Source organism: Agelaius tricolor, unplaced genomic scaffold, assembly GCF_023055355.1.
Source record: "Agelaius tricolor isolate 1412-34295 unplaced genomic scaffold, bAgeTri1.0.p SCAF_97, whole genome shotgun sequence".
Lineage (NCBI taxonomy): Eukaryota > Metazoa > Chordata > Aves > Passeriformes > Icteridae > Agelaius > Agelaius tricolor.
The window spans coordinates 31,083-163,717 of record NW_027269357.1 but is presented as its reverse complement, the minus strand read 5'-3'; the positions used below and the strand labels follow the sequence as shown (position 1 = coordinate 163,717).

The 132,635-nt window shown below is 53.5% G+C and overlaps 10 protein-coding genes and 4 long non-coding RNA genes across 24 annotated transcripts in view; 6 read left to right on the top strand and 8 right to left on the bottom strand.

The window, feature by feature from the left end:
• The window catches only part of LOC139585933 (intercellular adhesion molecule 1-like), a 4,885-nt gene extending 2,098 nt beyond the window's left edge, over positions 1-2,787 (bottom strand). Inside the window, exons 1-2 of the mRNA XM_071418997.1 lie at positions 1,950-2,787; positions 1-181 (exon numbers count right to left, since the gene is read on the bottom strand). The exon at positions 1-181 is cut by the window's left edge and continues 89 nt beyond it. Of these exons, the coding sequence (XP_071275098.1) occupies positions 1-181; positions 1,950-2,004 (236 nt within the window). The 5' untranslated portion in view covers positions 2,005-2,787. The remainder of the gene's footprint in view (positions 182-1,949) is intronic.
• A 1,919-nt stretch (positions 2,788-4,706) lies between these two features.
• On the bottom strand, positions 4,707-9,636 carry MRPL4 (mitochondrial ribosomal protein L4). Of its 5 annotated transcripts, none has more exons than XM_071418990.1 (11): positions 9,515-9,636; positions 9,070-9,118; positions 8,551-8,722; positions 8,400-8,451; positions 7,834-7,951; positions 7,044-7,150; positions 6,859-6,968; positions 6,295-6,365; positions 5,875-6,182; positions 5,630-5,706; positions 4,707-5,567 (listed from the first exon to the last, which is right to left on the bottom strand). In XM_071418990.1, exons 1-11 carry the CDS (start codon positions 9,572-9,574, stop codon positions 4,733-4,735), a joined length of 1,959 nt encoding a protein of 652 aa, XP_071275091.1. In that variant the 5' UTR covers positions 9,575-9,636; the 3' UTR covers positions 4,707-4,732. The 5 variants fall into 5 exon arrangements, with proteins under 5 accessions (XP_071275091.1, XP_071275092.1, XP_071275097.1 ...); XM_071418991.1 differs by having other exon boundaries at positions 4,709-5,198; positions 5,345-5,651; positions 5,778-6,182; XM_071418996.1 differs by lacking the exon at positions 5,630-5,706 and having other exon boundaries at positions 5,124-5,218; positions 5,345-5,629; positions 5,778-6,182.
• Positions 9,637-11,040: 1,404 nt separating this feature from the next.
• On the top strand, positions 11,041-14,900 carry S1PR2 (sphingosine-1-phosphate receptor 2). 2 transcript variants are annotated; one of them, XM_071418940.1, is made up of 2 exons: positions 11,041-11,101; positions 13,783-14,900. In XM_071418940.1, the coding sequence occupies exon 2, from the start codon at positions 13,839-13,841 to the stop codon at positions 14,898-14,900; it is 1,062 nt and encodes a 353-aa protein (XP_071275041.1). In that variant the 5' UTR covers positions 11,041-11,101; positions 13,783-13,838. The 2 variants fall into 2 exon arrangements, with proteins under 2 accessions (XP_071275041.1, XP_071275040.1); XM_071418939.1 differs by lacking the exon at positions 11,041-11,101 and adding an exon at positions 12,439-12,538.
• A 2,135-nt stretch (positions 14,901-17,035) lies between these two features.
• On the top strand, positions 17,036-36,593 carry PNPLA6 (patatin like phospholipase domain containing 6). 3 transcript variants are annotated; one of them, XR_011677400.1, is made up of 38 exons: positions 17,036-17,133; positions 18,281-18,343; positions 18,447-18,506; positions 18,964-19,039; positions 19,136-19,218; positions 19,884-19,984; positions 20,203-20,355; positions 21,505-21,664; positions 22,526-22,606; positions 22,932-23,060; positions 23,140-23,220; positions 23,318-23,426; positions 23,518-23,604; positions 23,688-23,785; positions 24,337-24,549; positions 24,784-24,861; positions 24,976-25,181; positions 25,906-26,037; positions 26,114-26,237; positions 26,313-26,426; positions 26,762-26,837; positions 26,923-27,063; positions 27,375-27,438; positions 27,512-27,680; positions 28,339-28,521; positions 28,603-28,721; positions 29,153-29,309; positions 30,047-30,163; positions 30,241-30,310; positions 31,251-31,367; positions 32,635-32,783; positions 33,463-33,615; positions 34,166-34,282; positions 34,876-34,972; positions 35,307-35,398; positions 35,772-35,892; positions 35,954-36,236; positions 36,324-36,593. XR_011677400.1 is itself a non-coding variant. In XM_071419007.1 (37 exons), the coding sequence occupies exons 2-36, from the start codon at positions 18,311-18,313 to the stop codon at positions 35,850-35,852; spliced, it is 4,020 nt and encodes a 1,339-aa protein (XP_071275108.1). In that variant the 5' UTR covers positions 17,036-17,133; positions 18,281-18,310; the 3' UTR covers positions 35,853-35,892; positions 35,954-36,593. The 3 variants fall into 3 exon arrangements, 2 of the variants coding, with proteins under 2 accessions (XP_071275108.1, XP_071275109.1); XM_071419007.1 differs by having other exon boundaries at positions 35,954-36,593; XM_071419008.1 differs by lacking the exon at positions 31,251-31,367 and adding an exon at positions 30,859-30,975 and having other exon boundaries at positions 35,954-36,593.
• Positions 36,594-37,059: 466 nt separating this feature from the next.
• ATP13A1 (ATPase 13A1) lies at positions 37,060-60,350 on the bottom strand. Its single transcript, XM_071419010.1, has 26 exons — positions 60,026-60,350; positions 59,322-59,411; positions 58,774-58,964; positions 58,227-58,299; positions 57,122-57,277; positions 56,575-56,644; positions 55,888-55,994; positions 55,268-55,397; positions 54,515-54,570; positions 54,186-54,312; positions 53,248-53,385; positions 51,859-51,979; positions 48,291-48,448; positions 46,245-46,417; positions 44,440-44,550; positions 43,965-44,090; positions 43,514-43,622; positions 42,206-42,405; positions 41,875-41,971; positions 41,155-41,327; positions 40,527-40,641; positions 39,569-39,765; positions 39,238-39,380; positions 38,741-38,852; positions 37,992-38,135; positions 37,060-37,384 (listed from the first exon to the last, which is right to left on the bottom strand). The coding sequence occupies exons 1-26, from the start codon at positions 60,305-60,307 to the stop codon at positions 37,274-37,276; spliced, it is 3,510 nt and encodes a 1,169-aa protein (XP_071275111.1). The 5' UTR covers positions 60,308-60,350; the 3' UTR covers positions 37,060-37,273.
• On the bottom strand, positions 48,863-50,556 carry LOC139585947 (uncharacterized). Of its 2 annotated transcripts, none has more exons than XR_011677401.1 (3): positions 49,936-50,556; positions 49,634-49,754; positions 48,863-49,214 (listed from the first exon to the last, which is right to left on the bottom strand). It is a non-coding gene; the product is annotated as an uncharacterized lncRNA (long non-coding RNA). The 2 variants fall into 2 exon arrangements; XR_011677402.1 differs by having other exon boundaries at positions 49,634-49,732.
• An 11-nt stretch (positions 60,351-60,361) lies between the features above and the next one.
• CHCHD5 (coiled-coil-helix-coiled-coil-helix domain containing 5) lies at positions 60,362-62,878 on the top strand. Its single transcript, XM_071419016.1, has 4 exons — positions 60,362-60,494; positions 61,111-61,248; positions 61,914-62,131; positions 62,653-62,878. Coding segments are annotated over exons 1-4 (375 nt in total). The 5' UTR covers positions 60,362-60,492; the 3' UTR covers positions 62,670-62,878.
• A 353-nt stretch (positions 62,879-63,231) lies between these two features.
• Positions 63,232-75,128, bottom strand: LOC139585944 (LIM homeobox transcription factor 1-beta-like). 2 transcript variants are annotated; one of them, XM_071419013.1, is made up of 9 exons: positions 74,550-75,128; positions 73,802-73,867; positions 71,488-71,677; positions 65,968-66,203; positions 64,823-64,980; positions 64,444-64,521; positions 64,212-64,329; positions 63,728-63,844; positions 63,232-63,635 (listed from the first exon to the last, which is right to left on the bottom strand). In XM_071419013.1, exons 1-9 carry the CDS (start codon positions 74,755-74,757, stop codon positions 63,454-63,456), a joined length of 1,353 nt encoding a protein of 450 aa, XP_071275114.1. In that variant the 5' UTR covers positions 74,758-75,128; the 3' UTR covers positions 63,232-63,453. The 2 variants fall into 2 exon arrangements, with proteins under 2 accessions (XP_071275114.1, XP_071275115.1); XM_071419014.1 differs by lacking the exon at positions 63,728-63,844 and having other exon boundaries at positions 73,802-74,672.
• Positions 75,129-75,281: 153 nt separating this feature from the next.
• On the bottom strand, positions 75,282-80,227 carry LOC139585925 (hepatic lectin-like; the record flags this gene model as incomplete). Its single annotated transcript, XM_071418980.1, has 6 exons — positions 75,282-75,563; positions 76,125-76,237; positions 77,008-77,159; positions 77,294-77,362; positions 78,014-78,121; positions 80,131-80,227. Coding segments are annotated over 6 exons (693 nt in total), but the record flags the coding sequence as incomplete, so codon positions are not given.
• LOC139585948 (uncharacterized) lies at positions 77,515-78,008 on the bottom strand. Its single transcript, XR_011677403.1, has 2 exons — positions 77,889-78,008; positions 77,515-77,837 (listed from the first exon to the last, which is right to left on the bottom strand). It is a non-coding gene; the product is annotated as an uncharacterized lncRNA (long non-coding RNA).
• A 655-nt stretch (positions 80,228-80,882) lies between the features above and the next one.
• On the top strand, positions 80,883-84,603 carry PIN1 (peptidylprolyl cis/trans isomerase, NIMA-interacting 1). The gene is made up of 4 exons (XM_071419015.1): positions 80,883-81,018; positions 82,248-82,439; positions 82,878-82,988; positions 83,478-84,603. Exons 1-4 carry the CDS (start codon positions 80,961-80,963, stop codon positions 83,585-83,587), a joined length of 471 nt encoding a protein of 156 aa, XP_071275116.1. The 5' UTR covers positions 80,883-80,960; the 3' UTR covers positions 83,588-84,603.
• Positions 84,604-87,298: 2,695 nt separating this feature from the next.
• OLFM2 (olfactomedin 2) lies at positions 87,299-95,463 on the top strand. 2 transcript variants are annotated; one of them, XM_071419012.1, is made up of 6 exons: positions 87,299-87,409; positions 91,568-91,717; positions 92,115-92,270; positions 92,773-92,992; positions 93,588-93,694; positions 94,254-95,463. In XM_071419012.1, the coding sequence occupies exons 3-6, from the start codon at positions 92,136-92,138 to the stop codon at positions 94,929-94,931; spliced, it is 1,140 nt and encodes a 379-aa protein (XP_071275113.1). In that variant the 5' UTR covers positions 87,299-87,409; positions 91,568-91,717; positions 92,115-92,135; the 3' UTR covers positions 94,932-95,463. The 2 variants fall into 2 exon arrangements, with proteins under 2 accessions (XP_071275113.1, XP_071275112.1); XM_071419011.1 differs by lacking the exon at positions 87,299-87,409 and adding an exon at positions 88,714-88,939.
• A 15,732-nt stretch (positions 95,464-111,195) lies between these two features.
• Positions 111,196-115,371, top strand: LOC139585936 (uncharacterized). Its single transcript, XR_011677399.1, has 5 exons — positions 111,196-113,286; positions 113,515-114,351; positions 114,426-114,467; positions 114,562-114,688; positions 114,766-115,371. It is a non-coding gene; the product is annotated as an uncharacterized lncRNA (long non-coding RNA).
• Positions 115,372-131,506: 16,135 nt separating this feature from the next.
• The window catches only part of LOC139585949 (uncharacterized), a 5,956-nt gene continuing 4,827 nt past the window's right edge, over positions 131,507-132,635 (bottom strand). Inside the window, exon 2 of the long non-coding RNA XR_011677404.1 lies at positions 131,507-132,635. This exon is cut by the window's right edge and continues 1,253 nt beyond it. This is a non-coding gene — a long non-coding RNA (uncharacterized lncRNA).

Genomic DNA, 132,635 nt, shown 5'->3' with positions numbered 1-132,635 from the left:
GTGACCTCGGCGGTGGCCTGGAGGCCGTCCTGGCTCAGCGCCGCCGGCCACGCGCGGTCATTGGCGGTGATGGTGACGTTGGTGGCGGGGACGGCGCCCCTGATGCTGCAGGTGACCTTGAAGGGCTTCCTCACTATCGGGTCCGAGGTTGACAGGGACATGTGGGGACCCTCGGGGGCCACTGGCACGGGGAGGGGACACTGGGTGAGCCATGGTGGAAAAATGGGGGAAAAACGGGGAAAAATGGGGAAAAACAGGGAAAAATGGGGAAAAACGGGGGGAAAAACGGGGGGAAACAGGGAAAAATGGGGAAAAACGGGGGGAAACAGGGAAAAATGGGGAAAAACAGGGAAAAACGGGGAAAAATGGGGAAAAACGGGGAAAAACGGGGAAAAACGGGGGAAAACAGGGAAAAACGGGGAAAAACAGGGGAAAAACAGGGAAAAACAGGGAAAAACGGGGAAAAACGGGGAAAAACGGGGAAAAATGGGGAAAAACAGGGAAAACCAGGGAAAACAGCAGGAGAACAGCCCTGGGATGGGGTGGGGTAGCTCGGGAGGGTTGTGCTGAAAGGAGCCTGAACTAAATCCCTGTGAAATCCCCAAAAAATCCCTATCAAATCAGTTTTAAATAAATGGCTAGAAAATTCCATCCCATCCCATACTAATAATCTAATCTTCTATCCCACACAGGAAATAATTCTGACTAAACCCTTTTGTCTAAAGGTTTACCTTAACAAATGGTTCGTTTTCCTATCAATGCATCAATTTCCCACCCTTCATCCATCAGGACAAAACCCCAGCCCTGACTCCAGAATTCCACACCTGGCCCCACACGGGGGCCAAAAAATCCAAAAATCAGACCCAGGCACCCCTGAGCTCCTCGTGGAGAAGGAATCCAGAAATCTCGGGGGTCCTGGGGGGGCCTGGGGGCCCTTTGTGCACCTCGGGAGCTTCCTCAGTCAGGGATTCTCAGTTCCTGGAGCAGTTTGGGGGTGGGGGAATCTCCCAGGCTGAATTTCGGTGTTTTCCCAGCAAAACACCCCCGGCCGACGTCACCAAGGTGCTGAGGAAGCCCCCAAAATTCGGGTGAGGCTCCCACAGGAAGCAGAGGAAACCCCCCAGGGTGACTGAGTGGGCTCCAAAGTGCAGGGAAAGAGGAGAAAAAAACCCCCAAAAGTGCAGAGGAAACCCCCAGAAATGTGGAGGAAGCTCCAAAAATGTGGATGAAGCCCCTAAAAGTGCAGAGGAAACCCCCAGAAGTGCAGAGGAAACCCCCAAAAATGTGGAAGAAGCCCCCAAAAATGCGGAAGAAGCCCCCAAAAGTGTGGAAGAAGCCCCTAAAAATGCGGAGGAAGCCCCCAGAAGTGCGGAGGAAGCCCCAAAAATGGGGAAGAAGCCCCCAGAAGTGCTGAGGAAGCCCCTAAAAATGCGGAGGAAGCCCCAAAAATGGGGAAGAAGCCCCCCAAAATGCGGAGGAAGCCCCCAAAAGTGTGGAGGAAGCCCCCAAAAATGCGGAGGAAGCCCCCAAAAGTGTGGAAGAAGCCCCCAAAAGTGCTGAGGAAGCCCCCAAAAATGCGGAAGAAGCCCCCAAAAGTGCTGAGGAAGCCCCCAGAAGTGCTGAGGAAGCCCCAGAATTGCTGCGGAAGCCGCCGCGGGCCCTCGGGAGCCCCCCGGGCCGAGTCCCCGCCCGAGGCCGGGGGGATTCCCCGGCGGGGCCGCGATTTTCCGGCCCCCCTGAGCAAGGACCGTCCCTCCCTTTCCCGGAATGGGCTCAGCAAGGGAGGGACGGAGGGACGGGGGCAGAAAAATCCCGACGGCTTTTACGGATTTCGCAAGAATTCAACAGAACCCCCCGCTCCATCCCGCGGCGGGGCCGGCCCGGTGCCCGGTGCCCGGTGCCCGGTGCCCGGTGCCCGGTGCCCGGTGCCGCCCGCGCTGTGCCCTCACCTGCCGCGGCGCCCAGGGCGCCCAGGGCCAGCGCCAGCAGAGCGGGGGCCGCCATCGCGGCGGGGGCGGCCGCTCCCGGGGCCGGGGGGCGCGCCGGGAACACCGGGGGGGGCCCGGCGGGCGTCGGCGCGTTCAGGGTCTCTGGGCTGGATCTGGGGCCGGTCCGGACCTCGGGAGGGTTCGGTTCGGGCTCTCCGGATGGGTCGGTTCGGGTTCTCCGGATGGGCCGGTTCGGGTTGCCCGGGAGCACCAGAAGGTTCGGTTCGGGCTCTCCGGGCAGTTTCGGTTCGGGTTCCTCGGGCAGGTTCGGTTCGGGTTCTCCGGGCAGGTTCGGTTCGGATTCTCCGGATGGGTCGGTTCGGGCTCTCCGGGCAGGTTCGGTTCGGGTTCCCCGGGCAGGTTCGGTTCGGGCTCTCCGGGCAGTCTCGGTTCGGGTTCCCCGGGCAGGTTCGGTTCGGGCTCTCCGGGCAGGTTCGGTTCGGGCTCTCCGGATGGGTCAGTTCGGGCTCTCCGGGACGGGTCCTTTGGGGCTGTTCCGGCTCCGTCCGTGTCGGGGTCTCCGGGTCGGCTCCGGGCGCGTCCCTGCGTGCGTTCCCCTCTCTGTCCGTCTGTCTGTCCGCCCGCCCGCCGCTTTTATCCCCGGCCCGTGCCCGTCCCGCCCCCGGGGATTTCCGGGGCTGCGGGGACTCGCGCCGGGGCCCGCGGGGCTGCCCGGGGAGGGCTCCGGCCTCTCCTGCCCCACCCCGGGGCAATTCTTGTCCCCCTGTCCCAGGATGGGACAATTTCCCTGTTCCCCTGTCCTAGGATGGGACAATTTCCCTGTCCCCTCTCCCGGGATGGGACAATTTCCCTGCCCCTCTTTCCCTCCTGCCCCGTCCCCCCTTGTCCCCTCCTTGTCACCCTGTGCCCCCAAACCGGGGGGGTTCCTCAGCTCGGAGCCCCCAGGCCCTGAAGTGCCACCCCCAGCTCGTGACGGGGCTGTCACCCGCCTGTCACCCGCCTGTCACCCCCGGCGGTGGCTCCAGAGGCCACCATTGATTGGGTGCTGCTGTCACCAGGGCTGCGACTTCCTCTATTCTGTCGCTTTTTGACATCAGGGGACTTTTTGTCACCCCTGGCACCGTGGGAAACATCCCTGATGTCCCCAGGGTGTCCCCAGCCCCAGGGCACCCATCCCTGATGTCCCCAGGGTGGTTCCAGCCCCAGGACACCCATCCCAGATGTCCCCAGGGTGTCCCCAGCCCCAGGGCGCCCATCCCTGAAGTCCCCACGGTGTCCTCAGCCCCAGGGCGCCCATCCCTGATGTCCCCAGGGTGTCCCCAGGGTGGCTCCAGCCCCAGGGCACCCATCCCTGATGTCCCCAGGGTGGCTCCAGCCCCAGGGCACCCATCCCTGATGTCCCCAGGGTGTCCCCAGGGTGTCCCCAGCCCCAGGACACCCATCCCTGATGTCCCCAGGGTGGCTCCAGCCCCAGGACACCCATCCCAGATGTCCCCAAGGTGTCCCCAGCCCCAGGACGCCCATCCCTGATGTCCCCACGGTGTCCCCAGTGGTGGCACCCAGCCCTGCCACCCTCCCTCCTGTCACGGTGACATTTGTCACAGTTTCCCTTGTGCAGCCCGAGGCTGTCACATCCCCACCGTGCCGGTGACAGCCCCATCCCCGCGGCCGCCATTCCCTGCACTGTCCTTGTCCCTGGAATTTCGGGAATGCCGGGAGCCTCCCGCGGGCCTGGCCGCGGTTTGGAGGCCACGGGAGGCACGGGGACACCGGGGACAGGGACACGGGGACAGGGACACCGGGGACAGGGACACGGGGACAGGGACACGGGGACAGGGACACGGGGATGGAATTCCAAGGGCCTGGGGGAGTGGGGGGACAGGGGAGACACAGGACAGGGACAGCAGGGACAGGGACAACAGGAACACTGGGGTCAGGGGCAGCAGGGCTGGGGACAGAGGGGACACAAAGGCGCTGCCAGCTCCGAGTCAACAGGACGCGCCACCCCTGCCACCGCCACCTTCCCCCGCAGGACGTGGCCCCGTGCCAGCGTCCCTCGTGCCATTGTCACCGTGCCATTGTCACCGTGCCATTGTCACCGTGCGCCAGGGGCCCCGTCCCCTCCGGCCTCTTCCTGATCCCCCCTGCGTGCCCTGGGCTGTCCCCGGTGGTTCCCGGGGGTGTCCCCGTGTCCCCCCCAGCCCCATTTGCGGCCTCTCTGTGTCCCTGTCCCCTCCTGTCCCCCCCTGTCCCCTCCTGTCGCCTCAGGAAGCGGCTCCGGATTTGCCCCAGAGCCGGGAGTGATTCCCGGAATTGGCCCCTCACCGGGAAAACCGGGGGAAAAAAACCGGGAAAAACCGGAAAAAACGGGGGAAACCCCCCCAAAAATCACCGGGATGGGGATGGGCACGGCCGGGAGACCCCCGGAAAAAACCCAGGAGGAGGAGGAGGAGGAGGAGGAGGAGGAGGAGGAGGAGGAAGGTGCGGAATTCCAGCGGCTCCTGGGGATACCCGGACACCCAGGAAGGTCCCAGCTCCTCCCAGCTGCGCCCCAGTTCCCCCCCAGTTGGGTCCCCGGCCCCCTCAAAATTCCCAATTTCCCGATTTTTTCCCCCAAAACCGGCGCCAGCACCCCCGGGACCCCAAGAGGACCACGGGGATCCCTAAAATTCCCCTCGGGACCCCCAAAATTCCCCCAGAACCTTGACCCCCCCCTCCCAGCGGGGCCTCTCGGCATTCCCACATTTTTTGCCCGCTCTGAATTTCCCAGGAATTGGGTGAGGTCAGAATTTGTTCTTCCCGAATTTCCTCCTTTTCCGGCTCCCACCTTCCCGAGGTGTGGGAGGACAGGGGGACACTTGGGGACACTTGGGGACACACAAATGAAAATCCCTCTGCCACCACGACCTTGAAATCCCCAAAATTCCACCCAAAAGGACAAAACCCGTGGGAAAACCTGCGGTGAGGAGGAGGAGGAGGAGGAGGAGGAGGAAGGGCTGGAAAAGGGTTTGGGATTCAGGGGGGGCTCCAAAAGGGGTCGGGATATTGGGGAGGGGGCTGGGATGGAGGAGCTGGAGCTTGGGGGGGGGACCCCAGAGGGATTGGGGTACGGGGGGAGCCCCAAAAGGAGGCGGGAGCCCCCTGATTCCGCCCAAAATAAAAACAACAACAATGGGAAAAAAAATCCCTTTAACGGCCACAGCAGCGCCCGACAGCCCCGAATTCCCGGCTGGGGGGGCTGGATCCGGTCTGGGGGGGCTGGATCCGGTCTGGGGGGGCAAATCCCACCCAGGAGGGGCAAATCCCATCCGGGGGGGGGGCAAATCCCACACCTGAGGAGGGCAAATCCCACCCAGGAGGGGCAAATCCCATCCGGGGGGGGGCAAATTCCACACCTGAGGGGGCAAATCCCACCCGGGAGGGGCAAATCCCACCCAGGAGGGGCAAATCCCACCCAGGGGGGGCAAATCCCATCCGGGGGGGGGGCAAATCCCATCCGGGAGGGGTAAATCCCACCCGGGAGGGGCAAATCCCACCCAGGAGGGGCAAATCCCATCCGGGAGGGGCAAATTCCACACCTGAGGGGGGTAAATCCCACCCAGGGGGGGCAAATCCCACCTGAGGGGGGCAAATCCCACCCAGGAGGGGCAAATCCCACCCGGGAGGGGCAAATTCCACACCTGAGGGGGGCAAATTCCACACCTGGGGGGGCAAATCCCACCCGGGGGGGCTCCAGGACATGGAGAGGGGACAGAACCTTGTTGTGCCTCGGTGTCCCCAAATCCTTTACTCATGGGATCTGCCCCATGGGGGGGACAAATCCCACACGTGGGGGGGTAAATCCCACCCAGGGGGGGCAAATCCCACACCTGAGGGGGGCAAATCCCACCCGGGGGGGCTCCAGGACATGGAGAGGGGACAAAACCTCGCTGTGCTCCTGTGTCCCCAAATCCTTTCCCGACGGCATCGGGGCCGGGTCCTGCCCCATGGGGGGGACAAATCCCACCCGGGAGGGGCCAATCCCACCCAGAGGGGGCAAATCCCACCCAGAGGGGGCAAATCCCACCCAAGGGGGGCTCAGGCAGCCGGGGGGGGGGTCCCGGTGGGGCAGCGAGAGGGGCACCAGGGGCGCGTAGCGCGAGTCGTGCCACAGCAGCCGCTGCTCCAGGAAGGTGACGGCGTCCAGGGTCAGCACCAGCGTCCGGTGCTTGAGCAGGCTGTGCACGTTGAGCCCTGCGTGGGGACGGGTGGGGACGGTTGGGGACGCGTTGGGGACGCCAGCGGGGTCCCCAGAGCGTCTCTGGGTGGGGTTTGGGGGGGTCAGAGCGAGGGCATTGGGGCTCACCCAGGGCAGGGATGAGGGTGATGGATTTGAGCCCCTCGGCCACGGCGCTGATGTTCTCTGGGAATTCATTGCTGGGGGGGAAAGGGATGGGGAGTCCCCAAAGTGTCCCTGGGGTGTCCCCAGAGTGTCCCTGGAGTGTCCCCAGGGTGTCCCCAAAGTGTCCCCAGGGTGTCCCCACAGCAGGGACACCCAGGCCTGGTGTCCCCAGGCTCGTGGTGATCTGTCCGTGACGTCCCCAGGGTGTCCCCAGCTTCATGAACATCCCATTCCCTTTGTCCCCAGTGTCCCCAAAGTGTCCCCAGTGTCCCCAGCGCTGTCCCCATGTCCCCAGTGTCCCCAGCCCTGTCCCCAATGTCCCCAGTGTCCCCAATGTCCTCAGCCCTGTCCCCAGCCCTGTCCCCAAAGTGTCCCCAGCCCTGTCCCCACGTCCCCAGCCCTGTCCCCATGTCCCCAGCCCTGTCCCCAGCCCTGTCCCCAATGTCCCCAGCCCTGTCCCCATGTCCCCATGTCCCCATGTCCCCAAAGTGTCCCCAGCCCTGTCCCCAGCCGTGTCCCCTCTCTCACGTGTCCACCACCAGCACCGAGTGTCCCCAGCGCCGTGCCCGTGCCAGCTCCAGCAGCTCCTGGGGGTCACTGCTGGGCAGCTCCAGGCTCTCCACCAGGTGCAGCTCGTCCTGGGGGACACCGGGGCCGTTGTCACCCTGTCCCCAGCCCCGGGCGCCCCCGGCCCGCCCGGGCCCCCCCCGTACCTGCATCAGCTTCACGCTCAGGGCCACCTTCAGCGCCAGCACCCGCACCCTCATGGGCACCATGTAGAAGTAGCTGGTGGGGCCCCGCGGGCCGTGGGCGATGCCACCTGCCAGGAGGGGACTCGGTGACAGCCCCGGGCAGGGGACACCCCCGTGGGCCAGGCCGAGGGGGCAGCCAGGCCTGGTGTCCCCAGGGCGGTCCTGGGTGTCCCCAGGATGTCCCCAGGGTGGTCCTGGGTGTCCCCAGGGTGTCCCCAGAGCAATGGGGGCAGCCAGGCCTGGTGTCCCCAGGATGTCCCCAGGGTGGTCCTGGGTGTCCCCAGGGTGTCCCCAGGGTGGTCCTGGGTGTCCCCAGAGACCCCAGAGCAATGGGGGCAGCCAGGCCTGGTGTCCCCAGGGTGGTCCTGGGTGTCCCCAGGGTGTCCCCAGGGCGGACCTGGGTGTCCCCAGGGTGTCCCCAGAGCAATGGGGGCAGCCAGGCCTGGTGTCCCCAGGGCGGTCCTGGGTGTCCCCAGGGTGTCCCCAGGGCGGACCTGGGTGTCCCCAGGGTGTCCCCAGAGCAATGGGGGCAGCCAGGCCTGGTGTCCCCAGGGTGGTTCCTGATGTCCCCAGGGTGTCACAGGGTGGTCCCTAAGGGCAGTCCCAGACATCCCCATGATGTCCCCAGAGTGTCCCCAGCCCTGTGTCCCTGTCCCCAGCCCCGTGTCCCCATTCCCACCCCCCTGTCCCCACTCCCAGGCTGTTTCCCCGACCCTCCTGTCCCTGTCCCCTGGTTTTTGGTGTCTCTCACCTCCCCTCCACAGCGGGGACCGGATGGAGCCGTGCCGGGCGCGCCCGGAGCCTTTCTGCCGCCAGGGCTTGCGGCCGCCGCCCCGCACCTCGGCTCGGGTGCGCACCCGGGCGTGGCTCTGGGGACAGACAGACAGACAGACAGATGGACATGGTCACCCCTGAGCCCCCCGCCCTGCACCTCGGCGCGGGTGCGCACCCGGGCGTGGCTCTGGGGACAGACAGATGGACAGACACACGGACACGGTCACCCCCGAGCCCCACACATGAACCCCCCCCCCCCCCCAGCCCCACCTGCAGTGGGTTTGGGGAGCCCCCCCAGAGCTCCTCAGGGCACCCAGGGAGGTTTTGAGAGCCCCCAAAGCTCCTTAGAGCCCCCAGACCCTTCCTGGGACCCCCCGAAGCTCTGTTGGGACCCTCCCCTTAACTGCTCTGCCCCCTCAAACCCCCTTTTTGCACCCCCAAATCCCTCCCTTACACCCTTAAATGCTCTCCTGCCACCCCGAATCCCCAATTTTTGCCCCCAAATCCCCCTTTTTCCCCCCAAATCCCCCTCCCCACGCTCACAATCCTCCTGAAGTTCCTCTGCCACGTGGCCACCGTGTGCAGGATGTCCAGCCTGGGGACACAGGAGGGGACACAGGAGGGGGACACTGGCCCAGAGCCGCCCCCGGGAGGGTCCCCAGTGTGTCCCCAGAGCCCCCCCGGGTGTCCCCACCTGGGGGTGACAGCGAAGACGTCGGGGTGCAGGTCGGCCAGGCCCCGCAGCGCGTCCTGGGGGTGGCGCAGGGACCCCACCCAGGCCTGCACGGGGGACAGCGGGGACGGCACGGGGACACTGCAGCTCCTCAGCACCGGGGACGCCACCGGGGGCTCCTCTGGGGACAGGCCTGGGGACAGGGGGACACGTGGGGACACTGGGGACGGGGACAGTACGGGGACGCTGCAGCTCCTCAGCACCGGGGGCTCCTCTGGGGACACTCGCAGGGTGGCCCTGGCATCCCCCAAAGCACGGGCAGCCAGCTCCGATATCCCCAGGGTGATTCAGGTGTCCCCAGCCCCGTGGTGGCCCCGTCGATGATGTCCCCATGAGGGTCGCGGTTGTCCCCATCCCCAAGGCCACCCCTCTCCGCTGTCCCCAGGGTGACCCCAGCACCTCCCCAATGTCCCCAGGATGTCCCCAACCCCTGGCACTGTCCCCAGGATGTCCCCAGGGTGTCCCCAGCCCCGCACTCACCCTTGCGGGTCTCGGGGGTCGCGGGCGGGGCCGGCGGCGCCGTCGAGAGCTGCGGGACGGCGACATTGGGGACAATGCCCAAGGTGTCCCCAGGGGGGCGGGACCAACCGCGGGCTGAGGGGAGGGGGGACACGACCCCCGCCCACCCCCCAGCCCCGCTCCTGGGATCGGCCGGGACCCCCGAACCCCCCCGGGCCGAGCTCCACTTGGTACCGCCCCAACCCCGCCCCTCAGCCATGGCCCCGCCCACTCACAGCACCCACCGCACTGACCCCGCCCACTCACCGCCCTCAATACTCTGGCCCCGCCCACTCACCGCCCTCTATGCTATGGCCCCGCCCCCGCCCGGTTCCCCCCGTTCCCATCCCGGTACCGGGGCCGCTCCCGGCCCCGCTCCCCGCCCGTTCTCCCCCCGGCCCGGCCCCGCTCCCGGCCCCGCTCTCACCGCGGCCCAGCCCCGGCCCCGGCTCCAGGCCCTCAGGGCGGCCGCCCCCGCGCGGATCATGGCGGGAAGGCGAGGGGCGGTGACGGGCGCGGTGACGTCACAGCGCGCGCGCGTTGCCACTTCCGGCGGGGGCGGAACGGCGGGAAAAGAGGAGGAAGGGGGGGGCGGGCGGGGACGGGACGGGGCTTCCCCCGTTCGTGTCCCCAACGCCAAACCCCGCCCCCCCGGTGTCACCACCAGTGAGCCCCAACAGCGCCCGCACATCCAACCGTCCCTGCCCCGGGCCACTTCCCGGTGCCGGTGTCCCTGCCCCGTGTCCCTGTCCCTTCCCAGCATCACTGTCCATTGCCAGTGTCCCTGCCCCGTGTCCCTGTCCCTGCCCCGGGCCACTTCCCAGTGCCGGTGTCCCTGCCCCGTGTCCCTGTCCCTTCCCAGCATCACTGTCCATTCCCAGTGCCAGCATCACTGTCAGTGTCCCTTGTCCCTCCCCAGTGTCCCTGTCCCTCCCCAGTGTCCCTGTTCCTCCCCAATGTCCCTGTCCCTCCCCAGTGTCCCTGTCCCTCCCCAATGTCCCTGTCCCTGCCCAGTGCCATTTCCAGTGTCCCTGTCCCTCCCCAGTGTCCCTGTCCCTTCCCAGTTCCCCATCCCAGCCCCACCACCCAGTCCCATTCCCATTTCCCATTCCCATTTCCCATTCCCATTTCCCAGTTCCCATTTCCCCCTCGGGGATCTCCCCCAAATTCCCGCCCGGAATTCGCGGAGCTGGGATTGTTGGGACAATTCCCTTTTTTTCCCCTTTTTTTCCCCCTTTTTTCCCATCCATTTTTCCGGGATTGTTGGGACACTTTCCCCTTTTTTTTTCCCCAAACCGTTTTTCCACAGCCCCGCCCGATCCCGGGGGTCCGGGGGCGGGAATTCCGCATGGATTGGGGGGGGGAGCTCATCCCGCCCACCCCAGCCCGACCCCGCGCCTGGTTCCAATTAAATCCAAATTCATTAAATCCCTTCTCCGGCCCCTGGCCCCTCCCAGCGCTCAAAATTTGGGATTTTTTTTTTGTTTTCTTTTTTTTTGGGGGGGGGCGGGCTTATCAACCCCCCCCCAAAAAAAAAAAAAATTCTGCCCCCCCACCCCCGAATTCCCCTCGGGATGAGCCCTGGAAAGTCCGGGAAGTTTGTCCAGCCCCCCAAAAAATCCCCAAAATTGGGAAAAAGCTCCCAAAATCCTCCTGGGGGGGAGGGAGGAAGAAGAAGGGAGGAGGGGTTTGACTCCCCCCCCCCTCCCGCCGCATTTTGGGGGTGTCACCCACCCAAAGTGGGGGACACACACGCGGGGGGGGGGGGCTGCTGTTTTTCCTGGGGTTTTTTTTGCTGGTTTTTGGGGTTTTTTTGCCGTTTTTCTCGTTTTTTGTGGTCCCCCTCCCCATTTTGATGGGTCCCAGCCCTGGGGGGGGGGAGTGGGAGGTCACACGCTGTCCCCGCCCCTCGGGTGTGTGGCCCCGCCCCAGCCCCGCCCTCCCCGTCCGCCCCCCCCGCTCATGCTGGACCCGGGACGGGCGCTCAGCGCTGCCGGGACCGGCCCCGGGACCGGTAAGAGCCCCAAAAACCCCCCCGAGACCCCCGTGCCCCCCCCCGGGGTCTCCTCCCCCTCGGGACCCCCCCAGGACCCCCCCGGGACCCCCCGGGACCCCCCCGGGACTCCCCGAATTGGGGGGGGGGGGCACAGAACGGGACCCCCGGGACGGCCCCAAGCGTGGGGAGGGGTCTGGGGGTTTGGGGGGCGGCTCGGGGGCGTCCCCAAGGTGGGGGGGGACACATTGGGGGGGTCCCCAGGGGGCGGGGGGGCCTCAAGCGCCGCCCCCCGCGGGTGAGGGTCCCCCCCGGCCGTGCCGCCTCCCCCCCATTGTCCCGGCCCAGCTGTTTCGGCCACGCCAAAATCTGGCCCGCAGCTGGCGGGGGGGATCCTGCCCTTGGGGGGGGTCCCCAAAACCTTGAGGGTCCCCAAAACCCCGACGGTGGCAGCGCCCGGGCGGGGGGGGGCCGTGTCCCCGTGTTCGGGCTCGGGGGCCCCTCCCGGCCCCGGTGGGCGCCGCCCCCGCGGCTAAACCCGGCTCTAAGCTGGGCTTTGTCCGCCCTGATCCAATTTGCTCCGGGATATTTCGGGATGGAGGCGCCCCCGGGGCCCCCCCGCCGCCGCCTCCCCCTCCCGGGGCGGGGGTCCCGGGGCCGGTCCCGGGATGGATCCCGGGGATGGATCCGGGGATGGATCCCGGGGCGGGACCCCCGGCTCCGGATCCCGGGCGATTCCCCAGGACAGGACCCCGGTCCCGGCGCTGGATCCCGGGGCTGTTCCCGGTTCGGGATCCCAGTCCCGGTCCCGGGGCAATTCCCGGGGCAATTCCCGGTTCGGGATCCCAGTCCCGGTCCCGGGGCAATTCCCGGGGCAATTCCCGGTGCTGGATCCCAGCTCAGGATCCCGGGGCAATTCCCGGCGTAATTCCCGGGGCAATTCCCGGTGCTGGATCCCGGGTCGGGATCCCGGGGCAATTCCCGGGATAATTCCTGGAGCAATTCCCGGCTCGGGATCCCGGGGCCGTTCCCGGTTTGGGATCCCGGTTTGGGATCCCGGGGCCGTTCCCGGTTTGGGATCCTTGTGCCGTTCCTGGAGCCGTTCCCGGGCCCGTTCCCGGGGCCATTCCCAGTTTAGGATCCCGGTTTGGGGTCCCGGGGCCGTTCCTGGAGCCGTTCCCGGTTTGGGATCCCGGTTTGGGATCCCGGGGCCGTTTCTGGAGCCGTTCCCGGTTTGGGATCCCGGTGCCGTTCCCGGGGCCCCGTTCCCGGGGCCATTCCCGGTTTAGGATCCCGGTTTGCCATTCCCGGGGGTCCCGCCGCCCCCGGCCCCGCCCGTTCCCCGCGCTGGCTCCGCCCGGGTCCGCTCCGAGCCGGGGGCGGGCGGCCGAGGGGAAGGGGAAGCGGCGGATGCTCCGTGCCGGTTCCGACCGGCACCGGCGGCTCCTACCGGCACCGGTACGGGGGTCGGGGGTGGCCGGAGGGGCCCTGGGGCGTCCCGGGGGCGGCGGGAGCCTGGGGCGGTGTCCCGGCACCGGGCGCGGCTGCGCGAGGCACCGGGCGGTGGCGGGACGGCACCGGGGGCTCCGCGACGGCTCCGCGACGGGAGCGGGGCAGCTCCGGGACCGGGACGGCTCCGGGACGGCTCCGGGGGAGTTCTGGGACCGGGACGGCTCCGGGGCGGCTCCGGGGGAGTTCTGGGACCGGGACGGCTCCGGGACGGCACCGGGGAGGCTCCGGGGCAGCTCCGGGACCGGGAGGGCTCCGGGACGGCACCAGGACGGGAGGGCACCGGGACGGGACCGACGCCGGTACCGGGACGGCTCCGGGACGCCCCCGGGACCTGGGAGGGCCCCGGGGCTCCTTGCCCCGCCTCGGTCCTGTCCGGACCCTCGGGGGTCCCGCACCGGGAGGAACGGGGGGGGCCCTTACCGGGGGTCCCGTCCCGAAATCCGGGTGGGGGGGACACGGGGACCGGCGGTGACATCCCCGGTGTCCCCACCCCGCGCTTGTCCAGCCCCCCGGGCGCTCCGCCCCATTCCCCCCCCCCGGGATGTCTGTCACCTCCTGCCACCCGGTGTCACCTCCTGCTGCCACCCGGTGTCACCTCCTGCCACCCCAGTGTCACCTCCTGCCACCACCCGGTGTCACCTCCTGCCACCACCCGGTGTCACCTTCGGCCACCCTGGTGTCACCTCCTGCCACCACCCGGTGTCACCTCCTGCCACCCCAGTGTCACCTCCTGCCACCACCTGGTGTCACCTTCGGCCACCCCGGTGTCACCTCCTGCCACCACCTGGTGTCACCTCCTGCCACCTGGTGTCACCTTCTGGCACTCGGTGTCACCTTCTGCCACCCGGCGTCACCTCAGGGTCTCCTTGGTGACAACAAGGTGACATTGCTGTTCCCAGGAGCCACGTCCCTAGACTCAGGTCACCTCAGGGTCTCCCTGGTGGCACAGAGGTGACAATGGGGTGACATTTCCATCCCCAGGAGCCATGTCCCCAGCCTTGGGTCAGCCTGGGGTGTCCTTGGTGGCACAGAGGTGACAATTAGGTGACATTTCTGTCCCCAGGAGCCATGTCCCTGGCCTTGGGTCACCGCAGGGCCTCCTGGGTGACAACAGGGTGACATTGCCCGTCCCAGCCTGGGGTGTCCTTGGTGACATAGAGGTGACAATGAGGTGACATTTCTGTCCCCAGGAGCCATGTCCCGGCGGCGCTGAGCCTCGTCCTCCTCTCCGCCCCCTGCCACCGCCATGGGGAGCATCTACAAGGAATACTGGAACCGCGACAAGATCCGCGAGCACTACAACTTCACCAAGGGCGACGGCGGCGAGGCCGCGGCGCCCTCGCGCTGGGTGGGCTCCGTGCTCATCGTCGTGCTGTGCTGCTTCATCGTGCTGGAGAACCTGCTGGTGCTGGTGTCCATCTGCCGCAACAAGCGCCTGCACCTGGCCATGTACATCTTCATCGGCAACCTGGCGGCCTCGGACCTGCTGGCCGGCGCGGCCTTCATGGCCAACACGCTGCTGTCGGGCAGCACCACCTTCAGCCTGACGCCCGTGCAGTGGTTCGTGCGCGAGGGCACGGCCTTCGCCACGCTGGCGGCCTCGGTGTTCAGCCTGCTGGCCATCGCCATCGAGCGGCACGTGGCCATCACCAAGGTGAAGGTGTACAGCAGCGACAAGAGCTGCCGCATGGTGCTGCTGATCGGCGCCTGCTGGGTGATCGCCGGCGCCGTGGGCAGCCTGCCCATCATGGGCTGGAACTGCATCAGCGACCTGGGCGACTGCTCCACCGTGCTGCCGCTCTACTCCAAGCGCTACGTGCTCTTCGTCACCACCATCTTCACGCTCATCCTCATGGCCATCGTGGGGCTCTACACGCGCATCTACTGCATCGTGCGCTCCAGCCACGCCGAGATCGCCTCGGCGCAGACGCTGGCGCTGCTCAAGACCGTCACCATCGTGCTGGGCGCCTTCATCGTCTGCTGGCTGCCCGCCTTCATCATCCTCCTGATGGATGCCTCGTGCCCCGTGCGCGCCTGCCGCGTGCTCTACAGCGCCAATTATTTCTTCGCCTTCGCCACGCTCAACTCGGCGGCCAACCCGGTGATCTACATGCTGCGCAGCAAGGACATGCGCGGCGAGTTCCTGCGCGTGCTCTGCTGCTGCGGCCGTGCCCGGGGCCGCGGGCAGCCCCCCGGCCGGGCGGGGGTCCCGCTGCGCACGTCCAGCTCGCTGGACAGGGGCCCGGCCAGCCCGGCCACGGAGCTGCCCACGGCGCCGCTGACCCGCGAGTGCACCACGTCCGTGTGAGGGTGGGAGAGGGCTGGGAGTGACGCTGGGGGCACTGGGGGGGTTTGTGGGTAGGGGGGATGCGGCGTGGACACCCCACGGACACCCCATGGACACCCCATGGCCTCATGGGCATCCCATGAATGCCCCATGGCTTCATGGACGTCCCATGGACACCCTGTGGACACCCCATGGACACCCGCTGGACACCCCACAGACACCCTGTGGACACCCCACGGCTTCATCAACACCCCACAGACACCCTGTGGACACCCCATGGCTTCATGGACGTCCCACGGACATCCTGTGGACCCCCCATGGACACCCGCTGGACACCCTGTGAACACCCCATGGCTTCATGGACATCCCATGAATGCCCCATGGCTTCATGGACATCCCATGGACATCTTGTGGACCCCCCATGGTCTCAAGACCACCCTGTGGATACTCCATGGCCACCTCATGGCCTTGTGGACACCCCAAAGCCGCACCATTGCCACCCCATGGCCCCCACGGCCACCCAGAGGCCACTCCAAGGCCACCCTATGGCCCCAAGGCCACCCTGTGGGTACTCCATGGACACCCCATGGCCTCGTGGACACCCCAGGGCCACCCCACGGGCACCTGACAGCCCCAGGGCTGCCCCAGGGGCACCTGACAGCCCCAGGGCTGCCCCACGGTACGAGCGGCGCGGTTCCTCGCGGTTCCTCGCGGTTCCCCCGCCCTTCCCCAGGTACAGATGCACACCTGGCCCCCTCCGGGGCCGTCCCTGCTGTCCCCCGTCGTTGTCCCTGCGGGCGCTCCGTGTGCCCGGACACGCGTGGGGACCTTCCCACGCCCTGCCCGAGCCCCGGGGCCGCCGCCGGACCTGTCGGGCGAGTCCCGGGGCCCCTCCCGGCCCGTGGGCGGCTCCCGCCGCCGTTCCCACCGGGACAGACCGGGATAACCCCGGGGGGGGGGGCTCGGGGAGCCCCAAAATAGACCGGGATAAACCCGGGATAAACCCCGGGGACCCCTCAAATAGACCGGGAAAACCGCGGGGGGGGCTCCGGGGACCCCCGAATGAGACCGGGATAAACCCCGGGAACCCCTGAAATACACCGGGATAGCCCCGGGGGGGCTCCGTGGACCCCCGAAATCCGGGATCTTCCCCCGCGCTGGTGCGCGGGGCCGGGGGCTTATCCCAGTGCGGCCGGATCCGCCGGGATCCCCCCCCGAAATCCCCGGGATTTGCCCTAAAATCCTCCCCCCGTTGTATTAAACGATTTTTTTTTTTCCAGCTGTTTCCGCGTCTTTCCTCAAATCCCAAATTTTGGTGTGGAGTAGGGGGGAAAATTTTCCCGGTGGGAATTTGGGAAAATTGAGAGTCTCAGGCGGGTCTGGGGACAAGGGGGGACACCTGGAGATCCCTCCCCTGTCCCCAGCCCAGCGCTTTGTCACTTTGTCGCCTCCCGTCCCCCCAAAAAACCCCGATTTGTCCCCATTTCCTCCCTGCAGGGGGAAGAGGAAGCGCGGGGGGGGGTGTTCGTTTCCTGCCCCCCATCCCTGTGGGGACGGGCGCCGTCGCGATGTCCCCGCCGTGACCCGGCGCCTTTGGGGACAGGGAATTCCCGGCTTTGGGGACACGGTGGCACTGCGGGGCTGTCACCGCCGGGGTGGCCCTGGGTCACACCCAGGGGCGGCCGTGGCGCGGCAAACGTGACAGCGTCTGCTAGCCCGGGGTGGCCAGAGGTGACAACGGCTGCCACCACCCTCGGGGTGGCCAAAAGTGACAACGGCTGCCACCACCCTCGGGGACAAGGTGGCAGCAGGTGCCACCCCGGGGTAGCGGCAGCGAGACAGGGCTGTCCCTCTCCATCCCCCCCGGGATTCCCACGGGGGCAGACCCGAGGGTGTCGCCCCCTCCCAAATTCTGGGGTGTCCCCCCCATGGGAGTGTCCCCTCAGTGTCCCCCTCCCAAATTTTGGGGTGTCCCCTCCCACGCCACCCCCAAGATGGCGCCGGGGCGACCCCTCACGGCCCCACGCGCCCGCCCTGTCGCGCTAAATGAGTCACGCCCACATTCCACACCCGAGATGGCGCCCAGCCGCGTTGTAGCACCGCGGTTTGACCTTCCCAACATGGCTGCGCAGCCGCGACGGCTTTGGCGCAGATGAGTGACGTCATAGAGGAGGCGGGGAGGCTTTAAAGGGGCCATGACCTCGCGGGGGCCGCGGCCGCCGCCAGGGCCGGAGCGGGGCGAGACCGGCGGCCGGTGAGGGGGGCCGGGGGGTCCCGGGGGGTCCCGGGGAGCTTCATTGGCTCTGGGGGGGGCCCGGGGGGGCTTTACCGGCTCTGAGAGTCCGGGGGGACCGAAGGTTTTGGGGGGGGGGGCGGGTCTGAGGGCAGTTGGGGGGGGGCGCTGAGGGGAGCGAGAGGCGGGGGAGGGAGGCAACGGGGCCTGGGGGGCAATAACGGCCCGGGAGGGGCAATAACGGCACAGGAGGGGGCAATAACGGCACGGGAGGGGCAATAACGGCTTGGGAGAGGCAATTCATGGGCGGCCAGTTAAGATGCGAAGAGGTAAATAATTAATGAGAGGGTAATAACGGCCCGGGGGGGGCAATAAGGGCCTGGGAGGTGATTTGTGAGGGGGTAATTAAGATGTGAGGGGAGGAAATTAACTGGTGGGGGGGTAATAACGGCCCCGGGAGGGGCAATAACGGTTGTGGGGGGCAAGAACCGCCTGGGGGGGGCAAAAAAGATAAGGGGGGGGCGCAATAAAGATGGGGGACAGTAAAGATAAGGGGGGGCCATAAAGACGGGGGAGCAATAAAGAAAGTGGGGCAATAAAATGGGGGGGGGCAGTAAAGATAAGCGGGAGCAATAAAGATAAGGGGGGCATTACACCATGAGGGGGCAATTGGGGAGGGGGCAGCAAAGTTTGGGAGGGGGCAATAAAACCTCAGGGAGGTAATTTGGGGGGGGGGGGCTGTTGGGGACAATGAGGGGGGCAGCTGTCACCTGGGTTGGGGGGTGACACGTGCCAGCCTCGGTGCCGCCGTCACCTGCCCGGGGTGTCCTTGGGAAGGACAGGGGGACACCGGGGACGGTGGCAGGGTGGCAGCAGGGACACAGCAGGGCTGGGCCCGGTGGTGGCACTGATGGAGTGACAACAGGGACGGGTGACAGCGCCTGGTGGCCTTGGCACGGTGTCACAAGGGCACGGTTCCTGTCCCCAGGGGAGGGGACACCCACGTCCCCTTGGGCCACTTTTCTGGGGACACCCGGGTTTCCCCGCTGGGAGGCGGCACCTGAGTGTCACCCACTTGTCACTGTGTGTCCCTCAGTGCCACCACGTGTCCCTGACTGCTCCTTTTCCCGTTGTCCCCTGTTTTTCCCATTTTCCCATTTTCTGGCAGGATTTTGGATGGGCCCAGCCCTCCCTGGCCATGGGGCAGAGCGAGTCGCAGCCGGAGGCCGAGGTGGGGCCCGTCCCTGTCACCCCGGTGTCCCCAGGGGCTGTCCCTGTGGGTGTCCCCAGGGCTGGGGACACAGGCAGGGCTCAGCTGTCCCTTGTCCCCGCAGGGCTCGGTGCTGAGGGGGCTCCTGGCCGTCTTCAGCCGGGAGCAGCTCCCGACGCGCGCGGTGAGCTCCGTGTCCCCGTGTCCCCGTGTCCCCTTGTCCCTGTGTCCCCAGTGTCCCTGTGTCCCCGTGTCACTATGCCCCAACCCCACTGATACACTAAGCAGAGGGCACTGTCTCCACGTCCTAGTGTCCCAATGTCCCCAATGATGTCCCCATGTACCCAGCGACAGGGTCCCAATGTCCCCAGTGTCCCGATGTTCCCAGTATCCCCATGTCCCCAATGTCCCCAATATCCCCAATGTCCCCAATGTCCCCAATGTCCCCAATGTCCCCAATGTCCCCATGTCCCCACTGCTGCTCAGCATGCCCTGAGGCGACACAGCCTTGTCCCCTGTCCCGGTCCCCAGCATGGCCACACCCCTCCCACCCTGGCAGCACCATGGGTCACCCCTTTGTGCTTGTCCCCATCCTTTGGGGACACTGGGGACAGGCTGGGGACACCTCTGTCTCTCCGCAGGTGCTGGGCACCCTCCTGGCCCTCGCCGTCGCCGTCATGGCCGTGGCCGTGCTGGGCTGGTGGCTGCGCCACAAGAGTGAGTGACAAGTGACAAGTGCCACGCCCGGGCCGGCCCTGGGGACGGGGGCGACAGCGCTGTCCCCTCACGGTGTCCCCTCCCCTGTGTCCCCAGAGGTCCCCGCGCAGGAGCCGCCGCGCTACCGCTTCCGCAAGCGGGACAAGGTCCTGTTCTACAGCCGCAAGATCATGCGTAAGGTGACCCTCGGGTGGCACCGGGGGTGGCACTGGGGGTGGTGCTGGGGGTGGCACTGTGGGTAAGGTGACCCTCGGGTGGCACTGGGGGTGGCACTGGGGGTGGCAATGGGGGTGGCACTGTGTGACCCTCAGGTGGCACTGGGGGTGGCACTGTGGGTAAGGTGACCCTCGGGTGGCACTGGGGGTGGCACTGGGGGTGGCACTGGGGGTGGCACTGTGTGACCCTCAGGTGGCACTGGGGGTGGCACTGTGTGTAAGGTGACCCTCGGGTGGCACTGGGGGTGGCACTGGGGGTGGCACTGGGGGTGGCTCTGTGTGACCCTCAGGTGGCACTGGGGGTGGCACTGTGTGTAAGGTGACCCTCGGGTGGCACTGGGGGTGGCACTGGGGATGGCACTGTGCATAAGGTGACCCTCGGGTGGCACCGGGGGTGGCACTGGTGGTGGCTCTGTGTGACCCTCGGGTGGCACTGGGGGTGTCTCTGTGTGACCCTCGGGTGGCACCGGGGGTGGCACTGGTGGTGGCTCTGTGTGACCCTCGGGTGGCACCGGGGGTGTCTCTGTGTGACCCTCGGGTGGCACTGGTGGTGGCTCTGTGTGACCCTCGGGTGGCTCCGGGGGCGGCACCCCTGCAGTGACACGGTGTCCCCGTCCCCGCCGTGCCAGGTGTCCCAGTCCACGTCCTCGCTGGTGGATGTCACCCCGGCCAGCGGCGCCACGCGGCCCCGCAGCCGCAAGAAGCTCAAGATGCTGAGCATCGCCAAGAAGTGAGCGGGCAGTGGGGTCAGGGTCTGCGTGTGGGGCTGGGATCTGTCTGTGGGGCTGGGATCTGTCTGTGGGGTCTGTCTGTGGGGCTGGGATCTGTCTGTGGGATCTGTCTGTGGGGTTGGATCTGTCTGTGGGGCTGGGATCTGTCCCCATGTCCCTGCTGTGTCCCTGCTGTCCCCATGGCGCTGTCCCCACCGTGTCCCCTGTGTGTCCCCAGGGTCTCGGCCAGCTTCCTGCGCATCCAGAAGGAGCCGCCCACGCTGCAGCTGAAGGAGCCGCCGCCCTCGGTGCTGGAGGCCGACCTGACCGAGTTCGACGTGGCCTCGTCACACCTGCCCTCCGAGGTGCTCTACATGCTCAAGAACGTCCGGTGAGCGGGGCCAGGGTCTGTCCGTGGGGCCGGGGTCTGTCCGTGGGGCTGGGTCTGTCCATGGGATCTGTCCGTGGGGTCTCTCTGTGGGGCCGGGGTCTGTCCGTGGGGCTGGGTCTGTCCATGGGGTCTGTCTGTGGGGCCAGGGTCTGTCCATGGGGCTGGGGTCTGTCTGTGGGGCTGGGTCTGTCTGTGGGGTCTGTCTGTGGGGCTGGGGTCTGTCTGTGGGGTCAGGATCTGTCCGTGGGGCTGGAGTCTGTCCATGGGGTCTCTCCATGGGTTCTGTGCCTGGGATCAGGGTCTGTCCTGGGGTATCAGGATCCTTTATGGGATCAGGGTCAGGATCCATTGATGGGGTCTGGATCCATTGATGGGGCTGGGATCCATTGATGGGGTCTGGATCCATTGATGGGGTCAGGATCCATTGATGGGGTCTGGATCTATTGATGGGGTCGGGATCCATTGATGGGGTCAGGATCCATTGATGGGGTCTGGATCCATTGATGGGGTCAGGATCCATTGATGGGGTCGGGATCCATTGATGGGGTCGGGATCCATTGATGGGGTCGGGATCCATTGATGGGGTCTGGATCTATTGATGGGGTCTGGATCCATTGATGGGGTCAGGATCCATTGATGGGGTCGGGATTCATTGATGGGATCCATTGATGGGGTCGGGATCCATTGATGGGATCCATTGATGGGGTCAGGACCCATTGATGGGATCCATTGATGGGGTCAGGATCCATCCCTGGGGCCAGCACTGGCCCGCAGGGATCGAGCTGCACCCTTAGACACCCCTCTAAGGGGATCCCTGCATCCCCCTCTCCGTGGCACGTGGGGCAGGTCCCCGTGTCCCTGCTGTCCCCGTGGTGTCCCCGTGTCCCTGCTGTCCCTGTGGTGACACAGCTGTCCCCGTGGTGTCCCCTTGTCCCTGCCCCCGTGTCCCCGCTGTCCCTGTGGTGTCCCTGCTGTCCCCGTGGTGCCCCCGTGTCCCTGCTGTCCCCGTGGTGTCCCCATGTCCCTGCTGTCCCCGTGGTGCCCCCGTGTCCCTGCTGTCCCTGTGGTGACACAGCTGTCCCCGTGGTGTCCCCGTGTCCCTGCCCCTGTGTCCCCGCTGTCCCCGTGGTGACACAGCTGTCCGCGCAGGGTGCTGGGGCACTTTGAGAAGCCGCTGTTCCTGGAGCTGTGCAAGCACATGGTGTTCCAGCAGTGCCAGCAGGGCGAGGACGTGTTCCGCCCCGGCCAGCCCGACAGCAGCATCTACGTCCTGCAGGAGGGCAAGCTGGAGCTGCTGCTCACCGAGGCGGTGAGGGACACCTGGGGACACCTGGGGACACCTGGGGGGGACAGCCCGGCCAGGGATGGCCAGGAGATAGCCAAGGATAGCCAGGGGACACATGGGACACCCAGGGACATGCGGGAGACACCCTAGGGACAGCCAGGGACACACAGGGGACACATGGGACACCCAGGGACATCCAGGAGACACCCTAGGGACAGCCAGGGACACACAGGGGACACATGGGGACACCCAGGGACACCCGGGAGACACCCTAGGGACAGCCAGGGACACACAGGGGACACATGGGACACCCGGGGACACCCGGGAGACACCCTAGGGACAGCCAGGGACACACAGGGGACACATGGGGACACCCAGGGACACCCGGGAGACACCCTAGGGACAGCCAGGGACACACAGGGGACACATGGGACACCCGGGGACACCCGGGAGACACCCTAGGGACAGCCAGGGACACACAGGGGACACATGGGACACCCAGGGACATCCAGGAGACACCCTAGGGACAGCCAGGGACAGCCAGGGGACACATGGGACACCCAGGGACATCCGGGGGACACCCTAGGGACAGCCAGGGACACACAGGGGACACATGGAGACACCCAAGGGCACCTGGGGGACACCAGACACAGTCAGGGGGGACACCCCAGGGGCATTCAAGGACACACCCAGGGGCCACCTGGAGACACTCAGAGACAGTTGGGGACACCCTGGAGACACCCCAAGGACATTCAGAGACATGCCAAGGACACCCCAAGAACATTCGAGGACACACAGGAAACAGGCAGGGGACACTCTTGGGCACCCAAGGGACACTCAGGGGACACCAGGGGACACCAGGGGACACAGGCTGTGTCCCAGCAGGACGGCAAGGAGACGGTGATGAAGGAGGTGTTCCCTGGGGACAGCGTCCACAGCCTGCTCAGCATCCTCGACGTCATCACGGTACCGGCCGCGTCCCCAAAGCCTCGGGGACATCGCGGGGGCTGTCCCCACACCCTGCCACACCCAGCTGGCACGTCCCCAGAGCCCCCGAGCTCAGTGGGTGACTGTCCCCAGCCTGCCCAAGCTGTGCCCAGAGCCCTCCAACGCAATTGTGGCTGTCCCCATCCCTACCACAACTGTCCCCAGGTGTCACCAACTGTCCCCAAACTCCTCCAGCCCAACTGTGGCCACCCCAAACAAAACCCCCGTGCCCCCCGTGCCCTTGCCCAGTCCCCAGGTGTCCCCAGGTGTGCCCAGGTGTGCCCTGACCCCGCGGTGTCCCCAGGGCCACCAGCGGCCGTACCGCACCGTGTGCGCCCGTGCCGCCGAGGACTCCACGGTGCTGCGCCTGCCAGTCGAGGCCTTCTCCGCCGTCTTTGAGAAGTACCCTGAGAGCCTGGTCAGGGTGGTGCAGGTGGGCTGGGCTCCGGGGGACCCCCGGGAGGGCCCGCGGGGTGGCCGGGGACCCACGGTGGCCTCGTGTCCCCCCGCAGATCATCATGGTGCGGCTGCAGCGCGTCACCTTCCTGGCCTTGCACAACTACCTGGGCCTGACCAACGAGCTCTTCAGCCACGTGAGTTCAGGCTGAAATTCAGGGGGTCCTGGGCTTGGCCAGCTCCCTCTGATGTCCCCCCGGCCCCTCTGATGTCCGTCTGTCCCCACACCTGCAGGACATGCAGCCCCTGCGGCTCTTCCCTCAGCCCGGCCACGCCACGCGCACCAGCCCCGTCCGGCACAGCAAGCGCAGCCTGGGCAGCACCGACGAGGGCCGGGACACCGGTGAGGCACCAGGAGGGTCCTGAGACCCCCACCCCGGGCATTTCTGGGGTCTCCGTGCTCAGTTTTGGAGGGGGGGGGTCTCGTCCTGCAGCTGAGCTGATGAAAGCCAATGGCCTGGAGACGCCGCCGCCGCCGCCGCTGCTGAGCCGCTGCATCTCCATGCCCGTGGACATCTCCGGTGGGTGCCAGCCCTCCCGGGGCTGTGGCTGTCACCCTGGCCTGGCCTGGTCCCCGTTTGGTGACCCCTGTGACCCCGCCCAGGCATCCAGAAGGCTCCGCGCTCCGATTTCGACATGGCCTACGAGCGCGGGCGCATCTCGGTGTCCCTGCAGGAGGACAGCACCGGCACCTTCGGGCAGGTACGGGGGGGTCCGTGCTGAATCCCACCCCAAATCCCACCCAGTTCCCATCCTAAATCCCACCCCAAATCCCACCCAGTTCCCAGCCAAATTCCTCCTAATTCCCACCCTGAAATCCTACCCTGAATCCCACCCCAAATCCCACCCAGTTCCCACCCCAAATCCCACCCAGTTCCCAGCCAAATTCCTCCTAATTCCCACCCTGAATCCCACCCTGAATCCCACCCCAAATCCCACCCAGTTCCCAGCCAAATTCCTCCTAATTCCCACCCTGAAATCCCACCCTGAATCCCACCCAATTCCCACCCCAAATGCACCCCAAATCCCACCCAATTTCCACCCCGAATCCCCCCCCAAATCCCACCCAATTCCCAGCCAAATTCCTCCTAATTCCCACCCTGAAATCCCACCCTGAATCCCACCCCAAATCCCACCCAATTCCCATCCTAAATCCCACCCCAAATCCCACCCAATTCCCAGTCAATTCCCACCCTGAATCCCACCCAATTCCCACCCCAAATCCCACCCCAAACGCCCTCCAAACCCCCCAGGTGTCCCAGGAGCCCAAGGAGCGCAAGTCGGTGACGCTGGAGGAGCAGCCCTCGGGGGTCTACCACTACAGCTCCTGCGAGGAGGACGCAGCCTCGGGGACAGGGACGGGGATGGGGACAGGGACGTGTCCCTTCGGGCCCTACCAGGGCCGCCAGACCAGCGACATCTTCGAGGAGGCCAAGCGGGAGCTCATCAAGCTCATGAAGGTCGAGGTGAGGGCTTTGATGGGTTCCTGGTGGTCCCCCGTGGTGGTTTTAGTCACCTTTATGGTGGTCCCCCATCACTTTGGCGTGGTCCTTATGGCTTCAGGGTCGCCCCCAGCCTTCACTCTGTGGTGGGTTCCCATCTCCTCGTGGTGGCCTCCATGACCTCCTGGTCATTCTCTGTCCCCGTGGCCTCCTGGCCGTCCCATCCCAACCCCACAATGGTCCCGTTCTCCTTCCCAGGACCCTTCTCTGCTCAACAACCGCGTCCTGCTCCACCACGCCAAGGGCGGCACCGTCATCGCCCGCCAGGGTGACCAGGTGGGTGCTGGGGATTGTCCCCTCATGGTGGGGCAGAAACAGCCCCAGAACCAGAAGAGCACGCCCTGGTGGTGCTGGTGGGACCTCCCAAGTGACAGGGGACGTTTGTGGCAGGACGTGAGCCTGCACTTCGTGCTCTGGGGGTGCCTGCACGTGTACCAGCGCATGATCGACAAGGAGGAGGACGTGTGCCTGTTCCTGACGCAGCCCGGCGAGCTGGTGGGACAGCTGGCTGTGCTCACGGGAGAGCCCCTCATCTTCACCATCAAGGCCAACCGTGACTGCACCTTCCTCAAGATCTCCAAGTCCGACTTCTACGAGTGAGTCCGTGCCCTTTGGTGTCCTTGGGGGGGCCACCAGGACCTGGTGTGGGTGTGTGCCCCTCATCTCGTGGTGGATCTCCATCGCTTTGCGGTGCTCGCTGTCACCTTGGGGATCCCACGGCTCTGTGGGATGGTTCCCCATCTCTTTGGGGTGGTCCCACATCTCCTTGGGGTGGTCCCACATCTCCTTGGGGTGGTTCCCCATCTCTTTGGGGTGGTCCCACATCTCTTTAGGATGGTCCCATGTCTCTTTGGGGTGGTCCCACGTCTCTTTGGGGTGGTTCCCCATCACTTTGGGGTGGTTCTCCATCTCTTTGGGGTTGTCCCACATCTCCTTGGGGTGGTCCCACGTCTCTTTGGGGTGGTCCCACATCTCTTTGGGGTGGTTCCCCATCTCTTTAGGATGGTCCCACGTCTCCTTGGGGTGGTCCCACGTCTCTTTGGGATGGTTCCCCATCTCTTTGGGATGGTCCCACATCTCTTTGGGATGGTTCCCCATCTCTTTGGGGTTGTCCCACGTCTCTGTGGGATGGTTCCCCATCACTTTGGGGTTGTCCCACATCTCCCCAGTGAATGTTCCCAGCCCCAGGGTGGAATTTTGGGATGCCCTGAGCGAGGCCACCATGATCCTGGTAGTTCCCCTCCTCCCTGAGGTTCTCTGTGGGGTTCCCCACCTCAGAGGGGACATTTTAGGGTCAGCACGGTGCCCTGTCCCCCCCAGGATCATGCGGGAGCAGCCCAGCGTGGTGCTGAGCGTGGCCCACACCGTGGCCGCCCGCATGTCGCCCTTCGTGCGCCAGATGGACTTTGCCATCGACTGGATGGCCGTGGAGGCCGGCCGGGCGCTCTACAGGTGAGGGACTGCACCCAGGCGTCCACCTGGGCTCGGGGAGGGCCGCCAGGGGTGCCACAGGAGCTGCTGTCCCCAGGCAGGGGGACAAGTCAGACTGCACCTACATCGTGCTCAACGGGCGGCTGCGCTCCGTCATCCAGAAGGGCAGCGGCAAGAAGGAGCTGGTGGGCGAGTACGGCCGCGGCGACCTCGTGGGCGTGGTGAGTGTCACCCTGGGGACAGCTCGGGGACAGCGGTCGCACGTCCTCGGGTGGCTCCACGGCCTCGTCCCGCAGGTGGAGGCGCTGACGCGGCAGCCCCGGGCCACCACGGTGCACGCGGTGAGGGACACGGAGCTGGCCAAGCTGCCCGAGGGGACCCTCAACAACATCAAGCGCCGGTACCCGCAGGTACCCCCGGGGGTCACTGGGGGTGTCCCCATGGCCTGGCTGGTGACTCTGATTAAAACCAACTTTAATTAAGGAGTTAACGAAGCTGTTGGAGGAGGAGAGTGGAGGAAGGGGTGGTAGCACCTGAGGTCTTGGAGGATGGGTGGTGGTGGCACCTGAGGTCCACAAGGGTGAGGGTTGGTGGCACTTGAGGTCTTCATGGGTGGGGCGTGGTGGCACCAGAGGTCTCCAAGGACAGGCAGTGGTGGTGGCACCCAGGGGCTGCTGTAGAACACTGGTCTGGGGTGTTGAGTGTCTGCCATGTCTGATGGCCATCCTTGTCCTTGTCCCCACAGGTGGTCACCCGCCTCATCCACCTCCTGAGCCAGAAGATCCTGGGGAACCTCCAGCAGCTCCGCGGGCCCTTCGCAGGTAGGACCTGGGGACAGCCAGGTGGCCTCTGCGGGGCTGGCGGCCGTCACCAGAGCAGAGCGTCCACTCCTCTGCGTCCACCCAGGGCCCGGCCTGGGCATGACCTCCAGCTCGGAGCCCATCAACCCCACCAGCAACCTCTCGACGGTGGCGGTGCTGCCCGTGTGTGAGGAGGTGCCCATGGCGGCCTTCACGCTGGAGCTGCAGCACGCGCTCAACGCCATTGGTGAGTGACCACGGGACACCGACCGTGGCACTGCCCATCGGGCTGTGGCACCCTGGTGACCAGGGGTGGTGATGGCCACAGCCCCTCAGGGTGGTCTTGGCCGTGGTGGGCACCATGGGAGTGACGGTGGCAGGGTGGCAGCCACGGCACCGACCAAAACTTGATGGCGTGATGGGTGACCATAGCATGGTGGTGACCACAGCCCCGTGGCATGGTGACCACAGCCCCATGGCATGGTGACCACGGCACGGTAGTGACCATGGCACAGCGGTGACCATGGCCTGGAGATGATGCCATCCCCACCTCCGCAGGCCCCACGCTGCTCCTCACCAGCGACATCATCCGCGCCCGCCTGGGCTCCTCGGCTCTGGAGAGGTAACGGCGGCGCTGGCCGGCGGCGTGGCCACGTGCCCCAGGCCGCCGCTGACCACTGTGTGCCCCCGGGCAGCATCCAGGAGTACCGGCTGTCCGGGTGGCTGGCGCAGCAGGAGGACCTGCACCGCATCGTGCTCTACCAGACCGACTGCACGCTGACCCCCTGGACGCTGCGCTGCATCCGCCAGGCCGACTGCGTCCTCATCGTGGGGCTGGGCGACCAGGAGCCGGCCCTGGGAGAGGTGGGACAGGGACGTGGGGGGACAGGGACATGGGGGGCGACCAGGAGCCTGCCCTGAGTGAGATGGAATAGGGACATGGCAGGGACAGGGACATGGGGGGACGGGGACATGGGGGGACGGGGACATGGGGGGCAACCAGGAGCCTGCCCTGGGCAAGGTGGGACAGAGACATGGGGGGACAGGGACATGGGGGGCAACCAGGAGCCTGCCTTGGGTGAGATGGGACAGGGACAGAGACATGGCAGGGACAGGGACATGGGGGGTGACCAGGAGCCGGCCCTGGGAGAGGTGGGATGGGGACATGGGGGGACGGGGACATGGGGGGGCAGGGACATGGGGGGCGACCAGGAGCCTGCCTTGGGTGAGATGGGACAGGGACAGAGACATGGCAGGGACAGGGACATGGGGGGATGGGGACATGGGGGGACAGGGACATGGGGGGGCAGGGACATGGGGGGACAGGGACATGGGGGGCAACCAGGAGCCGGCCCTGGGCAAGGTGGGACAGGGACAGGGACCTGGTAATGGGACACGGGAACGTGGGATATTGGGACAGGGGGACACGGGGACACAGGGACATGACATATGGGGCCATGCCCCATCTCTGGGGGTGTCCCGGCACTGCGGGGTGACGCAGGCTGGTGCCGGTGCCCCCCAGCTGGAGCAGATGCTGGAGAACACGGCGGTGCGGGCGCTGAAGCAGCTGGTGCTGCTGCACCGCGAGGACGGCGCCGGCCCGGCGCGCACGGTCGAGTGGCTCAACATGCGCACCTGGTGCTCGGGCCACCTGCACATCCGCTGCCCTCGCCGCGTCTTCTCGCGCCGCAGCCCCGCCAAGCTGGTGAGCGTCCCCTCCCCGGCCGCCAGCCCCGGCCCGGGGGCGGCCGCTGTCGCTGTCACCCACTCTGTCCCTGCCCCGCAGCGGGAGATGTACGAGAAGGTGTTCGAGAAGAGCGCCGACCGGCACAGCGACTTCTCGCGCCTGGCGCGCGTGCTCACCGGCAACACCATCGCCCTGGTGCTGGGCGGCGGCGGGGCCAGGTGGGGCGCGCCCGTCCCCGTGTCCCCCTGTGCCCATGGCCTGCGTCCCTGGCCCCGTATCCCCATGTCCCTGTTCCCCTATCCCCATATCCCCACATCCCTGTGTGCCCTCTCCCCATGGCCCGTTGTGTGCCCCTGTCCCCCTGTCCCATGTCCCTGTGTGCCCCTGTCCCCATGGCCCGTTGTGTGCATCCCTGTCCCCCTATCCCATGTCCCTCTTCCCATGTCCCCATATCCCATATCCGCATATCCCCATGTTCCCCTGTCCCCATGTCCCTGTGTCTCCATGTCCCCTATCCCCATGTCCCCTGTGTCCCCATATCCCCTATCCCCATGTCCCCATGTCCTCACACCCCCCTGTCCCCACCACGCCCTCCTCCCACCCCACAGCCCCTGGTTTATGCCGGTTCTCCCTGCACTCTCCCCGGCAGGGGCTGCTCGCACATCGGGGTCATCAAGGCCATGGAGGAGTCGGGGATCCCCATCGACCTCGTGGGGGGCACCTCCATCGGCGCCTTCATCGGCGCGCTCTACGCCGAGGAGCGCAGCGCCGTGCGCACCAAGCAGCGGGCACGGGAGTGGGCCAGGGTGGGTCACAGGGACAGGGGACAGGGACAGGGCGGTGACAGGGGACAGGGACAGGGGGGTCACAGGGACACGGACAGGGGGGTGACAGGGGACAGGGACAGGGTGGGTGACGGGACATGACCAGGGTGGGTGACGGGACAGGGACAGGGGAGTGACAAGGACACGGGAGTGGGCCAGGGTGGTGACAGGGACATCCCCACCCCAGGGACCCCCTCAGCCTGTGCCCAGCTCTGCCCCGCTGGTTCTGACCTGGCCTCTTCCTGTTCTTCTTCCTCTTGCTCTTCTTCCTTCTCCTTTCCCTGCTCTTCCTTCTTCTTCCTCTGTTCTTCTCTTTTCCTGTTCCATTTTCTTTTCTTCTGCTTTTTCTGCTCTTCTTGCCTTTTTTTTTTTGATCTTTTTTGTCTTTTTCTCCTTTTTCTTCCTCTTCCTTTTCTCCTTTTTCATCTCCTTTTCCTTTTTCTCTTACTCCTTCTCCTCCTCCTTTTTCTCCCTCCTTCCTTTTCCCCCTTTTTTTTCAACTCCTCTTTTTGTCCTTACTCTTTTTGCTCTTTGCCCTCCTTCATCTCCTTTCTCCTCTTCTTGCTCTTCATCCTCCTTCACCTCCTTTCTCCTCTTCTTGCTCTTCATCCTCCTTCATCTCCTTTCTCCTCCTTCTTCTCCCTTTTCCTCCTCTTTCTTAATTTCCTTCCCGCTCCTTTTGTCTTTCTGTTTTTCCTCCTCCTCCTCCTCCTCCTCAGTGCATGAATTCTGTTTTTGAGACCGTGCTGGACCTCACCTACCCCATCACCTCCATGTTCTCGGGCTCGGCCTTCAACGCCAGCATCAACCGAGTCTTCCAGGACAAACAGATCGAGGTGTGTCCCCCTCGGATGCCCCCCGGCCCCCTCCCCGCGGTCCCCGCGGTGTCACCCAGCCCATGCTGTCCCCGCAGGACCTGTGGCTGCCCTACTTCAACGTCACCACGGACATCACGGCCTCGGCCATGCGGGTGCACACGGACGGTGAGAGCTCCCTGGGGACACGGGGGGGGGACACGGGGCAGGGGTGGCCTCCTGAGCCACCAGGAGCCGCTGGCCCCACCTTGGGGACATGAGCAGGGAGGGAAGGGAGGGGACAGCTGGAGCTGCACGAGGCGCTAACACCGCTGCTGACCACTAACCCCAGTAACCCCGTGTGCAGCATGGGGACATGGTGGCAGTGCTGGGCGGTGGGGACACCGGGGCGGTGGCGGTGGGGACATTGTGGTGGCGTTGGTGACGTGGTGGTGGCGGTGGTGGGGACGTGGTGGTGGGGACGTGGCGGCGGTGGCGGGACCATGGTGGTGGCTGCCCCTCGTCCTTGCCCGCTGCTGGCGCTCGCCTGGGACATTGAGCCGTCCACAGCCACCCCGCTGCCTCTAACGCCCACTAATCCCCGCTGACCCCTCTTAACCCAGCCCCCTCCCACGCTGCTGGCTGCCGGCGTCCCTCTGTCCGTCTGTCCCTCTGTGCGTCCCTCCGTCCCTCCCCGCGGTCCCCGGTGGCCGTGACTGTGTCCTCTCCGTCCCCAGGCAGCCTCTGGCGCTACGTCCGAGCCAGTGCCTCCTATACCCCCTACCTGCCTCCGCTCTGCGACCCCAAGGACAGCCACTGGCTGGTGGACGGCTGCTATGTTAACAATGTCCCAGGTCAGCACCTCGCTCGCCGGGGCCGCCCCCAAAAAAACCACAAAAAACAGCAAAAAAAAAACAACCAAAAAAACCCAAACCCCGCCCCAAAACCACGTCCCGAGCGTCCACGCCACCGGTCAGGGTGCGCAGGGGTCCCTCTGCCCGCCGCGGGGCTGACCCGTGGGGCGCAGACGGCCCCGGCGCGGGCAGGGCGAGCAGGCGGGCGGGTGCCGGTGCTGACGGCGTCTCCCGGTTCCGTTCCCGGTTTCCCGGTCCCGGTCCGGCCGGCGCAGGCTCGCTCTGGCGCTACGTGCGCGCCAGCATGACCCTCTCGGGGTACCTGCCCCCGCTCTGCGACCCCAAGGACGGCAACCTCCTGATGGACGGGGGGTACATCAACAACCTGCCAGGCAAGTGCGGGGCGGGGGGACGGACGGACGGACGGACGGACGGACGCAGCCGGGGCGGAGCGGGGACGCCCCCGGCCCGGTCTGGCGGCGGCCGTGGGCGAGGGATGGCCAGCTCCTGTCTGGCAGTGGCTTTTTTCCTGTGTTGGGTGGATTTTCCAGAACGTTCCATGGATTTTCATAGTCAGGATCCATCCGTCTTCCATCTTCTCCTGGTGGTTTGTCCATGCCAGGCAGCTTTCCAGAACATTCCACGGATTTTCATGGTCGGGATCCATCCATCTTCTCCTGGTGGTTTTTCCAGGCAGCTTTCCAGAACGTTCCGTGGATTTTCATGGTCAGGATCCATCCCTCTTCCATCTTCTCCTGGTGCTTTTTCCATGCTGGGTGGTCTTCCAGAACGTTCCATGGTTTTCCATGTGTAGCATCCATCTGTTCATTATCTCTTGATGCCTTTTCCCTGTTGGGTAGCTCTTCCAGAACATTCCATGGATTTTCCTGGTCAGGATCCACCCATCTTCCCGCCATCTCCCGGTGCTTTTTCCATGCCTGGCGGTTTTTCCAGAACATTCCAGGTTTCTTCATGCACAGGATCCATCTTCCATCCCTCTTCCACCATCTCTTGATGTCTTCAGTGCTGGACAGCTTCTTGGGGCATCTCCACCCTCTGTCACCTCCTGCTGTCACCTCTGGTGTCACCTCCTGGTGTCACCTCCTGCTGTCACCTCTGGTGCTGGCGCCAGGTCCTTTCCTGGGTGGTTTCCATCCTGCACCTGCCTCGGTCTCCACCCTGCGCTGTCCCTGGGTGTCCCTGGTGACCTCCTGGGCCACCTTGGTCCATCTCTGGACGTTCCCATCTCCAGGTCTCCTTTCCGTCCTCCTTCACCTCCCTCCATCTCTTGATGTCCTCTCCAGGCCTCTTCTGGCCATTCCGTGTCACCTCTGGTGGCCTTGGGAGGTCACCCTTGTCCCCTCCACGTGCCCCCAGGGCCTTCCTCCATCCTGCAGCCTCATCCCCACCACGTTGGGTGACTCTGGTGGCATCTTTGGGTCTGAAGCCACCTTCCTCCATCATCATCATCATCATCATCACCACCACCATTATTGTCCCTTGATGTGCCCCAGGACCTTCTCTACCCTCCTCTATCCATCTTGTCCCCCGGTGTCCCCTGGTGCCCCCCTCCTTCCCGTGTCCCCTCCCCGTGACAGCTCCACCCTGCCCCCGGCGCCGCTGACCGCCCGGCGTCCGTCCGTCTGTCCGTCCCCGCAGCCGACATCGCGCGCAACATGGGCGCCAAGACGGTGATCGCCATCGACGTGGGCAGCCAGGATGAGACCGACCTGTGCAACTACGGCGACTCCCTGTCCGGGTGGTGGCTCCTCTGGAAGCGCCTCAACCCCTGGGCCGAGAAGGTCAAGGTGAGACCCCGGTGGGGACAGCGGGAGGTGGCACCAGGGGACACCACGGGACTGAGCTGGTGGAGATGGCTCGGGGTGGAGGAGGGTGGAGAAGGTGCTGGGGGACATCAAAGGGTGATGATGATGGTGAAGGTGACAATGAGGATGATGATAATGACAATGGTGATGATGACAGTGATGACAATGGTGATGACAGCGACGATGATGATGATAATGACGATGATAGCAATGACGGTGACAGCGACAATGGTGACGATGACAATGACAATGCTGATGGTGACGATGACAATGACAATGCTGATGGTGATGATGACAATGCTGATGGTGACGATGACAATGCTGATGCTGACAATGACAATGACAATGCTGATGCTGACGATGACAATGACAATGCTGATGCTGACAATGACAATGACAATGCTGATGGTGACGATGACAATGACAATGCTGATGGTGACAATGACAATGCTGATGGTGATGATGACGATGACAATGCTGATGGTGATGATGACAATGACAATGCTGATGGTGACAATGACAATGCTGATGGTGATGATGACGATGACAATGCTGATGGTGACGATGACAATGACAATGCTGATGGTGACAATGACAATGCTGATGGTGACGATGACAATGACGAGGTGCCGGACGCGTCCCGAGTGTCCGGTCCCGGCAGGTGCCCGACATGGCGGAGATCCAGTCCCGCCTGGCCTACGTGTCGTGCGTGCGGCAGCTCGAGGTGGTCAAGTCCAGCTCCTACTGCGAGTACATCCGGCCGCCCATCGACCGCTTCAAGACCATGGACTTCGGCAAGTTCGACGAGATCTACGTGAGCTGGGGCTGGCCATGGCTGGGGGCGCCGGGCTGCGGGGCTCCAGATGAGGGCTGGGGTCCTTTGGTCACTGTTGGGGTGCTTTGGTCACTCTTGGGGTCCTTTGGTCATTGTTGGGGTCCTTTGGTCACTGTTGGGGTGCTTTGGTCATTGTTGGGGTCCTTTGGTCACTGTTGGGGTCCTTTGGTCACTCTTGGGGTGCTTTGGTCACTGTTGGGGTGCTTTGGTCATTGTTGGGGTCCTTTGGTCATTGTTGGGGTTCTTTGGTCACTCTTGGGGTTCTTTGGTCACTCTTGGGGTGCTTTGGTCACTGTTGGGGTCCTTTGGTCATTGTTGGGGTTCTTTGGTCATCCCTGGATATCCTTGACCCTCCGTTGAATGTTCTTGACCATCACTTGTGGGTCCTGATCATCACTTGGGGTGTCCTTGACCATTAACTGAGTGCCCTGGTCATCGCTTGTGTCCTGGTTGTCACTGGGGTGTCCTGGTTGTCACTGGGGCCACCTTGGGGGTGTCCAGGCCACTGCCCACTGCCCGCTGTCCCCAGGATGTGGGGTACCAGCACGGCAAGCTGGTGTTCGAGGGCTGGAGCCGCGGGGACGTCATCGAGAAGATGGTCCAGGACCGGCGCTCGGCCGACTTCTACGAGAGCAAACGCATGGACGTGAGCCTGGGGACACCTGGGGACACCTGGGGACACGGGGGGGACACGGAGGGTGGTGGCCCATTGGGGACCTGCCCCAGGAGGGGCCACCCCAGCCTTGTCACCGTCCCTGGAACGGTGTCACCTCTCGAGTGACCGTCCTGTTCCTGCCACCCTGTCCCTGCCACCCTGTCCCTGTCACCCTGTCCCTGCCACCCTGTCCCTGCCACCCTGTCCCTGTCACCCTGTCCCTGTCACCCTGTTCCTGCCACCCTGTCCCTGTCACCCTGTCCCTGCCACCCTCCCTGCCACCCTGTCCCTGCCACCCTGTCCCTGCCACCCTGTCCCTGTCACCCTGTCCCTGCTACCCTGTCCCTGTCACCCTGTTCGTGTCACCCTGTTCCTGTCACCCTGTCCCTGTCACCCTGTCCCTGTCACCCTGTCCCTGTCATCCTTTGTGCCCCTGGTCCCTCTGCTGTCCCTCGCTTTGTCCCCTGCCCCGTTGGTGCCTTCCGTGTGCCCCTCCTGTCCCCTGCAGGTGCTCAGGTGTCCCCTCAGGTGCTCACCTGTCCCCTCACCTGTCCCCTCACCTGTCCCCCGTGGTGTCCCCTCAGGTGCTCACCTGTCCGAGCGCCGGTTTCACAGACCTGGCCGAGATCGTGTCGCGCATCGAGCCCGCCCAGTCCTACCTGTCCGACGGCTACGGCGACGGTGACAGCGGGGACAGGGCGGGGACAGGGCGGGGACAGGGAGGGGACAGGGAGGGGACAGGGAGGGGACAGCAGGGACACCCGGCGGGGGTGGATTTGGGGCTGGGGATGGAGATCTGAGGCTTGGGGGCTGGGATTTGGGTCTGGGGGCTGGCGTTTGGGGTTTGGGGCTGGGATTTGGGTCTGGGGGCTGGCGTTTGGGGTTTGGGGCTGGGATTTGGGTCTGGGGGCTGGCGTTTGGGGTTTGGGGCTGGGATTTGGGTCTGGGGGCTGGCGTTTGGGGTTTGGGGCTGGGATTTGGGTCTGGGGGCTCACCCCACACCCCCGCCCCCCAGAGGAGTCCGATTACCTGACCGAGTACGAGGACGAGGGCCCGGAGTCGCTGCGGGGCGAGGAGGATGCGGCCGAGTGGGGCAGCGCCGAGGCCGTGAGTGACCCCAAAACCCGGGGGGGGACCCCAAAACCCGGGGGGGGAACCCCAAAACCCGGGGTGACCCCAGAGAACCGGGGGGACCCCAAAATGGGCGGGGGAGGAACTCAAAATGGGGGCTTGGGGGTGCCAAGGGGGTCCTGGGCCCGGTGTGGGGGTGGCACCGTGGGGACCCCAGGAATGGGGTTTGGTGGTTTTGGGGTTTGGGGTCCCAAGGGGGTCCGGTGGCCCTGGGGACAACCTGGACCCCGCAGGTGCTGTGTCCTGTCCCCACCCCCCCGGTGTCTAAAAATGTCCCTGCGTCCCCAGGGTGTCCCCAGTGTCCCCATGTGTCCCCCGTGTCCTCACAGTGTCCCCAATGTCCCCCCAGGAGGAGGAGAAGTCCCTTCGGCACCGCCCGAGCACGGCTGGGACCCCCCCGCCCGCCCCCGCGGACCCCGACGGCTTCTGAGGGACCCCCGGTGTCCCCCCAATGTCCCCTCGGTGTCCCCTCGGTGTCCCTGCCTGCCCAGGGGGCTCTGGGGGGACCCCCAATGTCCCCTCGGTGTCCCCCCACCTGTCTGAGGCCCTGGGGTGACACAGGGGGGTCCTGGGACCCCCAACGTCCCCTGGGTGTCCCCTGGGTGCTCCTCATGTCCCCTGCCCCCCCCTCGGGGGTCCCTGCCCCGCTCCCCCCCCCCCCATTCTGGCACTTTCCCACGGGGCCCAGGACCCCCAATGTCCCCCGAGTGTCCCCCCCACCCTTCAGAGAGGCCCTGGGGGGACACAGGGGGTCCCGGGACCCCGATGTCCCCTCGGTGTCCCCTCAGTGTCCCCAATGTCCCCCCCTGCCCAGGTGGCCCTGGGGTGACACAGGGGGTCCCGGGACCCCAAATGTCCCCCCAATGTCCCCTCGGTGTCCCCAATGTCCCCCCCTGCCCAGGTGGCCCTGGGGTGAGGCTGGGGGGACCTGGGACCCCCAATGTCCCCTCAGTGTCCCCTCGGTGTCCCCTCGGTGTCCCCTCAGTGTCCCCAATGTCCCCCCCCCCGCACTGTTGCACTGTCCCACCCCCCCGGCCGGCCACGGGGGGGCGCTGCTGTGAATTTTCCTTTTTTTGGGGTTTTTTTTAACGGTTCTTACGGAAATCCAGGCCGGCTGGATGGGAATTGGTTAATTATCGGTTAATTATTGATTAATTATTGGTTAATTATTGATTGATTGACTGATGGAGTCTCATTGCGCCGGTTTGGGAATTTCAAAATGAAAGCTGCTGGTGGTGATGGTGGGGTGGGAATGGGAACTGGGCTGGGGAAAATGGGATGGGATTGGGAACTGGGAATGGGAACAGGACTGGGAAAAGGTGCGGGACACGTCCTTGCTTCCTATTGGCCCGGCTGCCTGTCACTCAGGGCTCTCAGCCAATCATAGCCCTCCCTGAGCAGTTTAATTCTTTTTTTTTTTTTTTTTTTTTTTTTTTTTTTTTAATCCTGGTTTTGGGTTTAATTCCTAGATTTTTATGGTAAATTCCCAATTTTTGTATTTCATTCCCGGTATGTATTTGGGAATTTTGGATCCACAGCCCCTAAATCCGTAATATTTTTACTTCCCACCATTCCCATTTTTTTTTTTCTCCCAGTAAAGACAATTCCAAACTCTTTCCAAAAAAAAAAAAACAGCCTTGATCAGGATTTTTTTTTTTTCCATTGCCAAATTCCAAAAAAAATTCTCGGGTAAATTTCGGAAAATCCTGGGAAATTCCAAGAAACTCTGGGGAATTCTGGGAACTCCTGAAAGCTGCTGAGACGACGTTAAAAATCTGGGATCCGCCTTCTCCGAGGGGTGTGGAATTCCATGATCCTGGGGTTTTTGGGGTCTCCGGGAGCGCCGGGGGCTCAGGAAGGCACTCGGAGGCGGGAGCTGCCCAGCAGGAGCTGCAGGAGCCGATCCACGGAAAAGGCCAGCAGGAAATCGGCCGCCAGCACCGCCAGGATCAGCAGCCGGAACTGGGAACGAGGGGATTCCGGAACGTTCCGGGCGGGAACCGGCCCCGGAGCCCATCCCCACCTCCGCCCCCGCATCCCGACCCCTGCGAATTCCGGGATTCCCCACGGGAACGGGGCCACCGATCCCACCCCAAATCCCTGGGGATTCCGGAATGTTCCTGGCGGGAATGGGGCTCCCCAAATGCCACCCCAACCCACAGGCAGGGACAACTCCCATATCCCCACGAATGTTGGGATTTCCCCCTGGAATGCTGGGATTTCCCTCTGGAATGCTGGGATTTCCCCCAGAATGTCAGGATTTCCCCCTGGAATATTGGGATTTCCCTTGGAATACTGGGATTTCCCTTGGAATTCAGGAATTTTCCCCGGAATGTTGGGATTTCCCTCTGGAATGTTGGGATTTCCCTCTGGAATGTTGGGATTTCCCCCAGAATGTCAGGATTTCCCCCTGGAATGTTGGGATTTCCCTTGGAATTCAGGAATTTTCCCCGGAATGTTGGGATTTCCCCCTGGAACTGGGGTCTCAGCAGGGCAGGAATCTTGGAGCCCCCTCCCTGTAAGAATCCCCCCCATGGAATTTGGGAATTTGGGAATTTGGGGCTCCCACCTCCGCGGGGATCTCGACGAGGCCGAAGCCGAGGTTGAGCTCGGGGCAGGCGCCGCTGAGCAGCCCCAGCACGGCCGAGGCCGAGAGCAGCAGCGCCCAGAGCAGCGCCCGGTTCTGCAGGAGGCTCTCCATGAAGGGCTGGCCCTGGGAACAGCAACCGGGATGGGCCGGGGGCGGGCACTGGGAGGGCACTGGGGGGCACTGGGAGGGCACTGGGGGGCACTGGGAGGGCACTGGGATACACTGGGATGGACTGGGGGGCACTGGGATGGACTGGGGGGCACTGGGATACACTGGGGGGCACTGGGATGGACTGGGGGGCACTGGGAGGGTACTGGGATGGACTGGGGGGCACTGGGATGGACTGGGGGGCACTGGGATACACTGGGATACACTGGGGGGCACTGGGAGGGCATTGGGATGCACTGGTTTGTACTGGGAGGGCACTGGGAGCTGATTCCCAGAGGCTTTGGGGCCGTACAATGGGGTTTGATGGCACCGGGGAACAGAAATTGGGAAAAATGTGGAGAAAAATGGGGAAAAGCAGGGAAAAGTGTGGGAAGGGGAACATTGCGGGTTTCCCACCTTGGGGAAGGCAGGGGAAGCGGGGAAAACAGGAACATTCTGGGAATATTTCCCACCTTTGGAGGGCAGAGAAGCGGGGAAAATAGGAATATTCTGGGAATATTTCCCACCTTTGGAAGGCAGGGAAGCGGGGAAAACGGGAACATTCCGGGAATGTTTCCCACCTTGTAGTTGATGGCGAAGGTGGCCGTCTGCATGGCCATGGCCAGCAGGTACACGGTGCTGTTCACCAGCGAGGGCTCGAACTCGCGGCTCAGATCCACAAACTCCTCCTCCCTGCCCCGGGAAACCGGGATCAGCACCGGGACCCACCCAGGACCCGCTCCCCAAAAAATCCCGGCTGTTAGAGGGGTAGCATTGGGTCTGAAATGGGCTGGGAGCGGAAAAACGGGAATTTTTTTTTTTTGGTTTTTTGGGTTTTTTTTATCCATGGGAATGGATAAAATCCTGGAGGATTTGGGGTTTTTCATCCGTCGGAATTCCTTGGGATGGAATTCCCACAGGAAATGCTCATTGGAGTGATTTTGATGGGGTCAGGGGATGCTGGGGTGGCAGGAACTGCGGGGGAAACCCTGGAAATTTTTTGTTCAATCCCGGAATCCTTTAGGAATTTTCCGGGATCCGAATTGTTTGGGAATTTTCCGGGATCGGGGCCTCTCACCTGGGCTCGCTGCGGGCCTGAGCTTCCTGGTAGAGGAACACGAGGCTCAGGAAATGCACCAGGAACTGCAGCAGCACCGTCAGCACCGTGTACAGGTTGAAAATGTTGGGAAGGGGCCTCTCCTTGGAAAGCGTCTTCAGGGGCTGGAAAAAACAGGAATGAAATCCCAAACGGGTTTTTTTTTGTCTTTTTTGGGGATTTTTTTGTTTTGGGGATTTTTTGGGTTTTTTTTCTATTTTGGGAATTTTTTTTTTTTATTTTTTGGATTTTTTGGTGACTGTTTTTGGATTTCTCCGTAGCCTGCCCCCCGTTTTTTCCCGGGAATGCCCACCTTGGACCGGGAGATGAAGAGGAAGCAGCCGGCCAGGAGCAGCCCCTGCAGCGTGGCCTGCAGGTCGCTGAACTTGACGCCCTGCAGGAAGAGCACGCTCTGGCTGTAGGCCAGCACCAGCGCGTTCAGAGCCAGGATCTTGAACATCTGCAGCGTGGTCACCAGCGTGCAGCGGCCCTGCTTGATCACGTGGCAGACTGGGAGGGGGAGAAACGGGAATTCCGGGGCTCAGGAACCCGGGAATGCCAGGGGGAAAACGGGAACAGCAGGCGGGAGTTGGGGGTGTGGGGATGGGATGGGCTCAGGAGTGCTCGGGATGAGACCAAGGACGACCGTGAGCCCCAACCCCGAGCTCACAGCTCCACATCTTGGCAATTCTGAGCTCGGGGGTGTTCAATTTGGGGTCTCCTCCCATCCCATCCCATTCCCGTCCCATTCCCATCCCATTCCCATCCCATTCCCATCCTATCCCCATCCCATCCCCATCCCATTCCCGTCCCATTCCATCCCATTCCCGTCCCATCCCCATCCCATTCCCATCCCATTCCCATCCCATTCCATCCCATTCCATCCCATTCCCATCCCATTCCCGTCCCATCCCCGTCCCATTCCCGTCCCATTCCCATCCCATTCCCGTCCCATCCCCATCCCATTCCCATCCCATTCCCATCCCATTCCATCCCATTCCATCCCATTCCCATCCCATTCCCATCCCATTCCCGTCCCATTCCCGTCCCATTCCATCCCATTCCCATCCCATCCCCATCCCATCCCCGTCCCATTCCCATCCCATTCCCATCCCATTCCCATCCCATCCCCATCCCATTCCCATCCCATTCCCGTCCCATTCCCATCCCATCCCCGTCCCATCCCCGTCCCATTCCCGTCCCATTCCCGTCCCATTCCCGTCCCATTCCCGTCCCATTCCCGGTTTTTCCCGCTGTTCCCGGGCACTCACTGCACTGGATGGAGGAGAGCTTGGAGGTGAAGGGGGCGGCGATGCTGGCGTCCCCCAGCTTCACCACGGGCGCCCTCTCCTCTTCCAGGTCCCTCAGCACCTGGCTCAGCCGCTCCTGCGGGATTGGACATTCCCAAAAAACCCAAAAAACCCAAAATCACGCGGGAGGGCCAGAAATCGCGCTCCAACTCCGCGCAAATCCAGAGGGAAAAGAGCTTGGAGTTTGGGATCTGGGGTGGTGGGGTTGGAGGTGCCTTCCCAACTCCGGAATTCCAGGATTTATTCCCTGTTCACCCCAGATCTCAGGTCCCTTCCAGCCCCCAGAATTCCAGGGTTTATTCCCTGGTTTTAGGTCACTTCCCGCCTCCAGAATTCCTGGATTTATCCCACGTTATCCCTTTTCCCATTAGGATTCCCTCCCTTTTCCCACAGGATCCCCCTGGAATTTTGGGAAGCTCCCCGCCCACAGATTAGGACAGCACCGGGATGGGATCCATCCCCACCCCAACCATCCCAGCATTCCCATTCCCTAAATCCCCCCGCTCCCAGGGCTGCAAATTCCGGGCTCAATCCCGATTCCCGACTCGGTGCCAGGGCTGAAACCCCCGGGATCCCCGGGAATTCCCACCCTGTGCACGGCCAGCTGCTCCTCCCGCTGCGCCAGGAGCCGCTGCTTGGCCCCTCGGGACGAGGGCTTGACATTCCCGGCGGGAATTCCGGCCCTGCTGTCCCCAACGCCCTCCCGGGGCCGCCGCTTCCGCTCGGGAACGCGCTCCGGAGCGTTGGCCAGCAGGGCCACACCTGGGCAGGGGAAAATGGGGAGAAATCGGGGGAAATTTGGGGGGAAATCAGGGGAAAATAAGGGGAAATCAGGGGGAAACAGAAATCGGGGGAAACAGAGAGAAATCGGGGGGAAAAGAGGGAAATTTGGGGGAAAATCAGGGAAATTTGGGGGCAAATCAGGGAAAATTTGGAGGCAAATCAGGGAAAATTTGGGGGCAAATCAAGGAAAAAAAATTGGGATAAATTAGGGAAAACCAGGGAAAAAACAGGGAAAATCAGGGGAAAAAATGGAAAAAAATGGGGAAAAAAAACAGGGAAAAACCAGGGAAAATCAGGGGAAAAAATGGAAAAAAAAGGGGAAAAAAACAGGGAAAACCCACAGGAAAGAACAAGGGGAAAATGGGAAAGGCACAGAGAAAAAAGCAAGGGAAAAACCCCCAGGAAAACCTGAAATTCCCTCTTTTTTCCCTTTCCCGGCTCCCAAGAGCTGGGAAACGCTGGGAGCGGCCTGGCTGGGGTTGGGATTTGGGGTGAATCTCGGGAATTCCGGGAATTCCGGGCTCACCCACGTCGGCGTGTTTGAGCGCTCCCACGTCGTTGGTGCCGTCGCCGCACATCAGGGTGCAGTAGCCCAGGCTCTTCAGTGCCGTGATCACAAATTCCTGCCCGGAAAAAAGCGGGAAAAAATCCCAAAAGGCTCAGAATTCCGGGAATTCAGGGCTGGAAGAGGCTCAGGATTCTGTAGGATCCTGGGCCATCCCCCCATTCCCAAACCCACAAAATCCCAGGAATTCAGAGCCGGGACGAGCTCCAGACTGCCCGGGCTCACCCCAGGGCCATCCCCACGTTCCTGGAGATCCCAAATCCAGGAATTCCCGTTCCCACCCCCTCCTCACCTTCTGCTTGGGCGCCACCCGGGCGAAGACGCGGACGTGGGGGATGAGGCGCAGGAGCCGCTCCCGGTCCCGCAGCCGCAGCTGCTCCAGCCCCTCCCCGGTCAGGCACAGCTCGAAGGGCCCGGTCAGATCCCGCAGGGAATCCGGGAGCGCCGGCAGAGCCACGGAGCCGTCCCGGGAGCGCCACTGCCAGGGCAGCCCTGCGGGAATGGGGGGATGGCAGGGGGGTTCCAGCCCTGATCCACAGCTCTGCTCCCAGATCCTTCAAATCCGGGATCCCAGAACCCGCCAGCATTCCTGATCCCATTCCTGATCCCATTCCATTCCTGATCCCAGCCCCGATCCACAGCTCTGCCCCCAGATCCTTCAAATCCGGGATCCCAGAACCCCCTGGCATTCCTGATCCCACTCCTGATCCCATTCCTGATCCCATTCCTGATCCCAGCCCCGATCCACAGCTCTGCCCCCAGATCCCAGATCCTTCAAATCCGGGATCCCAGAACCCGCCAGCATTCCTGATCCCATTCCTGATCCCATTCCTGATCCCAGCCCTGATCCACAGCTCTGCCCCCAGTTCCCAGATCCTTCAAATCCGGGATCCCAGAACCCCCTGGCATTCCTGATCCCATTCCTGATCCCATTCCTGATCCACAGCTCTGGCCCCAGTTCCCAGATCCTTCAAATCCGGGATCCCTGAACCCCCGGCATTCCTGATCCCATTCCCGATCCCATTCCCGATCCCATTCCATTCCAGATCCCAGCCCCAATCCACAGCTCTGCTCCCAGGTCCTTCAAATCCGGGATCCCTGAACCCCCGGCATTCCTGATCCCATTCCTGATCCCATTCCCGATCCACAGCTCTGCTCCCAGCTCCTGGACCCTTCAAATCCGGGATCCCAGAAACCCCCGGCATTCCTGATCCCATTCCCAATCCCACCCCAGCTCCCCAGACTCCTCAAACCCCCGAGTCCCCCGTCATTCCCGGGGTCATTCCCGTGTTCATTCCCACATTCCCAGGGCCATTCCCGTGTTCATTCCCAGGGTCATTCCCATGTTCATTCCCACATTCCCAGGGTCATTCCCATGGTCATTCCCAGGGCCATTCCCGTGTTCATTCCCAGGGCCATTCCCGCGTTCATTCCCACATTCCCGGGGCCATTCCCATGTTCATTCCCGGGGCCATTCCCGTGTTCATTCCCGGGGCCATTCCCATGTTCATTCCCACATTCCCGGGGCCATTCCCGTGTTCATTCCCACATTCCCAGGGCCATTCCCGTGTTCATTCCCGTGTTTTGCTGCCGGCGGTACCGGGCTGCTCCGGGGGCTGCAGGATCAGGATCCGCTCCTTCTGCAGGAAGTGCAGCTCCCGCGCCACGTGGCAGGCGGTCAGCGGGCTGTCCCCCGTGATCATCACCACCTGTGATCCGGCATTCCCGGAGAAATTCCAGCCTGGATTGGGGCTGGGAGCCCCCTCAGACCCGGCGGCTTTCCCCTTTCCCACTGGGGATTTCTCCCCATTCCTCTCCTGGAATTTTCCCACTTTCAATCTGGAATTTTCCCAGCTCCCAGCCTTGGATTTTCCCCATTTTCCACTTGAGATTTTCCCAGTGTTCTCAGACTGCAATTTCCCAGTTTCCAGTCTGGGATTTTCCCACTTTCCACCTTGGAAATTCCCGGTTTTCCCCTCCCTCCCACCCCTCGGGTGATTCCCGGTTTTCTCCCCTTTCCCCGGAATCCGGGAATTCCCGTCGTTCCTCACACGGTGGGAGGCGCTCTGGATCTCCCGGATCACGGCCTTGGAGTCGGCTTTGAGTGGGGACGAGACCAGGATGAACCCCACAAATCTCAGGTCACATTCCAGGGATTCCCTCTTCATCTCCCGCACCTTTTGGACGGCAAAACCCCGGATTCAGCATCCCCAAACCCCTTCAAAGGCCAAATTCCCCCTCCCACCGGTGATCCCCGGAATTTGGAGCATCCCTTGGAATGAGTCTGGTGCTCCTAAAAGCTCGGAGTGGTCCCAAACTCCCCGAAGAAAAAGGGAAATTTCCTTGGGAAAAAATTCCTTTGGGATGCTCTGAAGCGGCTCAGGAATGGGAAATTTCCCTGGGAAAAAGTCCCCAAAACCCCCAAATTCCACCCTAAAATAAAAACCCACCACCTCTCCTTTTCCCAGCCTCTCTCCCGGCATCTCCAGGCCTGGAATTCCGGGTGTTTTTCCCCCATTTTTTCACCTGCTGGTGGCTCAGGGCTCCCAGCTCTTTGTAGCCCAGGGCCAGGACCCGCGCGCCCTCGTGGGAGAATTCCCGATGGATCTCGTGGTAGTCGCTGGGACACTGGGACAGCTGAGGAAACACGGAAAATGTTCCCTGAGTGGGGAATTCCGGGGGGTTTTGGGGGAAAACGGGGGAAAAATGAGGAGATCTGAGGGGGGAGGGAGGGATTTGGGAGAGTCTGTGCGGAATTCGAGGGAATTCCATTGGAATTTACAGCCATCCCCCCACTTCCATCTCCCCGATCTCCCAACATTCCCAGATTTCCCAGTTTTACCCTGGAATTCCGCCCTCACCACGGGGCCTGGGCACAGCCACTTGGAGCTCCCGGCATTCCCAAATCCCTGCTTTTCCCTGGAATTTCCCCTTCCTGCATGCCCTGGGCCCATTTCCCCTCAGCGCAGGGCGGCCGTTTGGGGCTCCCAGCATTCCCAAATCCCCGTTTTTCCCATATTTTCCCCATTTTTTCCCCCCGTTTTGCCCTCACCATGGCGTGCAGGGTCTCCCCAGCATTCCCAAATCCCCATTTTTCCCATTTTCCCCGTTTTTCCCCCCATTTTTCCCCTCACCATGGTGTGCAGGGTCTTGGGAGCATTCCCAGACTCCCATTTTTCCCGTTTTCCGCCCCGTTTTCCCCCCTCACCATGGCGTGCAGGGTCTCCCCAGCATTCCCAGACTCCCATTTTTCCCATTTTCCCCGTTTTTCCCCCCATTTTCTCCCCTCACCATGGCGTGCAGGGTCTCCCCAGCATTCCCAGACTCCCATTTTTCCCATTTTCCCCGTTTTTCGCCCCATTTCCCCCCTCACCATGGCGTGCAGGGTCTCGGGAGCACTCCCATTTTTCCCATTTTTCCCATTTTCCCCATTTTTCCCCCCATTTCCCCCCTCACCATGGCGTGCAGGGTCTCGGGAGCACTCCCAGCATTCCCATTTTCCCGTATTTTCCCATTTTCCCCGTTTTTCGCCCCATTTCCCCCTCACCATGGCGTGCAGGGTCTCGGGAGCATTCCCAAATCCCCATTTTTCCCATTTTTTCCCATTTTCCCCGTTTTTCCCCCCATTTTTCCCCCTCACCATGGCGTGCAGGGTCTCGGGAGCACTCCCAGCATTCCCGTTTTTCCCATTTTCCCCGTTTTTCCCCCCATTTTTCCCCTCACCATGGCGTGCAGGGTCTCGGGAGCACTCCCAAATCCCCATTTTTCCCATTTTCCCCGTTTTTTCCCCCCATTTTCTCCCCTCACCATGGCGTGCAGGGTCTCCCCAGCATTCCCAGACTCCCATTTTTCCCATTTTCCCCGTTTTTCGCCCCATTTCCCCCCTCACCATGGCGTGCAGGGTCTCGGGAGCACTCCCATTTTTCCCATTTTTCCCGTATTTTCCCATTTTCCCTGTTTTTCGCCCCGTTTCCCCCCTCACCATGGCGTGCAGGGTCTCGGGAGCACTCCCAGCATTCCCATTTTCCCGTATTTTCCCATTTTCCCCATTTTTCACCCCATTTCCCCCCTCACCATGGCGTGCAGGGTCTCGGGAGCACTCCCAGCATTCCCATTTTTCCCATTTTCCCCATTTTTCGCCCCATTTCCCCCCTCACCATGGCGTGCAGGGTCTCGGGAGCACTCCCAGCATTCCCAAATCCCTGTTTTTTCCCATTTTCCCCGTTTTTCGCCCCATTTCCCCCCTCACCATGGCGTGCAGGGTCTCGGGAGCACTCCCAGCATTCCCATTTTTCCCGTTTTCCCCGTTTTTCGCCCCGTTTTCCCCTCACCATGGCGTGCAGGGTCTCGGGAGCGCCCTTGACGGCCGCCAGGTACCGCGTTTCTCCGGAGCCGCTCTCCAGCGACGCCAGCACCGCCATCCTCTTCAGGGCACTGGAGAAATGAAAGCGCTGGTGAATTCTCATTCCCGGAGTTTTTAGACTCCTCGGGAAAACTTTCTCATCTGGAAACAAAGGAAATCGGGAAATCCTGAAAGGGCGAGTTGGGAACGGGGTGGGGGGGAAAAAAAAGGGGGAATTTGGGGTGAGTTTGGTGGGAATTTGTCGGAATTCTGGCCAATTTTAGGTGGAATTCAGGGGGATTTCGGTGAGAAATTTGTGATTTTTTTTTTTTTTTTTGAGGGGGGGGGGATTTTGAGAGAATTTGGGGGGATTTTTGTAGGAATTTTTGTAGGGATTTTCTGTGGAGCTTTTTGTGGGGGTTTTGAGGATTTTGACTTTGAGATTTTTTTGTGAGGATTTTGAGATTTTTGTAGGGATTTTGAGATTTTTGTGAGGATCTTGAGATTTTTTTGTGGGAATTCTGTGGGATTTTCTGCAGGGATTCTGTGGAGTTTTTTTTTTGTGAGGATTTTGAGATTTTTGTGAGGATTTTGAGATTTTTGTGAGGATTTTAAGATTTTTTTGTGGGAATTCTGTGGGGTTTCCCGCAGGGATTCTGTGGAGTTTTTTTTTTGTGGGGATTTTGCGATTTTTGTGAGGATTTTGAGGTTTTTTTGTGGGAATTCTGTAGGGTTTTCTGCAGGGATTCTGTGGAGCTTTTTGTGGGAATTTTGAGGATTTTAACTTTGAGATTTTTCGTGGGAATTCTGTGGGATTTTCTGCAGGGATTCTGCAGAGTTTTTTTTGGTGGGGATTTTGAGATTTTTATGAGGATTTTGAGATTTTTTGTGGGAATTCTGTGGGGTTTCCCGCAGGGATTCTGTGGAGTTTTTTTTTTGTGGGGATTTTGCGATTTTTGTGAGGATTTTGAGGTTTTTTCGTGGGAATTCTGTAGGGTTTTCTGCAGGGATTCTGTGGAGCTTTTTGTGGGGATTTTGACTTTGAGATTTTTGTGAGGATTTTGAGATTTTTTCGTGGGAATTCTGTGGGATTTTCTGCAGGGATTCTGTGGAGTTTTTTTTTTTGTGGGGATTTTGACATTTTTGTGAGGATTTTGAGATTTTTCGTGGGAATTCTGCAGGGATTCTGTGGAGTTTCTTTGTGGGGATTTTGAGGATTTTGACTTTGAGATTTTTGTGAGGATTTTAAGGTTTTTTTGTGGGAATTCTGTAGGGTTTTCTGCAGGGATTCTGTGGAGCTTTTTGAGGGGGTTTTGAGGATTTTGACTTTGAGATTTTTCGTGGGAATTCTGTGGGATTTTCTGCAGGGATTCTGCGGAGTTTTTTTTTTGTGGGGATTTTGAGATTTTTGTGAGGATTTTGAGATTGTTTCGTCAGAATTCTGTAGGGTTTTCTGCAGGGATTCTGTGGAGCTTTTTGTGGGGATTTTGACTTTGAGATTTTTGTGAGGATTTTGAGATTTTTTCGTGGGAATTCTGTGGGATTTTCTGCAGGGATTCTGTGGAGTTTTTTTTTTTTGTGGGGATTTTGACATTTTTGTGAGGATTTTGAGGTTTTTTCGTGGGAATTCTGTGGGATTTTCTGTGGAGTTTTTTGTGGGGATTTTGAGATTTTTGACTTTCAGATTTTTGTGAGGATTTTGAGATTTTTTTGGTGGGAATTCTGTGGGATTTTCCGCAGGGATTCTGCGGAGCTTTTTTTTTTTTTTTTTTGTGGGGATTTTGACTTTGAGATTTTTGTGAGGATTTTGAGATTTTTGTGGGGATTTTGAGATTTTTCGTGGGAATTCTGCAGGGATTCTGTGGAGTTTCTTTTGTGGGGATTTTGTGGATTTTTAAACATTCTATGAGATTATTTGGGAGGGATTTTTTTCGCAGCAACCCACGACCGCTTTTCCCCCCAAGCTGTTTTTTTTGAGCTTTTCCCGCCCGGAACGCCCCAGAATCCCGGGAAAACGGGATTTTTTGGGATTTACCTCGGGTCAGGGTCCAGTCCACGGCCGCCAGCATGGCCTTCTCCAGGGGGTCGCCCACGATGCTGCCGTCCTCCAGCTGCACCAGGGAGTGGCAGCAGGCGATGGCGCGGTGCGTCTCCAGCGGCAGCTCCGACACCGGCAGCACCTCCCGGCCCTGCCTGCGGGGAGACCCCGCAAAAAGGGAATCACAAAAAATCCCACAAAAAACAAAAAAATTACACCTAAAAATACCAAAAAATTCCCCCTAAAAATACAAAAAATTCCCCATAAAAGTACACAAAGAATTCCACGAGACCCAGCCATAAAATCCCATGAAAACCCCACAAAAAGCAAAAAAATCCTCCCTAAAAATACAAAAAAATTCCCCCTAAAAATACACAAAGAATTCCACAAGACCCAGCCATAAAATCCCATGAAAATCCTACAAAAAATCCCCACAAAAAGCAAAAAAAAAATTCCCCCTAAAAATACACAAAGAATTCCACAGGATCCAGCCACAAAATCCCACAAAAAACCCCACAAAAAGGCATCACAAAAAAACCCCACAAAAAGCAAAAAAATTACACCTAAAATACACAAAGAATTCTACAAGATCCAGCCATAAAATCCCACAAAAGGGCATCACAAAAAAACCCCGCAAAAAGGCATCACAAAAAATCCCACAAAAAACAAAAAAATTACACCTAAAAATACCAAAAAATTCCCCCTAAAAATACAAAAAATTCCCCCTAAAAATACACAAAGAATTCCACGAGATTCAGCCACAAAATCCCATGAAAATCCCACAAAAAGGCATCAAAAAAACCCCACAAAAAGGCATCACAAAAAAACCCCACAAAAAGGCATCACAAAAAAACCCCGCAAAAAGCAAAAAAATTACACCTAAAAGTACACAAAGAATTCCACAAGATCCAGCCACAAAATCTCGCAAAAAAACCCCGCAAAAAGGCATCACAAAAAACCCCACAAAAAGCAAAAAAATTACACCTAAAAATACACAAAGAATTCCACAGGATCCAGACACAAAATCCCACAAAAAACCCCACAAAAAGGCATCACAAAAAAACCCCGCAAAAGGGCATCACAAAAAAACCCACAAAAAGGCATCACAAAAAAACCCCGCAAAAAGGCATCACGAAAAAACCCCACAAAAAGGCATCACAAAAAATCCCACAAAAAACAAAAAAATTACACCTAAAAATACCAAAAAATTCCCCCTAAAAATACAAAAAATTCCCCCTAAAAATGCACAAAGAATTCCACGAGACCCAGCCATAAAATCCCATGAAAATCCCACGAAAAGGCATCACAAAAAAACCCCGCAAAAAGGCATCACAAAAAACCCCACAAAAGGGCATCACAAAAAAACCCCACAAAAGGGCATCACAAAAAATCCCACAAAAAGCAAAAAAATTACACCTAAAAATACCAAAAAATTCCCCCTAAAAATACAAAAAATTCCCCCTAAAAGTACACAGAATTCCACGAGATCCAGCCACAAAATCCCATGAAAATCCCACAAAAAGGCATCAAAAAAACCCCACAAAAAGGCATCACAAAAAAAACCCCGCAAAAAGGCATCACAAAAAAAACCCCGCAAAAAGGGCATCACAAAAAAACCCCACAAAAAGCAAAAAAATTACACCTAAAAATACACAAAGAATTCCACGAGATTCAGCCACAAAATCCCACAAAAAATCATCACAAAAAATCCCACAAAGAGCAAAAAAATTCCCCCTAAAAATACACAAAGAATTCCACGAGATCCAGCCACAAAATCCCACAAAAAATCCCACAAAAAAACCCCACAAAAAGCAAAAAAATCCTCCCTAAAAATACAAAAAAATTCTCCCTAAAAATACGCAAAGAATTCCACAAGATCCAGCCACAAAATCCCATAAAAATCCCACAAAAAATCCCCACAAAAAGCAAAAAAATTACACCTAAAAATACACAAAGAATTCCACAAGATCCAGCCATAAAATCCCACAAAAAAACCCCACAAAAAGGCATCACAAAAAAACCCCACAAAAAGCAAAAAAATTACACCTAAAAATACACAAAGAATTCCACAAGATCCAGCCATAAAATCCCATGAAAATCCAACAAAAAGGCATCACAAAAAAATCCCACAAAAAGGCATCAAAAAACCCCCACAAAAAGCAAAAAAATTACACCTAAAAATACACAAAGAATTCCATGAGATCCAGCCACAAAATCCCACAAAAAAAATCCCACAAAATCTCCACAAAAACCATCAAAAAATCCCCCAAAATCTCCACAAAAACCATGAAAAATCCCCCAAAATCTTTGCACAAAATCCTCACAAAATAGCCCCAAATATTTGGGTGATATTTTGTTGGGATTTTGTGGGACTTTTGGGAGGATTTTTTGGGAAATTTTTTGGAAAATTTTGTGAGATTTTTTTGGAAGGTTTTGTGGGATTTTTTTGGGATTTTTTTGCAAAATTTTGTGAGATTTTTTTTTGAAGATTTTGTGGGATTTTGTGACAATTTTCTGGGCTTTTTCATTGATCCTTTTTGGAAAGATCTTTTAGAGTGATTTTGGTGGAGTTCCTTTTTTTATTTCTTGCCAGGATTTTGTGGGATTTTTTCTGGAAGATTTTGTGAGATTTTTTTGGAAGGTTTTGTGGGATTTTTGGGGGATTTTTTTGGAAGATTTTGTGAGATTTTTTTGGAAGATTTTGTGGGATTTTTTGGGACTTTTTTTGGAAGATTTTGTGAGATTTTGTGACAATTTTCTTCACTTTTCCATTGATCTTTCTTGGAAAGATCTTTTCGACTGATTTTGGTGGAGTTCCTTTCTTTATTTCTTGCCGGGATTTTGCGAGGATTTTCTGAAGACCTTGTGGGGTTTTTTTGGGGTTTGTTTGGAAGATTTTGTGAGATTTTTTTGGAAGGTTTTGTGGGGGTTTTTTTGGGATTTTTTTTGGAAGATCTTGTGAGATTTTTTTGGAAGGTTTTGTGGGATTTTGTGAGAATTTTCTGCGCTTTTTCATTGATCTTTCTTGGCAAGATCCTTTAGATTGATTTTGGTGGAGTTCCTTTTTTTATTTCTTGCCAGGATTTTGTGGGATTTTTTCTGGAAGATTTTGTGAGATTTTTTTGGAAGGTTTTGTGGGATTTTTTGGGGATTTTTTTTGGAAGATTTTGTGAGATTTTTTTGGAAGATTTTGTGAGATTTTTTTGGAAGGTTTTGTGGGATTTTTTTGGATTTTTTTGGAAGAATTTGTGAGATTTTTTTTGGAAGATTTTGTGAGATTTTTTTGGAAGGTTTTGTGGGATTTTTTTGCAAGATTTTGTGGGATTTTCTGACAATTTTCTTCACTTTTTCACTGATCTTTCTTGGCAAGATCTTTCAGACCGATTTTGGTGGAGTTCCTTTCTTTATTTCTCACCAGGATTTTGCAAGGATTTTCTGAAGACCTTGGGCGATTTTTTTTGGGTTTTTTTTGGGAATTCTGCATTTCCAGCCCCTCCCGTGCCCTGCCAAGGCTCCCATCGCTCTCCCATGGAATTCCCAGGTGGGATCCGGGGCTGGGACCCACCTGAGCCCGGCCACGCCCCGCACCACCAGGTGCTCGCTGGTCAGGGTCCCGGTCTTGTCGAAGCAGCAAACCTGGACCTTCCCCGCGAAGGGGATGCGGAACGGCTCCGTGCAGTACACGTCTGGGCAGGGGGAAAAACGGGAATGCTGGGGAAAAATTGGGATTCTGGGGGGAAAAATGGGGATTTGGGGGGAAAAATGGGGATTTGGGGGGAAAATGGGGATTTGGGGGGAAAAACGGGAATTTGGGGGAAAAATTGGGGATTTGGGGGGGAAAATGGGGATTTGGGGGGAAAAATGGGGATTTGGGGGGAAAAATGGGAATGCTGGGGGAAAATGGGGATTTGGGGGGAAAAATGGGGATTTGGGGGGGGAAAAATGGGGATTTGGGGGAAAAAACGGGGATTCTGAGGGGAAAAATGGGGATTTTGGGGGGAAAAACGGGGATTTGGGGGGAAAAACGGGAATGCTGGGGGGAAAAACGGGGATTCTGGGGGGAAAAATGGGGATTTTGGGGGGAAAAATGGGGATTTGGGGGGAAAAATGGGGATTTGGGGGGAAAAATGGGGATTCTGGGGGGAAAAATGGGGATTTGGGGGGAAAATGGGGATTTGGGGGGAAAAATGGGGATTCTGGGGGAAAAATGGGGATTCTGGGGGAAAAATGGGGATTCTGAGGGGAAAAATGGGGATTCTGGGGGAAAAACCGAGAATCTGGGGGGAAAAATGGGGATTTGGGGGGAAAAATGGGAATGCTATGGGGAAATCAGGGATTTGGGGGGAAATTGAGGATCCTGGCGGGAAATGTTTTAAAGAAATCCCCAAAAATAAATTAAAATTTAAAAAAAATCCCCACGGGGACCCGGTCCCTCCCCGTCTCCTGCCAGCCCAGCCCCATCCCATCATTCCCAGCACTCCCAGCATTCCCAGCATTCCCATCATTCCCAGCATTCCCAGCGTTCCCAGCATTCCCATCATTCCCAGCACTCCCAGCATTCCCAGCATTCCCAGTGTTCCCAGTGTTCCCAGCGTTCCCATCATTCCCAGCCCCATCCCAGCGTTCCCAGCGTTCCCAGCACTCCCAGCATTCCCAGCGTTCCCAGCACTCCCAGCGTTCCCATCATTCCCATCATTCCCAGCATTCCCATCATTCCCAGCATTCCCATCGTTCCCAGCCCCATCCCAGCGTTCCCAGCATTCCCATCATTCCCAGCACTCCCATCATTCCCATCATTCCCAGCGTTCCCAGCGTTCCCATCATTCCCAGCATTCCCAGCGTTCCCAGCACTCCCATCGTTCCCAGCATTCCCATCATTCCCAGCGTTCCCAGCACTCCCAGCGTTCCCAGCGTTCCCATCATTCCCAGCGTTCCCAAATGCCCGGATCCTCACAGAGCTTGGCCAGGGCGATCAGGGAGGTGTTGACGGCCAGGGAGAGCTCGATGGGCAGCTCGGGGGGCACCACGGACGTCAGGATCAGGGCACACTCCAGGAACAGCCGGTACTGGTTCCGACGGGGGTCCCTGGTGCCTGGGAACCAAGGGAAAACGGGAAAAAAATGGGAAAAACGGGATCAAAATGGGGAAAACGGGATCAAAACGGGGTCACAATAGGGAAAAACGGGATCAAAACGGGGAAAAAACGGGATCAAAACAGGGTCACAACGGGGAAAACGCGAAAAAAACGGGGAAAACGGGATCAAAACGGGATCAAAACGGGGTCACAACGGGAAAAACGGGATCAAAATGGGGAAAAACGGGATCAAAATGGGGAAAACAGGATCAAAAAGGGGGAAAAACGGGGTCACAATAGGGAAAAATGGGATCACAACGGGAAAACGGGATCACAACGGGAAAAACGGGAAAAAATGGGGAAAAATGGGGTCACAATGGGGAAAAACGGGATCAAAACGGGAAAAACAGGTTCAAAACGGGAAAAAAATGGGATCACAACAGGAAAAAAACGGGATCAAAAAGGGAAAAACGGGATCAAAACAGGGAAAACGGGATCAAAACAGGAAAATGGGATCAAAATGGGAAAAACGGGATCAAAACGGGAAAAACGGGATCAAAATGGGGAAAATGGGATCACAACGGGAAAAAATGGGATCAAAATGGGAAAAACGAGATCACAACGGGAAAACGGGATCAAAATGGGGAAAACGGGATCACAATGGGGAAAAATGGGATCAGAAAGGGAAAAAATGGGATGAAAACGGGATTAGGGGAAAAAAGTGAATAAAGATGGAGTCCGGATCAGGGAACATCGCCCGGGGATCCCTCCCCCAAAGCCCGGAATTCCCGGAATTCCCAGAATTCCAGGATTCCCACCCTGGATCCAGACGTAGGCGGCGGCGGCGATGGCGAAGACGAGGAGGAAGAGGATGAAGATGAAGGTCTCCAGGTTATTGGCTGTGACCCTCTTCACCCCAAACAGGATTGTCCGGAGCAGCTTTCCCTGCAAAACCGGCTTTGGTCAGGAATCCCACGGAAACTCCTTCAAAATTCCGCGGGATTCTGTCCGGAGGAGCACGGAACGGGAACTCCCACCCTGGGAAAAGCCTGGAATTCCTCTGGAGCTTGGGAACCCTCCCCAATCCTTCAATTCCTCCCTCCTCCCGAGCCCCGTTCCCTGGAATTCCCGGGAATTCCGGGCTCACCTGGGAGGTGTTGAAGCCGGTGCGGAGGGCGTAGGCCAGGCACCCGTTATCCACAGCTGGGGAGGGAACAAATCCCAGGGAATCCCCAGGGAATTCCCAGGGAATCCCCCAGGACACCCGCTCCGGAAATTCCCACCAATTCCTCAGGAAACCCCCAAGGAACTCCTGGGAACTGCGGGATGGGAATTCCCAGGAATTTGGGGCAGGAATGTGGGAATCGCTCCCTGAGGAGGACGGTCCCTGTGGGACGTTTCCAGGGCGGGAATTGTGGGCTGGGAATCGCCAGGAATATGGGGCAGGAATGTGGGAATTGCTCCCTCTGGAGGACGGTCCCTGTGGGATGTTCCTGGGGCGGGAATCCCAGGATGGGTGGGAATTGCAGGGGAGGGAATTCCAGGGTGGGAATTCCGGGGGGTGGGAAGGCCAGGATGGGAATTCCAGGGGGTGGGAATCCCAGGATGGGAATTCCAGGGCTGGGAATCCTGGGATGGGAATCCCAGGACAGGCAGGAATCCCGTGACGGGCGGGAATCCCGGAACGGGCAGGAATCCCAGGATGGGATGGAATCCCAGGACGGGCAGGAATCCCAGGATGGCTGGGAATCCCGGGACGGGCAGGAATTCCGGGACGGGTGGGAATCCCGGGACGGGCAGGAATCCCAGGACGGGCAGGAATTCCGGGATGGGATGGGAATTCCGGGGAGCAGGAATCCCGGGACGGGCAGGAATCCCAGGGTGGACGGGAATGGCTCACGTTTGAGGCCGGCCGAGGCGCGCGGCGGCGGCAGGTGCTGGATCACGCGCGTGCCCCCGAACAGGACGTGCAGGCGCCCGTCCACGGCCACGTCCAGCACGCGCTCGGGGCTCAGCCCCTCCACCGGCTCCTGCGGGACACAGCGGGAATTCCCAGTGGGAACGGGGACAGGGACACAGCAGGAATGGGGACAGGGACACAGCGGGAATTCCGGGTGGGAATGGGGACAGGGACACAGCGGGAATTCCGGGTGGGAATGGGGCAGGGATCCAGGGAATTCCAGCCAGGAACAGGGACATGGATCCAGGGAATTCCAGCCAGGAACAGGGGCAGGGATCCAGGGAATTCCGGCCAGGAAGGGGGACACAGACCCAGGCAATTCCAGCCAGGAACAGGGACATGGATCCAGGGAATTCCGGCCAGGAATGGAGCAGGGATCCAGGGAAATCCAGCCAGGAACAGGGACATGGATCCAGGGAATTCCGGCCAGGAACACGGACATGGATCCAGGGAATTCCGGCCAGGAACAGGGACACAGATCCAGGGAATTTTGGCCAGGACCGCGCCCCAGTTCCCACTTTTCCCCCCGTTTTTCCCATTTCTTTCCCGGTTTTCCCAACCTTCATCTGCGGCACGGACTCCCCGGTCAGCATGGCCTCGTCCACGACGCAGCGGCCCCGCAGCAGGAGGAGGTCACAGGGCACCAAATTCTCCTGGGGGGAGCGGCCTGAGGGCAGAAATCCCCAAAATCCCCAAAATTCTCAGGCCAAACTCATCCGTTTTTCCATTTTCCCCACTCCAAACCCCACGGTTTTCCCGTTTTCCCACCCACTTTTCCAGCCCCAGATCTGGAGGAGGAGGGTTTGGAGAAGGGAAAATATGGGACAAAAAAAAGGCCCCTGGAATTCCTGGAATTTTAGGGTTTGGGGGAGCTAAAATGTTTGACGGCAGGATGGTGGAAAAGCGGGAATTCCAGGAGAAAAGGGGAAAATCCCACAACTAAAACCTCAAAGTGACCCCAGTCCAACCCAGAACTCCAGGAAAGTTCCGAGGGGATTTCCCTGAAAATGAGAATCGAAACCCTCAAAATTCAATTTCATTCCAACAGAAACGAGGGAAGAAATTCCGATTTTCGAGGGACTTTTCCATGAAAATCCCCATTTTAAGGGCGTTTCCCATTTAAAAGAAAATCCCATTTTCCAGGACGTTTTCTGTGGAAATTCCCATTTTAAGGACACTCCTCGTGGCAATTCCCATTGGGAATTCCCGTTTTTGGGGCGTTTTTCCATGGAAATTCCTGTTCTCACCGATGGAGACGATGTCCCCTGCGATGATCTCCTCGCTGGAAATCGGGCGCCACTTCCGGTTCCTGTAGACCTGGAATTCCCAAAAAAACCCCCAAGTTTTGGGATGGAATTGGTGGGAAATCCACAGGAAAAAGGGGAAAAAAAAAAAAAATCCCCCAAATATCCTAAGGTCCCCCAAAAATTCCCGTTTTTGTGCCAGTATCAGCAGGAAAACAACAGGAAAAGTCACCAAAAGACTCAAAAATCTCAATTTTGGGACAAAAAAAAAATCTGTGGAAAAACCACAGGAAACAGGAAGATAACTGGGCTGAATGCCCCTAAAAATCCCAAAAACCCCACAAATCCACAAAAATCCCATTTCCTGGGACAGAATCCACGCAAGAACCACAGGAAAAAAAGGAAAATGCAGGGGCTAAAACCCCCTAAAATCCCCATTTTGGGGCCGAACTCAGCAGCGAAACCACCACAAAGGGCCCCAGGAAGCCGGACTGGGAATGTCCAGGAATTCCGGGCGTTTCCCCGGAGCCTCGGCATTCCGGGATTTCACCTGGATCATGTAGGGCTTGTTGCCCATCCTGCGGATCTCGGAGAGGTTGCGGAGCTGCTGCTGCACCAGGGAGGCCTCGAAGGCCACGAGCATGGACAGGGTGAAGACGCTGTAGTACCAGAACTCGTCCAGGCACCACAGCCCCACGCAGAACACCTGGAAAAAACCACGGGAATGCCGGGAATGCCGGGAAGAGACAAGGGGAGATTGGGGGGAAACTCCGGGAGAAAAGGGAAAATCCTCCAGAAATCCTCGTGGGCCTGGGACTGCGCCAGGGCAGCCCCGGATTCCGGCAATTCCAGCCCAGAATTTCGGGGAAAAAGGGACGGCGGTTATCCCAACCCGGCCCGGAATTCCTGGAATTCCAGGGAGAAAGGGACCAAAATTATTCCTGGAATCCCAGGGAGAAAGGGACCAAAATTATTCCTGGAATTCCAGGGGAGAAAGGGACCAAAATTATTCCTGAAATCCCAGGGAGAAAGGGACCAAAATTATTCCTGAAATCCCAGGGAGAAAGGGACCAAAATTATTCCTGGAATTCCAGGGGAAAAGGGACCAAAATTATTCCTGAAATCCCAGGGGAAAAGGGACCAAAATTATTCCTGGAATTCCAGGGGAAAAGGGACCAAAATTATTCCTGGAATTCCAGGGAGAAAGGGACCAAAATTATTCCTGGAATTCCAGGGAGAAAGGGACCAAAATTATTCCTGAAATCCCAGGGAGAAAGGGACCAAAATTATTCCTGGAATCCCAGGGAGAAAGGGACCAAAATTATTCCTGGAATTCCAGGGAGAAAGGGACCAAAATTATTCCTGGAATTCCAGGGAGAAAGGGACCAAAATTATTCCTGGAATTCCAGGGAGAAAAGGGACCAAAATTATTCCTGGAATTCTAGGGAGAAAGGGACCAAAATTATTCCTGAAATCCCAGGGAGAAAGGGACCAAAATTATTCCTGGAATTCCAGGGAGAAAGGGACCAAAACCGGCCCCATCCATCCCAGAATGAATTCCCCCGGTTTTCACAGGAACGGGAATTTTCCCTGGGTTTATTCCCATTTTTAGTAGATTTGGGGGATTTTTCACAGTTTTTATTCCCGATTTTTACCTGGAAAACGAAGAACGGAGCCGTGGCTCTTTCCTTGAAAAGCTCCAGGAATTCTGGCACCACCATTTCTGCCCTGGAAGGAGGAAAATCCTTGGAAAACCCTTGGAAAATCCCAGTTTTTCCACCCAAAATATCCCCGTTCCTGATGATTTTAAACAAAAAATTGGATTTTTGGGATCCATTCCCAGAAGACCCCTCAGCCCAAAATCCCAAATCCAGGAGGGAGGAAAATCCCAGATTTTGGGGATATTTTCCAGCCTATTTTGGGATATTTAGAGATGCTTTCCTGGAATATTTTCTTGGCACATTTCACTACATTTTCGCACATTCCACTGGGATATTTGAGAATATTTTTCCAGGATATTTTTGGACGTTTTCCTGGAATATTTACCCAGAATATTTTGGGATACCTTCCTGGGATATTTGAGCTGTTTTAAGAACACTTTCCCAGCACACTTGGGATTATTTTTTTTTTTAGGATATTTACGGATTTTTCCCCGAATATTTTGGGCTCTTTTCCCGGGATTTCCCCCCAGGAAAAACTCACTTGTTATTCCCGTATTTCCTCTCGGCCTCCCGGATTTCCTGCTCCTCCTGGAAGCCTCTGGAATTCTGGTAGAATCCCAAGGGGTGCTCCACAGGGAACGCCACGGGCAGGAATTGCTTTTTTCCATGGATTTCGTAGGAATATTTGATCTTCTGGAACTCAAAGCTCAGCGCTTCCTGCCCATCCTCACCCTGGGGAAAAAAAAAAAAAGGGAAAAATTCCAAATTTCCCATTCCTGGAAAAATTTCCAGCCTGGACGAGGGAAAAAAAAAACCCCAGATTTCCAAGGGTCTCCTGGAGAAAAATCCCAAAATCCCAACGTTTTCCAGGGCTGTTTTGCCTGGAATTCCCAGGTTCTCCCCATTTTCGGGGATAAATCCCAAGGAATTCTCAGATTTTCCCATTCCCCCATGGACTACCATGAACACATTGGATTTTCCAGGACAAATCCCACCGGAATTCCCGGATTTTCATCCCGCACCTGGATGGCCCTGAGCTCACTGGGTCTCCAGGGATGAATCCCAGCGGAATTCCTGGAATTCCCTCACCTGCTCCCTGTGGATTGGCACCAGTTCCACAGAGCCATTGTTGGGGGTTGGCACCACCTTGGCCAGGGTGGCTTTTTGGGGACAGGGCTCCTGGGGGAGAAAACAGCAGGAAAATCCCTTCAAAACCCCTCAAAAATCCCATTTTTTATTGCCTTAAAAACCCATTTTTAACCCTTCAAAATCCCAGCTTTGTACCCCAAGTGCTCCAAATTTTATCCCTTTAGAATCCCATTTTCAATCGCTTTAAAATCCCAATTTTTATTGCTCCAAAACCCCACATTTATACTTTGGATAACCTATATTTTATCCCTTTAATATCCTACATTTTACAATTCTAATAACCCATATTTTATCCCTTTAATATCCCACATTTTACATTTTTAATATCCCATACTTTATTCCTTTAAAACCACACATTTCACACTCCTAACATCCCGAATATTTTCCTTTTAATATCCCACTCTTCCATATTTAATACCCCTTATTTCTCATAGTCAATACCCCCATATTTAACAATTCCTATGGAATTCTTTAACTTAGCTTATAAGCTTATATTTCATACATTTATGCCCCAAACCCCCTTTAAACCCTGAACCCCTTCAGCCCCCAAATCTCCCCGAAATCCCCTGAGCCCCCAAATCCCCCCAGAGCCCAAACACCCTCAGCCCCTCAGCCCCATGTCCCGGTCCCTGTCCCGCGCTCACCCTGACGCAGCTGAGGGCGCACTCGGCGTGCACGGACCAGAGCCCGGCCAGCGCCGTCAGCAGCTGCAGCGCCGCGATGGCGCCGAGCGCCAGCAGCGCCGCCTCGGGCGGCCCCGCCGCCTCGCCCGCCGCCCACAGCCGCGGCCCCCACAGCCACAGCCAGGCCGGGTAGAGGCCGGCGGCGAAGGGCAGCACGGTGCCGCGGAGCAGCCGCGGCCGCCGCCGGTAGAGCGTCACCGACGAGACCAGCTCGTCCTCGGGGGCCGCCGCGGCCGCCGCCATCTTCCCTCCGCCTTCTCCGCGCCGCTTCCGCTTTCGCTTCCGCTTCTGCGCCTGCGCCGAGCCCGCGCTTCCCGCCTCGGGACCGAGAGCATGCGCAGAGCGAGGGAGTGGCGGAGGTGAGAGCGGAGCGCATGCGCAGAGTGAGAGAGTGGCGGAAGTGAAGCGGTGGCGGAGGAGGAAGCGCCATGTGAGTGAGGGGCGGCGGGGCCGGGCCGTGTCCCTCGTGTCCCCTCCCGGTCCCTCGTGTCGCGCTGTGTCCCCTCCGTGTCCCTCTTGTCGCGCTCTGTCCCCTCGTGTCCCTCCCGCTCTTCAAGGCCCCGCGTTTCCCGCGGTGTTCGCGGCCACCCTGTCCCCCCTCGGTGTCCCCGGTTCCACCCCTCGGTGTCCCCCGGTTGTGACCCGGTTCCGCCCCTTTGTGTCCTCTCGGTGTCCCCTCACCGGTTGTGACCCGGTTCCGCCCTTCTGTGTCCCCTCGGTGTCCCCTCAGTGTCCCAACTCCCGCTGTCCGGGTATCCCCGGTATTGCCAATGTCCCTGTCACTGTCGCAGGGAGGCGCTGGCCGTCAGCAGGAGGTGGCACTGTGTCCCTGTCACACTGTCCCTGTCCCGGGGAGGTGGCGCTGTCCCTGTCACACTATCCCTGTCCCGGGGAGGTGGCACTGTGTCCCTGTCGCACTATCCCTGACCCGGGGAGGTGGCACTGTCCCTGTCACACTGTCCCTGTCCCGGGGAGGTGGCACTGTGTCCCTGTCACACTGTCCCTGTCACACTGTCCCTGTCACACTGTCGCTTTCGCTGTCGCAGGGAGGCGCTGGCCGTCGCCGCCCAGCTCTGCGGGCCGGAGCTGGAGCGCTACGGGCGCTGCGTGGCCGCGAGCCCCGGGAGCTGGCACCAGGATTGTCACCAACTGTCCCTGAGCGTCACCGCCTGCGCCTCCAACCAGTGAGTGATGGGCTCTGGGGGCTCTGGGGACACTGGGATTGTCACCAAGTGTCCCTGAGCGTCACCGAGTGTAGCTCTGACCAGTGAGTGACACAGACTGGGGACACTGGGACTGTCACCAAGTGTCCCTGAGTGCCACCGAGTGTAGCTCTGACCAGTGAGTGACACAGACTGGGGACACTGGGACTGTCACCAAGTGTCCCTGAGCGTCACCGAGTGTAGCTCTGACCAGTGAGTGACACAGACTGGGGACACTGGGACTGTCACCAAGTGTCCCTGAGCGTCACCGAGTGTAGCTCCGACCAGTGAGTGACACAGACTGGGGACACTGGGATTGTCACCAAGTGTCCCCAAATGTGAGTGACACACACTGGGGACTCTGATCCCGATCCATGGGGCAGATCCCAGGGATGGGTCCCGTGGCATCAATCCCAATCCTGATGTTTTCCCCGATATTTTCCCATTTTTTCCCCAATATTTTCCCTAATGTTTCCCCGATATTTTCCCCAATGTTTCCCCGGTATTTTCCCTGATATTTTCCCATTTTTTCCCCGATATTTTCCCCATTTTTTCCCCGATATTTTCCCTGATATTTTCCCATTTTTCCCCCCTGTTTTCCCTGATATTTTCCCATTTTTCCCCCCTGTTTTCCCGCCGCCTCGCAGCCCCCTGGTGCGCCGGATCCGCCGGGATTGCTCCGACTCCTTCGGGGCCTTCGAGCGCTGCCTGCGGGAGCGGCCCCAGAGCGCGGCCGAGTGCGGCCCCCACGTCAGCCAGTTCCTGCTGTGCGCCCAAAATGTCACCCAGAGTGCCACCCCTGGGGACACTGCCACTGCCACACCCACTGCCACACCCAGGGACGGCCCCAGGGGCACCTCCACAGGTGAATTTTGGGGTAAAAACGGGAATTAAACCCCAAATGCGGCCCCAAATGTCAGCCAGTTCCTGCTGTGCGCCCAAAATGTCACCCAGAGTGCCACCCCTGGGGACAGCCCGAGTGCCACCCCCAGGGGCACCCCCAGGGGCACCTCCACAGGTGAATTTTGGGGTAAAAACGGGAATTAAACCCCAAATGTCGGCCAGTTCCTGCTCTGCGCCCAGTGCCACCTCCACAGGTGGGGCTGGAACCCCTGGAAGGGAATTTGGAGCTGGAATTTTGGGATAGGAATGGAAGTTAAACCCTAAAAATGGCCCTGGCCCCTCCTGCCTCAGGAAATGCTGGAAATTTGGAATTTTGGGACAAAAGTGGGGATTTGAATTCCCCAAAACCCACCCAGGTGGCACTTTTTTTTTTTTTTTTTTTTTTTTTCCCATGGAAAAGCTGGAGAAAGGAAATTTGGGAAAAAATTGGAATTTTGGGATAAAAATGTGATTTTTTTTTTTTCCCTTTCTTTCCCTCCCCAGAGAATCCCTGGAATTAAAACCCATCCAGGAATGCCAAGAAAGCCTCAGAATCTTCCGGAATCTCCTCCCAAATCCTGGGAATTGCCCCTCTGGGAAAGGAGCCCTGGGATGTGGGGCCTGATCCGCAATTCCCTGCGGATTCCTGGGCTTTTATCCCAAAAATTGGAGGAAGAAATTAAAATTATAGGGGGGGTCTCCCCAGGAATCTTCAGGATGGGACCAAAAATTCTGCTTTTCCTTCTTTTCATTCCAAATGTTTTCCTTTTTTCCCCTCTTTTTTTTCCCCATCTTTTCCTCCTTTTTTCCCCCACCTTTTCCCTCTTTTCCAGCTTTTCCTTGGGTCCCTTCCAGTTTTTGGGGTTTCTTTGGGAATCTCGTGGTCCCATGGAATTATTTGGAGATTGGAGTCACTGTTTTCCATGGAAAAAAAACCCTCCAGGAATTCTGGAAGCCTTCTCAACCCTTGGGAGCCCCGAAATTCCCGGGAATTCCAATCCCACCACCCCCCCCAAATTCCAAAACTTTTCTCTCTTTTTATTTTCCTTTTTTTTTTTTTTTTTTCCTGGGATTTATTTCCCACCAGACATGCAAAAAAAAAAAAAAAAGAAAAAAAAAAAAAAAGAAAAAGAAAAAGGAGGAAGCATTCCCAAAAATTTCCCCCCCAAAAAATTCCCCAAAATTGGCACGGGAGCAGAGGGAAAATACCAAATTCCAGCGGAATCCTGGGGGGGGGGAGTTGATCCCAGTTTTTTTGGGATTCCCAGGGCTGGGATTTCTGGGATTTTCGGGAATTCCGGGATGTCAGGAGGTGAAGTAGGAGCTCTGCATGGAGTACAGGCGCTCCATGGGATTCCCGGGCTCGGGGATTTCGGGAATTCTGGCATTCCCGAGGATCAGCTGCTGGGAATTCTCTGTGGAGATCAGGGCCGCTCCCAAGGATCCCAGGGTGTCCCCGTCCAGCTCCTGGAAAACGCCCTCGGAGTCTGGGGAAAAGGTGGGAAAAATTAGGAAAAATCGGGAAAAATTGGGCAAAGCGGGACGGGGCCTGGGGATTCCCGGAATTCTCTGCAGTTACCGAAGGGCCGGAGCTCCGGGGGCGTTCCCCGGAACGTTCCGGCCTCGCCCTCGAATCCGCCGGGCTCCAGGGGCGGCGGCGGAATCCGGGAAAACGGGACCAGGATCCGCTGCAGGCCTGGGAATGCCGGGATGTGGGATATTGGGATGTGGGATATCGGCATGTGGGATATCGGGTGTGGGATATTGGGATGTGGGAATGCCAGGATGTGGGATATCGGCATGTGGGATATCGGGTGTGGGATATCGGGATGTGGGATATCGGGTGTGGGATATTGGGATGTGGGAATGCTGGGATGTGGGATATCGGGATGTGGGATATCGGGTGTGGGATATCGGGTGTGGGATATCGGGATGTGCGATGGGGATGTTGTGACTTCCCAATTTCCGATCCCTCCATCCCTGATCCACCCCATCCCCATTTTCCCATTCCCATTTTCCCACCCCCATCCCCGTTTTCCCACCCCATTCCCGTCATTCCTGACCCTCCTCATCCTCATTCCCATCCCGGCCGCTCCTCCCGGCTCCTCTCCCGCCTGGAATTCCCCCTCTGGAATTCCCGAGCTGCTCCTGCTGCTGCTGCCTGCGGGCAATCTTCTTCATCTGGGAGGGAAAAAAAAAACACAACACGGAAAAATCCCGGGAAAATCCCAGGAAAATCCCGATTCCGGGGGATTTGGGGTTGTTTTCTCATCCTGGAATTCCAGGAATTCCCACCTTGGCTCGTTGGTTCTGGAACCACACCTGGACCACCCGGACCGTCAGCCCCGTCTCGGCCGCCAGCGTCTCCCGCACCTGGAAAAATCCCTTGGAATTCCGGGAAGGAGAACGGGAATGGGGCAAAAATCCCTCGGAATTCCGGGAAGGAGAGCGGGAATGGGGGGAAAATCCCTCGGAATTCCGGGAAGGAGACCGGGAACGGGGGGAAAAATCCCTCGGAATTCCGGGAAGGAGAACGGGAACGGGGGAAAAATCCTTTGTAATTCCAGCCCCCGATCCCGATTCCAGAACCCCATCCCAAAATCCCGAAATAATCCAGGATCAGTCCCGGCCCATTCCCGGCCCGTTCCCAGCCCGTTCCAGAACGTTCCGGCACCTTCCGGCAGGGTTTGGAGGAGACCTCGAAGGAGGCCTTGAACGCCCGGCGCTGTTGGGAGCTCAGGATGGTTCGGGGCCGCTTGGAGCGTTTGGGGTCCTTCCCGCCGGAATTCCGGGAGCACCGGGAATCCCGGCCCTCCTCGTCCTCGCTCCGAGCTGCGGCCAGGAAAACAAAAAAAAAAAAAAAAAAAAGAGAATTTTGGGGGGAAAAAATCAGAATCCTTCATTGGGACTTGGAATTCCCAGAGGATTTTGGGTTTTTTTGGGGCTGTTCCAGGCCTTGAATTTCCCAGGAAAGGTTTGGCTGTTCCAGCCCTGAAAAGTTCTCAAGAAATCTCCCCAAACAATAGAAAAATCCTCAAAATTCTTAAAAAAAAACTGACGCAAAAGACTCCCAAAAAATACTCCAAAAAATTCCAAAGTATTCCCCAAAACCCCTCTAAGAAAATAATAATTTAAAAATCCCTAAGAAAATTGAAAACAATACATCCCAAAAATCTCTAAAAATACACCAAAAATTCCATAAAAATTTCAAAAAAAATCCCGAAAAAAATACCCCCAAAAATCCAACCCCCCCTGAAAAAATCCCAAAAAAATATCCCCAAAATTCCCAAAAAATAAAAAGAAAAATCCTGAAAAATACCCCAAAAAATCCCTAAAAATTTCCAAAAAAAACCCCAAAAAATCCCGAAAAAAATACCCCCCAAAACCCCAAACCCCCCCTGAAAAAATCCCAAAAAAATATCCCCAAAATTCCCAAAAAAGTACCAAAAAACCCTGAAAAAATCCCCCAAAAATATCCCCAAAATTCCCAAAAAATAAAAAGAAAAACCCTAACAATTCCTGAAAAATACCCCGAAAATACCCCCGAAAAAATCCCAAAAAATCTGAACACGCCCCCCAAATTCCCTAAAAATTAAAAAAAACCAAACCAAAAAAATCTCGAAAAAAATACCCCCAAAAACCCCAAACCCCCCCTGAAAAAAATCCCCAAAATTCCCAAAAAATAAAAAGAAAAACCCCTAAAAATTCCTGAAAAATACCCCGAAAATACCCAAAAAAATCAAAAAAAATCCGAAAAAAACCCCAAAAATCCCCCAAACCCCCCAAATTTACAGTTACTATTACAAATCATTGTTTTACCTCCGTCCTCGGCGGCGGGCCCGGTGGTCCCGGTGGTCCCGGTGGTGCCGGTCCCCGCGTGGCCGCGGCACAGGATGCGCCCGTCGCGCAGCACGAACTCGTCCCCGCTGCGGAGGCGGCGGCCGCAGGAGCCGCAGCGGAGGCAGCGCTCGTGGAAGACGCGGCCCAGGACGCGCAGGACGCGCTCGGAGCGCCCGAGCGCGCCCCGGCAGCGGCTGCAGCAGCGCGGGAACAGCCTGCGGATGGCCGGGGGGTTATGGGGGGGAAATGGCCCGGGTTTGGGGGGAAATATCCCCGGGTTTGGGGGGAAAATATCCCCGGGTTTGGGGGGAAATGTCCTGGGATTCAGAGAAAATATCCCCGGGTTTATGGGGGGAAACGTGCCCGGGTTTGGGGGGAAATATCCCCGGGTTTGGGGGGAAATATCCTGGGATTCAGAGAAAATATCCCCAGGATTTGGGGGGAAATATCCCCAAGATTCGGGGGAAAATATCCTGGGATTCAGAGAACATATCCCCAGGATTTGGGGGGAAACGTGCCCGGGTTTGGGGGGAAATATCCTGGGATTCAGAGAAAATATCCCCGGGATTTGGGGGGAAATATCCCCGGGATTTGGGGGGAATATCCCCCAAATTTGGGGGGAAATGTCCCCAGATGTGGGGGAAAAATATCACCAGATTTGGGGGGAAAATATCTCAGAATTTGGGAGAAAATATGGCCCAGATTTGGGGGGAAGTGTCCCCGGGTTTGGGGGGAAAATATCCCCGGGTTTGGGGGGAAAATATCCTGGGATTCAGAGAAAATATCCCCAAGATTTGGGGGGAAATGTCCTGGGGTTTGGGGGGAATATCCCCCAAATTTGGGGGGAAATGTCCCCAGATGTGGGGGAAAAATATCACCAGATTTGGGGGGAAAATATCTCAGAATTTGGGAGAAAATATCTCAGGATTTGGGGGAAAATGTCCCTGGATGTGGGGGGAAAGTATCCCAGGATTTCACAGGGAAAAAAAAGAGGATTTGGGGGAAATAACGGGACTGGGGGGAAGGATTTGGGATTTCGGGGAAAAATCCTGGGATCTGGGGGGAAATCCCTGGGATTTGGCTTTTTGGGACATCCCCACCCTTTGTATCCCAGCATTTGGGGGGTTTTGGGATGTTCCCACCAGAATTCCCAAAAAAGGGGGACTTTTCCCACTTTTCCAGCCCCTTTTTGGCAATAAAGCAACCCCAAGCTCATAAAATCCCTGTCAGCTCCAATTAGTGGGGATTAAAATTCCCGGGAATTCCTGGGGAGCCTCTCCCAAGTTTTTTAATATCCCCAGAATCCGCTTAAATCCCAATAATTCCCTCGGGGTTTCCATGGAAACGGGAATGTGGGAAAAGGGGGGGGGCTGGGTTGTTTTTTTTTTTTTTTTTCCAGGGATTTTGGGTTTTTCCAGAGGGATTTGGGAAAGGGGAGAAGCTCCCCAAAATTTGGGAATGGGGAAATTGGGAATGTTCTCAAATCCCTCTTTTCCCAGGAGAATCCCCATTTTTGGGGCCCTGCTTTTTTTTTTTGGGAATGACAGGATTTGGGAGGAGCTGGACATTCCAGGGAAACAGCACCCACGAAAATCCCAATTTTTGGGCCCCGTTTCCCTGGGAAAGGCCGGATTAGCCGAACATTCCAAGCAGCTTTTCCATGGGAAAAAAAAAAAAAAACACCCGGAAAATTCCCATTTTTGGGATCCCTTTTCCACCCCTCCCACCCATGTGGAGGAAAACTTGGGACGAGCTCCCGTTTTTTGGGATTTTCCCATTTTGGGAGGGGGGGGGATTTTTTTTTTCCCCCCCTGTTTTCCCCTTTCCCAGCCGCATAAAAACCGCAGGGAAAAAAAATAAAAAGGGATTAAAAAAAAAATAAAAATATTTTCCGTTTTTTTTTTCCCCCCTTCGGTGCCAGAGCTGGGAATTCTGGGAATTTTAATAACGGAGCCGGGGCTGGAAAATTTAATAACGGAGCTGATCCGATTATCCCGGGTTTCTGGCAGAGCAATTTCCGCCGGGGCCGGGGGGGCCGGGGCCGCTGCTGGAATTGGATTTTCCGGAGGTTTCCCTTCCCGGCCGCTCGGATTTTATGGAAACCCCCGAGTTCCGGGAATTTTTGGGGATTTTCCCCCTAAAAATCTGATTTTTTTTTTTAATTTTAGGGCTCGTTTTCCTCATGGATTTGGGGTTTTTTGGGGGAAAAAATCAGGAAATGTTGGGGATTTTTTTTTTGGTGGATTTCCTTAAAAGTGGGATTTTATTTTTGATTTTTTTCTCCAAGATATTGTTTTTTTTTTTTTGGTAGGGGGAAAGAAGGAAAAAATAGGAAAATTTTAGGGTTTTGTAAAATGTTTTTTTCTCCTGGATTTGGTGGGGTTTTTTGGGGAAAAAAAGAGGGAAAAGAAGGGATTTTGGGCTGAGGTTTGGATCCATTAAAATTCCAGGCAGGAATTCTCCTCCCGATCTTATCCCACCTCAATTTCCTGTTGGGCTTTTCCAATTTCCGGCTTTTTCTGCCCATTCCGGGGGGAGGGAAAAAAAAAAATTGGAATAAAATAAAAAATGGGAGAAGAGGGAATGGGGGAGGGGAGGAATTAATGAGGATTTAATGAGAGGAGCTCATTAATGATTCATTAGGGGAGGGTTAATTAAAGGTGGGGATGGGCAGAGCGGGAGAAAAGTGGGAAAAATGGGAATAAAAAATGGGAATAAAAAGTGGGAATAAAGTCAGAATGAGATGGGAATAAAAAGGGGATATTAATAATTTTTGGAATAGTTATTAATATTTACAGTAATTAATATTGATGTTAATCCATCATATTTATTATCCAAATCTTTATTAGCAATGATAAAAATTATTAATAATTAACAGAAACTGGACTAATAATTAGTGTTGATAATTGTTGTTACTAATGAGAGTTTTGTTTAATAATAATAGAAGAGTGGAATTGATTGGTAATAATTAATAATAGTTACTTACGGCTGATAACAATGCTAATAACTTGAATCAATTATTGTTAATGAGAAATAAGAATAAATAATAAGTAGAATAAAATAAAAATTTTAAAATAATAATGATATGGGAATAATAACAGATGGGTGGAATACAATGGTACTAACGAGTGATTATTAATAACTAATAACAATGATATTAATTTTAATTAAGTAATTGTAATAGTAAGTAATATATAATTAGTAGAATTATTAGTGTTTAATAATACTAATCTGGATAATTATTAGGAATTATTATTAATGAGAAAATAGGGAAAGAAAGAAGGAAAAAACAGGGGAAAAATGGGAAAGAGGGAGAAAAATGTGAATTAAAAAAGAGGGCAAGAAAGAAAAACAGGGAAAGAAAAAATCAGGAAAAATGGGAAAAATCCAGCCCAGAATGGGGAAAAAACCCACGGAAAAAAATTCCCTTTTAATGAATCCCAGGAAATGAAGGGAATATGCAAATGAGGCTCCGGGAATTAGTGGGATTTGGGGATTTAATGGGATTTAGGGAATTCATTCCCCGGGATCCTTCATCCCACAAGGATCCGGGAAAACGGGAATGGGGAAAGTGGGGATGGGAATCCCAGAATTCCCAAATTTCCCCACCTAAATCCACACCCAGCACCCTTTTCCCTCTTTTTCATCCCAAAAAATCCCGGATTTCCCCCCAGTTTCCCAAATTTTCCCCTTTCCCCCACCCCTTGGAATCCAAATTCCCAAATTTCCCAAACCTCGATCCCCAAAAAGCCCCAAAAAAAACCGGGAAAAAGGCCCCAAAATCCCAGGGATTTTGACACAGATCCCGATTTTTTTCCAGGCTTTTGCCTCTGGAATTCACTGCTCCCCCATGGAATTAAAGATTAACCAAACCTGGGCCCCATTCCCGAAATTCGTCTGGGTGGGAGAGGGCACGGATCTGCTCCAGTGGAGCCAAAATTCCCATTTTTAACCTCGGGAATGGCCAAAATTCCGGGTTTCTAACGCCTGCAATGACCAAATCCCAGAGTTTTAACCCCCTGAGGTGGAAAATTCAGATTTTTCTCCGGGTTTTTTATGGGAATTTTGGGTCTGGGTGCTTGGAAAAGTGAGAAAATAGGGGAAAAAAAGGGGAGGAAATGTGGGAATTTGGTTTTCCTGAGGATTCCCCAAATCCTGGGCCCAAATTCCCGGGGTTTTCCCCATCCATGGGCCGGGAACATCCGGGACTGGAGGTTCCTGGGAATTCCTGAGGGGATCCCGATGGGAATTTGGGGATGGGGCGGGATCAGATCCCAAAAAAAAAAACCCCGAAATTCCAGGAAAAGCCTCAAAAACCTGAGGAAAAAGGAGCTGGGAGAGGAGTTCAAGGCGAGTTCATCCCAAAAAATTCCGGAGGAGGAGGAGGAGGAGGCCGGGAACGGCTCCAAGGGCTCGGATCCCTCCCGAATTCCCAGAAATCTGACTTCAAAGGGATTCCGAGGGGAGTTTTCCTCCCTTTTTTTGCTTTTTTCTTTTTTTTTTCTTTTCCCGATTTACGGGACAGGTGCCTCTGGAAGGGGCCCTGGGGAGGGGAGAATTCCATGAAAAATCCCTTTGGATTTGGGGTTTCCGTGGGGAAAACGATCCTCCCCCTCCTCACCCAATTCCTTGGGAAAAAGCGGGGGGAAAAGCGGGGAGAATTCCTGGGAAAATGGGAAAAATCGTGGAAAAACCAGGGAAAAACCTTGGGAAATGGGGGGAAAACCTGGAAGATGGGGAAAATCAGGGGGAAAATGGGAAAATAATGGAAAACCAGGGGAAAACCCTTGAAAAATGGGGAAAAAACCCTTGGAAATGGGGAAAATCAGGGGGAAAAAGGGGAAAATTGGGGGAAAAAAAAGGGAAATTGGGGGGGAAAAGGGAAATTTGGGGGGAAAAAGGGGAAATCAGGGGAAAAACGGGGAATTTGGGGGGAAAAAAGGGAAATTTGGGGGAAAAAGGGGAATCAGGGAAAAAAGGGGAAAATCGGGGGAAAAAGGGGAAATCGGGGGAAAAAAGGGAAATTTGGGGGGGGGAAGGGGGAAATCGGGGTAAAAGAGGGGAAATCGGGGTAAAAAGGGGAAATCGGGGTAAAAAAGGGGAAATTGGGGGAAAAAGGGGAAATGGGGGTAAAAAAGGGGAAAATGGGGGTAAAAAAGGGGAAATCGGGGTAAAAAAGGGGAAAATGGGGGTAAAAAAAGGGGGGGAATCGGGGTAAAAAGGGGAAATCGGGGGAAAAAAGGGAAATTTGAGGGGGGGGAAGGGGGAAATCGGGGTAAAAAAGGGGAAATCGGGGGAAAAAAGGGAAAATCGGGGTAAAAAGGGGGAAATTGGGGGGGAAAAGGGAAAATTTAGGGAAAAAAAGGGGGAAAATCGGGGTAAAAGAGGGGAAATCGGGGTAAAAAAGGGGGGAAAATCGGGGTAAAAAAGGGAAAATGGGGGTAAAAAAGGGGAAATCGAAGGAAAAGAGGGTAAATCGCCGGGAGCGGCCGCACTCACCGCTCGTAGTCGGGCGCGCAGAGCAGGCGGCGCTCGCGGCTGAAGCAGCGGCCCCGCAGGGCGCGGCCGCACTCGGAGCAGCGCAGGCACCGCTCGTGCCACGAGCGCTCGTTCACCCGCAGCAGGAACCGGTCCCAGATGCCGCGGCCGCAGCCCGCGCACAGCACCGGGAGCGCGGCGGGACGGGAGCCTGGGGACGGAGAGAGAATGGGGGGAAATCCCGGGAAATGGAGAGTTTGGGGATATTGAGAGATTGGGGGGAAATCCCGGGAAATGGAACTGAGAGACTGGGGGGAAATAGGGGGAAATGGAGAGTTTGGGAACGGGAGAGAGACCGGGGGAAATACGGGGGAATGGAGAGTCTGGGGAACGGAGAGAGATTGGGGGGAAATCCCGGGAAATGGAGAGTTTGGGAACGGGAGAGAGATTGGGGGGAAATCCCGGGAAATGGAACGGAGAGATTGGGGGAAATAGGGGGAACGGAGAGATTGGGGAAATGCCGGGAAATGGAACAGAGAGTTTGGGGGGAAATACAGGGAAATGGAGAGTTTGGGAACGGGAGAGAGATTGGGGGAAAATGGGGAAATGGAGAGATTGGGGAACGGAGAGAGATTGGGGGGAATACGGGGAAATGGAGAGATTGGGGATATTGAGAGATTGGGGGGAAATCCCGGGAAACGGAGAGTCTGGGGAATGGAGAGATTGGGGGAAAACGGGGAAATGGAGAGTTTGGGGGGAAATAGGGGGAAATGGAACGGAGAGATTGGGGGGAAATACGGGGAAATGGAGAGTCTGGGGAAATAGAGAGATTGGGGAAAATACGGGGAAATGGAACGGAGAGATTGGGGGAAATACGGGGAAATGGAGAGTCTGGGGAACGGGGGAGAGATTGGGGAAATTGAGAGATTGGGGGAAATCCCAGCAAATGGAGAGTCTGGGGAATGGAGAGAGATTGGGGGGAAATATGGGGAAATGGAGAGTCTGGGGAACGGGGGAGATTGGGGGGAAATCCCGGGAAATGGAGAGTTTGGGGAATGGAGAGAGATTGGGGGGAAATCCTGGGAAATTGAGAGTTTGGGGAATGGAGAGAGATTGGGGGGAAATATGGGGAAATGGAGAGTTTGGGGAAATTGAGAGATTGGGGGGAAATCCCGGGAAACGGAGAGTCTGGGGGAAAATCTGGAAAAATCTGGGAGAAATTGTGGGGGAAAAAGAGAAAATTTGGGGAAAATTGGAAAATTCGGGAGAAATATGGGGGGATTTGGGGCAAAATGTGGGAAATGGGAGGATTTAAGGAAAACCAGGGAAATTCAGGGGGAAACGTGGGAGAACCCAGGAAGAACGGGGTTGGACATCAGGGAAATTCCATGTGGAGCTCCCAGAGATCCAAAGGAATATTTTTCCATGGCAAAAAGGGGAATTTGGGGGATTTTGGGAAGGAATCCAGGGGATTTGAGGGGTTTTTTTTTCCTCACTCCGGATTTTTGGGAATTTTATTTTTCTACCTCATTTTTATCCCAACTTTCATCTCTGGCAGCTCCTCAAAGGGAAGGGAGGGAGGGAAAAATTCCAATTTTTCTCTGGCAGCGCCTCCTCCTCCTCCTCCTCCTGAGGCCATTCCCGGGTTTCTTCTGCCCGAATTCCGGGAAAAATCTGGCCCCAGATCCCAGGGATGGAGCCCAAAACTCCCAGGAAAAACGGGAATGAGGGGAGCCCCTGATCTTGGATTTAATTTGGAATTTTGGTCCCAGTTTTGATTTGGAATTCCAATCCCAATTTCAATTCCAAATTCAAACTCCCAAATTCCAAGGCCAGCTCCGATTTGGACCCCGAAATTCCAAATTCCAATTCCCGGGGGTTTTCCAAAGATTTTTATCCCGTTCCTGAGGTTTTTCCCCACACTTTTCACTCCCCCAATCACATTTCGCCCCCACCGCGGGCTAAAATTGAGGATTTAAAATCCCAATTCCTGATTAATTTGGAGGGGAAACCCGGGAATAATTAAAGAGGGAATGAGGACGAATTTTCGGGAATTTCTGGGGATGTGGGGTCAGGGAAAAATCCCCGGGAAAATCCTGGATTCCAGCCCGGGAAAATGAAAAAAAAAACCACGGGAATTCTGCCTAAAAAAAAAGAAAAAACGAAATTGGGAAAAGGGGGGGCTCGGAGCCGGGACAAAAAACGGGAATAAAGAGGAAAACTCTGGGAAAAACGGGAAAAGGGACCCGGGAATGGGAAAAACATCCCGAAATGGGGGATGCTGGAGGGAATTTTGGGGATTCCCGGTGTCATTCCCGGAATTCCCGGTACTCACCGGCTCCCGGGAGCGGCGCTCCCTGCTCCCGGCAGGACGGAGCCTCCTCCGGCTTCATCCCGGCGGCTGCGGGGCAGAGGAAACGCCGGGAAAAGCGGGAAAAAGCGGGAAAAAGCGGGAAAAAGAGGGATGGGAGCGGGGGAAAAGCGGGAAGGAACCGGGAAAGCGCCGGGAGAGGAGCGGGAAGGAGACCGGGAACGGAGCGGGAGAAAATCGGGAACGGGGAGGGACAGGGACAGCACCGGGATGGGAGCGAGGGAAAACCGGGCAAAAAACCGGGATGGGAGCGAGGGAAAGGACCGGGAAGAGCCCGGGATGGGAGCGGGAACGGACCGGGGGGGAACCGGGCAGAAACCGGGAGCGGAGAGGAGAAAAACCGGGAAAGCGCCGAGATCGGAGCGGGAAGAGCTCCCGGGATGGGAGCGGGGGAAAAACCGGGATGGGAGCGGGATAGGAGCGGGGTAAAACCGGGATGGGAGCGGGTGAAAAAGCGGGGAAAAACCGGGATGGGAGCGGGGTAAAACCGGGATGGGAGCGGGGTAAAACCGGGATGGGAGCGGGGTAAAACCGGGATGGGAGCGGGGTAAAACCGGGAAGGTCCCGGGGCAGGAGAACCGGGAGGCGCCGTCCCCGGGGCCGCTCCTGCGGCTCCTCCCGGTGCTCCCGAACCGCCCCGGCACCGCCGCTCACCCCGCCCGTCGCGACTGTCGCGACACGGCGGCCCCGACGGGACCCGCAGGGAACTCACCGGGACCGCGACGGCGACAGCGGGACGGGGACGGCGACAACGGCGCCGCGATCGCGACAGCGGCGGCGACAGCGGGATCGCGACAGTGACACCGGGCCCGGCGCGCCCCCGGCCGTGCGCGCTCCCGGGGGAGGGGCGGGGGCGCGCACGGGGGAGGGGGCAGGAAAGGGGGGGGGGGAGGGAATTCCCATTTTTTGGGAATTCCCATTTTTCCCCCCCAAAACTGGGAATTCCCCAAAAAAATGGGAATTTCCAAACCCAAAAAATGGGAATTCCCAAACGTAAAAAAATGGGAATTCCCAAAAAAACCCCAGGAATTCCATCCCCAAACCCAAAGGAATTGGGGGAAATTTGGGATCCAGTTGGATTTGGGGAAAATCCAGAGGGAATTGGGGGGTACGGGAAGGACAAACTCCCAAAATTCCCAAATCCCTGTGGGATCCCAGGCCCACCCAGGACCTGAATCCCCAAACCCACCAAAACCCCAGAAAATTCCCCCTGGAAATCCAAATTAAATAGGGAAAAAAAACCAGGGAAAAGCTTGGGAAATGCTGATTTTTAGGGAAAATTATGGAAAATGGGGAATGGGGCCGAAAAAGTTCCCAAATCCCTGAATCTCCAGAGAGTTTTACCTTAAAACCACCAAAGCCCCGGGAATCTCCCACCCCAAACCTCCCAAAATCTGGGAAAACTCAAGGAGAAAGTTCAGGAAAATCCCAAATTCGCCCCAAACCAGAGCAGGAATCTCCTTTTATTCCCTTAAAAAATCCACTTTTTTTTCGGGAATTTCGCACCGCAGCCCCGCAGGGGGGTGGGAAAATCGGGAAAATCGGGAAAATCGGGAATGGGGATCCCGGATTTCAGTGGGCGAAGGGGGGTTTTTGGGAGAGGGGGCGCTCGCAGACGAAGAAGCACTCGAAGGTGCAGTGGACGTCGTTCCACTTCCCGGAGATCCAGAGGTGGGCGCAATCCTCGTTCTTCCCGCTGTCGTTGGGCTCCCCCTCCCGCCAGAACCTGGGAGGAAACCCGGGATTTGGGATGGGGAGGGCTGGCGGGAGGAAGCCCCCGTAAAAATTCACAATTTTTTTTGGGGGGGGGAAATTCAGCAAAAATCCCGAGTTTTGGGGAGTGAAATTCCCCGAAATTCCAACATTAAGGGGGAGAAATTTTCCCTAAATATTCCAGTATTTGGAGGGTTTTTTGGGAGGGAATCCCCCAGAATTCCAACATTTGGGCTCCGCTATCCCCAAATCCCAATTCTTGGCTCGCTTTCTGCGGAGAAAATTCCAAGAACACCCCCCCAGATTTGTGGGAATTCCGAGCGGGAAAAAAATCCCAGTCCCAATTTTGGGGTGGAACTCTGGGATTTTGGGGTGGAATTCTGGGATTTTGGGGTGGAATCCTGGGGTTTTGGGGTGGAATCCCGGGGTTTTGGGGTGGAATTCCGGGGTTTTGGGGTGAAACTCTGGGATTTTGGGGTGGAATCCCGGGATTTTGGGGTGGAATTCCGGGGTTTTGGGGTGAAACTCTGGGATTTTGGGGTGGAATTCCGGGGTTTTGGGAGCCGGGGCTCACGTGAAGGAGGATTTGTAGTCGGTGCCGTCGACCCATTCCCAGTTTCCCTCGGAATTGCGGTCGGTGAGGCCGATCCAGAAGCGCTCGTTCCGCGCGCGGGACATCAGGAACTGCTGCAGCGGGGGAAAACCGGGATCACCGGGGGCTTTGGGATCGGCGGGAAAAAAGGGAAAATCGGGAAAATCGGGACAATCTGGGTTGGGATCAGGATCCGGATTTCAGATTTGGGATTTGCTCGGGGAAGCTGACGCTGATGGCGAGGTTTGTGTGGCATTAGGGAATTCCCTTTGGGATTTAGGATTTGCCATGGGGACTCGGGATTTGGGATCCAAGATCTGGGATTGGGGCTCAGGATTTGGGGTCAGTTGGGGATTTGGGCACAGGATTCAGGATGGGGATTTGGCCACGGGACTTTGGTATTTGGGATCGGGATCAGGGTGGGGATCGGGGATGGGGATTTTTGGGATTTGGGATCAGGGTGGGGATTCGGGATTGGGATTTGGGGCTGGGATCAGGGTGGGGATTCGGGATTGGGATTTGGGGTTGGGATCAGGGTGGGGATTCGGGATTGGGATTTGGGGTTGGGATCAGGATGGGATTCAGGATTGGGATTTGGGGTTGGGATCAGGGTGGGATTCAGGATTGGGATTTGGGGTTGGGATCAGGGTGGGGATTCGGGATTGGGATTTGGGGTTGGGATCAGGGTGGGGATTCGGGATTGGGATTTGGGGTTGGGATCAGGGTGGGGATTTGGGATTGGGATTCGGGGTCAGGATGGGGATCAGGGACAGGGATTTTGAGGATTTGGGATGGGGAGTGGGGATTTCAGGGATCTGGGATCAGGGACAGGGAATTTCGGGAATTTTGGGAATTCCGGGGTCACCTGCTCGGCGAAGCTGCCCACCACGGCCAGGTCGGCGCGGCGCTCCCGGCACCGCTCCCGCGCCCGCTCCCAGCTCAGCCGAGCCAGCGAGAAATAATAGCAATTCCCAGAGAAATATTCCCATTCCCGGGAATCCGCCCCGCACGGGAACACTGCGGGAGCGACGCGGGGAGGGAAAAATCACCCAGAGCCCGGGACTCGGGAATCCTCTGCCCCTGAATCCCCCAGGAACGGGGAAACTGGGGATATCCAGAGGGGAAGATTTCAGGGAATTGTGGGGACTTACGGAAGGAATCCCAGCTGGAAAAATTCCACTCCTGTTTCTCCTGGTGGAGTTTGGAGGAAATGGAGGAAACTGGGGGGGGGAAAAAAAGAGGGAAAAATTCCCGAAAAATCGGAATTCTGCTTTTTTTGGGGGGGATTTCTAACACTTTGTATCCCAGTATTTGGGGAATTTGGGAATTTCCTGCCCCAGTTCCAGACAGAATTTGGGGGTTTTTTTTTGGGGGGGATTGGGATGGGAATGAGGGAATTCAGGGAATTTGGGAATGAGGGAAATCAGGGAACTTGGGATGGAATGAGGGAATGAGGATGAAATTCCAGGATTTGGGATGGATGGAGGGGGAGTTCCTCCACACAGAATTCGGGAATTACGGGGAATTTTGGGACTTGGGATGGGAATTCAGGGAATTCCGGGAGTTGGGATGGATGGGAACAGAGAGGGGGGAATTGAAGGATTTGGGACCTCAGGGAATTGGGATGGATGGGATCTGGGGGGAATTGAAGGATTTGGGACCTCAGGGAATTGGGGGAATTGAAGGATTTGGGATCTCAGGGAATTGGGATGGATGGGATCTGGGGGGAATTGAAGGATTTGGGACCTCGGGGAATCGGGACGGATGGGAATTGGGGTGAATTTCCCGGCCTGGATTCCGGGAACGCCGAGGAATTCCGGGGTTTGGGGCGGCTGTTTTGGGGGTTCTGGGAATGTTTGGGGGGCCCCCACCTCTGGCCAGCGCCAGGGCGCTGAGGCCCAGCAGCAGCAGCGAGGAGAGCGCCAGGCTCAGGTACACGGCCGGGAAGGAGCGGAGCCGCGCCGGGAGCGCCCCGGCGCCTGGAAAACGGGGGGAAAAAACGGGAAATTGGGAAAAACGGGGGGAGAAACGGGGGGAAATGGGGAAAAAACGGGCAGAAAATGGGAATAAAATGGGGAGAAATGGTGAGAAACGGGGGGAAATGGATAAAATTGGGAGAAATGGGGATAAAATGGGAAAGAAATGGGATAAAAGGGGGAAAATCAGGGGAAAATGGGGGGAAATGGGAAATAAAGGGATAAAACGAGGAAAACAGGGGGAAATGGGAGGAAATGGGATGAAACTGAGATAAAATGGGGGCAAATGGGGAAAACCCAATAGATCCAGGGGTAATCCAACAAATTCAGGGAAAAATGGAGGGGAAATGAAAAGAAATCCAGGGAAACTTTGGGAAAATCCAGGAAAATGGAGGGGAAATGCGGGGAAGAATCCTGGGAAAAATCAGGGAAAAATTCAAGGAAAATGTGGGGAAAATTCAGGGAAAATGCAAGGAAAATCCCTCCCTGCTCTTCCCAGGATTTCCCCCCAGCTTTTCCCACTCTGTTTGTCCAGGGGTTAATCAATAACCGGGAATGCTCTGAGTTTGCCGCCAGGACGGGAAAATTTAGGAATAATTCGTGGGGTTTGGGCTTCTTTTATTGGGATTCTTTTGGGAATTATTCAGGGATTCGTTCCTGATTAATTCCAGAATTATTTTATTTGGAATCATTTGCTTCAATGATTCCTTCAGGAATTATTTAACGAATTCTTTTGGGAATTGTTGGGGAATTATTCAGGGAATTATTTTTTAATAATTTCCCAATTACTTCTGGAATTGTTTTGGGATTCCCAGGAATTTGAAGCTCCCCGGAGTGGAATTTTTGGAATTATCCAAATTCCCTGATCAGGGGAGGAAGAGAGAAGGAAAGGCCCTTGGAAAAACCCTTGGAAAAGCAAGAAAAATCCAGGAATTCCACCTGGGATGAGGCGCAGTTCATCCTGGAGCTCCTCCTCGTCCATCCTGGGATTGTTGGGGGGATTTTTTTGATTTTCTGGATCAGAGGCCACAGGGGCACTCCGGAGATGATCCTGGGATTGTTTCAGTTCCTCCTTCCTCTCCAGAGGGTTAAAATTTAATCCAAGAATTTTTTGGGGCTGGATTTTTGGGCTTGGAGCCAATTCCAGAGAATTGCAGGTTTTTTTTTTTTTTTTCCCTTCATCCGAGGATTTTTTTTGATTTTTAGTGGGTTTTTCTTTTGATTATTAAGTGGATTTTTTAGGGTTTTTTTTTGATGGAGGGGGGGATTTCCGTGGACATTTGTGGGATTTTCATGGATTTTTGTGAGGCTTTCATTGATTTTTATGGATTGTTCTGATTTTTTTTTTAATTTTAGGGCAATTTAAAAGATTTTAATGGATTCCTTGGATCTTGATGGGTTATTTTTCAGGTTGCAGGACATTTTTAAATTTTTCTGGATTAAAAAAAAAAAAAGGTAAATTTTTGTGCATTTTTGGGCATTTTTAAATTTATTTTGAGGATTTTGGGCAATGTTTCTTTGAATTTCGGAGATTTTGGCAAATCTTTATTTGAATTTTGGTGGCTGCTGGGGGGATTTTTTGGGAATTTTCAAGGATTTTCCTCCTCCTTTGAATCAAAACCACAAATACGGAAAGAAAGCGAGCCTGGGAAATCTGAACAATCCCAAAAAAGCTTAGATTTGGGAACCAATCCCGCAATTCCGAGGTCACAGAGACCTGGATTTCATCACCAGGGCCAAATTCCGGCCGAATTTTTTGCCAAAATTCCCGAGGATTTGGGGTCAAAACGGACCAAAATGGCGGCAGGCCCTGAGGGGCGGTGGAAAGGGCGGGAAAAAAGGGCGGGAAGAAGGTGGGGAAAGGGAAGGAAAAAGGCGAGGCCGGGGTGGCTCTGGGCGCCATTCGTCCCCTGCCAGTCCCCGTTGTCCCCAGTGGCTCCTCAGAGCCCCCCATGGAACCCAAAGACCCCCCCAGTAACTCTCAGTAGCTCCCAGTAACCCCCAGTACCGACCCGTGGGGGGGCCCAGGCCGCTCCTGCCGCCATCTTGGCCGTTGCTATCAACAAACGCCGCTGCCAGGCAACGCTTCAGGTAACCGGCGTCGGCGTGACGTCACGTCCCATACACAATGATGTCAGTTCCGGGCCCAGCACAATGGCGGCCTGGAGGTACCCGGTGGGTTCTGGAGGCACCGGGAGCGCTCAGGAAATACCGGGACGCCCCTGAGGGGTCTAGGGGAGGCTCCGGAGGTCCCGGGGGAGGCTGCGCAACCCCGTCGTCCCCCCCAAATCCGCCAACCCACCCCCCGTTGGCCTTAATTCCTACTGCGGATGAGATCCAGGACGGGGATGAACGACCACGAGCCGCTGACGCGTCCTCTCCGTGTCCCCCTGTTCTCCCGGTGTTCTCCGTTTTCCTCCCCACCCTCAGTTCTCTCCCTCCCATCCCCTCTGTGACCAAATCGGCGCCACGCTGAGGATTTGAACCGGCCGCGCGCGTTCTGGAGCGTTGAATTTATTGATAATAAAGCTGCTTTTGAAGTCCCGGTTATTTCGTGGTTATTCCCGGTGGGACCGGGACGACCTAACCAGCAGGAGTGGAGGCGGCAGTTCGTCTTTGCGTTCCGGTTAAGTTTGTCCACCCACGACCACCGTCCCTCCTTTCCCGCGCCCTTCTCGACTTCACCGCGCGCCTGATTGACGCGTGGCTTCACCAATAGAATTGCGCGACGGAGGCCGCCGCGTCTCTTCCGACCAATGGAAGCGCGAGCAGGGCGGGTTTACCCGCCCCCTCCGCGCGCCGGTGTGGGCGGCCCGCGCAGGGCGGGCAGAGGGAAGGGAAGATGGCGGAGGAGGAGAAGCTGCCCGCGGGGTGGGAGAAGCGCATGAGCCGCAGCTCCGGTGAGGGCCTGAGGGCGTGGGGCTACCGGGGGAGGGCGCGGGGAAGGAGCGGCGGCGATGGGGGAGGTGGGAAGGGGGGGGTGGCAGCGTTGGGCTCTGGAGGCGATGAGGGGGCGTGGGGGGGGCGGTGCGTGAGGGGAATTTGACGGGGGGGGGGCTCCGAATTGAGGGGGGGGGGGGGTCTTGTGGGGATCATCGCCTCAGGGAGGGGGAGTCACTCTCGTGAGGGAAATTTGGGTGGAGGTCCCCAGTTCAGGGGGTTCTGAGGGGGGTCTTCACCTCAGGGAAGGGGGACACCTCCGTGAGGGAATTTTTGAGGGGGCGTCAACTCCGTGAGGGGAATTTGAGGGGGGTCTCCCTCGTGACGGGAATTTGGGGGGGGGATCGTCGCCTCAGGGAAGGAAGGACCCCAGTTGAGGATTTGGGTGGGGGTCACTCCCCAGCAGGAAGGGGCTCAGAATTGGGGAGGTTTTTCGGGGGTGAGAAGTTGATTTTTTGGGGTCCAAACTTGGTTCTGGGGGTCAGGACCTTGTAGTTTGGGGTCTATAACTTGGGGTTTGGTGAGTTGATCACTGATCAATAACCAATAATTGATCAATATCCCCTAGGAAGGGTGTACTACTTCAACCACCTGATGGTGGAGTCAATCCTGGGGTCTATAATCTGGTTTTTGTATCTTTAAGCTATTTTTTCACTGTCAATCTCTAACCAATCAGTGATCAATAGACAATAATTGATCAACAGCTCTGTGGGATGGTTTTATTGCTTCAACCACTTTGATGAACACAAGTCTGTGTTGTCCATCAGTGGATTTTTGGGGTCTTTAATCTGGTTTTTGGGTTCCATAACCTCCATGTTCAGCATTAATCAGTAACTAATCACTGATCAATAACTGATACTTGATCAATAGCTCCCTGGGGAGGCTGTACTATTTCAACCACCAGACAAACGCCAGCCAGCAGAGTCATTGAGCTGGGATTTGATGTGAATAACCTGTTTTTTCAGCGTAAATCAATGCCTGATCACCAACCAATAACCAATAGCTGATCAATAACCCCATAGGACGCATGTACTATTTCAACCACCTGGTGAACACGAGTCAGCAGGGTGAATATGGGGGCCTGCCAGAGGGGTGTTGGTGCCAATAACCAGGATTTTAGATACCAATCAGTAACCGATCAACAACAAATAACCAATAAGTGATCAATAACCGATCGATACCCCCTCAGGCCGGGTGTATTACTTCAACCACCTGACGAACGCCAGCCAATGGGAGCGGCCGAGCGGGGGCGCGCGGGCGGAGCCGGGGCGCGTGCGCTGCTCGCACCTGCTGGTCAAGCACAACCAATCGCGGCGGCCGAGCAGCTGGAGGCAGGAGCGCATCACCCGCTCCAAGGAGGAGGCGCTGGAGCTCATCAACGGCGAGTGCTGGGTGTTCCCGGGAATGACTGGGGGTCTGGGAATGACCGGGAATTCCTGGGAATGCCCGGGGGGTCTGGGGATTCCTGGGAATCCTGGGAATGCCGGGGGGATCCTGGGAACCGCAGCTGGAGGCAGGAGCGCATCACCCGCTCCAAGGAGGAGGCGCTGGAGCTCATCAACGGCAAGTGCTGGGTATTCCCGGGAATTCCCGGGAAAAAAACCCTGGGAATGGTGATTTTGGGGGAAAAAAAAAGTGGGAATTGTGGTTTTTTTTTTTTTTTTTTGGAAGAAAACCTGCAGGGATGTTCGTTTGGGGTGGTTTTGAGGATGTTTTGGGGCTCTGTCTCCTTTCCTGTGGAATTTGCGGCATCCGGGGAATTTCGGGAGTGGTTTTGATCCCTAAATTTGAGGTTTTTCCTGTTTTTTTTTTTTTCCAGGTTACATCCAGAAGATCAAATCAGGAGAGGAGGATTTTGAGTCTTTGGCTTCGCAGTTCAGCGACTGCAGCTCAGCCAAGGCTGGGGGGGACCTGGGAGCATTCGGGAGAGGTGAGGGATTCATCCCAAAAAAACTCCAAATCCCTCAATTCCAGGGATTCATCCCAAAAAATTCCAAATCCCTCAATTCCAGGGATTCATTCCCAAAAAAACTCCAAATCCCTCAGTTCCACAGGATTCATCCCAATAAAACCCAAATCCATAGTTTTTTAGGGATTTATCCCCCCAAAAAACTCCAAATCCCCCATAATTCCAACTGGAATCAAGTCCCCCCCTTCAAATCCCTGATTTTTCATTGGGAAACCCCCCAAATCCCAAATCTTTTATGGAATTTTGGGTGGTACTACCTCTTTTTTTTAGGTTGAAACCTCCCTAAATGTGGGGGGTTTTTTTCCCTTTATGACACAAAATTCCATCCGGCATCAATCCAGCAGGACAAACTCCCGGAATCAATCCCCCCCCTACCCCTTCCAAATCCCAGAGTTTTCCTCGGGAAGCACCCCGGATCCCAATTTTTTTTTGCGGAATTTCGGGTTGCAGGGCAGATGCAGAAGCCGTTCGAGGACGCCTCGTTCGCGCTGCGGGCCGGCGAGATGAGCGGCCCCGTGTTCACCGAGTCCGGGATCCACATCATCCTCCGCACGGAGTGAAGTGCCTTGGCAGGGCAGGGCCTCCGGGGAATCCACGGGGAGCCGGTGGGGACCCACGGGAATCTATGGAGGCCCTCAGGAATCCATGGGGAAGCCACGGGAATCCGTGGAAGTCCTGGGGGATCCGTGGGGATCCGCCGGGATCTGTAGAAATCTGTTAACTCCGCGGGAAGCTGTGGGAATTCTCAGGAATCCACGGGAATCCTCAGGAAATCCATGGGAATCTATGGAGATCCATGGGAATTCACAGGAATTCATGGAAGTCCATGGAGATCCATGGGAGTCTATGGGAATCCTCAGGAATTCACGGGAACTCACGGAAATCCTCAGGAATTGATGGGAATCTATGGAAATCCTCAGGAGTCCATGGGAATTCGTGGAGGTCCGTGGGAATCCTCAGGAATCCACAGGAAATCCATGGGAATCCACAGGAAATCCATGGAATCCACGGGAGTCCATGGAATCCACAGAAATCCATGGGAATCCACGGAAATCCATGGAATCCACAGAAATCCATGGGAATCCACAGGAAATCCATGGGAATCCACAGAAATCCATGGGAATCCCGCCCTGCGCTCCCCACCACGAACTCCAGATCCCACAACTCCATTATTCCCTCCTGGGTGGGAGGAAATACAGGGAATTCCTGCAGTTTTTGGGAATGTTGGGTCAGCCAGAGCCGGCTCCCGGCGGTCCCATGGTGGTGGCGGTGACAATGGCAACGATGGCGATGGCCAGCAGTGACAGTGACAGTGACAGCAAGGACAATGGCCCACAGTGACAGTGACAGTAAGGACAATGGCCCACAGTGACAGTGACAGCAAGGACAATGGCTCACAGTGACAGTGACAGTGACAGTAAGGACAATGGCCAGCAGTGACAGTGACAGTGACAGCAAGGACAATGGCCCACAGTGACAGTGACAGCAAGGACAATGGCCAGCAGTGACAGTGACAGTGACAGTGACAGCAAGGACAATGACCAACAGTGACAGGGACAGTGACAGCAAGGACAATGGCTCACAGTGACAGTGACAGTGACAGTAAGGACAATGGCCAGCAGTGACAGTGACAGTGACAGCCAGGACAATGGCTCACAGCACAGTGACAGTGACAGTGACAGCAAGGACAATGGCCAGCAGTGACAGTGACAGTGACAGTGACAGCAAGGACAATGACCAACAGTGACAGGGACAGTGACAGCAAGGACAGTGGCCCACAGTGACAGTGACAGCAAGGGACAATGGCCAGCAGTGACAGTGACAGTGACAGCAAGGACAATGGCCCACAGTGACAGTGACAGTGACAGCAAGGACATTGACAATGACCAACAATGGTGACCATGACCAGCAACCAACAAAGGTGACAATGACCATGACCAATGATGGTGACAACAATGACAATGACCAGTGGTGGTGACAATGACCACGATAATGGTGGTGATGGCAATGACCATGACCAACGATGGCGACAGTGACCAACGATGGTGACAATGACCATGACCATGACCAATGATGGTGACAATGACGATGTCCAGTGGTGGTGACAATGACAAATGAAGGTGACAATGACAATGCCCAATGAAGGTGACAATGACCAACGATGGTGACTGTGAGCAACAACCAACAAAGGTGACAATGACAATGACCAGCGACGGTGATGACAATGATGACCAGCCATGGCAATGGCCAACAATGATGACAGTGATGATGATGATGATGACAGTGACAGTGGTGATGAATACACTGATGACAATGACACCGATGACACCGATGACACCAATGACAATGGCACCGATGACAATGACACCGATGATGATGACACCGATGACACCGATGACATTGGCACCGATGACGATGACACCAATGACAATGATGACACTGATGACAATGACACTGATGACAATGACACCGATGACAATGACACCAATGACAATGACACCGATGACACCGATGACACCGATGACACCGATGACAATGGCACCGATGACAATGACACCGATGACGATGACACCGATGACACCAATGACAATGGCACCAATGACAATGACACCAATGACACCGATGACACCGATGACCGCGCCACCGCCGAAGGTGCCGTGGCCAGTGCCAGGCCAGGCCTCTCCCCCACCCCCTGCATGTTTATTTAACTCATTCCTGCTCTTTTCTCCCCAAAAAACGCCCCCGATCCGAAGGCTCCGCTTGATTCAAGCCATTAATTAATAATTACTCGTTAATTAATAGCAAAGATGAGGCAGCTCCCGTGGTGTCCCTCCATAGCGTCCGTCCGGATTATCCCGGGAATTTCCTGGCACCATCGCTTGGACTTCCAAAAAACCGCCGGATTTTTGGGGTAAATTCACAGGAAATTGGGAAAAAGTGGCCGGAGTTCTGTTTTCCCACCCTTTTGGGGCCACAGGTTTTCAGTTTGGGGTGAAAAAAAGTTGGATTTGGGGAGGTTTTTTCTGAGATTTTTTGGTTCTGCTGTTTCTTCTGCTTCGTTCAGTGGGAAAAAACCAGGAAAAATCCCAAAAATCCCAGCTTGGATCCGTGCAAAAATTCCCAAAAAAAGCTGTAAAGCCCCGGCTCTTTTCCTGCAGAAATAAATCCCCCTCCAGTGGAATTTCTGGTAATTCTGGGTCTTTCTTTCTCCCTCTTTTTTTTTTTTTTTTTAATAAATTGGAATTTTTTTTTGTTTGGTTTTTTTTTGGTGGGATTTGGAGCTTAAAATGGACAGAAAACGGGCTAAAATTGGGAATTTTGGGATTTATTTAATAGGAAAATGGAATTTATTAGTAGGACATAATTGGATTTGTTAATAGGGAATAATTGAATTTATTTCATAGGAAATATGGGGTTAATGGGAAATATGGGATTTATCAATAGGGAATATGGAATATTTAATTAATAGGGAATGGATTTATTTAATGGGGAATATGGGTGGAGGAGGCGGTTGCAGGGGGTCCTGGGGACCCCCTTAAAACCCCCAAACCGCTCTAAAATCCCCCCCAATCCTCCCCAAACTCCCATAAATCCCCCAAAACCACAAATACCCTCTAAATTCTCCCAAATCCCCCCCCAAATCCTCCCAAACCCGAAATATCCTCCAGATCAAAGGGATTTGGGGGGAATTTAGGGGGATTTGGGGTTTTTGGGAGGGAGATTTTAGCTTGGGGGGCGAGGGGCAGAATTTGGGGGGATTTGGGGTTTTTTAGGGGGTTTGGGATTTTTTGGGAGGGGGGTTTGGAGGGGGTTGGGGAGGATTTGGGGATTTTGAGGAGGAGGATTTCAGAGTGGGGGGTGTGAAGTGGATTTGGGGGAGTTTTGAGGGGATTTTGGGGGGATTTAGGGGGAGATTTAGGGGGGATTTGCGGAATTTGGGGGCGATTTCGGAGAATTTGGGGGGATTTGGAGAGACGGGAAGAAAGGGAGGGGTGGGAACCACGAGACCACGCCCCCCACCACCTCCCCCCCCCAAGTCCCCCCCAAAATCCCCCAAATCCCCCCAAAATCCTCTCCCCCCTCCCCCACCTGCCCCCGCCGACCCCTCCCCAGATTTTTGGGGATTTTTGGGGGATTTTTGGGTTTTTTTTTTTTGGGATTTTCTTTTGGGCGGCTCCGAGGCTGCGGCTGCGCGGAGGCTCCGGGGGTGGGGAGGGGGCGGGGGGGGGGGGGGTGTGTGTGGGAATTATTTGGGAATTTTCGGGGGTCCTGGAGGAGTTTTGGGGGGATTTGGGGGATTTTGGGGGGTTTGGGGGGGGTCAGGATGCGCTTCCTCCCCCCGAGCCTCCGTCCTCCTCCTCCTCCTCCTCTGCGCCAGGCAGGTAAGGGGGGGAATTTCGGGAATTTTTTTGTGGGGGGGAATTTTTTGGGATTTGGGGCTTATTTTTGGGGGGGGGGGGGGGGGAGCGACGGCGGCGGGAATTTTGGGAATTGCGGGAATTTTGGGAATTGCGGGGATGGCGCTGGGTGTGGCCGTGGGGGAAGGCGGTGGGGACAGCGCGGGGGGGCGGGGAGGGAGGGAGGGGGAACTGGGGACACTGGGGGGGCACTGGGGACACTGGGGGGGCACTGGGGACACCCCAGTTTGAACTGGGGACAGCTGGGGGCAGCTGGGGATACTGGGAAATACTGGGGGGGCTCTGGGGACAGCCGAAGACACTGGGGGAAAGGAGCTCCCCAAAATTCCCCCCAAAACTGCCCAAATTTCTCCCAAAACCCCAAAAAATTCTCCCCCCAAAAAACTCCAAAAACCCCAAAATTCCCCCCCAAAAAGCCAAAACCGCGCGGGTTGGGGGATTTTGGGGGTCCTGCGGGAATTTGGGGGTGCTGATCCCCTAAATTTGGGATATTGGGGGGTTCCCACCCCGAACTCGCCCTAAAGCCGCCCCAAACCCGCCCCTCGCTAATCCCGGCCTAAACCCGCCCGAAACCCGCCCCAAGCCCGCCCCGGAGCCGCCCCCGGTGCCGGTGCCGGTCCCGCCCCGTTTCGGGGCCGTTCGGGGCTGGCCCCGGGCCAGCGGCAGCGACGTCAGCCCCGGGTCCCGCTCCCGGCGGGGGCGGCTCGGAGCGGGCCCAGCACCGGCACCGGCACCGGCACCGGGACGGGGGCGACACCCCCGGGGGGGCTTTGGGGGCTCCCGGTGCCGCCCCGGGACCCTTTTAAAACCGCGGGGGCGGCTCCGATCGGGCCGGTACCGGGTCCCGGTGCCGCCCCCGGTTCCCGGTGCCACCCCCGGTTCCCGGTACCGCGATTTTAAGGCGAGGGGGGCTCCGTTCGAACCGGTCCCGGTTCCCGGTACCACCGCCGGGAGGAGCTGAGGGTGCCACCACCGGATCCCGGTCCCGGTTCCCGGTGCCGCGTTTTTACGGCGGGGGGCTCTGCTCGAACCGGTCCCGATTCCCGGTGCCACCCCCGGTTCCCGGTACCGGTTCCCGGTGCCGCGTTTTTACGGCGGGGAGCTCTGCTCGAACCGGTCCCGGTCCCTATTCCCGGTGCCACCCCCCGGTTCCCGGTACCGCGTTTTCCCGGTGGGCGGCTCTGCTCGAACCGGTCCCGGTCCCGGTTCCCGGTACCGCGTTTTTACTGCGGTGGGGAGGGAGGGAGGGAGTGAGGGGGGGGGGGGGGGGCTCTCTTCGAGCCGCTGCCGGTTCCCGGTGCCACCGGGGGGGGTGATGGGCACGGGGCGCTGCCGGTGGCGGCGGCGGCGGCGACAATGACGGTGCCGCTGCTGAAGATCGGGGCCGTGCTCAGCACCATGGCCATGGTCACCAACTGGATGTCCCAGACCCTCCCGTCGCTCGTGGGACTCAACGGCACCGCCGTGTCCCGAGCCGGGACATCCGAGAAAATCGTGAGTGACCCCCCCGGTACCGGGAGGGGTCGGTTTTGGTTTGGTTTGTTTTGGGTTTTTTTTGGGCGGGGGATTTTTGGGGAGATTTCGGGGTTTTTTGGGGCTGGCGGAGGCTGCGATCGGGAGATGCGGCAGAGGTGGGGGTGGGGTGGGTGGGGGGAGCCCTCCCCGGTGCACCGGGACCCCCCGAAATCCCCCCGGGACCCCCACTCCCCCCCCGTTTTTGGGGACCCCCCCCCCTTTGCCACCCCCTGAATCCCAAACCCCCCCGGAACGTCCCTGAATCCCCGCCCTCCGGTTTTGGGGACCCCCCCCCCCCCCCCTCCCCGAGCACCCCCTGCATCCTCCCCATCACCCCCGAATTTTAGGGACCCCCCCCCCCCTTTGCTACCCCCCGGTTCCTCGCGGAGCACCGGGACCCCCCCGAAATCCACCCCCGTTTTCCAGGCCCCCCCGGGCACCCCCCCCCGGAACCTCCCCCGAATTTTGGGGACCCTCCCTTTGCCCCCCCCGGGACCCCCCAGAACCCCCCTGGTGACCCTCCCGGGCCTCCCCCGATTTCTGGGGACCCCCCCCGGTTTTGGCGACCCCCCCGAATTCCTCCCGGAAAACCCAAATTTTAGGGACCCCCCCCCCGAAATTCTCCCCCCAATTATTCCTCCCACTTCCCAAAATTCCGCTGGAACCCCCCTGGAATTCCCACCGGGAATTTTGGGATCCTCCCCCCCCCAAATTTTGGGATCATCCCCGGACCTCCCCCGCAATTTTTTGGGGGCTCCCCATCCCATTTTGCCCCTGGAAAATCCAAATTTTGGGGGAATTTTGGGACTGCGGCAGCTCCGGGGGAAAAAGAATTCCCAAAATTATTCCCCCCTCCACCCCAAAATTGGAACGGGGGTGGTTTTTGGGGTTAAAAATCGGTTTTTTAGAGGTTTTCTGGAAAGGGGGGGGGCTAAAATTTGGGAGCGGAGCTTTGGATATTGCTGGGAATTTTAGGAAGAGGAGGAAAATTTGGGATCAATTTGGATGAACCCCCCCGAGAAATCCCGATTGGAATTTGGGGGGGGTGGGAGGGAAGGCCTGGAAAAGGGGGGGCGATTTTTTGGGGGTTTGGGGGATTTTGGAGGTTTTTTTGGACTTTGGGGGTTTTTTTTTGGGATTTTTTAAAATTTTTGGGACCGCATTCGCAGCTTCCCCCCCCCCACCAGCTGTCAATCAACGCTGCGGGGTAATTAGCGGCCGCCGGACGTTAATTAGCGCCTCATTAACCACCCTTGTCCCTCATTTATCACCGGGAAGCGGCCCCTGGAATAAAAACCAGGAATGAGCAGAATTCAGCCCAAAAATCCCGGGAGTTTTTTTTTTCTTCTTCTTTTTTTTTTTTTTTTTTTTTTTTATGTTTGCTTTTATGTTTTGTGGTGGTTTTTTTTTAATTTTTTTTTATTTTTTTCCCCCAGGGATTTTGGAGTTTTTTGGGGAAAACCGGATTTTTAAATTTTTTTTTTCCTCCCCTTCCCAAAGGGATGGGATGGAATTTCCCAGTCCGGCCCCGGGGATTCGGCATCTGGGGAGAAAAAATTGGGTTTTGGGTAGAAAAATTTGGATTCTCACACCATCCCAAAAAAAATGGGAAGAGCTCCCTCTTTTTTTATTCCTGGATTTTGGGGTTTCTGGAATGAGGGAGAATCCCTGGGTTTTGGGGCCCCTCATTCCTGAATGTTTGGGACACAATCCCTGAATTTGGGGTCCCTTCCCTTGGAAATTCCCCCTTTTCCCCAAAGATCCCAAATTCCTCTCCCCAGTTTCCCTCTCATCCCAAATTCCCCCCCTTTCCCCCCAAATCCCAGATCCCAAATCCTGCCTCCATCCCTGAGAAATTCCCTCTTTTTTCCCGTTCCCCCCCTTTTTTCCCCGAAAATCCCAGATCCCTGGGAAATTCCCCATTTTCCCCCAAAACCCCAAATCTCGCCTCCATCCCTGGAAAATTCTCCCTTTTTTCCCTTTTTTCCCCCCAAAATCCCAAACCCCTCCCAGCGCCTCCCCCGGCCAGGCCGCTCTCATTAATTATTCATTAACTCTCCCTCATTAATTATTCATTAACGCTCCCTAATTAAGGATTCATGACGGCTCCAGAGGCTGGGGGAGGGGCTGCGGCTGCTCCCGCTCCTGTTTTTTCTCTGGGAATTTTTTTATTTCCGGATTTTCCCTTTTGGGTGGAAAAACGGCGATTTTGGGGCTGGCGCCAAGTGGGGTAATCCCCGAGGTTTATCCCGGTTTTTTTGAGGGGTTTATCCCGAATTTTTGGGGAAATCCTGGAGGGATTTTCCCTTCTTTATTTTTTTTCCTGTGGAGTGTGACGTCAGTGCGGTTGTGACGTCATCTGCCAGGGAATGGGAGAAAAAAAGGGAAAAAGGGGAGTAAAGAAGGAAAAATGGGGGAAAATGGGGAAGAAGGGGGAAAACAGGGAAGAAAGATGGGGAAGAAAGGGGAAAATGGGGGGAAAGAGGCTGAAAAGAGACACAAATGGGAATAAACTGAATGTTGGGATCGGGATTCTCTGGTACCTGGGAATTTCCAGATCTCCCTGTGTTTTTTGAGAATCCTGAGGTGCCAATCCCGATTTTCCAGACCCTTTTCCAGAGCCCAGACGAGGGCTGGCAGGTTTTCACCTCGGCGCAGGCTCCGGACGGGAAATGTCTCTGCACCGCCGTGATCCCCGTGCAGGGATCCTGCTCCCGCGACCTCCGCAGCCTCCAGCTCCGGCAGCTCCTGGAAAAGGTCGGGAATTCCCAAATGGTCCAGAACCAACTGCTGATTGATCAGTTAATTGACGGGAATGGGTTAATTGTTGTGGACTCTGTTAATGAATTAACTTGCCGTGGGTAAGGGAGGGGTTAATTGGTGTTGGGAATGTGGGGATTTGGGATTGGGGGGGAAAATCTCTGTGGGATTCCAGGGATGAGGATCCTTATGGAGATTGCCATTAATGACTGTGATGAACCCCATTAATGACCATGGTTGATCCCATTAATTACCCTGATGAACCCCATTAATGACCGTGATGAATCCTGTTAATGACTGTGATGAACTCCATTAATAACCGTGATTAACCCCATTAATTACCCTCATTAACCCCATTAATTACTGTAATTAACCCCATTAACGACTTCTCCAGGTGCAGAACATCTCCCAGTCCATGGAAGTCCTGGACCTCCGCACCTTCCGGGACCTGCAGTACGTGCGGAACACGGAGGCGCTGATGAAGGGCCTGGACTCGCGGCTCCGCGTGGCCTCTGAGGGCCACAAAGCCCTCAACGCCCGCAACTTCCAGGTGAGAAATTCACACTTTTTATCTCAAAAAAATCCCAGCGTTCCAGCCCTTTTTTCCCCTGATTTATTCCGTATTTTCCCCTGATTTATTCCTGCTGTATTTCAGTTTTCCGCTTGTTTATTCCTTCCACATGTCAGGATTTTTCCCATGGGATCAGACCTCAGGATCTTTTTGGGGCTTCCAGAGCTGAAAATCCCAAAATGTTTTTGGGATTCCCAAACCTGAACACCCCCATTTATCCCAAGGAACAAACAGCTTCCAAAAAAACCCCTGAACCCCCGGATTTTGGAACCAATTTTTCCTGATTTTTTTTTTGCTCAGGATTGGAAGGTGAACCCTGGGATTTCAGGACTGATTTTTCCCAATTCTTTTCCTCAGGATCTGAAGGAACAACAATATGAACCCTGGGATTTTGGGGGCCATTTTTCCCATTTTTTTTCCTGCAGGATCTAAAGGCGAATGCCAGGATTTTGGGGCCATTTTTCCCAATCTTTTCCTGCAGGATCTAAAGGAGAAGATGCGGGAGCTGCTGCCGCTGCTGCCAGTGCTGGAGCAGTACAAGGCGGACTCGCGGCTCATCGTGCACCTCAAGGACGAGGTCAGGAACCTCTCTGGGATCCTCCTGGCCATCCAGGAGGAGATGGGAGCCTACGACTATGAGGAGCTGCAGCAGCGCGTGCTGCTGCTGGAGGCGCGGCTGCACGCCTGCCTGCAGAAACTGGGTAAAAAAATCGCATTAGAAATCTCAAATTTTGTCTCAAATATTAAGAAAATGTGGTGGAAATCGGCCTAAAAACCCTCTCCAAAGTTGTCTTTGAAATCTGCCCCAAAACCACAAAAAATCTGCCCAAAATCCCCTCAAAACATCTCTAAAATCACTCCCAAAATCCACTCCTAAAAAACCAAAAATCCCCCCCAAAATCTGTCCCAAATCCCCTCCTCTAAGTCCCCCAAAATGTCTCCAGAATTCCCTCCAAATGCCCCCAAACATCTATAAAATCCCTCCCAAATCCATCCCAAAATCCCCCAAAACCTTGCCAAAACTCCCCCCCAAAACCTCTGCAAAATCCCCTCAAATTCTGTCCAAAATCCCCCCAAAAATAACCCAAAACACACCCCAAATCCCATTTTCCCTTCACAATTCCATTCCCAGACCCTCCAGGGCTTTCCTGACCCTTTTGTGGCCCCAATCCCTGATTTCCCCCTAATTCCCATTTTTTCCCTGGTTTTCCAACTCCCTGATTTTTCCCATAACTCCTGCTTTTCCAAACCCCTGATTTTTCCCAAAGTTCCAGTTTTTTCCCCCAATTTTTCCAGGCTGTGGGAAGCTGACAGGGGTCAGCAACCCCATCACCATCCGCGCCTCGGGATCGCGCTTTGGATCCTGGATGACTGACACGATGACGCCCAGCACCGACAGCCGGGTGAGGGCCACCCCCAAAACCCAGGGTTTTCCCAAAAAATCCCCTGGATCTGATGGGATCTGGGGACAATCCCGACAATTTTCAGGCATGGTGATCTCTGAAAATCCATGGATTTGGCACCTGGAAGGGAATCTAAAATCCCCTCCCAAAATCTCCCTTAACATCCCCCAAAACTTCCTGGGGTCCTCAAATCTTGGATTTGAGGGGGATTTGGGCAAAATCCCAGCAATTTTCTGGTGAAAATCCATGGATTTGGCACCAGGCTGGGAACCCATGGGTTGTTTTTGTAGTCCCCACACCACGGATTTGGGATTTGGGCACAATCCCTGTACTTTTTGGGCACTGTTCCCTGAAAATCCTGGATGGGGGATTTGATTGCATCTCCAGTGGGTTTAGAGCCCACCTGGATGAGGTTTTGGAACCCACCTTGAAGAGGTTTTGATCCCATCCTGAGGGGCTTTTGACCCCACCTTGAAAGGAGTTTGATCCTACCTTGCCCACCTTGAAACCCCATTTTAACCCCGTTTTCCCCCATTTTAACCCCGTTTCCCCCCTCCAGGTGTGGTACATGGACGGCTACTACAAGGGCCGGCGCGTGCTGGAATTCCGCAGCCTCAGCGACTTTGTCTCCGGCCAAAACTTCGTCCAGCACCTCCTGCCTCACCCTTGGGCCGGCACTGGCCACGTGGTCTTCAATGGCTCCTTGTACTACAACAAATTCCAGAGCAACGTCGCCGTCCGCTACCACTTCCGCTCCCGCAGCGTCCTGGTGCAGCGCAGCCTCGCCGGCGCTGGCTACAACAACACCTTCCCCTACTCCTGGGGCGGCTTCTCCGACATCGACTTCATGGTGGACGAGAACGGCCTCTGGGCCGTCTACACCACCAACCAGAACGCCGGGAATATCGTGGTGAGTCGCATGGATCCGCACACCCTGGAAGTGCTGCGGAGCTGGGATACGGGGTACCCCAAACGGAGCGCGGGCGAGTCCTTCATGATCTGCGGGATTCTCTATGTCACCAATTCCCACCTGGCCGGCGCCAAGATTTATTTCGCTTACCACACGAACACTTCCAGCTACGAGTACACGGATATCCCCTTCCATAATCAGTATTCCCACATTTCCATGCTGGACTACAACCCGCGGGAGAGGGTGCTCTACACCTGGAATAATGGCCACCAGGTCATCTACAATGTCACGCTCTTCCACGTCATCAACACGGCCGGAGAGCTGTGATGGACATTCCCAAGGGGAGAGAGAGAATTCCCAGCTTTTTGTTTTCTATGCTTCCACGCTTCCCCTTTACCGTCTGCGGAATAATTCCGGAGGGACGCAATGACGAGGTGGAAATTCCCAGTTCTTGGCGAGTCCCAAACTCTAATTCTGCTTTATTTCCATTATTTTGTACCTATGCTGCATTTCCCTCTTTTTTCCTTCTTTTTTCCCTTTTTTTCCTCCCCTTTTTTAATCTTTTTTCCTTTTTTGTCCCCTTTTCCCCCCTCTTTCCCCCATTTCTCCCTCTTTCCCCCCTTTATTTCCCATTTTTTTCCCAGCTCATAGGATTTTTTCCCCCCCCACATTTTTCTCGCAATTCTGCAATTTTTTCCCCTCCTCTTCCTCCTCCTCCTCCTCGGTTCTTCTGGAATTCCGTTGGATTCATGGCGCATGGAGCTGCTCTGCCTTGGGTTTTTCCATTTTTTTTTTTGGGAATTTCGGGGCCAAATTCCATCTTTATTTTGACGGCAAATAAAAAAAAAATCTCTCTGGCCTTTGGTGGGAGTTGATGACTTTTTCCCCCCCTCCTTTCTGCCTGGTTTTTAATTATTTTAAAAATTTATTATTTTAATTACTCGCTTCCAGAGTTTTTCTGATATTTTCCCTCTTTTTTCCTGCCTGTTTTCCCAAAGAGGAAGAGGCGGAAAAGGGGGAAAAAGGATGGAAAACAGGAAAAGAAGATAGAAAGGTGGAAAAGAGGATGGAAAAGAAGAAAAGACAGAAGGGATGAAGAAGTTGGGATGATCCAGAGGGGATGGAGGGATTTGGAATAGTCCTGAAGGTTTGGGATAATCCCAGGAATGGGCACAGATCCCACTGCAGATTGGGAATGGGCACAGATCCCACTGGAGATTGGGAATGGGCACAGATCCCAGGAATGGGCACAGATCCCACTGCAGATTGGGAATGGGCACAGATCCTGCTGGAGATTGGGAATGGGCACAGATCCCAGGAATGGGCATGGATCCCAGGAATGGGCACAGATCCCAGGAATGGACATGGATCCCAGTCCTGGCACAAGAGGAAGAATTTTGGGAAGTGCACCTGAGCTCCTGCTGGCTCTGGGCAGCACCGGGAAAAGGCCCTGCAGGGATTAATTAGGAATTTAATTGGGAATTACGGCCAGCACATCAGGGAGGCATCCAAGGGGCCGGAGCGATGGCGGCGGCACCTGGTGAGAGGGAACAGGGAATGGGAATATGGGAATGGAACAGGGAATATGGAAATGGAAAGGTTGGACCAGGAATACGAGAACAGGACAGGGAATATGGGAATGGCAACCAGACAGAGAATTCGGGACAGGGAATGAGACTGGGAATGGGATCCAGACTGGGATGGGAGCAGGATGGGACCAGCAGTGGGGTGATATGGTGTGGAGGGTTCAGTGTTGGCTAAATGCTCACAGAGTCTCTAGAATTATTTACTTGTTTCTTGTTGTGAGATAGGATTAGGAGGAAGTTAAAGAAGGCTTAAAACTTTAAAAGGGTATAAAGAAAACTTTAGTAATAGGACTAAAAGAAGGAATAGTAAGAATCAGAATAAAACTTTAGGAACACCTCCTCCCCACAACTTTTTATCTTTCCTACTGACAATGTACAGAGACAAATGTGGTATTCTCAGTTAGTTTTCTTCTGCTAAAATAATCTTTCATCAGTTTCCTTAGGGAGAGAAGTCTTTCTTGCCATGGCTGTGGAGATTTCTCTACAAGGAACAGTTTTCTTGTGGCTTCGATTTTCACGAATAGCAGCTGCATTCATGAAGTCCTTCTCATCTTCCACAGCCCTCCCACAGCTGCGTTTTTTGGGCTATTTAACTTATTGGGGTGCCATTTTTAAGGATAACCTGTTTAAAAGCTTTAATTGGCTTATTAACATGCCTGTTCTCAGAGCTAGGCAGCAATTGGTTTGGCTAGGCACAGAAGAAGCTCTCAGCAGCTCTTTTCAGAAAAGAATCATTTTGGTGCGTGGCTTCTTCCCTCCTCACTAAGTGTCATCTTTGGCCAGTGCAGCCAGAGAACCCTCAGATGTCATTGCTGGAGCATCTGGGAGTGAAGCCCAGCAGGAGATGCTGCAACGTGAACTCCTGCCCCACACGAGAGGTTCCCAGGGACCAAAACCTCCGTGCAGAGCAGACAGGATCTGACCACGACACCTGCCCTGGGCCAAACCTGCTCTTCATTTTACACACAGAAATGTGGTGTATTCATGATCGCTTCTCTCATCAGGCCTGGCTGCAGTCAGCAATCACCAATCAAAATAAAAAATTAAAAATAAAAATTAAATAAAAAATAAAAAATAAATGCTTTAAAAATAGAAAAATTAAAACTAAAAATTACATAAAAATAAAATTAAAAAAATAAAATAAAAAGCTTTAAAAATAGAAAAATTGAAAATAAAAATTAAATAAAAAATAAAATGAAAAAATAAAAAGCTTTAAAACTAGAAAAATTAAAAATACAAATTAAATAAAAAATAAAATTAAAAAAATAAAAAGCTTTAAAAATAGAAGAATTAAAAATACAAATTAAATTAAAAAAATTAAAAAATAAAATAAAAAGCATTAAAACTAGAAAAATTAAAAATACAAATTAAATAAAATATAATATTAAAAAAAGAAAAAGCTTTAAAAATAGAAAAATTAAAAATACAAATTAAATAAAAAACAAAATTAAAAAATAAAAAGCTTTAAAAATAGAAAAATTAAAAATACAAATTAAATTAAAAATAAAGTTAAAAATTAAAAAGCATTAAAAATAGAAAAATTAAAAATAAAAATTAAATTAAAAATAAAATTAAAAAAAGCTTTAAAAATAGAAAAATAAAAAATGCAAAATAAATAAAAAATAAAATTAAAAAATTAAAAGCACTAAAAATATAAAAATTAAAAATAAAAATAAAATTAAAACTAAAATTAAAAAAAAATTAAAAATAAAAATAAAATTTAAAATAAAACTAAAAAATAAAAAGCTTTAAAAATAGAAAAAATAAAAATAAATATTAAATTAAAAATAAAATTAAAAAATAAAATTAATTAAAAATAAATAGAAACAAAATAAAAACCGTAAAGTACCGTAAAATTTGCATAAAAGGTAGTGCCGTAAAGCGCGACTGTCGTAAAAGGTGTCGTAAAGCGCGACTGTCGTAAAAGGTGCCGTAAAGTGAGACTGCCGTAAAGCGAGACTGTCGCAAAAGGTGCCGCAAAGCGAGACTGTCGTAAAAGGTGCCGTAAAGTGAGACTGCCGTAAAGCGCGACTGTCGCAAAAGGTGTCGTAAAGCGCGACTGTCGTAACGCGCGACTGTCGTAAAAGGTGCCGTAAAGCGAGACTGTCGCAAAGGGTGCCGCAAAGCGCGACTGTCGCAAAAGGTGCCGTAAAGCGCGACTGTCGTAAAAGGTGCCGTAAAGTGAGACTGCCGTAAAGCGCGACTGTCGTAAAAGGTGTCGTAAAGCGAGAGTGCCGTAAAGCGAGACTGCCGTAAAAGGTGCCGTAAAGCGAGACTGTCGCAAAAGGTGCCGTAAAGCGCGACTGTCGTAAAAGGTGTCGTAAAGCAAAACTGTCGTAAAAGGGTGCCGTAAAGCGCGACGGTCGCAAAAGGCGGCGTAAAGCGCGATTGTCGTAAAAAGCGTCGTTAAGCGCCACGGTCGTAAAAAACTGCCGTACTGCGCGACTGTCGTAAAGATGCCGCAAAGAGACTCTCGGGACACAGCGGGAGCACTTTAATAGTATCTGCCACCGGGATTTGGCTGCCGCGGAGCCGGTCCCGGCTTGCTGGGCGCTGGTTGAGCTCTTTGCCGCAAGGGGGCGCCCGCAGCAGCTGCCGCGCCGAGCTCTGCTCCTGCCGCGACTCCGCCCCCTGCTGCCGCGAGTCTCCAGCAGGACACGCCCCCCACCTCCCCGCCGGACCGCACGGCTCCGGTACCGCAGGCTCGCCGACCCCTGCCGCCCCGCCCCCCGGCCCCTGCCGCACTTCCGGACCTCGCGGCCCCTCCCACCGCTCCCGCCATCCCGGCCTTTGCCATCCCGTCGGTCCCTGCTGTCCCGGCCACCGCGGCCCCGCTCCCTAATCCTGCCTCTACGAGCCCGCCCACCGGCGTCACCGCGGCCCCGCCCACTCCTGCCCCCGCCGCTTCTCCACCGTTTCCCGCGAGTGCGGCCGCTCCTGCCGCCCCCCACGTCCCCCTCGCCCCCTTTGCCGACACAGCGGGGCCGGCCGTGGCCCAAGTCCCGTCGCTGCTGCGTCCTTGCCGTTCCCCGAGGCTCCCGGCTCTGCGGCGCCGAGCGCGCCTGGCGCCGCTCCAGCGCAGCCTCCCGTCAGTGCCGGCCCTGCCCGCCGAGCCAGCAGCCAGCCCAGCTCCCGGCGGCTGCACGCTATGGCCCCCCCCGCAGCCGCCTCCCGCCGCCTCCCCGCCGCTCCTCCCGCCTCCTGCCGCCCCCCCGGGATCATCTCCCGCTGACGAGGCCGCTCCGCCGCCGCCCGCGGCCGCTTCCCCGCTCCTGCCGCCGCCGCTGCATGGCGGGGCGAGCCGAGCCGCGCCTTCCCCACCGCGGCCCCGCGCTTCAGAGCTGCCGGATGGCGCGGCTCCGCCGCCTCCTGCAGCCACGGGCGTCCCGGCGTTCCCTTCCACAGCCGCAGCCGCGGCCCCGTTCCCGTTCCCGCAGCTCCGCCCCCTTCCGCACCCCCCGGCCCGCGCCGCGGCAGTGACGGAACCCACGCATGCGCAGTTGCTACAAGCCCCGCACCAGCGATATCCCTCCGCGCCGACTCATCGAACCACAGCGCTGCTTCCGGGATCAGCCGCACGCATGCGCAGTTCTATCTGCACGGCCCCGCCGCCGCCCGCCGCTGCCATGGCCGCCGCTTTCGCACAGCCCGGTTCCGGTTCCGAGCCGCTGCGTGCCGCTGTCCGGCCACAGCCGGCATCCCTGTGCCCTGTCGCGCCGCTCCCGCCGCCACCGGGTCCGTACACGGCACCGCAGCAGGGGAAAACGGCAGCGCCTTGCACGTATCCTTCCGCGTCTCTGCCGCTGCCGGGCACCGAGCGCTCCCCCCCCCCCCCCTCCGCAGCGCGTAAGTCCGACAACCGATACCGAAAATGCCTCTGCATTTTCGCCTTCACACTCCTAGCACCCAGTGGGACTGCTTTGTGTCACGATTCGTCTGCACAGCCACATCCGTGCACACAAACCGTGCGACGAGGAGGAGGAGGAGGAGGCTGGAATATGACAGCTGCTTTAATAAATACAGGACAGACAGAGAATTATTTTGCCCCTGCAAATGCCAGCCCTTTGATCCCAACACAAAAGAATTTCAAAAAAGAACTGTTCCCAAATAGCTCCAGAGTCCCCTCAGTGTTTGGGACAGATTTCTCGACCCAAAATTAGACAGTAAACCCTGAAAATTCGCCAGCATTAATGCCAAAATTAGAAAACTCACAAAAATCTTTTGATAATTTTCACCTAACAGACTGGTGTGAAAAACGCCAATCACTTGCTTTTAAAATTTTTGAAAGTTTAATAGTAATAAAATGGTTATAAAAATAGTCATACAATTAGAGTAATAATAATTTGGACAATTTGAATTAGGACAATATGAGACAACAAAAACAAAGAGTTACGGACGTCTGGGTACCTTTTTCTGGGCAGCACGGGCCCGAAAAAGGACCCCCGTTAACAAAGGATTAACCCTTAAAAGCAATAGCCTGTTGCATAGTCATACACTTCATACATGGTGCATAAATTCCATTCAAATACAGGATTCTGTCTGGTCATCATCCACTTCTTCCTTCTAATCCTAACAGCGCCTTGGAGGCAGGAAGAAGTTTGTTTCTTCTGATAAGAGGGCAATAAATTCTTTTTCTCTGAAAGATGCAGGTGTCCTGTGGCCACTATCTCGCTGCAAGTCCTTTCTTTAAAAAAAGTATTTTACATAGCATCGTTTCTATATTAACAGTTTTTGTAACCTAAAACTATATTTAACACACTACTTAAGAGAATTAATACAGCATTACTTTCTAACACAACACATATAATATTCAGTTTAATATTTCCAAAAAGCCAATCATAAAATACCTGCATTTTTCACAATCCCCACTCTTATTCTTTGTAAATCCTTTGGCTTGAGCAACATTTCTTATCTACTTGCATCTTCTGGACTATGCGGGCAAAATAGAACAGAGGATTACACAAGGAAGAAATATAAAAATAGTTGCAACACATAAAATGAAAGATCTTAATTTCTTCTAATACATTACCCTACCAGCTAGGTTTTAACATTGTTTTCTAATTTTTGGACCGGTACCTTGGTTGTTATATGCATATATATTTTTTTTTTTCTTCTTTGATTTCTTCTGCTATTTCTAGAATGACTTTTCTGTGGTCATCAATTTTCAATAATCTGATATATTAAACTTTCCACAAACACCCCCTTCTTTGGCCAATAAATAGTGTAAAGCCAACCTATTCTGATACCCTACAGTTTTTGTTTGGCTTAGCTGACTTTATATTAACTCCAATGCCTGGGCAGCTCCATTTGCTATCATTTCTATAACTGCTTGGAGTCTTGTAATACGACTCAATAGATAATTTGGGGTCAATACAGAGTTCAATTGCTGTGCTGGTTTTACTTTTTTGTTTATTATTTGGTTTTTTACCAAATCTCGAACCGTATCTTCAAGATTAAATGTAAAACAAATCCATCTCTCTCCTTTTAGACATTCAATTCCAAATCTATTACCACTTTTTCCTAAGTTTCTTGTAATCCAATAATTTACTCCATTTTGCCTACAGGTTCTTAATTTGGATGGTTTATAACAGTGGCTGTTGACATAGGTGTGTGTAATTAAAGAGGAACTTTGGTTTCTTTCCACGTGATGCTTTCTGCAGCATTTGTGACACAATCTTGCTGGTATCCCGAAAGGGAAAAGAGAACAAATGAGTGCCAGAAACAGGAATAACAGAGGTCCAGTATGGCTTATACTCCCACCTCCCAGGCCTGTGAGGTTGCAACCCACAGCAGGTGTATTTGATCTTCTCGGTGGCAAAATACAGAGGCCAATCTGGTCGTGCCCTCTATTTCCTTGTCACTTTCTCTTAAATAATTTCCAGGCAAATTGGTTTGGACACCCTTTAACTGTGGTCTCTTACCATTCTTCAGGTATCTCTCATTCAACAGGTACTAATAATTCCCATCCACAAAGCTAAGTTATTACTTGAACACTTTTTGCAATAAGAGCATAAATGTTGTGAACTACAATACTAATTATTCTCACAATTCAAGCATTTACTTATAACCCAGCTAGCATGTCCACTATTGGAATGAATCAAATAAAGTTTACTGATGGAAATGGTAATTCCCCTTCTCCCCTGTACAATTCTCAGGCTAAGGTCAGAACACAAAAACAGTCTTGATCCTTCTATCTGGAGTATTCCTCCCCTAAGGAGATGTTTTATTCAGGCAAGACCAGAATAAAACCAGGCAGTGCTTGAAACCAGTGGCATAAGCGTTGTCTTAATTCTTAATTCTGTGTTGCTCTTTGTACATTTCTTGGATCATTTGCCTTTTTCGAAACTATTACCACTCAGTCCCCATTGGAAAGTCAGTTTGGTATCACTTGTTTAAATGCGATAGTCCATTCCTCAGGTTCCTTCACAAGTCCTTTGATTCTGCTGGCATGAATTCACCCTCTTTCTGTGATTCTGATTGTTGCTTCAGTAGTACCTGGAAAGGACTTCTTAATAGCATAGTAATAAAAGAAAGATAATACTGCATTAACTTTTACCATTCACTTTTCTTCCAAACTTTCTGGGTTTAGCTAAAAGCTTTTTCAACAGCAGCCTCTTCTTCTTCTATCCAGCTGTGCTAATAGCTGCAGAGGCAAATTCTTCTTTTTGTGAGTTACAGTTAGTTAAATAAGAAAAACTAGACCAATTTTAACACTAGATGTATCACATCTATTGCTTTTTACTTTTGGGGCAGAATTTAATTGTTTTAGCCTTTCATGCAAAAAACCCACATTCACACTTCTGCTCTCTTCTAGCACCAAGATGTCATCACTTCACATTCTAACATCTCAGAGTTTGATAACCACCTCCCTACTTCAACTTCTCTCTTTCTTCTCTTCTTACCTGTTTTTTTTTGATTCAACACACCTCAGACGGTATGAAGTGAACCTAACTAAATTACTTCCAAAAGTAAGCTTACAACTTTCTTTTACTAGGATTGCAGTAGCTGTTAAATACCTACTGGCTAGCTGTGGCTTACTGAGTCCAACATCTTTGATATATGAGCTACTAGATATTTTTTTACTCTTCCTTACTCTTGAATTAAAATTTTATGAGGTACTCCATTTTCTGTATTTATGTATAAATGAAAAATGACTTTTCTAACAAAGGTAAGCTTAAAGCTGGTACTTAGGCTAGTTTTAACTTAACTCTTTTAATTTAACAATATCTTCTTTGGTCTGTTTTATATCATCTCCTTCCGTCCGTTTTTTTCATACACAAATTTTCCTACTTGTGCGTACTCCTCAATCTATAATATTTCAATAATCTAGGTAATTTTCTGATCTCTCTCTTTGAAGAGGGAGGGAGAATGAATAAAATTCTTGCAATTTTCTCATGGTTGGTTTTCTAGCTACTTTTATTTATTGTCTAAGATATTTTACCACTGGGTAGTGAGTCTGAGGTCTTTTATTAACCTCCCTTAAATCTTGTACTAGTCTATAACTCCCATCAGACTTTACTGGGGGAAAAGGGATATTATGAGGAGACATACAAGGTTCTAATGCCCCATCCTTTATTAGTCCTTCTATTACCGGCTTCGAACCTTCCCGTCCTTCTAAAGATACAGGATACTGACGTACACCTATGGGACAATCTTCTCCCTCAATTGTAACCCTTATGGGGTTGATATTTAATCCTCCCCTATTTCCTTCCCCACCTCAAACTTCTTTGTTGTTTTTTTTTTCTTCATCCTCTTTTAAATAATTTTAAAACTCTAGCTGTCATTTTCCCATTTTCTGATATAACTCCTGTTCTTAATTGCACTTGTAAGACTCTTCCCAATAAATTGCTACCTGCCCCTGGGACCAATAAGACATCTCCCATGCAAATTTTAGTTTCTTCCCTCAATTACTATATCTTTAATGACCAGAAATGCAAAACTTTTCCTCTTTGCCCCTGTTACTTTCACTATATGTTTGCTCACACTATAAATTTTTGGAATATTTAACAGGCAGGTTCTCTCTGCCCCTGTGTCTATTACAAATTCCAATTCTTCTTCTTGGGGACCCACTTTTAAAGTTATCACAGGCTCCAGATGGTATTTGTTCCCCCCAGAAAATTAGAGCTTATGACCTCCCTATTCCTCCTCTGTGCCCATCTCTTTAAAGATCTTCAGATCTTCTGCTTACTTAGGACCATTTTCCTATTTCTCTTAAGTTTGTTTATCTATTTAGTTGCAGTTTCTTCTTTCCCCTCGAAAAGCTGTCCCTTAAAAACCTTTTTTTTCCCCCTGTATTTCGCCTCTGATATGCTGTCGCATTTATTCCTTTGATTATGTAATTACAATAATTATTCATGTGTTTACTCCCCTCCTCGTTATTTTTACCCCGCTCAGGAGGTACAGTTGGCATTTTGTCTTCTCTGGGGGTCCCAGTAGATTATCTTTTTTCCTAAGCTTTTATTTCAGCTGCTCTGATTAATTGACTTTCTTCCTGAGAAAAATATTATTTTCATTACAGACCACATTTCTTCTAAAATATAAATGTTTGGACCTAAAAATTGGTCTAAGTGTTCAGCTATGCCTATGGGATCCTCCAAATATCCCTTTTATTTATTTCTTAAAATTTCAGACCTCAGACGAAGTCAAAGGAGCATTTACAAACCCTGGTCCGCCCCCTCCTATGGGAGCCTCTTTTAATGGAAATAGACCAATCCCTTTATCCCATTCTTTTGATGGTGGCCCTTGTGCCTTGGGACAACTTACAATAATTGCTCCCCGTGTCCAAGGGGCAGTCAAAAAGAAAAGCAGAAAGATTAGATCCTCCTGGGGACATTAATATGAAAGCAACCCTGATAGCAATTTTCAGTCTTGGAACTCTGGAAAATCAACTGTTGCCAGCATTTTTCTACCTCATGGGGTTCCTCAGCTGCACTGACACAATTAAACAAGTTAGGGTGTTGGCTCAGCAGAGAAGTAAATGCCACCTCTGCTGCAATCAGTGATTTGTTGGCAGATGAAGAAGCGGTCAGACATGCCACTTTACAAAACAGAGCTGCCATTGATTTTCTTTTACTAGCACATGGGCACGGCTGTGAAGATTTTGAAGGATTATGTTGTATGAACTTACCTGATCATTCCGCTTCCATTCATAAACAGCTACAGAACCTAAAGGATTTAGCTAACCAAATTACAACAGGTGACCCATCTTGGCTAGACAGTTTGTTTGGCGGTCGGAGCTTTTGCACCTTGCCTAAAGGAACTCTGTAAAATAGGCTTGATTATTCTAATAGTAATCATTGTAGTTTTAGTAGCAGTAGCCTGTATACTTCAGTGTGTGCAAAGAATTATGAGTAAAACAGTGCCTAATCTCTTAGTTGTTCATCAGAATGGGGGAGAGACGTTGGGGAAGATGAAACAGGAAAACCTTATAAATATGACTGCCTGGCAAAAGATTTTGAGAACATAGAAACTATAAGCAAGATTGAAATGAAAGCGAGCTTTGAGATCCCTCAGTTACTGAACAACAGGAAAACAATGGTGTGGCCAGCTGAAGGTAATCCCCTTTGATGGAACAACACCCTCTGCCTGCAGACAGCTCCAAGGGGCCGAGCAGACCCTACAGCTTGGCAGAAGGGCCCAAAGAGGAGCTTTTAGGGTTTAAAATGTAACACAGTATGGTAATGTAGTGATTCTTATAGACTGTATGGAAATGCTATAGGATTTGTGTATTGTACTGGATTGGTTAGTGGGAATTAGAATATTCAACACAGAAGATGATTTCTTGTATTGTAATGGGAACTTCACTCTCTTGCCCTTTTACTCTCTTATGCTTTTGCTCTCTCTTACCTCTCATCCTCTCTCCCCCTCTCTTCCCTCAGGCCTGCTCTGAGCTGTGCCTGGCAGCTCCCAGCAGGCCCCTGTCCCCGGGCCCTTTGCAATAAACCCCAAACCCCAAAAGGCCCCTGCACCCTGGCCCTTTGCAATAAACCCCAAGTTCCAGCAGGCTCCTGCCCCCGGGCCCTTTGCAATAAACCCCAAGTTCCACGACCCGGCTTCAGAGATCTCTCGTCTCCGTCCGTCCCGACCGTGCTACCCCCCGATGCTCCTACAGGTAGAAACTCACTCACTAGCAGGAAAAATCCTTCCAATGCAGTTTTTTCTATTTTTATCCTCTGAGTGTCCAACTTCTTTTGCTAAATTTCTACAGATTGGAGCTCAAATTACCATTTCTGACCAGTGCAGGGACAAATGATGAAATATTCCTGAGTTATTCTTAGAAAAGAGTTCTGTGGGCCAAATCCCAGTGAGTCAGCTACTTGCCCTCTCCTGAGTGTGCCTGGCTCCTTCAGGCTCCAGCTTCATCCTGATTCCAAGGCTGTGGCCATTATTATGAGTGGCACCTGGGTTAGAGAAAGGCAAAGTGAAATGGCATTCCTGTGAGTGCAGTGGATGCCCTTGTGTGCTGTAAGACGTGTGAATGCCTCTGCTCGGCTTCTAAAAGGCCTTGGGTGGGGGGCTCAAATAAACACCCTTTCTCACCCTGCTGCCTTCAAAACCACCCCCCCAACAATAACTCCTAACTGGATACCTGCTCAGCCTCCCTCTCCCAGTCACAATCCTCAACTCACCTGAAGCCTCAATCTCAAACATCATCTTGGACACTGGGCAGATCCCTCTTGTGACAGGATGAATCTGCTGAAAAAAGTGTTGTAGTTGACACAACCTGGAGTCACAGTAAAAGGGAAAGTTGAAAGCCCTGTCCTGGAACCCCAAATGCTGCCTGGCCTGCTCAGATGCTGCCCCTGGGCAAAAGGGCTCTTCCCTTGGCATTTTCTCAAAGTGATGCTCCGTGCCCGGGTGGGTCTGGCTGCTCCTTAGTCAGTGCTGGATGCTCCGACCGTAGTTCCTGGAGGGACCCTTGGGATGCCCCGTTAGCCCCTCTTACTCTTCATCTTATGGAAGTAGCAGCCAGCACTAAATTTGCATGATCTAACCAAACGAGACATTTCACAGAAAAGCACTTTCTATAGCAATATTGAAAAACTATAGATTGAGGTAAAACCATCAAGTTTCTGCCCTCACTGGTGCAAAGTCACATGTTGTTTGAAGAGCATCCCACTGAATTTTCTAACGATGTGTGAATGTGTCATCTGCACCACAGGAGATAAAGCAGGGTTAAAACACTGAGCAAAACTGAAGTTAACAAACACAAGGTTCATCAACCTTGCAATAGAAGCTTGCAGAAACCTTTTAAGGCTCATCCAATAAAGCCCCGTGGCACTTTGTTCTTCCCCCTCCTCCCAAATCTCCATCCGTCTGAGCCAGCATCAGCAGGAAATTTTGCACGGAAGCTTGCCAGATAAAATAGCTATATCATCTGCCATTAGTTTTAGAGAGTTCTTCAAAAATAGGTTAAAAATTATTTTATCTATTATTTTTTAGCTCTGTCCTAAGTTAGGGATGGGCCAAGTCTTGTGTCTTTGTCTCACAGAAAGGTGGTTCACATGTCCTTTAATATCATATGTGCAAATATTTCCAATCTGCATTCTGCCTTATCAGAAGGCTAATTAATTGCTTTATTATACTATATTACATTACATCTAAACCCAATCTGCCAAGTACTCAACCCCGCACACAACTCGTGACTGTCACCCAAGAGTCCCGACACGCACACACACTTGGCCCCGACAGGCCAAGGAAACAAAACACCCTCACTTTGGGTAAACAATCTCCACGCTGCATTCTACTTCGGCACAAACACAGGCACAGCAAATGAGATAAGAATTGATTTTACTTCCTCTGAGGTTCAGAGAATGTGAATCCCAGAAATATTCTTGGGGAGAACTGTGCCTTGCTTTTCTCTGTGAAGAGAAATGCGGTGACAGGTGCACCCTTGCCTCCAGGGCAAAGAATCACGGAATGGTTTGGGTGGGAAGGGACCTTGAGGTTTATCTTTGATTTATGCAACACTTCAACAGGCAAGAGGGGGCTCATCTGCTTCAGAGCTGCTTGCTTTTCTCACACCTTTCACAAGCAAAGCCTGAAGCAAACCCTCCCGAGTTGCCCTATGGACCAGGGGACCCCTCAGCACTCGGCGATGCTGCCGGCAAAACCTCAAACTTTTACTCACACAGGGACGAGGCCGTGCACTCGGTCGTAACCCAGATTCTCTTTTTCCCACAGAATCCTCGAACTTCCTTTGTTCTCTCTGCAGGCCTTTTTGTAAGCACACCGATTAACAGACTACACAAGTTTCACCAGCAGACTTCAGCTAAATCCAAAATTGGTTTCTACCCCAAGTAAAATTTCCAACCCCCTGTCTCACCTGCGATGTTTGGAATTTTAGGAGGTGGCAGCCCACTGGAGATCAAAGGTCCTGGGCAGGGTGCAGGCCCACGGACAGAGATGCCATCCCTTTTCCAAGGGAAACAAAACTCATCACCCCAGTTTCCTTACATCAGTTTGCCGAAGACGTTCACCGCTCCCAGGTCACTCAGAGTTCTCGTTGCTGCAGACTCGGTCTTGGAGTTACGGAGTTACGCCTCCTCCTAACACTCACCTCCCCACCTCAGCCCCCTGCTGCTGCGTCCCCTTCTCCGCCCCTAACCCTACTCTGTTTTCCAGCCCGCCCTTGCTCCATCCCTCACTCCGCCGTTAACCCGTCCCACCACACTTCCCGCTCCATCCGTTACTTCACCCACCGCCCACCCGTGAGTCCCCTCCAGCAGCACGCAGGAGCCCGAACCCTCGGAGGACGGCGCGGCTCTCGCAGCAGGACAACACCCAAGCGAGACAGGCAGGGACAACGTCTGTGGGCTGCAGGGTGTCACAAGGGGCTGCGGGCTGAGGGGAGGGGGCTGGAGAGTGACACAGAGGATGGGGGGAGCTGAGAGGCAGAAGGGGGCGTTAGGAGCAACTGGGGGGCTCCAGGGTGGCACAGAGATGCTGAGAGGCTGAGAGTGGGGAACTTGAGGGTGACAAGAAGAGGGTGAGGGGGAGCAGATGCCTTGAGGGGCAAAGTGGGGGCTGCTTGAGGGTGACAGGTGAACCAGCGCTCACACCACCCCTAACCTTACCCTAAAAACCACCCCTAACCAGGTGGAGAGTGCCCGGTGGAGGCCAGGGGGCCAAGGGACAATGTCAGAGGTCTCGGGGTGGCACGCAGACATTGCGGGCTGAGGGGCAAGGAGGGGGAGGCTTGACAGATGGAGAGCTCACACTGAGGATTAGGGGTACAAAAGACACAGGGTACCAGGTAGGGTTAGGGTACAGGTGCAGCAGCTCTCAACCCAACCCCAAGGTCACCCTAAAGAGCACCCCTAGGACCCCAGTTTTCCCCAACAGCAGCACAAGGCAGTAACCCCAATGCTGGGACAGCCCCAGAACTCTCCCAGCAGCTGCAGGCAGCAACCCTAATAAAAAGGTAGCAATGATGTTCGGGGACTAGAGAGTGACAGGTAGGAGTTGGGGGCTGAGCAGTTTTTTAGGGGTTTTTTTAGGGTTTTTCTCACAGCTTTAAAAGGATATTTCAGGGCTTTTTTGGAGGAGTTTTCCAGGAAATTTCTGGGAACATTTAGGATACTTTTAGGGCTTTTAAAAGATTTTGTTAGGGTATTTTAAGGGCTTTCTTAGTACTTTTAAGAATTGTTTGGGGGGGGGGTTGGGTGTTCTTGGGGGTTTTTTAGGACTATTGAGGGTATGTGGAGGACTTTTTAGGGCTAGGGTATTTTTAGGGTTTTTGAGGGAATTTTTAGGCTTTTTTAGGTTCTTATCAGGGCATTTTAAGGATTTTTGGGGTATTTTTAGAGCTCTTTTTGGACCATTTTAGGTATATTTAGGGATTTCTAAAGGTTCTTTGGGGATTTTTAGGGGTTTTTTAAAAGTATTGTATTTCCAGTGTATTCTAACAGCATTCTGAGGCTATTTTTAGGTTTTCATGGGGTTTATAGGACATTTTGAAGATCAGGGGGTTTTCAGGGAATTTTTAGGTTTTTTTAGGGTCTTTTCATGGCACAACACATGGAGGCTGAGGGGCAGCTTGAGGGGCACTGTGGGGGCTTGAGGGTGACAGAGGCTGGGAGCTGAGGGAGGAACAGGGAGAGGGGACAGCGGGTGACACACAGAGATGCTGAGGGTGGCAGGGGCAGCTGTAGGGTGACACAGAGAAGCTGGGGGCTGCGGGGCAAAGGAGAGGGGTCAAGGGTAACACACAGGAGCTGAGGGCTGGGGGGCAGAGGGACCGGTTGAGGAGTAAAGGGAGAGGGCTTGAGGGCTGGACAGTCCAGTGGAGATCAGGGGTGCACGGTACAGCTGTACCACCCCTCACCCCAGCCCTAACCTCAGCCTAAGCAGCCCCCCTAAAAACAGCCTTTTCCCCCAACAGCAGCACAACGCAGCAACCCTAACAGCGAGACCAGACAGCAACCCTCACACAGCAGCACAATGACAGAACCCTCAGAGGACAACAGACCCACTGCAAAAAAGTAGGGACGACATCTGTGGGCTAGACAGCAAGAGGTAGAGTTCGGAGACTGAGCACGTCTTTGTGAGGCTATTTTCCAGGACTTTTAAAGGTATTTAGGGGATTTTGGAAGGGACTTTTCTGGGACTTCTTAGGGTATTGTTGGGGCTTTTTCAAAGCCATTTTATGAGTCTTTGGCATATTTGGAAGATTACGGTCAGGGTCAGAGGAAATACCCTCTGAAAATGCAGAGTTTTAGGACCGCAGGGGAACGCTTGAGCAAGGGGCCAGCAGTAGCACAGCGGGTCGGGTCCCACGCCGCCAGTCCGAAGGTTGTAAGTTTTAGACCCAGCTAAGCTGTTGTGGTTAGGGTTAGATGCTCTCAGCTTTGGTCTGGGAGAACTTCTGCACAGAAAAATTCACCCCCCGCGTCACCCGACGCCAGTTTGCAGGAGGTGCTCGGCACTGCCAGGGCAGCCCGAGTTCTCGGCGGGGGCAGCTTTGCTCCCGGAGAAATCCTGCGCTGGCCCTCTTCCCCGTAAAGCCAAACTCACCCCCGCTGCGCGTCGACGTTCGTTCGCAGGAGGCACGTGGCCCTCCAAGGGCGGCGAGAGTTCTCGGCGTCGGCAGCCGCGGTCCGTGAGAAATCGTTCTCTGCAGTTTTGGAGGCCGAATCGCGGTTTCGGCCATGGGCACACAGAGAGGAAAGACGGTTAATTTCCTTAGAAAGGAAAGTCTGGCAGCCCATGGTTTAAGGGGCAGACGAAGGGCTGTGCAGGGGAAGGAACTCCTCACAGGACCTTTCTTCACCTCAAGCCCACTCCAAGGTCTAGCAGCCCCCGTGTGCCCAGCTGCTTTCAGAGGGTTACCCAGGCACACCCGCACAGGGAGCCGCTAGTCCAGAGGGGCTAACGGGGCATCCCAAGGGTCCCTCCAGGAACTATGGTCGGAGCATCCAGCACGGACTAGGGAGCAGCCGGACCCACCCGGGCACGGAGCATCACTTTGAGAAAATGCCAAGGGAAGAGCCCTTTTGCCAAGGGGCAGCATCTGAGCAGGCCAGGCAGCATGTGGGGTTCCAGGAGAGAGCTTTCAACTTTCCCCTTTTACTGTGCCAGTCCCTCCCCAGGGCCCCCAGACCCTCCACAGCACTCCCAGAAAGGAGAGGGGTTATTAGGAGAAAAAGGGTTTAGAAAAAAGGGAAAAAGCTTCCTTTTCCTTTATTTTTTGTGTTCAAACTGGGAGGGACTCTGCTTCCCCTGCAATTTTAGTGGTCTCAGTTGAAAGAATCCCTGCCTTTTCTATGCTGTTCGGGGTGTTAATTGACAGGGAGTCCTCATTTTCTATTATTTCCCAGTTTAAATAGAAGGGGAAAACCTTGACAGTGTTTCTTATGGGTTTGAATTAAGGGTAGCCACCCCCTTTTTGTTGTCCTGAGGCCTAAATTGAGGGAGAAGCCCAGCTGTACCCTCCATCTTAAGAGTTTGAACTGAGGGAAAAATCCCTCTTTTTTCATCCCTGGAGAGATTTAAAGAGAGAGGAAAACCGCTCTTTTCCCAGTACTTAAGGAGAATAAATCAAAGGGCAGAAGCTATTTATTTGCAATTATATTAGTTTCAGTAGAGGTAACTGCCCCATTTCCTCTGCTTAAGGGGTTCACTGGAAGGAAGCTCTGCCTTTTTCAGCATTTTAAGGGTTTAAAACTACATTTCAGGGCCCTTCTTTCTGTGCCATAGGACTAAGTATCTCAGAGCAGGGTGAGCCTGGCATGCACTTAACCCTTACACTGCCTGGGAAGCTTTTATTTTCCTTATTTTTACTTATAATGTAGATAGGCCTAATTAGAGGTCCCAAGGAGACTCAGATGATTCATATTATAAGCATTCTTCTCCACTGGACTTAGTCACACGTGAAGTACTACTTAGTAGCCACTAAGGAATAATTATGTGAGTTAACATCAAATTAGCCAGTTTATCTAGTTATGCTGCCTAAACAGAAAGTTTTATTTCTTACCAGTTTCCTGCCCTTTTACTCCAAGTAGCTGCTGCAAAAAAAGAAAACACTGTTATTTTTCAGAAGAGTTTCCTTCTATAACAAGCTCTTTTCTCCCCTTGAACTTGAGTCAGAGGAGCCAAACAGCCTCAGCTGTTCTGAAAGCTTTTATACCCGGTGGGATTCGCCCCCTCCCTTTTCCTGGGTGCCATGGGAACGAGAGGCGGGCACCATCAGGGGTATATTAACCCCAGCCTTTGCTCAGGGCCTTCATTCCCCCTCTGGGATGTGCTGGGGTTAGAGCTCTCCTCTCATTTCAGGTAAGAGGCTCTTTCAGCTTATCTCAGCTTGTTTTCAGCAGGTGTTTCTGGGCATCTAAAGCAACAGAGGCTTTGAAGATACTGTGAAGAAAACAGCATGGAATACAGGGAGTATTTAAGTTCCCAGCTTTGGGTTTAGGGGTGGTAAAGTGCATTTGTAATTTCTGGTTTTGTTCTTATTTTGCTTTGTATTTTTTTTAGGAGGAGTGCAGCTTCCAGAGGCTCCAGGTTGTGTCAACTACAACACTTTTTTCAGCAGATTCATCGTGTCACAAGAGGGATCTGCCCAGGGTCCAAGGTGATGTTTGAGATTGAGGCTTCAGGTGAGTTGAGGATTGTGACTAGGAGAGGGAGGCTGAGCAGGTATCCAGTTAGGAGTTATTGTTGGGGGGGTGGTTTTGAAGGCAGCAGGGTGAGAAAGGGTGTCTATTTGAGCCCCCCACCCAAGGCCTTTTAGAAGCCGAGCAGAGGCATTCACACATCTTACAGCACACAAGGTTATCCACTGCACTCACAGGAATGCCATTTCACTTTGCCTTTCTCTAACCCAGGTGCCACTCATAATAATGGCCACAGCCTTGGAATCAGGATGAAGCTGGAGCCTGAAGGAGCCAGGCACACTCAGGAGAGGGCAAGTAGCTGACTCGCTGGGATTTGGCCCACATACCTCTGAACTCATACTTTGGTTTTGTTTTTCTTTATTGTAGCTGACCGAGAGGCTAACAGGCAATCACGGGGCCCTCCGAGGCAGACTCATTTCAGGCGCAACGTGGATCCACATCACCGATCATCCAAAAGATAAGTCAGGGCCACGGCCTGGAGTTGGGATGATGGGAGAGTAGTGGGTTGGGAGTTCCTGGGACAGATTTAAAAATTAGCAGAGGGAAAAGCAATCTTCTCCAAGGGGCCTCTTAGGACAGCTAAAGGGAGAGGCTCTACTTGTGACGGCAGCTTTCAGGTGGGCAGCGCAGAACAGTTCCGGTCCACGTCGTGTTGTCCGGTGTACCGTGTTACCTAGTGTATCTTTGGGGTCCCTTTTGCCTTTTCCCCTCGAGACCCTCACCACAAGCATAATGTGTTGTGTTTGTTGTCCCCCTGTTTGTCACGTTCCGTGTCACGGGTGTCTGCACATATTTGTGCCGGAGCTGCTCTGCCCTGCCCTGCCCTGCCGCATAGCCTGCTGCAACAGGACAAGTCCCAGGGACTTGCAGTTTGTGGGACGTTGCCCGACTCTAGATGATATTCCTAGATAGACAGGAGATGTTTGGAGCTGTGAAGTTATCCTGCAGCCCTTTGACTTTTGTCCTTGCTTTCTTTCAGACGCAGAAGGATAAAATCCAGGGCAAAATCCATCCATCCATCCCGAGTGAGGAGGTTCCCCCGAGCAGGTCAGTCACCGCTTGTCTCTGCAGGGGGAGTGTAAAGTGTGACTCTGTTACAGCACTGTTCTTTTTCTTTTTAGGAGGTAAAGCTGGATATCAGCAGTCAAGGTGAGGTGGCCAAGGTGAGCATTGAGTAGCGTCCAGAAGCAGTTGTTATTGCTCCAGTCTCACTTTCCAGTGCAACTCTAAGCATCTGTTCCTGTTTCTGTGCTTTAGGCAATCCACTCGGAGTACACCGAGCCCCCGTCACCCAACCGGCCGAGGCACCGGGTGTGCTGCTCTCCTGAGCCCTGCGGAAGAATCATGGGACTCAGTGATGAAGCTGAGCATTCTAAAGAGCACGGTGAGTAGCAGATGTGTGGGGTTTTGGCCAAGGGGCTGCCAAGATCAGGCACTGATGTTTGGTTTTCTTTAATACAGCTGTGTGAGAGACACCAGCCCGGTGCCAGCAGGAGCTTCCCAGCTGACGAGGTGGCCTTTCTTTGCACCCGAGACCGGCATCCCCAGCTGTGCGAGAGATAAGTAGAGGGCCACGACCCACAGAGGGGATGAAAGCAGGGGGCTGGTTTGGGAATTACTGGGAAGGGTTTTTGAGTCCACTTAGGAGGTGGGGGTGTTCATGAAGCGGCCCCTTAGGCCCCATAAAAGCAAAGCCTGACTTTGGATCACAGTGCTGAGGTGCGCAGGGCAGAGCAGTCCCGGTGTGTAGCGTGTCACTTGTCTTTTGTGTATTATGTGTTGTTTGCATATGTCATGTCCTTTACCTTAGGCCTTTCAGGGGCCTGTCAGAAACCCTGGCATCACTGTTAGCATCTGTGATCTCTGCATTCCTTGGCCTGGCACCCAGGCCATAGAACTTTGGACTCGGCATCTCAGACAGGCATCAGACTCTCTTGTCTCTTTAGAAGCATCCGGTCAGGTGTCTTTTCAGGTCTTGTTCTGAGCTGTGTGGACAGCTCTGCTCCGCCAGGATCCATTATGGCGGACTAGGACTTGAAAGGACGTGAGGGCAGGTAGAGGCTTCTGGCCGTGGGATTCTCAGGCATCCATCTTTGCAGTTCTTGGAATAAATCATTCAGTTAGCATCTTCTTCTTCCTCCAGGTTTCTCTGAGCCTCATCAGCTCGCCATGGGTCTCCCCTCGGTCATCTCCTTTTGCATTCTCTCAGTCCTCGCAGCCATTTTCCTTGCCAGGAGATTTCTGTCCGTGTTGTGTGCCCGTTGTCTGTCACGTCCTGTCTGTCCCGTGTCACGGGTGTCTGCACACACATTTGTGCTGGAGCTGCTCTGCCCTGCCACATAGCCTGGTGCAATAGGAGAAGTCCCGGGGACTTGGGGTTTGTAATGTGGGGTGTAGTTGGACTCTAGGTGGGATGTGTAGATTGACACAAGATATCTGGTGCTCTTAAGTTATCCTGCAACAGTTTGACTCTTGTCCTAACTTTTTTTTCAGGTTTTGATGGATTAAATGTGTGCCAGAGGGCCCCATCCCGGGTGAGTGGTTTCCCCCGAGCAGGTGAGGCACCATTTGTCTGTGCAGCAGAAGTGTATGTGGTGACTCTGTTACAGCTCTGTTCTTTGTCTTTCTTTTTAGGAAGTAAATCTGGATACCAGCAGTCAAGGTGAGCAGTGGAGAGAAGTAGCTGTTACTGCTCCAGTCTCAGTTTCTGGTGCTGCTCTAAGCTTCCATTCTCTTTTTTGTGGTCTAGGCAATGCACTCGGAGCCTGCCAAGGCCCCGTCACCAGCCGGCCGACGCACCGGGTTCCCTGCACGTGTGTGCCCTGTGGATGCGTTACAGGACCTGGTGAGGAACCCCTGAACTTTTCCTTTTAAAGGTGCCCTCCGGGTGGCCTTGGGCAGCTGCCAAGGAGTTGTGGTGAGTCGGGGAAGTAGGGAGGAGGAGCGAGGGTCCCCTCAGGTTTCAGCCATGCCAAATCACCTCATCTCCTCTTACCCCAGGCACCCCCCGTGACGACGGCCTCTGTCTCTGAGTGTGCCTGAAGCGTGCGGCCCGAGCAGCCGGGCATTCTTAGGAGCAGGGTGAGTAGCAGACTTGTGGGGTTTTGGCCGATGGGCTGCCAAGATCGGGCACTGATGTTTGGTTTTCTTTAATACAGCTGTGTGAGAGACACCAGCCCGGTGCCAGCAGGAGCTTCCCAGCTGACGAGGTGGCCTTTCTTCACACCTGAGACCAGCATCCCCAGCTGTGCGAGAGATAAGTAGAGGGCCACGACCCACAGGGGGGATGAAAGCAGGGTGCTGGTTTGGGAATTACTGGGAGGGGTTTTTGAGTCCCCTTTGGAGGTGGGGGGATGTCCCTGAAGCGGCCCCTTAGGCCCCATAAAAGCAAAGCCTGACTTTGGATCCCAGTGCTGAGGCGCGCAGGGCAGAGCAATCCTGCTGTGTATCGTGTCACTTGTCTTTTGTGTATTATGTGTTTGGATATGTCATGTCTTTTACCTTAGGCCTTTGAGGGGCCTGTCAGAAACCCTGGCATCATTGCTAGCATCTGTGATCTCTGCATTCCTCGGCCTGGCACCGATGCCATAGAACTTTGGACTCAGGAGCTCAGACAGGCATTAGACTCTCTTGTCTCTTTAGAAGCATCCGGTCAGGTGTCTTTTCAGGTCTTGTTCTGAGCTGTGTGGACAGCTGTGCCCCGCCAGGATCCATTATGGCGGACTAGGACTGGAAAGAACGTGAGGGCAGGTAGAGGCTTCTGGCCGTAGGATTCTCGGGCATCCATCTTTGCAGTTCTTGGAATAAATCATTCGGTTAGCATCTTCTTCCTCCAGGTTTCTCTGAGCCTCATCAGCTCACCATCAGTCTCCCCTCGGTCATATCATTTGGCATCTTCTCAGTCCTTGCAGTCATCCTTCTTGCCCAGAGATTTCTGTCCGTGTTCTGTCCCCGTTGTCTGTCACGTCCTGTCTGTCCTGTGTCACGGGTGTCTGCACACACATTTGTGCCGGAGCTGCTCTGCCCTGCCACATAGCCTGGTGCAATAGGAGAAGTCCCGGGGACTTGGGGTTTGTAATGTGGGGTGTAGTTGGACTCTAGGTGGGATTTGTAGATGGACACAGGATATCTGGAGCTCTTAAGTTATCCTGCAACAGCTTGACTCTTGTCCTAACTTTTTTTTCAGATTCAGATGGATTAAATGTGTGCCAGAGGGCCCCATCCCGGGTGAGTGGTTTCCCCCGAGCAGGTGAGGCACCATTTGTCTGTGCAGCAGAAGTGTATGTGGTGACTCTGTTACAGCTCTGTTCTTTGTCTTTCTTTTTAGGAAGTAAATCTGGATACCAGCAGTCAAGGTGAGCAGTGGAGAGAAGTAGTTGTTATTGCTCTGGTCTCAGTTTCCGGTGCTGCTCTAAGCTTCCATTCTCTTTTTTGTGGTCTAGGCAATCCACTCGGAGCCTGCCAAGGCCCCGTCACCAGCCGGCCGACGCACCGGGTTCCCTGCACGTGTGAGCCCTGTGGATGCATTACAGGACCTGGTGAGGAACCCCTGAACTTTTCCATTTAAAGGTGCCCTCCGGGTGGCCTTGGGCAGCTGCCAAGGAGTTGTGGTGAGTCGGGGAAGTAGGGAGGAGGAGCGAGGGTCCCCTCAAGTTTCAGCCATGCCAAATCACCTCATCTCCTCTTACCCCAGGCACCCCCCGTGACGACGGCCTCTGTCTCTGAGTGTGCCTGAAGCGTGCGGCCCGAGCAGCCGGGCATTCTTAGGAGCAGGGTGAGTAGCAGACTTGTGGGGTTTTGGCCGATGGGCTGCCAAGATCGGGCACTGATGTTTGGTTTTCTTTAATACAGCTGTGTGAGAGACACCAGCCCGGTGCCAGCAGGAGCTTCCCAGCTGACGAGGTGGCCTTTCTTCACACCTGAGACCAGCATCCCCAGCTGTGCGAGAGATAAGTAGAGGGCCACGACCCACAGGGGGGATGAAAGCAGGGTGCTGGTTTGGGAATTACTGGGAGGGGTTTTTGAGTCCCCTTTGGAGGTGGGTGGATGTTCCTGAAGCGGCCCCTTAGGCCCCATAAAAGCAAAGCCTGACTTTGGGTCCCAGTGCTGAGGTGCGCAGGGCAGAGCAGTCCCGGTGTGTATCGTGTCAGTTGTCTTTTGTGTATTATGTGTTGTTTGCATATGTCATGTTCTTTACCTTAGGCCTTTGTGGGGCCTGTCAGAAACCCTGGCATCATTGTTAGCATCTGTGATCTCTGCATTCCTCGGCACCCAGGCCATAGAACTTTGGACTCAGGAGCTCAGACAGGCATCAGACTCTCTTGTCTCTTTAGAAGCATCCGGTCAGGTGTCTTTTCAGGTCTTGTTCTGAGCTGTGTGGACAGCTGTGCCCCGCCAGGATCCATTATGGCGGACTAGGACTTGAAAGGACGTGAGGGCAGGTAGAGGCTTCTGGCCGTGGGATTCTCAGGCATCCATCTTTGCAGTTCTTGGAATAAATCATTCAGTTAGCATCTTCTTCCTCCAGGTTTCTCTGAGCCTCATCAGCTCACCATTGGTCTCACCTCGGTCATCTCCTTTTGCATTCTCTCAGTCCTCGCTGCCATTTTCCTTGCCAGGAGCTTTCTGTCCATGTTGTGTTCCCGTTGTCTGTCACGTCCTGTCTGTCCCGTGTCACGGGTGTGTGCACACACATTTGTGCCGGAGCTGCTCTGCCCTGCCCCATAGCCTGGTGCAATAGGAGAAGTCCCGGGGACTTGGAGTTTGTAATGTGGGGTGTAGTTGGACTCTAGGTGGGATTTGTAGATGGACACAGGATATCTGGAGCTCTTAAGTTATCCTGCAACAGCTTGACTCTTGTCCTAACTTTTTTTTCAGATTCAGATGGATTAAATGTGTGCCCGAGGGCCCCATCCCGGGTGAGTGGTTTCCCCCGAGCAGGTGAGGCACCATTTGTCTGTGCAGCAGAAGTGTATGTGGTGACTGTTACAGCTCTGTTCTTTGTCTTTCTTTTTAGGAAGTAACTCTGGATACCAGCAGTCAAGGTGAGCAGTGGAGAGAAGTAGTTGTTATTGCTCTGGTCTCAGTTTCCGGTGCTGCTCTAAGCTTCCATTCTCTTTTTTGCGCTTTAGGCAATCCACTCAGAGCCTGCCAAGCCCCGGTCACCAGCCGGCCGATGCACCGGGTTCCCTGCACGTGTGAGCCCTGTGGATGCGTTACAGGACCTGGTGAGGAAGCCCTGATCTTTTCTATTTAAAGGTGCCCTCCGGGTGGCCTTGGGCAGCTGCCAAGGAGTTGTGGTGAGTCGGGGAAGTAGGGAGGAGGAGCGAGGGTCCCCTCAGGTTTTCAGCCATGCCAAATCACCTCATCTCCTCTTACCCCAGGCACCCCCCGTGACGACGGCCTCGGTCTCCGAGCGTGCCTGAAGCGTGCGGCCCGAGCAGCCGGGCGTTCTTAGGAGCAGGGTGAGTAGCAGACTTGTGGGGTTTTGGCCGATGGGCTGCCAAGATCGGGCACTGATGTTTGGTTTTCTTTAATACAGCTGTGTGAGAGACACCAGCCCGGTGCCAGCAGGAGCTTCCCAGCTGACGAGGTGGCCTTTCTTCACACCTGAGACCAGCATCCCCAGCTGTGCGAGAGATAAGTAGAGGGCCACGACCCACAGGGGGGATGAAAGCAGGGGGCTGGTTTGGGAATTACTGGGAGGGGTTTTTGAGTCCCCTTTGGAGGTGGGGGGTGTCCATGAAGTGGCCCCTTAGGCCCCATAAAAGCAAAGTCTCACTTTGGATCACAGTGCTGAGGTGCACAGGGCAGAGCAGTCCCGGTGTGTATCGTGTCACTTGTCTTTTGTGTATTATGTGTTGTTTGCATATGTCATGTCCTTTACCTTAGGCCTTTCAGGGGCCTGTCAGAAACCCTGGCTTCATTGTTAGCATCTGTGATCTCTGCATTCCTCGGCCTGGCACCCAGGCCATAGAACTTTTGACTCGGGATCTCAGACAGGCATTAGACTCTCTTGTCTCTTTAGAAGCATCCGGTCAGGTGTCTTTTCAGGTCTTGTTCTGAGCTGTGTGGACAGCTGTGCCCCGCCAGGATCCATTATGGCGGACTAGGACTTGAAAGAACGTGAGGGCAGGCAGAGGCTTCTGGCCGTAGGATTCTCGGGCATCCATCTTTGCAGTTCTTGGAATAAATCATTCAGTTTAGCATCTTCTTCCTCCAGGTTTCTCTGAGCCTCATCAGCTCACCATCGGTCTCCCCTCAGTCATCTCCTTTTGCATTCTCTCAGTCCTTGCTGCCATTTTCCTTGCCAGGAGATTTCTGTCCATGTTGTGTTCCCGTTGTCTGTCACGTCCTGTCTGTCCTGTGTCACGGGTGTCTGCACACACATTTGTGCCGGAGCTGCTCTGCCCTGCCACATAGCCCGGTGCAATAGGAGAAGTCCCGGGGACTTGGAGTTTGTAATGTGGGGTGTAGTTGGACTCTAGGTGGGATGTGTAGATGGACAGAAGATATCTGGAACTCTTAAGTTATCCTGCAGCCCTTTGACTTTCGTCCTAACTTTCTTTCAGATGCAGAAGGATAAAATCCAGGGCAGAGCCCCCCATCCCAGGTGAGGGGATTGCCCCGAGCAGGTCAGTCACTGTTTGTCTCTGCAGAGGAAGCATAAATGGTGGCTGTTACAGCATTGTTCTTTGTCACTCTTTTTAGGAGGTCAAGGCTGAGAGCAGCAGTCAAGGCTGAGTGGGCGAGGTGAGCATTGAGTAGCGTACAGAAGCAGTTGTTATTGCTGGGGTCTCAGTTTTGGTGCAGCTCTAAGCATCTCCTCTTGTTTTTGTTTTCTTTTAGATGGTCCACTTGCGATCTATCCTGGCTGAGCATGCCTATGCCAGGTGTGTGCAGGCTTAAGGTATCGGTGTGGCATCCTTGTCTGATTTGGGAGGTTGTGTTTTCACAGTATCTCAGCAAATTTTCTGCTTTGTTTCTTTGCAGGTGCTGTCACTGCCCTAGGCATGCCCCGGAACAGAGGAGGGCAGGTGAGTCGGAGTTTAGGCAGGCTGACTCATAGGTGAGTGTTATGCAGCAGCATGCTAAGCGTGTCCCTTTTCTTTTCGCAGGTATCTTCCGGGCAGCCTCTGGAGTCAAATCAAGATTTGAGGTGAGCCGGGGCAGTGCTGCGGAGGAGTCCCAAGGATTACTCTCTTTCAGGGCAATAGTCACCTTTTCTGTTTTGTCTTAGGTACCCAGAGGAGCCTCATAGCCAAAGCTTGGAAATGGCAGCACCGAAGCACACACGGAGAGCATCTCCACGTCCACGTGCGACCGAGGATGGATTTTGTCCGCTCCTCTTCCAAAAGCTAAGTGTCGGGGCCAGTGGTTGGGAGAAGGGGAATAGCCTTTACTCTCACAGGAGGCAATCAGATGTCAGCTTAGGGGACAGGTCTGTAGCGGGGCGGGCTCTCTGGAAGTAAAGGGAGAGGGTTTCCCCTCAGCCTCGCCTGAGCCTTTGCCGGGCAGGGCAGTTCCAACCCATCTCCACATTTTCGCGTACTTCGCGTCGTCCGCCTCCCTCGGCCCGACGTCGTCACGGATCTTTCCCCCGAGGAGCTCGCCTTCAGGTCCGGAGCTACGGCCACGGTCACCCGGCAGTCGGCTTTCTTCTCTAGGCTCGCCGAGCCTCTCGAGCATCCTCTTAACTGCTGTGGCACTAACTTCTTTTAACGAGTTACATTTCATCATCACGTGCTCTCGTCATAGGGCTTTCTTTCCTTTGGTATCATCAGCCTCTGGCTCATCTTGCACTAGGAATCTCAGGTCCCTAAGGGGACAGTGCCAGGCAGTTGCCACTTGTCTCTGTGTTATGTCGTCCGTGTCTGTGTTATGTAGTCTGTGTCCATTGTCTTACGTGTCATAGGCCTTTGTTACGTCTCAACGCTTTATGGGCACTATTCCGTGCCACATCGCTCGTATTCTACTCATGTTCCTTTCCGGATATCCCTTATTCCGGCATCTTTGCATTTTTACTCTTTGAGACAGGAATGTCTCAAAGGGACAAGATGTTCTCATCCATCTTCCTTCTCACTACCAGCTTTGTAGTGCCTTTTTTTCCACGCCATTCTCTTGGACTTCTGGAGGATACGTCTTATGCCCTCCTCACGTGACTGCAGCAGTTCTATAGGTTCCATCTTCTCAAAGGGTATAGGGCTCAAGAATTAGTATCTTCCAGAGAGTTACCTCAAGTCTTGGCTTATACTGTATGTGCTTACATTGTTTGTACCTATGCTGGCTTATACTGTATGTACTTACACTGTGTGTACCTATGTTGGCTTATACTGTATTTACTTATATTGTGTGTACCTATGTTGGCTTATACTGTATGTACTTACTTACATTGTGTGTACCTATGTTGGCTTACACTGTATGTACTTACACTCCATGTACACTTGCACTGTATGCGTCGGCTTATATCGTTGTACCACTTATGGTCGGAGCTGCCCTGCCCTGGCACGTAGTCACAGTTAGGTAGAACAGTTATAAAAACTTTCCTGTTCATCTGTCTTTTATGGGATTTTGGGTAGAAAATTTATTGGTCCAGAGTGGGGACAAGTCCTAGCTGTCAGCCACTCGTTGACCGCTTCCTGTCGTCCCACAGGTCCCCGAGGCTACTGATTTCCCCAGAATCTACCATTTGATGTTGAGGAGCGGCAGCCAGAAGAAGCGTGGAAGCGCGTTCTTCAGCGTCTCGAGTAAGGGCCGCAGGGAACGTTTAAATGGGAGGAGTGCGTGAGCGTGTGTGAGAGCATGTGCCTGTGTCTGTCTGTGTCTGCTCGTCTCTGCGTGTGTGAGCGTGTGTGAGAGCACGTGCCTGTGTCTGTCTGTGTCTGCTCGTCTCTGCGTGTGTGAGCGCATGCTGACTGGATTTAACCTTGTGTGTGTGACTGTTGCTTTTCAGGTTTTTCAACTCATTTGTAAATTTAGAGTAAAAAATCCCTAGCCGGGTTTCCCCCCGGCTGGGTTTTTTTTTTCTTTTTTTTTTCCCCCCCGGCTGGGTTTTTTTTTCCCGGGTCCCGGTCGGTCTGCGAGGCGACGTTCATCGCCAAAGTTTGGGCACGGACCGGCCAGGGACCGGGTATTTCGTCAGGCAGGAGGATTTTTTGGAGGCTCCTGGGAACCACGTTCCCAAGGACCAATGATTGCTGGGGTGTAATTTAGCAGTTGTGATGAGAGGGATGGTGAGTTTGTGTGTCATGTGAAGGGGGTGTTAATGGTAGATGAGTGTTGTTTTTTGTGTGCTTTTGTTGTTTTGGGTGTCCTGTAACAATAAATCCACATGTAATGAAAATAGAAAAAGGTTATCATCTTGTGTTAATATGTGTGGTGTGTTGTATTGCTCTGTATTGCAGGGTGAGCACAGGGTGAACTCTCTCCTCCTTGCTGTGACACCTGGGCTGGCAGGGATGACACAGTGACCTCTGCCAGCTGATGCTGCCTGTGCCATCACCTGGCACTGACGTGTTTGATGAAAATCCTTTCGCTGGGTTTTTTCTCCTGAGAAGCCTCAGAACAGAAATGGAACCGATAACAATCTGCTGGCTGTGGAGTGTGGGCTGGAGATGGTTTAGCAACAGGGGCATCTTGGGTTGTTCTCCTGTGCATTGTTTCTACTTGATGACCAATCATGGTCCAGCTGCATCGGGGCTGTGAGCAGTCCCAGGTTTTTATTATTCATTCCTTTCCAGCTTTCTGATGTCTCCTTGCTCTTTTAGTATAGTTCTAATATCTCATTTTCTTTTAATATAATAGAGATCATACAATAATATTTCAGCCTTCTGAAAGGTGGAGTCAAGATTCTCGTCTCTTCCCTCGTCCTGGGGACCCTCAAACACCACCACAATCAGCGGCCGAGCGGGTTTGTGTGAGCCTCCCAGTAACACTTGGGCAGACACTCTCTGTGCCCCAAGGGTATGAGGGCACCTGGGCTGGGGGCAGACACTCTCTGTGCCCCGAGGGTACTGAGGGCACCTGGGCTGGGGGCAGACACTCTCTGTGCCCCAAGGGTGCTGAGGGCACCTGGGCTGGGGGCAGACACTCTCTGTGCCCCGAGTGTACTGAGGGCACCTGGGCTGGTCACCTTTGCAGCACAAGAGACACCAGAGACATTGGTAGATGATAAAGGGCCGACTCTTAGCAGGGGTTAATCCAAGGTTTTATTAGGAGTCCCAGAGGAGCTCCTGCACCTCAGGGGCCTGCTGCCCACAGCCCCGGGAGATGTGCCAAGGTTACATTTAAAGGGAGATGGAAACCGAAAGTAGATAACATCCTACCAACCATTAAGTGACCCTAAGGGATGGATGCTGGGGGATAGACATATAGGAGAGTGTATGGGGCAAGGCTTGGGGGGCTGACTCCCAGCCGCTGGCTGATCACTCGACGACTTGGACCGAAACTTCTGGATGGAGGGGATGGGAGGCTGAGTGATTGACAGAGAGCCAGGGTGGGGGTTTGGGGATGATCTCATCCCGGGAGAGAGATAACACAGGTAGAAGGAGGGGGGTACAGTTTGGGATAAACCATTTGGGAAAAATATGGGGATACAAAACAAAATTACTTCGAAGTATTACAAAGTATAAAAATGCACTACAGCAGGGTTGGGCAGCACCAAATAGAATAGAATAAAATGCTTTAAAAAGAGAAAAATTAAAAATAAAATTAAATAAAATTAAAATAACAAAATTAATTAAAAATAAATAAAAAACAAAATAAAAACTCTAAAGTGCTGTAAAGTGCCGTAAAAGTTCCATAAAAGGTAGTGCCGTAATGCAAGACCCTCAAACACCACCAGAAACACCAGCTTAAATTGGTCTGGGCAGCACGAAATAAAATAAAATAAAAAGCTTTAAAAATAGAAAAATTAAAAATAAAAATTTAATAAAAACAAAATTTAAAAAAATGCTTTAAAAAGAGAAAAATTAAAAATAAAAATAAAAATTAAAAAAAAATTTAAAAAGCATTAAAAATAGAAAAATTAAAAATTAAATAAAAAAATTTAAAAAATAAAATAAATGCTTTAAAAAGGGAAAATTAAAAATAGAAATAAATAAAAAATAAAATTAAAAAAGTAAAAAAAAAGCTTTCAAAAAATAAAAATGAAAAAAAAAATTAAATAAAAATAAAAGTAATAAATAAAATAGAAAGCTTTGAAAAGAGAAAAATTAAAAATAAAAATTAAAGAAAAAATAAAATTTAAAAAATAAATGCTTTAAAAATAGAAAAATTGAGAATAAAAATAAATAAACAATAAAATTTAAAAAATCAAAAAGCTTTGAAAATAGAAAAATTAAAAATAAAAATTAAATAAAAAACAAAATTAAAAAAATAAATGCTTTAAAAATAGAAAAATTAAAAATAAAAATTAAATAAAAACAAAATTAAAAAATAAATGCTTTAAAATCAGAAAAATTAAGAATAAAAATAAATTAAAAAGAAAATTAAAAAATAAAATAAAAAGCCTTAAAAATAGAAAAATTAAAAATTAAATAAAAAACATTCACAACAAAAGCTTTAAAAATAGAAAAATTAAAAATAAAAATTAAATAAAAAATAAAATCAATAAAATAAAATAAATAGCTTTAAAAATAGAAAAATTAAAAATAAATAAAAAAAATTAAAAAAACAAAATAAAAAGTTTTAAAAATAGAAAAATTAAAAATAAATAAAAAATAAAATTAAAAAAACAACATAAAAAGTTTTAAAAGTAGAAAAATTAAGAATAAAAATTAAATAAAAAACAAAATTAAAAAAATAAAATAAATTCTTTAAAAATAGTAAAAATAAAAATAAAAAATAAACAAAATAAAAAGCTTTAAAAATAGAAAAATCAAAAAATAAAAATAAATAAAAACTAAAATTAACAAAAATGTAAAATAACAATAAAAAAAATTTTAAAAACAATTAAATAAAAAATAAAATTAAAAAATAAATGCTTCAAAAATAGAAAAATAAAAATAAAAAATAGAAAACAAAATTGAAAAAATAAAAGTAAATTAAAAAAATTAGCAAAAATTTAAAATAACAAAAATAATTTAAAAACAATTAAATAAAAAATAAAATTAATAAAATAAATGCTTTAAAAATAGAAAAATAAAAATAAGAAATAGAAAACAAAATTGAAAAAATAAAATAATTGCTTTAAAAATAGAAAAATTAAAAATAAAAAGAAAAAGCTCTTAAAATAGAAAAATTAAAAAAATTAAAAAATAAGAAAATAAAATAAAATAAAATAAAATAAAATAAAATTAAAATTGCTTTAAAAATAGAAAAATTTAAAAAAATTAAAAACTTAAAAAAATCTTTTAAAACAGAAAAATTAAAAATTAAATAAAAAAATTTTAAAAAATTCATTTTTATTTTTAATTTATTTAGAAAAAAAATAAAAAAAAGCTTTAAAATAGAAAAATAAAAAAATAAAAATAAATAAAACCCAGATTTAACAAAATAAAAATAATTAAAAATACATGAAAAAAAAAAAACCCACTGTAAAGTGCTATAAAGTACCATAAAAGTTCCATAAAAGTCGTGCTGTAAAGCGCGACTGTCGTAAAACTGTCGTAAAAGGTATCGCAAAACTGTCGTAAAAGGTGCCGTAAAGCGCGACTGTCGCAAAAGGTGCCGTAAAGCACGACTGTCGCAAAACTGTCGTAAAAGGTGCCGTAAAGCGCAACTGTCGTAAAACTGTCGTAAAAGGTGCCGTAAAGCGTGACTGTCGCAAAAGGTGCCGTAAAGCGCAACTGTCGCAAAAGGTGTCGTAAAGCGCGACTGTCGCAAAAACTGTCGTAAAAGGTGCCGTAAAGCGCGACTGTCGCAAAATGTGCCGTAAAGCGCAACTGTCGCAAAAGGTGTCGTAAAGCGCGACTGTCGTAAAAGGTGCCGTAAAGCGCGACTGTCGTAAAAGGTGCCGTAAAGCGCGACTGTCGTAATACTGTCGTAAAAGGCGCCGTAAAGCGAGACTGTCGTAAAAGGTGCCGTAAAGCGCAACTGTCGTAAAACTGTCGTAAAAGGTGCCGTAAAGCGCGACTGTCGTAAAAGGTGCCGTAAAGCGCGACTGTCGTAAAACTGTCGTAAAAGGTGCCGTAAAGCGAGACTGTCGTAAAAGGCGCAGTAAAGCGCAACTGTCGTAAAACTGTCGTAAAAGGTGCCGTAAAGCGTGACTGTCGCAAAAGGTGCCGTAAAGCGCAACTGTCGCAAAAGGTGCCGTAAAGCGCGACTGTCGTAAAAGGTGCCGTAAAGCGCGACTGTCGTAAAAGGCACCGTAAAGCGCGACTGTCGCAAAAGGTGCCGTAAAGCGCGACTGTCGCAAAAGGTGTCGTAAAGCGCGACTGTCGTAAAAGGTGCCGTAAAGCGCGACTGTCGTAAAAGGTGCCGTAAAGCGCGACTGTCGTAAAACTGCCGTAAAAGGTGCCGTAAAGCGAGACTGTCGTAAAAGGCGCCGTAAAGCGCAACTGTCGTAAAACTGTCGTAAAAGGTGTCGTAAAGCGCGACTGTCGTAAAAGGTGTCGTAAAGCGCGACTGTCGCAAAAGGTGCCGTAAAGCGCGACTGTCGTAAAACTGTCGTAAAAGGTGCCGTAAAGCGAGACTGTCGTAAAAGGCACCGTAAAGCACAACTGTCGTAAAACTGTCGTAAAAGGTGTCGTAAAGCGCGACTGTCGTAAAGGGTGTCGTAAAGCGCGACTGTCGCAAAACTGTCGTAAAAGGTGCCGTAAAACGCAACTGTCGTAAAAGGTGCCGTAAAGCGCGACGGTCGTAAACGGTGCATGCTTTTTACGACAGTCGCGCTTTACGGCGCCTTTTACGACACTTTTACGACCGTCGCGCTTTACGGCGCCTTTTACGACACTTTTACGACAGTCGCGCTTTACGGTGCCTTTTACGACAGTCGCGCTTTACAAAATTACCTTTTATGGTACTTTACAGCACTTTATGGACTTTATTTTGTTTTTTATTAATTTTTAATTAATTTTATTTTTTAAATTTTTTAAATTTTATTTTTATTTTTAATTTTTTTAATTTTAAAACTTTTTATTTTATTTTTATCTTTTATTTTTAGTTTTAATTTTTTTATTTTTAAAGCTTTTTTCTTTATTGTTTTAATTTTTTTTTTATTTTTTAGTTTCAATTTTTCTACTTTTAAAGCATTTTTTTTATTTTTTAATTTTATATTTTATTTAATTTTTAGTTTTGCTTTATCTATTTTTAAAGCATTTATTTTATTTTTTTATTTTTTATTTAATTTTTAGTTTTGATTTTTTTATTTTTAAAGCATTTATTCTTTTTTTTACTTTTAATTTAATTTTTATTTTTGATTTTTCTATTTTTTATTTTTTATTTTTTATTTAATTTTTATTTTTAAATTTTTTATTTTTAAAGCATTGATTTTATTTTTTTAATTTTATTTTTTATTTCGTTTTTAGTTTTCATTTTGTAGTTCTAAACTATTGATTTTATTTTTTTAATTTTATTTTTTATTTCATTTTTATTTTTGCTTTATCTATTTTTAAAGCATTTATTTTATTTTTAATTTTTTATTTAATTTTTAGTTTTGATTTTTCTATTTTCAAAGCATTTATTTTATTTTTTAGTTTTTATTTAATTTTTATTTTTAATTTTTCTATTTTTTCTTTATTGTTTTAATTTTATTTTTTATTTAATTTTTATTTTTAATTTTTTTATTTTTAAAGCATTTATTTTTTATATTTTATATTTTATTTTATTTTTAGGTTAAATTTTTTTTTTTTTAAACTATTTTATTTTTTAATTTTATTTTTATTTAATTTTTAGTTTTGATTTTTTTGTTTTTAAAGCATTTGTTTTAATTTTATTTTTTATTTAATTTTTATTTTTGATCTTTCTATTTTTTTTCTTTATTGTTTTAATTTTATTTTTTATTTAATTTTTATTTTTAATTTTTTTATTTTTAAAGCATTTATTTTTTTTTTTAAATTTTATTTTTAGATTAAATTTTTTATTTTTAAACTATTTTATTTTTTTAATTTTATTTTTATTACATTTTTATTTGTTGCTTTTTCTATTTTTAAAGAATTTATTTTATTTTTTTAATTTTATTTTTTATTTAATTTTTAGTTTTGATTTTTTTGTTTTTAAAGCATTTGTTTTAATTTTATTTTTTATTTAATTTTTATTTTTGATCTTTCTATTTTTAAAACTTTCTTTTTTTTATTTAATTTTTAGTTTAAATTTTTTTATTTTTAAAGCATTTATTTTTTTATTTTATTTTTTATTTCATTTTTAGTTTAAATTTTTCATTTTTAAACTATTTTATTTTTTTTAATTTTATTTTTATTTCATTTTTATTTTTTGCTTTTTCTATTTTTAAAGCATTTATTTTATTTTTTAAATTTTATTTTTTATTTAATTTTTAGTTTTGATTTTTTTATTTTTAAAGCATTTGTTTTAATTTTTTAATTTAATTTTTATTTTTGATCTTTCTATTTTTAAAACTTTATTTTAGTTTTTATTTTATTTTTAGTCTTAATTTTTTTATTTTTAAAACATTCATTTATTTTTTAATTTTATTTTTTATTTATTTTTAGTTTTGATTTTTCTAAAGCATTTATTTTATTTTTAAATTTTTTTTACTTTTTAGTTTTAATGTTTCTATTTTTAAAGCTTTTTATTTTTTAAATGTTCTATTTTATTTAATTTTTTTTTTATTTTCCCATTTTTAGAGCATTTATTTTATTTTTTTAATTTTATTTTTTATTTAATTTTAATTTTTAATTTTTCTATTTATAAAGCCTTTTATTTTATTTTATTTGGTTCTGTCCAGACCAACTCAAGCTGGTGATTGTGGTGGTGTTTGAGGGTCTTGCAGTTACCCCAATTAATAGGTAGAGATGATGTTGTGAGGCCACAGTGTTACAGGTAGGGGTTAAACAGTTTTTTAGGGTCTTTCAGGTGATTTTTTAGGGATATTTTAGGGCTTTTTTTGCAGGAGTTTTTTAGGAATTCTCTGGAAATGTTTAGGATACCTTTAGGGCTTTTTCAGGGCTTTAAAAATAATTTTTAGGGTGTTTTAATGACTGTCTTACCGGGGCGCCCCAGCCACCCAAGCCACCCCGTGCCGGTGCTGTGGCGCTCCAGCCCAGCCTCCCGTCAGCGCCGCCCGTGGTCGCTTCCCCTCTCCTGCCGCCGCCGCTGCATGGCGGGCCGAGCTGCGCCTTCCCCACCGCACCCTCCCGCTTCAGAGCTGCTGGATGGCGTGGCTCCGCCGCCTCCTGCAACCACGGACGTCCCAGCATTCCCTTCCACGGCCGCAGCCGCAGCCCCGTTCCTGTTCCCGCAGCTCTGCCGCCTCCTGCACCCCGCGGCCCGCCTGCCGCCATGATGACTGCCCGCGCTGCCGTAGTGACGGAACCCACGCATGCGCAGTTGCTACAACCCCAGCACCTGTGATATCACTCCGCGCCGACTCATCGAACCACAGCGCTGCTTCAGGGATCAGCTGCACACATGCACAGTTCTATCTCCACGGCCCCGCCGCCACCCCCCACTGCTTTCGCCGCAGCTTTGGTGCAGCCTGGTCCCGGTTCCGTGCTGCTGCGTGCTGCTGTCCGGCCACAGCCGGCATCCATGTGCCCTGTCACACCACTTCTGCCGCCACTGCGTCTATACACGGCACCACAGCAGGCGAAAACTGCAGCACCTTGCATGTATCCTTCTGCGTCTCTCCTTCTGCCGGGCACCGAGAGATCCCTCTGCAGCGCGTAACCCTGAGCAACCGATACCTGGTGTGCCTCCGCGTTTTCGCCTTCCACACTCCTAGCACCCAGTGGGACTACTTTGTGTCACGATTCGTCTGCACAGCCACATCCATGCACACAAACCGTGCGACGAGGAGGAGGAGGAGGAGGTTGGAATATGACAGCTGCTTTAATAAATACAGGACAGACAGAGAATTATTTTGCCCCTGCAAATGCCACCCCTTTGATCCCAACACAAAAGAATTTCAAAAAAGAACTGTTCCCAAATAGCTCCAGAGTCCCCTCAGTGTTTGGGACAGATTTCTCGACCCAAAATTAGACAGTAAACCCTGAAAATTTGCCAGCATTAATGCCAAAATTAGAAAACTCACAAAAATCTTTTGATAATTTTCACCTAACAGACTGGTGTGAAAAACGCCAATCACTTGCTTTTAAAATTTTTGAAAGTTTAATAGTAATAAAATGGTTATAAAAATAGTCATACAATTAGAGTAATAATAATTTGGACAATTTGAATTAGGACAATATGAGACAACAAAAACAAAGAGTTACGGACGTCCGGGTACCTTTTTCTGGGCAGCACGGGCCCGAAAAAGGACCCCCGTTAACAAAGGATTAACCCTTAAAAGCAATAGCCTGTTGCATATTCATACACTTCATACATGGTGCATAAATTCCATTCAAACACAGGATTCTGTCTGCTCATCATCAGCTTCTTCCTTCTAATCCTAACAGCGCCTTGGAGGCAGGAAGAAGTTTGTTTCTTCTGATAAGAGGGCAATAAATTCTTTTTCTCTGAAAGATGCAGGTGTCCTGTGGCCACTATCTCGCTGCAAGTCCTTTCTTTAAAAAAAGTATTTTACATAGCATCGTTTCTATATTAACAGTTTTTGTAACCTAAAACTATATTTAACACACTACTTAAGAGAATTAATACAGCATTACTTTCTAACACAACACATATAATATTCATTTTAATATTTCAAAAAAGCCAATCATAAAATACCTGCATTTTTCACAATCCCCACTCTTATTCTTTGTAAATCCTTTGGCTTGAGCAACATTTCTTATCTACTTGCATCTTCTGGACTATGCGGGCAAAATAGAACAGGGGATTACACAAGGAAGAAATATAAAAATAGTTGCAACACATAAAATGAAAGATCTTAATTTCTTCTAATACATTACCCTACCAGCTAGGTTTTAACATTGTTTTCTAATTTTTGGACCGGTACCTTGGTTGTTATATGCATATATATTTTTTTCTTCTTTGATTTCTTTTGCTTTTTCTAGAATGACTTTTCTGTGGTCATCAATTTTCAACAATTTGATATATTAAACTTTCTACAAACACCCCCTTCTTTGGCCAATAAATAGTGTAAAGCCAACCTATTCTGATACCCTACAGTTTTTGTTTGGCTTAGCTGACTTTATATTAACTCCAATGCCTGGGCAGCTCCATTTGCTATCATTTCTATAACTGCTTGGAGTCTTGTAATACGACTCAATAGATAATTTGGGGTCAATACAGAGTTCAGTTGCTGTGCTGGTTTT

What these genes read in the sequence shown, in the direction of transcription:
- OLFM2 (XM_071419011.1), top strand. Translation starts at nt 88,802, where the DNA reads ATGACGGTGCCGCTGCTGAAGATCGGGGCCGTGCTCAGCACCATGGCC. An exon ending in TCAACGCCCGCAACTTCCAG is followed by an intron (nt 92,271 to 92,772) that starts GTGAGAAATTCA and finishes CTTTTCCTGCAG; the next exon opens with GATCTAAAGGAGAAGATGCG. An exon ending in CGCCTGCCTGCAGAAACTGG is followed by an intron (nt 92,993 to 93,587) that starts GTAAAAAAATCG and finishes CAATTTTTCCAG; the next exon opens with GCTGTGGGAAGCTGACAGGG.
- PIN1 (XM_071419015.1), top strand. Translation starts at nt 80,961, where the DNA reads ATGGCGGAGGAGGAGAAGCTGCCCGCGGGGTGGGAGAAGCGCATGAGC. An exon ending in GGCGCTGGAGCTCATCAACG is followed by an intron (nt 82,440 to 82,877) that starts GCGAGTGCTGGG and finishes TTTTTTTTCCAG; the next exon opens with GTTACATCCAGAAGATCAAA. An exon ending in CCTGGGAGCATTCGGGAGAG is followed by an intron (nt 82,989 to 83,477) that starts GTGAGGGATTCA and finishes TTCGGGTTGCAG; the next exon opens with GGCAGATGCAGAAGCCGTTC.
- S1PR2 (XM_071418940.1), top strand. Translation starts at nt 13,839, where the DNA reads ATGGGGAGCATCTACAAGGAATACTGGAACCGCGACAAGATCCGCGAG.
- CHCHD5 (XM_071419016.1), top strand. An exon ending in ACCGCCTGCGCCTCCAACCA is followed by an intron (nt 61,249 to 61,913) that starts GTGAGTGATGGG and finishes GCCGCCTCGCAG; the next exon opens with CCCCCTGGTGCGCCGGATCC.
- LOC139585944 (XM_071419013.1), bottom strand. Translation starts at nt 74,757, where the DNA reads ATGGGAATTCCCAAAAAATGGGAATTCCCTCCCCCCCCCCCTTTCCTG. An exon ending in TGCGCGCCCGACTACGAGCG is followed by an intron (nt 66,204 to 71,487) that starts GTGAGTGCGGCC and finishes GGCCATCCGCAG; the next exon opens with GCTGTTCCCGCGCTGCTGCA. An exon ending in TGGGAATGAGGATGAGGAGG is followed by an intron (nt 63,845 to 64,211) that starts GTCAGGAATGAC and finishes CGGCATTCCCAG; the next exon opens with GCCTGCAGCGGATCCTGGTC.
- ATP13A1 (XM_071419010.1), bottom strand. Translation starts at nt 60,307, where the DNA reads ATGGCGGCGGCCGCGGCGGCCCCCGAGGACGAGCTGGTCTCGTCGGTG. An exon ending in AGGAAATACGGGAATAACAA is followed by an intron (nt 58,300 to 58,773) that starts GTGAGTTTTTCC and finishes TCCTCCTTCCAG; the next exon opens with GGCAGAAATGGTGGTGCCAG. An exon ending in CGCCTACGTCTGGATCCAGG is followed by an intron (nt 53,386 to 54,185) that starts GTGGGAATCCTG and finishes CTTGGTTCCCAG; the next exon opens with GCACCAGGGACCCCCGTCGG.
- PNPLA6 (XM_071419007.1), top strand. Translation starts at nt 18,311, where the DNA reads ATGGGGCAGAGCGAGTCGCAGCCGGAGGCCGAG. An exon ending in TCAAGCTCATGAAGGTCGAG is followed by an intron (nt 24,550 to 24,783) that starts GTGAGGGCTTTG and finishes TCTCCTTCCCAG; the next exon opens with GACCCTTCTCTGCTCAACAA. An exon ending in TCCAAGTCCGACTTCTACGA is followed by an intron (nt 25,182 to 25,905) that starts GTGAGTCCGTGC and finishes TGTCCCCCCCAG; the next exon opens with GATCATGCGGGAGCAGCCCA.
- MRPL4 (XM_071418990.1), bottom strand. Translation starts at nt 9,574, where the DNA reads ATGATCCGCGCGGGGGCGGCCGCCCTGAGGGCCTGGAGCCGGGGCCGG. An exon ending in AGAGGAACTTCAGGAGGATT is followed by an intron (nt 7,952 to 8,399) that starts GTGAGCGTGGGG and finishes GTCTGTCCCCAG; the next exon opens with AGCCACGCCCGGGTGCGCAC. An exon ending in TGAGCGTGAAGCTGATGCAG is followed by an intron (nt 6,969 to 7,043) that starts GTACGGGGGGGG and finishes GGTGTCCCCCAG; the next exon opens with GACGAGCTGCACCTGGTGGA.